This window comes from Trachypithecus francoisi, unplaced genomic scaffold, assembly GCF_009764315.1.
Source record: "Trachypithecus francoisi isolate TF-2019V2 unplaced genomic scaffold, Tfra_2.0 Lachesis_group2, whole genome shotgun sequence".
NCBI classification, from domain to species: Eukaryota; Metazoa; Chordata; class Mammalia; order Primates; family Cercopithecidae; genus Trachypithecus; species Trachypithecus francoisi.
This window is the reverse complement of record NW_022681465.1, coordinates 143,034,744-143,177,884: the sequence shown is the minus strand read 5'-3', so window position 1 is coordinate 143,177,884 and position 143,141 is coordinate 143,034,744. Positions and strand designations below refer to the sequence as shown.

At 46.4% G+C, this 143,141-nt stretch overlaps 3 protein-coding genes and 1 long non-coding RNA gene across 14 annotated transcripts; 2 read left to right on the top strand and 2 right to left on the bottom strand.

Annotated features, from left to right (window-relative positions):
* Positions 1-5,508: 5,508 nt before the first annotated feature.
* CNOT8 (CCR4-NOT transcription complex subunit 8) lies at positions 5,509-25,520 on the bottom strand. 11 transcript variants are annotated; one of them, XM_033180701.1, is made up of 8 exons: positions 24,560-24,865; positions 24,330-24,446; positions 19,095-19,283; positions 17,377-17,570; positions 11,527-11,688; positions 10,471-10,615; positions 9,712-9,822; positions 5,509-7,074 (listed from the first exon to the last, which is right to left on the bottom strand). In XM_033180701.1, exons 3-8 carry the CDS (start codon positions 19,209-19,211, stop codon positions 6,925-6,927), a joined length of 879 nt encoding a protein of 292 aa, XP_033036592.1. In that variant the 5' UTR covers positions 19,212-19,283; positions 24,330-24,446; positions 24,560-24,865; the 3' UTR covers positions 5,509-6,924. The 11 variants fall into 11 exon arrangements, with proteins under 11 accessions (XP_033036592.1, XP_033036593.1, XP_033036594.1 ...); XM_033180702.1 differs by having other exon boundaries at positions 24,542-24,837; XM_033180703.1 differs by lacking the exon at positions 24,560-24,865 and adding an exon at positions 23,630-23,729 and having other exon boundaries at positions 24,330-24,535.
* Positions 25,521-32,098: 6,578 nt separating this feature from the next.
* FAXDC2 (fatty acid hydroxylase domain containing 2) lies at positions 32,099-64,918 on the top strand. Its single transcript, XM_033180699.1, has 9 exons — positions 32,099-32,516; positions 45,290-45,337; positions 47,883-47,974; positions 48,095-48,198; positions 51,931-52,052; positions 59,538-59,743; positions 60,553-60,658; positions 61,984-62,150; positions 62,937-64,918. The coding sequence occupies exons 2-9, from the start codon at positions 45,290-45,292 to the stop codon at positions 63,091-63,093; spliced, it is 1,002 nt and encodes a 333-aa protein (XP_033036590.1). The 5' UTR covers positions 32,099-32,516; the 3' UTR covers positions 63,094-64,918.
* An 882-nt stretch (positions 64,919-65,800) lies between these two features.
* On the bottom strand, positions 65,801-130,104 carry LARP1 (La ribonucleoprotein 1, translational regulator). The gene is given in 21 exon segments (XM_033180697.1): positions 65,801-69,523; positions 71,747-71,874; positions 72,029-72,138; positions 74,748-74,892; positions 77,319-77,470; positions 79,215-79,321; positions 79,777-79,982; positions 80,107-80,230; positions 81,117-81,509; positions 83,483-83,652; positions 83,765-83,939; positions 88,172-88,236; positions 88,239-88,315; positions 89,232-89,394; positions 89,494-89,694; positions 89,771-89,899; positions 90,708-90,882; positions 92,731-92,796; positions 93,056-93,117; positions 129,216-129,854; positions 129,995-130,104. Coding segments are annotated over 20 exon segments (3,294 nt in total). The 5' UTR covers positions 129,652-129,854; positions 129,995-130,104; the 3' UTR covers positions 65,801-69,313.
* LOC117065643 lies at positions 128,320-131,158 on the top strand. The gene is made up of 2 exons (XR_004430008.1): positions 128,320-128,943; positions 130,893-131,158. It is a non-coding gene; the product is annotated as an uncharacterized LOC117065643 (long non-coding RNA).
* Positions 131,159-143,141: the final 11,983 nt, after the last annotated feature.

The window sequence follows — 143,141 nt, the reverse complement described above, 5'->3', positions numbered from 1 at the left end:
ACTCTTTGTAGACTAGATTTTTTTTTTTTTTTAGAGACAGAGTCTCACTCTGTCGCCCAGGCTAGAGTGCAGTGGTGTGATCTCGGCTCACTGCAAGCTCCGCCTCCCTGGTTCACGCCATTCTCCTGCCTCAGCCTCCTGAGTAGCTGGGACTACAGGCGCCTGCCACCACGCCTGGCTAATTTTTGTATCTTTAGTAGGGACGGGGTTTCACCGTGTTAGCCAGGCTGGTCTCCATCTCCTGACCTCATGATCCATCTGCCTTGGCCTCCCAAAGTGCTGGGATTACAGGCGCAAGCCACCACACCCAGCCTTTTGGACTAGGTTTCGACCTTTACTGTTAGTATAGGCCTCATTCAGTCCAGATTTTTCCAAAGGTATGTAGTACTCCAAAGGCATATTTGGAGTCAGTATAAATTGTTCCCTCCTGATTTTGTAAAAATTTTAAGACTTGATTTAGAGCAAGTAGCTCGCACATCTGTGTGGACCATTCAGTAATCTTCCTGATTCTGTTTCTGTGAGGGTATCTTTGTCAACTACAGAGTATCTGTAATCCCTTTTTCCTTCTATTACCCGAGAGGAACTGTCTACAAAAAGATGTTTCCCTGTTTGAAAAGGAGTTTCACGTAAGTCTAGTCTTAACTTTGGTTTGGTAACTAATTAGGTCTAAACATTTATGCTCAGGTTCCTTTGGTTGTGGGTTCCCTATTACCTTTTGGTTTGGATTCCCGGTTAGAAAAGCAGCTGGATTTAGAGAATTGTCAGTGGTTATTGTCAGGTCATCTCTCTAACAGGATAGCTTCGTATTTTAAAATTCTTGAATCAGCGAGTCACCTTTCTGCCTTTTAGTTGAGGATAGTTCTGACTTTGTGAGGTGTGCTAACAATGAGTTTTCCCCCAAAGGTTAATTTTCTGCTTTCTTCACTGAGCAAGGCTATTGCTGCTACAGATTGGACACATTGGAGCCATCCACGGGTAACGGGGTCAAGAATTTTTGACAGGAATGCTGCGGGCTGCCAGTGGCCCCCATGCTCTTGGGTAAGTACCCCTAAAGCCACTCCTTTGCTTATACTGACAAAAAGATGGAATGGCTGTTCTAGGGAGGGTAAAGCTAGAACAGGGTCAGTCACTAGTAAATGTTTTTACTTTTCTACTTGTTTGATTTCTGGTAGAGTCCAGAGAAGGGGGTCTGGCTCTTCTTGGGTGAGTCTTTGGTACAAAGGTTTTGTTTCTAAGGCATAAGAGTCAATTCATAGGCAACAGTATCCAACCAATCCCCAAAATTTTCTGAGCTCTTGTTTTGTTTCTGGCAGAGGTAGGGATATGATACCTTCAATCTGTTCAAACCCAATTCTCTGCCTTTTGCTTTTGGCTTTCCTCATCCCTTCATACATATACCTTTTGGGCCTCTCTTAAAAGCTCTTCTATGGGGCAGTCTTTCCAATTTTCTATCTTTTGTAATTTCTTTGTAATATCTGGTGACAAAGTGGAGCTTTAACATTCCTCATCCAAGGGTGTCTTCTAATTCTAGGCCATCATATTTCCTCATTTGCTCTTTAAGCCTCTCTAAGAATTCCATAGGTCCTTTATCCTTTCCTTGTTGTATATTAAAAGCTTTGGTATATTTGGAGTTCGAGGAACTGATTCCCGAATCCCTTTAATTATCATATCTCTGAGACATCTCATATTCCATTGATGGTGTTATTCCATTGAGGATCTTGGGCTGGGAACTTTTTTTTTTTTTTTGAGACAGAGTCTCGCTCTGTCGCCCGGGCTGGAGTGCAGTGGCCGGATCTCAGCTCACTGCAAGCTCCGCCTCCCGGGTTTACGCCATTGTCCCGCCTCAGCCTCCGGAGCAGCTGGGACTACAGGCGCCCGCCACCTCGCCCGGCTAGTTTTTTGTATTTTTTTAGTAGAGACGGGGTTTCACCGTGTTAGCCAGGATGGTCTCGATCTCCTGACCTCGTGATCCGCCCGTCTCGGCCTCCCAAAGTGCTGGGATTACAGGCTTGAGCCACTGCGTGAGCCGGGAACTTTTGTTCAGCTGCAGGACTGAGGGGGTATTCATGTTCCCAAACCGTCATAGTGGCCCTGTGGATCATGCTGCTTTCCACTCCCAAAAAGAGGATGCCTAGGATGGACATTAACTCAGCTCAAGTATACAACTGGGGTCCTAGAAATTGATCAGTTTGATCTGCTACTCCATAGGGATCGTCTGAGAGTGGTTTGAGTTCCCTTGCTAGGCTTTGGATTTCTGAACTGGATAAAGGGACGTTGATGGAACCAATGCCCCCTCCTCCTAGAGGCACTTCCCTTAAAGGAAAGATCGTTGGAGCACATTCTCTGGAGGTAGTGGGGAAAGGGAAGTTTTGGATATCTTTTTTACATTGTGCTATCTCACATTGAAGTCTTCCTGGGGGAGGGCATTCAGGCTGGAGAGACCCCAAGAGTCAGGATTATAAGGGGGAGAAACAAAGTGAGCTGGGGAAGGGTCTGGGGAAGTTGCATCTACTGGAGGGGGAGGGAAGTTAGTGGTGTTTGGCAGGGAAGGTGGTCTAAGGGGTCCCACGTGTTGGTTGACTTTTTGGGGTAAGGGATATTAATTTCTTGAGAAGAAGTAGCTTCTGGCGTATCTCCTGTATCCTTTAGGGAATAGAGGACAGGCCCCTGCCGCCAACACAGGGCATAGTCTATTTCCTCCTGGGACACAGGACTTGTGTTATTGACATACCCTATTAAAAGTTGACAAATCCAGTCCTCACTAGATTGAAACTTTTGGCCAAAAGACTGAAGGTTTGAGGATAGATTCTTTGGTCCAAATAAAACAGCAGTATTTTATCATTCATTGCTTTTTCTTCTCTTGGGTCCTCTCATTATCCTTCCACTATGTTAACATGAGACCTAGAGGGCTATCAGAGGGAATTGTATTGTCTGTCTTGTCCTTTTTATTTCCTGTCCTGCTTGAGGTACTTCCCATTCTGGAAGTTTTAGGTGTTTCCCTGCGTTTCCTGAGTCTATGTGGCTCAACCTCTTTTACCAGAGATTTCTTACCCCCTTTTTTCTGGAGGTTCAACCCCTCCCCACCCACTGGAGGTTTCTTGCACTCCCCTACTTTCACTTCATCCTTCTCCGGCTACTTCCCTCACGGGAATTTAAGCCTCTCTAAGAATTCCATAAGTCCTTTATCCTTTCCCTGCTGTATATTAAAAGCTTTGGTATATTCTGAGTTTGAGGAACTAATTCCTGAATCCTTTTAATTATCATATTTCTGAGATCTCTCATATTCCCTCGATGGGCTACATTGTTATTCCATTGAGGATCTTGGGCCAGAAACTTTTGTTCAGCTGCAGGGATGTTATGACTAAGGGGGTGTTCTTAGCATTGGCAGGTTGGTATAAGCCTCATAACAGGAAAGCTGCCCTAAGCCATATGAGGTGACATGGAACCACAGATCCGGACTCCACACTCACCTCACACTCAACTGTGCATCTTATTCACACACTTTCAACCTCCAGGATGTCCTGACCACCAAGGAAGTACTTCACCACCCCCACAGCTTTTCTGACCTTGGTGTGTGCAGTTACCTGGTCGCTGCGGTATTTGTAGGCCTTTTCTTCCTTCATTGCTGAGAGTTCAGGTTTATTCATCACACCGGTGGGTCTCAATTCCTTACTCCTGAGGCCATCGCAGTGAGGCAGTGGGACGCATCTCCTCATGAGAGGTGATCAGAGACCCTTCCCCGGAGGAGAATGGGATGCCAGACGAGCCCCCAAATAGTTGGAAATAAGAGCCTGGAGTCGCAAAGAAAACGAGCACTCAAAAGACTTCTCAGCAAGGCAAATTTACTTCTGCAGAAGGGTACTGCCTGCACCAGTCACAATCGCAAGAGCACACTGAACAAAGGAGAAGAGAAGGGTTTTCATCCCTAATGCAGCTTCTATTTGTGTCCCTTCCCCATTGGCTAGAGTCAGATCACACAATTTAAGCTAACCCAATTGGCTAAAACTTGAAATGTTTCTAAATAGGGTAGATGGGGAAGAAGGGGTAGCAGTGGTAAAACTTTTCCAAATAGGGTAAACTGAAACTTTTAAATGCGTAACTTGAAAGGAGGGGAGGGAGGGATTGTCCATTAAGGCATGTTTGGGCATGTTTAGGCATGGCAAAGATGGAAAGGCTTGTTTAGAAAACAAGAATTTATCTTTTCTAGCAATGTGAAAGGACGTTAGTTGCTGAAAGAAAGAAGTTTGAAGAGGAACTGATTATTTCTGGCACCAGCTACTTGGGAGGCTGAGGCAGGAGAACTGCTTGAACCTGGGAGGCAGAGGTTGCAGTGAGCCAAGATCACGCCATTGCACTCCAGCCTGGGTGACGGAGCAAGACTCTGTCTCAAAAAAAAAAAAAGAATTACAAGCCAAGCACAGTGGCTCATGCCTGTAAGCACTTTGGGAGGCCAAGGCAGGCAAATCACTTGAGGTCAGGAGTTTGAGACCAGCTTGCCCAACATGGTGAAACCCCGTCTCTACTAAAAAATATATAAATTAGCTGGGCATGGTGGCACACACCAGTAGTCCCAGCTACTCAGGAGGGTGAGGGTGCAGTGAGCCAAGATCATGCCACTGCACTCCAGCCTGGATGACCGAGACCCTGTCTAAACCCCAAAAGAATTACACCAGAAGTTATTCTCTTGGTTACCCTACAGTGCCATCACTTTTTGAGGATGAGCACTCACATAGCCCTATACACACTCATACACACAAAGCAAAGTTCTTGCCAGTTCTAATAGACTTGTGCTCTTTCTTGCTAAAGCACTAATCTAAGCTCTTAACTCTCACATGCAATGACCAAACCCCACACTCAACACTGAGTTCCTCAACTCTTTATCTCAGCATTTCTACTGACACGTAAGACCTTAATGGTAGAAAATATTAAATGCCCTGTTTTAATTCAAATTTGGAAGGATATCTGCATAGGGTTCAGTCACCAGCATGTCAGGGCATCCTGGTTGAGAACCACTGACTGCTGTTTCACCACAAATTACAGTGATAAATCTCTTGCTGTGTCAACTTCCCCGTCACAATTCTGTATCTGCCCCTGTGGCAGACTTCTTAAAACCCCACATTTTGTGTCAATAGAAATGGCTGTTAACAAAGTCTTGAGCCAACTCTAGGATATCCAAAGTTCAGGCTGTTTAAAAGAATCCCACTAATTAACAAGCTAATTCACCATATATAATGGAGTGAGGAAGTATTAGACTGGTTTAATTCTATAATATTAAGACCCAACAATCTTGAACATGAAGAGACAATTCCATTTACACAGGTGCTCATGAAAAGCTTCCTACCAAGTGATATATATTTTTTTATTCCCGCACCCACCCCACCCCCCCAAGAGATATTCTGTATGTAAGCCAACTTGGGGACAATGGAGGCAAGATGCTCTTATTTCACTGATGGCAAATGACCATCTTCCAGAGCCAGCAATCCATAGCTATGAAAGACCAAACCTCAATGCCAGTGGTTAAAAAAAAATCTTTATTTTACAAAATTAAAAACATAAATAATATTTACAAGCATCTTAAATACCAGCTTATAATACTTGACATTTTTTAATCATTTCAAATTGAGTTTCCCATAAGCTTTTAAAATGCAAGACCATTCATTCACCTGAGTGAGTTACCAGTTTTTATTTCCACCAATCCAAAGGGGGTTTTGGTTTTTGAAAATTGTCCATACTGTGGTCATTCAAAAAAATACAACATACTTTTGAAATGACTAGCTTTAAAAAAAAAAGAAAAAAAAAAAAAAAGTCCTGAGCTTCCTACCCCAGTTGTGGGATATTACTCCAAAACAACTCAAGAACCCAAATTATCTTACTGCCTGATTAAACGTAACCACTCTAGCTTTTTAAAGACATTCCTGGTACTCACATTAAACCATCTCCCTAACGTTTCAGGTTTGCTGGAAGGAAAAGTAGAGAAAATAGAGAAGTGGGAGAATCCAGATGACTATCTGAAATCACATTATTGAAAATACAACAGACATGACCCAAAAATCTGATCTTACTAGTTTCATTTGGGATCAAATCCAGGATATTTTATTGTACAAAAATTTCAAATGATTTCAGATGATGCGTATGTGACGGCAAACCTGAGTGGCACAATGGAACACAGACTTAAAAGATGTTTCAGTGGTCAACACTCATTCTGGAGTTCTCATGAATGAAGGGTACACAGATTCAGTAAAATTGTTTGCTTCTAAGTTTCATTATCTGGTCTTCAAATTTCAGCACAGAGCAATTCATATAGTAATATGTAAAGAAAGACTACAAAAAAAAAAATAAAAATAAAAAAATTTTTAAAAAAAGGAAAAAAAAAAAAAGAAAGACTACAAAAGTGTGAGGAAAGCAAATGTCCTCGAGAAGGGTCAGAAAAGGAAAGGAAGACTCAGTATTTATAACCCATTACATAAGAACACCATTTTGTTCCATTTTCCCTGGAAGCCCTCACAGCTCAGCTGAGAATCAGAGTAAGAATCTTCATTATCAGAGATTAGCAACAAATTTAAAAGAAAAAGAATGATAACAGGTAAGAGTTATATACATTTTACTAGTTTGTTTCAGACTTGTCCTGGATATTTAAAAAGGTGAAATGAGCCATGGATGCTGGTGGCAGGAGGCAACCAGAGAGGAGAGGCTCGGGGATGAGGAATGGGGAAGACTTATTTACAAATTCAGAGCAAACTCCTCTCTTCTGGGTCTAAAATAAAGACATCTTTTGTCTTCAGTAAAACAAAAGTCTTTCTGCTCAATGCAGATGGTAGGTACAGTTTGCTCAAAAGAAGCATTTTCTCTTGGGGAAGATAAGTACACAGTCAGCACAGTAAGCACCACTCTGGGATCAGGCCCAACCTGCAGAGCCTGGCGCCATCACTGCTGCATGTTGTTGATAATCGCCAGGATGCTCATCTTCTCCTGGGCAGAGTCCACATCCTCATTCTGCTTCTGGGCCACTCCTGTGCCTAAGCCATAGAGCCGTCCACAGTACTTGGCATCATCAATGCTGTCCTCAAAAAACAACTGAAGAATGGGACAGAGAACCATGGTAAGAATTATGCTAGGAGTCATGACAAGTATACACACTATCACACCTGGCCAGGCACAATGGCTCATGCCTGTAATCCCAGCACTTTGTGAGGCCGAGGCGGGCAGATCACTTGGGGTCAGGAGGTCGAGACCGGCCTGGCCAACATGGCAAAACCCTATCTCTACTAAAACTACAAAAATGAGCCGGGCATGGTGGCACATGCCTGTAATCCCAGCTACCTGGGAGGGTGAGGCGGAAGAATCACTTGCACCCAGGAGGCAGAGGCTGCAGTGAGCCAAGATCGTGCCACTGCACTCCAGCCTGGGTAACACAGTGAGATTCCATCTCAAAAAAGAGAAAAACCACTACCACATCAGTACCTCCCAGCCTTCCGAAAGCCCTGAAAATATACCAAACTAGAAAAAAAACTAATAGCAAAGAAAGATTCAGCCGGGCACAGTGGCTCACGCCTGTAATACGAGCACTTTGGGGTACCAAAGCAGGTGGATTACGAGGTCAAGAGTTCAAGACCAGCCTGGCCAAGATGGTGAAACCCCGTCTCTACTAAAATTACAAAAAATCAGCCAGGCATGGTGGTGGGCACCTGTAATTCCAGCTACTTGGGAGGCTGAGGCAGAGAACTGCTTGAACCCAGGAGGCAGAGGTTGCAGTGAACTGAGATTGCGCCACTGTACTCCAGCCTGGGGAACAATGCAAGACTCCATCTCAAAAAAAAAAGCAGACATGGTTTTACTCACTGCAACCTCCGCCTCCCAGGCTCAAGTGATTCCCTTGCCTCAGCCTCCCGAGTAGCTGGGATTACAGGTGCATGTCATACCTGGCTAATTTTTGTACTTTTAATAGAGGCAGGTTTCGCCATGTTGGTCAGGCTGGTCTGGAACTCCTGACCTCAAGTGATCCACTTGCCTCCGCCTCCCAAAGTGCTGGGATTACAGGTGTGAGCCACCATACCCAGCCTAAACCTTTCCTTTTAATGCAGTCTTTTCATGCTCCTTTCTCTGCAGGAGAAAGGCTCTCCTATCTGAACAGACATACTTTCCATGTATTCTTTTACTGCCAGTATCTCTGCTGCTGCTGCTGCTGCTGTTTAATGCAACTGCTCCCTTGTCTTTAATAAGCAAAGCAATGGTTAAGAGCTTAGGCTCTGGATTCAGACGGACTCACTTGACCTTGGCAAAGTCATTTAAACTCCTTTTAAGCCATAGTTCCCTATCTATAAACAGGACAATAGGGTTATTATGAGGAATGAGATAACAAACAGTAAGCACTTAAAGCAAGATCTCTCTATTGTGGCACTACTGGGGCAGGATAATTATTTGGGGGAACTTGTCCAGTGTATCATAGGATGTTTAGCAGCATTCCTGACAGGTAGCACACCACCCTCCCCCACCAGATTGTGACAACCAAACTCATGTACAGATATTAACAAATGTACCCTCCAGGGCAAAATCATCCCTAGTTGAGAACCACTAACCTAGAACATTTACCAACACATGGTAACAGTTGTTTATAATTAAGAGTAACAAAGAGGAAATGTACTCTCCCTCTCTACAATCTTAGCTCTAAAAAGGAGATCCATGTCTACAGATCAATTAACCTGATCCGTTCCTCAAAAGTGTCAACAAAATCGACATTTTAATTTTTCAAAGCAGCGTCTTACTCCTTCTACATCTTCAAATACATTTTAAAACCTGAGTCAGTGAGTAAAGAAACTAAAAGAAGAAATTAAGAGTCTTTTTACTAAAGGGTTATAGTAAACTCAATATAGTATTTATTTAATAATAATTGACAGAACTTACCATAATGTCAGTGGGTGGCCTAACAAATATATTTGTAATACAGGAATCAAAAACAAAGCAAATAACTGAAAAGATTTAGAGTTACCAAGAACACCAAGTTCTGGACTTGGGTTTGCTCAAGCATACTTGGTTACTAGAAAGTGGCTCTCATGTCAAAATGCTGCTTTCGCCTCTCAAACATGTGACATGCTGAACACCGTAACGAAAAACAACCATTTTCAAAGTGGCCATCAACTTGCTAAAAAAACAATCAGTGTGACCGGGCTCAGTGGCTCACGCCTGTAATCCCAGCACTTTGGGAGGCCAAGGCAGGCGGATCATCTGAGGTCAGGGGTTCGAGACCAGCCTGGCCAGCATAGTGAAACCCTGTGTCTACTAAAAATACAAAAAATTCAGCCAGTCACCATGGCTCACGCCTGTAATCCCAGCACTTTGGGAGGCCGAGGCAGACGGGTCACCTGAGGTCAGGAGTTTGAAGCAGCCTGGCCAACATGGCAAAACCCCGTGTCTACTAAAAATACAAAAATTAGCAGAGCACGGTGGCGGGCACCTATAATCCCAGCTACTCAGGAGGCTGAGGCAGAAAAAAAGCTTGAACCCGGGAGGTGGACATTGCAGTGAGTCGAGATCACACCACTGCACTCCGGCCTGGGTGACAGAGCAAGGCTTCATCTTAAATAAATAAATAAATTAATTAATTAAAAAAACATGTTCAGCAAACCTCAGCCCACACAACAGACCATCCACTACCTCCTTAGTCTTCAGTAAGTTACTGCCAAGAGGCCTGTGATCACATTCGAGGAAGTTTACCTCTTTCATCCTAAAGAAAGCCATTCCTGTCAGCAGTGAGTCTGAGCCTGCCTGGTGCTGCCTTCCAATCCTCTGCAAATCCAACTGATCAGCAACTTCCTGAAGACCTCCCTGGAGATATATGAAAAACAAAGATAATATTAAAGACCCAACATGCCTCTACTGGAGTCAACTAAGTGCAGTTATGAGTTCACTAAATTCTAGCAAGAAATGGGGACAGGCCATTTATTTAACAGGCCTTAGTAACCTCTTTTTAGCTCTTTTCTCCCCTTTTTCCAAATGCTATATTGTGCTACATCCTATATTTTGCTCCTTTCCATATTGTTAATTTTGCCAGACCTCTGCCTTTAAAATCAGAATTGCAAGGCTGAGAAAATAGTAAATCTCACTCTAATTCTAGACAGCAAAGCTCTATGTCAACAATTTATTAGGGTACCAAGTTCTAAAACTTTCTAGAGTTAAGAACCCCTCTGAGAATCTGTTACACCACAGATCCCATCCCTAACGAACAGCATTTATACCTTTTCATTAGGTTCATGGGCCTCGAGTGAAGAATGCCTGCCTTAAGATGACAGAAGCAGAGGGTTCCCTTCATGGCCACACAAATATCTGTGCAAATCAGCTTTATATTATACCCTGTCTACCACTATACTGGCATCTAGTACTCAATAATGCATGCTGAACACATAACAATAAAGCAAAGTCAGCTTTTTTTCTGTCCTTATTTTTGTTACTGGTATTAAGAAAAACATCATATACCTTAAGATTTTTGCAACTCTTCATCAGGTATTTCACATCATAAATGGATGGGAAGAAAAGGTTCAGAATATGAAAGAATTCATGTTCCTCTTCTGGCAAACGAGAATCTGTAAGCAACTTTACCATATAGCCAAAATCATAGCCACTACAAGGAGAGAATAAACCACAGAGGTTAAAAAAGCAGCAGTTACCAGGCCCCAGTGTTCAACCATTTTATTTCTCAGAGTTTGTAAATGCTACTTCGTGTTAAGAACTTTCACTTTTTCTGAGTAGTTTCTCATACTATAATCTGAATCTTTATTTTTCTTTTTTTTTTTTTTGAGACAGAGTCTCGCTCTGTCGCCCAGGCTGGAGTACAATGGCGCGATCTCGGCTCACTGCAACCTTCACCTCCCGGGTTCAAGCAATTATCCCTGCCTCAGTCTCCCAAGTAGCTGGGATTACAGGCACCCGCCACCATGCCTGGCTAATTTTTGTATTTTTAGTAGAGACAGGGTTTTGCCATGGTGGCCAGGCTGGTCTCGAACTCCTGACCTTAGGTGATCCGCCTGCCTCAGCCTCCCAAATTGCTGGAATTACAGGTGTGAGCCACTGTGCCTGGCCTATAATCTGAACTTTCTAATAACAACCTAACAGACTAATATGGGAGATATAAAAAAGTACCCAAAGGTTTTAACTGTGGATTTGATTCACCAAAAATCCAAAAGTACTGAGAAGTTAAAATAAGGAGAATCTGGCTTTCAAGTACCTAAGAAACTCTGGGAACAGCCATTTAAAAGATAACCAAGTACTGTGACCCTCTCCACCCACCATATTCCCACTTGGAATTAAACCCACTGATAGCCACATGATAAAGCCAAATACCGTGTGAAACAAACCAGTATATAAGCCCCAGTATTTTCTGAAAAACTGAAACATGGGCGACAAGTACCAATTCAACTTCTGACTGCTGCTGATGAACAGAACAGTCACTAGGACTTCAAAAATGACTAAGAATTCAGTTCCCTGCTCCAGTGCAGCCCAAAGTGAGAGAGATACACATTCCCTAGGACTGACCTATGAAATGAAAGCCATTTGACATTGTCACAGAGAACCACTCCTGACGTCATAAGCAGTTCTGCAAAGTGCAGTGTGTCAATCCCTTCCTCTTCATGCTTCTGAAACTGTAGTCCTGAGTTAGCAAGGAGATCTATGGAATCCTGGGAGTACATGTCCTCTCTAAAAAACAAGGTGTTTATTTATTAACTGGTGAATAATGAAACAGAAGTGGCCACAATATTACCACCACCTTATACTTATAGTACAAGTAATTTTGAAATGCTTTTCCTAACTTAATAGATCAATTCACTCTTTCCAACATTCAAACAAGCATGCAGAGTAGATCATCATTTTCTGTGACAGATAATGAGATTTTCTTCCATAAACTAAATTTCCTAATTATAATAGGTATATATTTGCTCATTATTTGAAAAAAAAAAAAAAAAAAAAGACCAGTCACAGTGGTGCATACCTGTAATCCCAGCACTCTGCAAGGCCAAGGCAGGAAGATCACCTGAGGCCAGGAGTTCCAGACCAGCCTGGGCAACAGAGCAAGACTCCATCTCAAAAAAAAGAAAAGAAAAGAAAAAAACCACCACCACACACACACACACACACACACACACACACACACACACACAAAGATTAGCCAGGCATGGTGGTATGCACCTGTAGTCCCAACTACTCCGGAGGCTGAGGTGAGAAGATTGCTTGAGGTCAAGAACTGGAGGGGGCTCACACCACTGCACTCTAGTCTGGGTGACAGCGCAAGATCCTGTCTCAAAAATAAAATAAACAGGCTGGGCATGTTAGCTCACACCTGTAATACCAGCACTTTGGGAGGCTGAGACAGGCGGATCACTTGAGGCCAAAAGTTCGAACCAGCCTGGCCAACATGGTGAAACCCTGTCTCTATTAAAAATACAAAAATTAGGCCGGGCACAGTGGTTCATGCCAGTAATCCCAGAACTTTGGGAGGCCAAGGTGGGCAGATCACAAGGTCAAGAGATCGAGACCATCCTGGCTGACATGGTGAAACCCTGTGTCTACTAAAACCACAAAAATTAGCTGGGCATGGTGGCATGCACCTGTAGTCCCAGCTACTTGGGAGCCTGAGGCAGGAGACTCGCTTGAATCCAGGAGGCAGAGGTTGTAGTGAGCCAAGGTCACACCACTGCGCTTCAGCCTGATGACAGAGCGAGACTCTATCTCAAAAAAAAAAAAAACAAAAATTAGTCGGACGTGGTGGTGTGCCCCCGTAATCCCAGCTACTCAGGAAGTTGAGGCCTAAGAATCACCTAAACCCAGGAGGCAAAGTTTGCAGTGAGCCAAGATGGCACCACTGTACTCCAGCCTAAGGAACAGAACAAGACTCTGTCTCAAAAAAAAATAAATAGGCTGGGCGCGGTGGCTCAAGCCTGTAATCCCAGCACTTTGGGAGGCCAAGACAGGTGGATCACGAGGTCACGAGATCGAGACCATCCTGGCTAACATGGTGAAACCCCGTCTCTACTAAAAAATACAAAAAACTAGCTGGGCAAGGTGGCGGGGGCCTGTAGTCCCAGCTACTCGGGAGGCTGAGGCAGGAGAATGGCGTAAACCCGGGAGGCGGAGCTTGCAGTGAGCTGAGATCCGGCCACTGCACTCCAGCCTGGGTGACAGAGTGAGACTCTGTCTCAACAAAATAAATAAATAAATAAACAAACAAACAAACTTAAAAAAAAAAAAAAAAAGGCCGGGTGCAGTGGCTCACACCTATAATCCCAGCACTTTGGGAGGCCAAGGTGGGCAGATCACCTGAGGCTGGGAGTTCAAGACCAGCCTGACCAATGTGGAGAAAGCCCGTCTCTACTAAAAATACAAAATTAGCCGGGCGTGGTGGCACATGCCTGTAATCCCAGCTACTCGGGATGCTGAGGTGGGAGAATCACTTGAACCTGGGAGGCAGAGGTTGCGGTGAGCCGAAATAGTGCCGTTGCACTCCAGCCTGGGCAACAAGAGCGAAACTCCATCTCAAAAAAAAAAAAAAAAAAAAAAAAAAATCAACCAACAAAGAAATAATGAGGCACAGATGGTGGGCAGCCAGCTAAGATGACCCGATGCGCCTTCCAGCTGATTCAGGCTGCTTGCCTCAGTCTCAGAGTCACCACCACCATGGCCAGTCAGTCTCAGGGGTTCTAGCAGCTGCTGTGGGCCGAGAAATGTGCCACTGAGAAGGTATCCAAAGCGCGTGAGCAAAAGACCCAGAGGCTGAAGCAGATCAAAGGAGCAGCTGAGGATGAAACTTAACAGTACCACCTGCAGAAAGAGGAAGCGGCCCAGGTCAAGGAAGCCACAGCCCTGGAATCCCAGTAGCTGCGGCACTCAAGTGGCATAGGAAGCCCAGAAAAGGACCAGCCTCCAGACCTACTTATGGCAGAAAAAGGCTTGGGTAGCCTCTTGGCCTCTGTGACACTGGTCAGAAATCCATGAAAACTACAGCATAAATGGAAAGGAGTGGGAGAAAGAAGTGCCTGTTCCATGAACCGGCATTTTAGATGACCTCAGGGAACATAAAGCTTTGGCAAAGCTCAAGTTACATTCCTATGAAAAGGAAGTAAACAGGTCGGGTGTGGTGGCTCACACCTGTAATCCTAGCACTTTGGGAGGCCAGGGTGGGTGGATCACAAGGGTCAGGAGTTAAAGACCAGCCTGGCCAAGATGGTGAAACCCGTCTCTACTAAAAATACAAAAATTAGCCAGGCATGGTGGTGGGAACCTGTAATCTCAGCTACTCGGGAGGCTGAAGCAGAGAATTGCTTGAACCTGGGAGGCAGAGGTTGCAGTGAGCCGAGATCGCGCCACTGCACTCCAGCCTGGTGACAAAGCGAGACACCATCTCAAAAAAAAAAAAAAAAAAAACCAAAAACGAAAAAAAGAAAAGGCAGTAAACAGGTGGGGTGTGGTGGCTCACGCCTGTAATCCCAGCACTTTGGGAGGCCAAGCGGGTGGATCACAAGGTCAGGAGTTCAAGACCAGCCTGGCCAACATGGTGAAACCCCATCTCTACTAAAAAAAAAAAAAAAAAAATTAGCCAGGCATGGTGGTGGGCACGCCTGTAATCCCAGCTACTCGGGAGGCTGAGGCAGGAGAATTGCTTGCACCCAGGAGGCACAGGTTGCAGTGAGCTGAGATTGTGCCACTGCACTCTAGCCTGGGTGACAGAGCAAGACTCTGTCTCAAATAAAAATAAAAATAAAAATAAAAAAATAAAGAAAAGAAAAGGAAGTAAAAGATTTCTGTATATTACACAGCAGGTCCCTTCACTTCTTGGACAGTAGCAAATCTAGCTTCTTTGTACAGACTTACAACTCAACTAAAGCTTTTATATTTTAAAAAGGACATTAAAAAAATTTTCTCTTTACCTCGTATTTCATAGAAATGTAATGGGTATGTGTTGTCTGTTTTCCTATGTCTTTTAGCTCAAGCAACACATGTATCATTGTTGACTTTTTCTTTCTTATATCTAGTGAAAGGAAAAAGTTCTTTGAAGAAGGAAAGAAATTAAGTTTTCTTTTTCCCTAATGCTTCCATGAAGGTCAGGGGCTTTATCTATGAAAAAGTAGCAAATAGTTATTTGTAACCCATATGAAGCAACAGCCAGTCTTAAAGTAGTCTATTCCTGCTAATGGTTCAAACAATGAATACCAGTGTAATTGTTTGAGCTACTTTTAGTTTCTCTTAATCAAAATTACTAGATGACAGAATTAAATAACTTGTAACATGTTATTACTTGGTATACAGATGATTATCTAAAAGACTCTGTTATGAAAAAAATTGAAAAAATTAATGTTCTTCTAGTGCTACCCCATAGATACAACACCTTCGTTTACAGCTCTTTCCAGACTATTTTATCTATCTACACATACACACCTACATCTCTTACATCTCTACATCACAGACCATCTTTACAAATTAGTACTCATTCATTGTAACACTGGCATAATATTCCACTGTAAAGATATATCCATTAATTCAACCACATGAATTATTTATAATACCATGTAACACAAAAGTAAGGAAATAAGCTAAACAAATCCTGTTCCACTAGACTTTCACTTGCTTTTCATATAAACTTGGGTTAGACAATAAGAAAACCACTGCAATCTTGATTTTTTTCCACTAAATTAAAACCAGTGTTGAATCACAAGTTTCTTTTCCACTTAAATAAAAACATTTTTTTTTGTTTTATTATAACTAGGCTTCAATCCCAAGTAAACATTATTTCTTTTTTCTTTTTATTGAGGCAGTCTCACTCTGTCACCTAGGATGGAATGCAGTGGCACTATCTCGACTCACTGCAGCCTCCGCCTCCTGGGTTCAAGTGATCCTCCCACCTCAGCCTCCTAAGTAGCTGGGATTACAGGCACCCACCAGCACACCTGGCTTTTTGTATTTTTAGTAGAGATAGGGTTTCACCACACTGGGCAGGCTGGTCTTGAACTCCTGGCCTCAAGTGATCCATTGATCCACCCACCTCAGCCTCCCAGAGTGCTGGAATTACAGGTGTGAGCCACCACACCCAGCTGCAAGTAAACATTATTTTAAATCCAAACATACTCAAACCACTCTGAAAAACTCATTTTTCTTCCTTGTATTATATTATTTTTATGGTACAAACTTACAGGCTTTTTTTTTTTTTACAGGCTTTGACAATAAACTAAAAAATGCAGCTAAAGGAAAGATCCAGATGATCTCCCAAAATTATCCAAAACATAATTTGGATCCAAAGGAAATTTCCAAAACATACGACAACAACAAAAAAGTTGTTCCTTGCAGGCACAATGGCTCACACCTGTAATCCCAGCACTTTGGGAGGTCAAAGCGGGCTGATCACTTTCTACAAAAAATTAGCCAGGCATGGTGGCATGCACCTGTAGTCCCAGCTACTTGGGGGGCTGATGTGGGAGAATCACTTGAGCCTGGGAGATTGAGGCTGCAATAAGCCATGTTCGCACCACTGCACTCTAGCCTGGGTGACAAAGCAAGACCCTGTCTTCACAGGAAAAAAAGATTACTCCTAAGTCATGAAACACTCCTGATGCCCAGTTAAACAAAGCAGGATATGATAGGAAGTACACTACTAACATCACTATGCAATAAGCAAAATGACAGTCTCCCCCAAATTTTCTTTTAAAATTCCTGGGTATAAAAAAAAAAAAATTAAAATTCCTGGGTATATATCCAAAAGAACTGAAGGCAAGACCTTGAAGAAATATTTGCACACCCATGTTCATAGCGGCAATATTCACAACAGCCAAGAGGTAGAAGAAACCCAAGTGTCTATCAATAGATGAATAAACAAAATGTGGTATATACATACCATGGAATCTTCCACTGCCTAAGAGTGGAATTGCTAGCTCATATGGCAACTCTTATGTTTAACATTTTCAGGAACTGCGAAACTATTTTCCAGAATTTCCCCCAAAATTCTATATTCCCAGCAGCAATGTATGAGGGTTCCAATTTTCTCCATACCTTCAACAACACTTATTATGTCTTTTTGACTACAGCCATTCTAGTGGGTGTGAAGTGGTATCCCAATGTGGGTTTAATTTGCATTTCCCTCATGACTAATGATGTTGAGCATCTTTTCATGTGCTTACTGGCCATCTGTACATTATCTTTCAAGAAGTCTATTCAGATCTTTTGCACATTTTTAGTTGGGTTGTTTATCTTTTCATTATTGAGCTGCTGCAGTTCTTTAAGCAGGACTTCACTTGCTGAGATTCCCTATTCCATCCTCTGCTTGACCGCTCTATCCAACATCTACCTGGATTCAGTGAAAACAAAACTTAAAATTAACAAAATTATTTAGAAATCACTTACGTAAGGTTAAATTTGAAATTGAACTGCCAAGTATTGATTCCAGAAGGATATTCTCCCTTCTCATTTGTGAATGTAAGGCCCAGCTGGATAATTTTTAAAAGGTCAACATTGCACCGCAGAAGCTGATACTGGTAATCTATGGAACTACGAAATTCACCAATTGGTCGCACCACAACACCTGGAAATTCTGTGTCCTGGAAAAGGAAAAAGTCTCTCATCACAAGGTTTCAGAAAACAGTGGATGCTGAATTGGTAATTCATAAATAAAATTTTACCTCCATTTATAAAAGTTATGTGACAAGCCCCAAACTTGGGCACAAAATTCTTTTTGTGTTTTTTTTTGAGATAGGGTTGATATGTCTCTGTCACCCAGGCTGCAGGGCAGTGGCACAATCACAGCTCACTACAGCCTCAACCTCACAAGTGCAATTAATCCTCCTACCTCAGCCTCACTAAGTAGCTGGAACTACAGGTCCGCACTACCACACCCAGCTAATTATTGTATTTTCTGTAGAGATGGGGTTTCACCATGTTGCCCAGGCTGGTCTCAAGTGATCCACCTGCCTCGGCCTCCCAAAGTGCACAGATTACAGGCATTAGCCAATACGACCAGCCAAAATCCTATCTTAAAATACTGATCTTGTTGATATCTACTAAAGAAGCACTAGAATCATGAAGCTTCACACAACAACTTGATCCTAAATAAGCAGAATGTCAACAGAAACAGCTGAGTAACTACAGGTAGTATGCAGTCAGCTAAGAACATTCTAGGTTGAGAACAATATATGAATAAAAATACAAATACAGGGAAGTGAAACAGCTATTCAGAAAAAAATATAAAGAGACAGGCTTAGCTTGAGTGAAAAGACTGGAAGGAGCTCTGAATACCAAGCTACAGACTTAACTCTATAATTTCTAAAGCAGGAGTCACAAATTCCAAGCAGCTAATGTAAAGGAGTAAAGTCAGCTAGGTATGAAAATGGTACAAGTAACATTTTCATACTGAAGTTGTTACTTCAGTATGAAATAAAGTAAAACAGAGAGCACATGCCCCTCTACAGGAGGCTCTTAATATTACCACAATACTCATCTCTTTCTCCAGCCAGTGTCAGGCAGGAGTAGATAACATATATTGCCAGGTCTTCCTATTTTTTTTCAGAGATGCCAGAAATCTGGAATTCAACTGAGTTCTATTGACTTTTAAATGCTGGCAATAAATTTTTTAAATTTTGAATGAACATTGTATAGTCAAATTCACCATATCTGTGGAACAGATGGGCCCTGGGGGTTGATGTAACTTCTGCTTTAAAGACTTTCAAACAGAATAATGTCACAAAAAATCTAAGATACTAGAGGTTACATCCTTCTCAGAGACACTGGCTACCTTGATATTTCATAAAGCAACACAACCTTCCGTCAGGTTTAACTCACAATGGCTTTAGTGGAACATACTCATTCTTTTCAAAATCTCAAATTAAACATTCCCTCAACCCATCCATATAAGAAGGTGAGTCAAGCTGGGCATGGTGGTATGAGCTTGCAGTCCCAGCAACCTGGAAAGGTGAGGTGGGAAGACTGCTTGAGCACAGGAGTTCAAGGCTGCAGTGAGCTATGATTGATTGCATCTGTGAAGAGCCACTGTACTCCAGCCTGGGCAACAGAGCAAGACCCCATCTCTAAGAGTAAACAAGAAGGTGAGTCAAAGTAGAGCTCCTTACCATGGCAATATAACTGTAACTGAGCACGATTTCTCGGATCTTCCTCATCTCTTCTTCTAGATTACTGGCCCATACTTCACAGATAACCTGGCTATTCTCCACAAGTGCTGCAGGCATCCTGAAGAAACCTGAGAAGTCGTCTTCAGCTAACTAGTTTTACAGTGCAAGCCAGACAATGTTTGATCTGATCTAGATTTTAAAACATTTTAAAATCATGTAAGTTTATATACACATAAGATGTCAACAAAACAAAGACATCAAAATAATATTTTACAATCACTTCATTAGTTTAAAACATTAAGAGTATATTTATTCTCCATTTTATGATGGGGAAACTCTTGTCAACACACACAAACACATGCATACACACGCACACACACGCACACACACACACGGTTCTTTCTTGAAGAAACTGAAGTTACTGAAACTTCTGCCCAGCAGTCCTCTGCCACAGAAGTGAAACCACTACCCTAGTTTTTCAGCTCTCTGTAGACTAGACCAAAATAATCCCCAGTTACCACAAATATGCCCTTATCCATGACTTTCATATCACTTTGTACAGAGACCAAATCATGCAAACAGTCCTAAAGGAATCACCTTAGCCATTTTCAATGTACCTGAGATCTCTGAAAGCCTGAAAGAATGTGGACCTAAACTCTCACACTCAAGCCTTTGTACCCATATGATGAATACTGGCATGGGATTCTTCCCCCAACCCACAAAAGGAAATTATTTTTCTCTACAATCCAAAAGTCAAATATAACTAGAGGCAATTAACAATACCAGCGTCTCTTTAGATATACCAGTGCCTCTTTAGATTTGTGCAGAGCATGAAGTGAGGGATTTAAGTGGTAGAAAACAATCCCACTTGCTAATCTGAACCCTAAAAACCACAACCAAAATCAGAATTTGAGTTAGTATTTACTTTTTTTTTTTTCTGAGATGGAGTCTCGCTCTACTCGCCCAGGCTGGCGTACAGTGGTACACTCCTGGCTCACTGCAACCTCTGCCTCCTGGGTGCGATTCTCCTGCCTCAGCTACCCGAGTAGCTGGGACTACAGGTGTGTGTCACCACGCCCAGCTAATTTTTGTATTTTAGTAGAGATGCGGTTTCATTATACTGGCCAGGCTGGTCTTGAACTCCTGACCTCGTGATCCACTGGCCAGTATTTACTTTTAAACACATAAATTAAAAAGAAACTATGCAGCAATTCAACAGTAGGACTAAAGATGGCTGGTATAAAACATTCAGCCAGAAACAGAATGATTCATGGTATATTTTCCAAGAGAAAAATTAGGGAGGGGAAAGTATTCTGTGAGAAAAAAATTCATCATGATTGGGTGTCTCACTAATGCTGTTATTATTATGGCAAACAACATACGAGGCCTGGTTATAAAAATACAAAAAAGTCGGGTGTGGTGGCTCACGCCTGTAATCTCAGCACTTTGGAAGTCCAAGACGGGCGGATCACAAAGTCAGGAGATCGAGACCATCCTGGCTAACACGGTGAAACTCCGTCTCTACTAAAAATACAAAACATTGGCTGGCTGTGATGTCACGCGCCTGCAGTCCCAGCTACTCCGGAGGCTGAGGCAGGAGAATTGCTTGAACCCAGGAGGCGGAGGTTGCACTGAGACAAGAAGTACCACCACAATCCAGCCTGGACGACAGAGCAAGACTAAGTCTCCAAAAAAAAAACAAACAAACAAACAACAAAAAATAAAGGCATTTACTTCTAAGGCAAGCCCACTGCATGGATCCACAACACAATAGTGGGCTCTAATGTATATATTTAAAGAAAATTTCCTAGAAACAGTAAAACGAATGTAAGTGGTTCCCAAAGGACAGAGCAAGGAAAATCTTTGCTTCCTACTTTCAAGATTGGCAGATGCAACAATGAGAATCTTGAGCAAAACAAAACTGGCATCATTTCTCTAAGAAACTTCTGAGCAATCAAACTGTTGGTTTGCCAGCAATCCTTGAAGATTCCATTTATTCAAGGTATCCTATACTTCTACAGATTTTTCTCTGTAATTATAGTAGTTAAACTTAAGTAGACTATGTGGTATCTCCCCCCAAAAACATAGTAGAAACTTCTTAAAGCCAGGATATATTTCTTCTCTTGTTTTTGTTCTATTACAGGCTTGCAAAAGAACAATAAAGATCAGGAAAAGAGAGAAGTTCAGAATGAATGTGGAGTAAATTCCACTATCTGACCATAATTCAGAAAATATTCCGACTCAGAATTTTAGATTCCTAAACTGGCTTAAGATTTCTCCCCTGCAAAAGGCCTTAAAACCATTTTCTATACCCATATAATGTTAAATGAGTGGTACCTCCTTATTTCCCTAACTGAAATAATATCCTTCATTTTTGGTGTCATTTCAAACATAACCATAACTACTTTGGAGGAAGTGGGTGTATCACTCCCGAGTTTTTGGGAGATGTTTCCATAAAAGCAAAAGCAACAGGCCGGGCGTGGTGGCTCAAGCCTGTAATCCCAGCACTTTGGGAGGCCGAGATGGGCGGATCACGAGGTCAGGAGATCGAGACCATCCTGGCTAAGATGGTGAAACCCCGTCTCTACTAAAAAATACAAAAAACTAGCCGGGCGAGGTGGCAGGCGCCTGTAGTCCCAGCTACTCGGGAGGTTGAGGCAGGAGAATGGCGTAAACCCGGGAGGCAGAGCTTGCAGTGAGCTGAGATCCGGCCACTGCACTCCAGCCTGGGCAACAGAGCGAGACTCCGTCTCAAAAAAAAAAAAAAAAAAGCAACACCACCAACAAAAAAACCCACACAACCAAAAGATGCCTTTAACCTCCATTTAAAAGAGAACTGGTTTTTAAAAAGTTAACCACTCTTATACATATCTGGCATATATATGGGGACTGCAAAAGCCAGACAGGTGGCAAAAATATGTAAGCCATTTTTGCTCCAAAGTTAGCTAGGATCTGTGGGGAAGTAAACAATAGCTTGCAAGCCCCTGAATGCAATGCCACTCAAAAATTAAAGAGGAATCACACTATGCACATTTAATTTAGCAAGTCAAATTACTGACATATGCTGGCCAAAAAATAAAATAGCGGCCGGGCGCGGTGGCTCAAGCCTGTAATCCCAGCACTTTGGGAGGCCGAGACGGGCGGATCACGAGGTCAGGAGATCGAGACCATCCTGGCGAACACGGTGAAACCCCGTCTCTACTAAAAAAATACAAAAAACTAGCCGGGCGAGGTAGCGGGCGCCTGTAGTCCCAGCTACTCCGGGAGGCTGAGGCAGGAGAATGGCGTGAACCCGGGAGGCGGAGCTTGCAGTGAGCTGAGATCCGGCCACTGCACTCCAGCCTGGGGGACAGAGCGAGACTCCGTCTCAAAAAATAAATAAATAAATAAATAAAATAAAATAGCAACTTAAATACCAGCAGGACGAGGGCAGTGGCTCACACCTGTAATCCCAGCACTTTTGAGAGGCTGAGGTTGCAGAATCACTTGAACCCAGGAGTTCGAGACCAGCCTGGGCAACAAAGTGAGATCCCCGTCTCTACAAAAAGTACAAAAACTTAGCCAGGCACGGTAGTGTGCGTCTGTAGTCCCAGTTACTCAGGAGACTGAGCTGGGAGGATCACTTGAGCCCCAGGAAGTCGAGGCTGCAGCAGTGAGCTGTGATTACGCCACTGCATTCCAGCCTCAGCGACTGAGCAAGAGCATGTTTCAAAAAAATCATCATCATCATCATCATCATACCAGCAATTCAGCCTGCCACTTTCCACTTCGTAAGCACATGCTCCAAAATGAGCCTAAGATAGGGGTTTGTCTTCCTCCTTTTAAGCCTCCTCAGTGCAAGCATCTCACAGCACATCAAACTCTATGGCTTTCAAATACGCTTATTTCCACAACACAGCCCCTAAAGGTCACCTAATTACTCATCTGGGTTACAACCAAAGCAGCAGTAACAAGTTTAAAAACTGAAGAAAAAACTGTCCAGCATGTAGTCACAAACAGGATGCTAATCTCAAGCGTTGAAACCTTCCTAAGGAATTTTTAAGGATTAATTTTTATTACATACAATGTTTGCCTCACGGGCTGACTTAAAAACTTGACTCCCACATGAGCTACATAGAAAACTGTGCAAGTGGGAAAGGTTTTCACAAACACACACACCGCTATGAATCACTGAAGTCCTTGCCCTGTGCTGACCTGCAAGGCAGTATGTTCAGATGGCTCCCGTTGATCTACAGTGTAAACTTCTCCAAAACATAACTCCTTATTTACACAAGAAAGCTCTGAAGGGCAACTAATGATAAAGCCACCGGAACGTTTTCTCTGCAAGCAATCAAGGCCTTGCTCGGGAAAAGAAATGTTGAGTCTGATTTTGTTTGTTTAAGCCCAAGTGTACAAGGAAACAATAAACATCACTTCCCTATTCGAGAGGACTGAACAAAGGCTTTGCCGTGCATAGATAAGACAGAAAAGGAAGTGGCACGTTTGAAGAAATAAATAGCAGCAGCGTTTCAGAGGATCCTCTGACCCTCCCCTACCTCCAAACAGTGTCTCAAGGCACTGTCCTGGACTGAACCGCAGTTCAAACTTCTTAAAACCACCCGAACGGCCCAGGTCTGTGAGTTGGCTCCTCCATTCCTAAAGCCATAGAACACCAAGAAAAAGTTGTGGGGCCTCAAGAACTGAAGAGGAGGCGGCGACTTAGAAGGGGGAGGCCCGCAAGATTCCAAATTCAGGTCCTCCTCCCCACTACTCTGTCTCCCATCATCATTCTTTTCTCGTTTATCATCATCTTTCCACTTCAAACCACACTCGGTCCTCCTCCTTCTGACACGCTATTCTTCTTCTGTTTTTGTTTGTTTGGTAAAGCAAAGTTAAAATTACGGGCCTTAGGACTAAGAGAACTAAGTTCGAAGCCAGGCCAAGCCACGTAGTAGTTGTGTGCGTCCCTGCATAAGCTACTTAACCTATTTCGTGCCTCAGTTTTCCTATCTTGTAAAATGGGTTTGATAATAGTACGCACCTTGGACGATTGGAGTAGAAGTTAAAATGAAGCATATGAGGTACTTTGTAAACTCCCCGCACATATCACTCGAATATTACCGTGTGGCGGTGGCCATTATTACTACTCTTTGCTGGGGTTTCTCTCCTCACACACCCTTCCCCCACAGACCCCCAATGGTCTCTCACACTCTTCCATCTTACGCTCCTCTTTCCGGTAAGCGCAGGCCCGCTTACCGTGAACGGCAGGGCCCGCGAAGCGCTGGATGGCGGGCTGGCGGGCTGACTCCCGGACGGCGGCGGCTACAGCAACCCCTGACCCGGAGCTCTCTTCCCTCTAACCCGGATCTGCTCCTAGAACCGAACGAGCCAGTGAAATGGGCGCCCACGTGCCCAGAGCGGCCTTACGTACCTCCCACCAAACAACCGGACGGCACCACTCTACCCACCCGATCCGCCCGACTCGCCTGCTCTCTAGAGTCACTCCAGACGCGCGCGCGCCTGATCACGCCCGCTCCTCCCCCTTTGCGCGCCCCTGCGACTCTGTGCGTGTTCGCTCTGCCCGTGAGCTCGCGGGAAGCAGCGCGCAGGCGCAGAAACAACAGGGCGCCGCCGAATAGGTGGGAAGCGGAGGCCTCGAAGCACGCTTGCGGAAGGCGGCCCTCCCGCGACCCTCTTCGCGTGATTAGTTGCGCTCGCTCAATTTAATCATGATTATTACTCCTCCATTTTGGTTCTCTTTCCGTGCGACAAGGAAGGGGCGTGGTCTAGAACAACCCCTCCCGCCGTGGGCGCGGCCTGGAAAAATCCAAAGGCCGAGGAAAGGGCGTGGTCCTTCGAACAAACCCCCACCCCGAATTACCACGCCCCTCCCTCTGGCTTTGAAGGACCGTTAAAATCGTTGGCACGAAGGGATTTGTGGCGAGGTTGACGGAGAAAAAGGCTGTCCTGGTTTTCTGTTCTAATATGGCCCCCCTAGATGCCTCACTTACAAAGCATCTATCTTACGGTTCCTTTCTGGCAAACAATTAGTTGGGGGTGGGGCGGCTCCCGAAAGCCGAGGGTGGGTGACATCCGCCAAGGCCCGCCTACCTCAGGGCCTCACCCAGCCGAGCGAGGAATATTGCCATAGCAACTGGCCTGCCAGGGTCTGCTCCAGTTACAAAGAGGACGGCGCCTCCCGTGGGCACGGCGCCTGGCCAGCGCAGGCGTCGCCGGGCTCTTAAGAGCTCCAAAACCTTTGCGGACGCGCAGGGAGCTCGCCAGATTTTAGTGTCGAGACCCACGGGCTCAGGCCTCGCCCAGGAGCTTCTGAGGCCCCTCTGCCAGCCCTTTGGTTCCCTTTTAATCCTGCTTGGAGACTGGGCTCTTGACCGACGCCCGCCTTGGAGAGCGTGTGACCAGTTGGGGCGCGCCTCCACCTCGTGTTCTCCGCGGGAGAGAAGACAAAGCGCCGGCTTCCTGCACACAGCGTCGGCGGCGGGCCGCCCTCAGCCACTCAGGCCAACGCTCCACCCCTGTTCCCGAGAGGACGTGGGGGCTGCCCCAGGCACGGTTCTAGTCCTTGTCCCAGATGCTTCTACTTGAGGGGCTGTTGATAAAAGAACGGCAGATGTACCCCTAGTGGGCTTCTACTATTCACTTTGCACTTTTAAACATTTCTTCCTAGGGGATTCTCCAGAATCCTTCCAATTCCTAGACTGGATGCCGAGCTGGCCTTGAGCGTCAATTTCAAACGGGATTCCCAAAAGCTATTCTCCAGGGAGGTGAACTCCTAGCTCCAGCCTCCAGGATAAGAGCATCAAATGCACTTTCTGAACTGCAGTCCTCCTCTTCTCCCCTCCAAATGAGTGTTTAGCTCCTTATCTGCAAAATTAGGATACCAATGGCTCTCATGAGCTTGTGAAGATTAAATAGTTAATAATTGGAAAAACACCCCGCACCAAGGAAGATATAAAAGAGCGTTCGATAAACGGCATGTCTCAGTTTGCTCGCTCTAAAACAGTCGTTTGGGGCCAGGCGCGGTGACTCCCTGAGCCTGTAATCCCAGCACTTGGGGAGGCGGAGGCGGACGGATCATCTGAGGTCAGGAGTTCAACACTAGCCTGGCCAACATGATAAAACCCTGTCTCTACTAAATAATACAAAAATTAGCTGGGCGTGGTGGAGGGCACCTGTAATCCCAGCTACTAGGGAGGCTCAGGCAGGGAGAATTGCTTGAACCTAGGAGGCGGAGGTTGCAGTGAGCCTAGATTGCGCCACTGCACTCCAGCCTGGGCAACAGAGCAAGACTGTCTCAAAAAAATAATAAACAGTGATTCGGTTGAGGAATACACTGATCAAGAAGGCAGGCAAGTTTCCCATTCACCAGTTAGTTCTGTGGGTTTCTAACGTGCTTTCGCCCACTTGTAATTAGAGTCAGGAGAGGCTAGCGCTGACAGGTAGGCAGTAGTCAGATGAAAAGTGGCCTCCCCAGTCCTTTCTTGAAATTTTGTTTTTTCCTGTGGCACTGTGCCTGGTGTGTGTTAAAACAAACAGGAAACACCGTGTCCAGCCCACCACCACCCCTCACCCAGAACTGGGTGCTCTTTTCTCAAATTATTGAAAACAAATATAAAGCAAGCATAGATGGATTGTATTTTAGGAGGAGCTGGAATGTTATTTTATTTTTTAGACAAGAGTCTCGCTCTGTCACCCAGAGTGGAGTGCAGTGGTGCAATCTCTGCTCACTGCAAGCTCCGCCTCCCGGGTTCACGCCATTCTGCCTCAGCCTCCAGAGTAGCTAGAACCACAGGCGCCCGCCACGGCGCCTGGCTAATTTTTTTTTTTTTTTTTTAGTAGAAAAGGGGTTTCACCATGTTGGCCAGGATGGTCTCGATCTCCTGGCCTAGTGATCCACCCGCCTTAGCCTCCCAAAGTGCTGGGATTACAGGCGTGAGCCACCGTGCCCGGCCTAGAGTGTTACGTTTTGAACATTGGATATGATGCTGTACTCATGGATATCGCAAACTTAGAATAATTTTCCAGAAGTCACTGCTTCCCAGTCGGAAGGAGGCCCCAAATGAATGAGACAGTAGTTGGAAAAGAATATATTCAGTGATATCATTTCATATTTGAGAAGAAAACTCTATTGCTTTTTGAGATGAGGGTCTTGCCACGTTATTCAGGCTGGTCTTGAATCCCTGGGCACCCAGGCTCAAGTAATCCTCCCCACTCAGCCTCCTGAGTACCTGGGTTTACAGGTGCATGCCACTGCTCCTGGCCCCTACTGTTTTTGAGCTGCAAACTATAGAAAGTCAGGTTCCAACAAATCTCATTTGGGAGAGTATACGTTTTTGTTTTTTGGTTTTTTGGTTTTTTTGTTTGTTTGTTTTTTGAGATGAGTTTCACTCTTGTTTCCCAGGCTGGAGTGCAATGGCCCGATCTCGGCTCACCACAACCTCTGCCTCCCGAGTTCAAGCGATTCTCCTGCCTCAGCCTCCAAGTAGCTGAGATTACAGGCATGCGCCACCGCGCCAGATCTTCTCAATTTTCTTAATTTATACTCTCCTGCCCAGTGCAGCGGCTCAGGCCTGTAATCCCAGCACTTTGGGAGGCCAAGGTGGGCGGATCACGAGGTCAGAAGATAGAGACCATGGTGAAACCCCTTCTCTACTAAAAATACAAAAAAATTAGCTGGGTGTGGTGGCGCACGCCTATAATCCCAGCTACTCGGGAGGCTGAGGCAAGAGAATCGCTTGAACCTGGGAGGTGGAGGTTGCAGTGAGCTGAGATTGCGCCGCTGCACTCCAGCCTGGCTACAGAGAGCGAGATTCCGTCTCGAAAAAAAGAAAATTGACAAACACTAGTTATAAAATGAATGGGACCCCTTAAGAACCACGCAGTTGGCCAGGCACGCTGGCTCACGTCTGCGAGGCGGGCGGATCATGAGGTCAGGAGATTGAGACCATCCTGGCTAACACGGTGAAACCGCGTCTCTACTAAAAATACACAAAATTAGCCAGGCATGGTGGCAGGCGCCTGTAGTCCCAGCTACTCCGGAGGCTGAGGCAGGAGAATGGTGTGAACCCAGGAGGCGGAGCTTGCAGTGAGCTGAGATCATGCCACTGCACTCCAGTCTGGGTGGCAGTGCCAGACTCTGTCTAAAAAAAAAAAAAAAACAAAAAAAAACAGCTGATGTCTGATAACAGGAAGACCAATCAAGCTTTCCCATTATTCCCAACTCAGATCTGCATTCTCCCAGGCTCTCAAGGTCTCTCCTCAGGAACACTTCGTTTCAAGGAGATCAACCAGGAGGATTGAGCAATTCCTTGAAGATAGGATGGAGAGGCCGGGGGCGGTGGCTCATGCCTGTAATCCCAGCACTTTGGGAGGCCAAGGAGGCTGGATCTCCTGAGGACAGGAGTTCATAAACCACCCCGGCCAACATGGTGAAACCCAGTCTCTACAAAAATACAAAAATTAGCCAGGCATGATGGCAGGTGCCTGTAATTCCAGCTACTCAGGAGGCTGAGGCAAGACAGTCGCTTGAAACCGGGATGTGGAGTTTGCAGTGGGTCAAGATCACACCATTGCACTACAGCCTGGGCAACAGAGCCAGACTCCATTTCAAAAAACAAAAAAAAAAAGATAGGATGGAGAGAACACCCAGGAAGACTGCAGACTTTCTCACTAGAGAGATGCTCTTCTCTCTAAGGCTTGCTCAGCAACCAACTATTTACTGAAGACCAGTGTTATTAGTGCCAGAGTTATTACTGCCATGGAAATACATAAAGACCCTATATGAAACTTATTGCAGGAAAAAAAGTACCTACTACTCCGGGGAGTGTTGACCACTTAAGCTAAAAAGGTTCAAGAAGAAAAGAATTAGGCTGGGCACAATGGCTCACACCTGTAATCTTAGCACTTTGGGAGGCTAAAGCACTTTGGAAGGCTGAGGCAGGAGGATCACTTGAGGCCAGGATTTTGGGACAAGACTGGACAACAGAGCAACACCCCATCTCTTAAAAAAGAGAGAGAGAGAGAGAGAGAGAGAAGAACTGGAGACACAATACTTGACAGGAACAGGAAGGAAATTCTGGGTGAGAGGATTAGCGTAAGCAAAGATATGGACATAGAGACAATAGGAGATAGGAAAAAAAGTTTCTGCACATCATAGTAAGTGAAAAATAAATGTTTGCACATGACAGTGATGCTTGGCATTAGAAAGTAGGAAGGAAGCTAGGCACAGTGAATCATACCTGTAATCCAGCAATTTGGGAGACTGAGGCGGGAGGATTGCTTGAGTCAGAAGTTCAAGCCCCAGCCTGGGCAACATAGCCAGACTCTGTCTCTACAAAAAAATTTTTTTTTAATTAGTGGGGCATGGTGGTGTGTTCCTGTAGTCCAACTGCTTGGGAGGCTGAGGCGGGAGGATCTGAGGCCAGAAAGTTGAGACTGCAGTGAGCCATAGTTGAGCCATTGCACTCCAGCCTGGGTGACAGAGTGAAACCCTGTGTCTAAAGAAATTTTCTTTTTTTTTGAGACAGAGTCTCGCTCTGTTGGTCACCCAGGCTGGAGTGCAGTGGCGCAATCTCGGCTCACTGCAACCTCTGCCTCCTGGGTTCAAGCGATTCTCCTGCCTCAGCCTCCCAAGTAGCTGAGACTACAGGCGCCCGTCATCACGCCTGGCTAATTTTTGTATTTTTGGTAGAGATGGGGTTTCACCGTGCTAGCCAGGATGGTCCCAATCTCCTGACCTCGTGGTCTGCCCTCCTCAGCCTCTCAAAGTGCTGGGATTACAGGCGTGAGCCACCACGCCCAGCCAAGAAATTTTTAAACTTAGGCCAGGTGCAGTGGCTCACACCTGTAATCCCAGCACTTTGGGAGGTCAAGGCGGGCAGATCACCTGAGGTCGGAGTTCGAGACCAGCCTGGCCAACATGGTGAAACCCCGTGTCTTCTAAAAACACACACACATACACAAAATTAACCAGGCATGGTAGCAGGTGCCTGTAGTCCCAGCCACTCTGGAGGCTAAGGCAGGAGAATCGCTTAAACCCAGGAGGCGGAGGTTGCAGTGAACCGAGATCGTGCTACTACACTCTAGCCTGGGTGACAGAATGAGACTCCATCTCAAAAAAAAAAAAAATTTAAAAAATAGAAAGTAGGAGGGAATAGGAAAGAATATCATCTGAGAGGAGCCAAACTAAAGTGAGTCTTGGAAGTCTAGTAGCACAGGTTTGTTCAGTGCACAGGTTTGTTCAGTGCACAAGACAGACTTGGTCAGCTGGAAAATATAGACATTCTATAATATCTGGAATATTGAAAAAAAATTAGCATCTCTGAAAGGAGAGATGAGGAAAAACATGAATGAGTTGTACAAAATGTAATTAATTTGTGAGCAAGCATTAAATGTTTACTGAGCCCTTGCTTTGTGCAATGAATCAGGCAAGGAAAATGAGGAAGACATGGACCTTTATTGGGCAAATAAAGTATGACACATCTATACAATGGGACAGGAGGCAGCCATTAAACAGAACATGGCAGTTCTTAAGGGTACTATATGGAGCAGTCTCCATGTTTTGTTGTTGGCAGTTTTATTTTATTTATTTTAGAGACAGGGCCTCATTATGTTGCCCAGGCTAGTCCCTAGCTCCTGGGCTTAAGAAATCCTCCTGTCAGGTCAGGCACAGTGGTTTATGCCTATAGTCCCAGCACTTTGGGAGACCGAGGCGGGCAGATCACGAGGTCAGGAGTTTAAGACCAGCCTGGCCAATACGGTGAAACCCCGTCTCAACTAAAAAAAAAAAAATACAAAAATTAGCCGGGCGTAGTGGCACTACTCAGGAGGCTGAGGCAGAAGAATCACTTGAACCCGGGAGGTGGAGGTTGCAGTTAGCCATGATCATGCCATTGCACTCCAGCCTGGGTGACAGAGCGAGACTCCGTCTCAAAAAATTAAAAAAAAGAAATCCTCTTGCCTCAGCCTTCCAAAGATTGCTGAGATTACAGGCATGAGTCACTGCACCAAGCATTTTCTTTTGTTTTGTTTTTTAGAGACAGGCAGGGTCCCACTCTGTCACTCAGGTTGGAGTGCGGTGGCACAATCATAGCTCACTGCAGACTCCAACTCATGGGCTCAAGCCATTCGCCCACCTCAGCCTCCTGAGTAGCTGGGATAACAGACATGCGCCAGTAAGCTAATTTTTTGTGTACGTAGTAGAAATGGGGTTTTGCTATGTTGCCCAGGCTGGTCTCAAACTCCTGGCCTCAAGTGATCCTCCCGTCTTGGTCTTCCAAAGTGCTGAGATTATATGCAGGAGCTGCCGTGCCCAGCCAAGTTTCTGAGTTTTGTTTATTTAGAAAGGAGTCTTCCTGTGTTGCCCAGGCTGGTCTCAAATACCTGGGCTCAAGCGATCCTCCGACCTCAATCTCCCAAATAGCTGGGACTACAGGTGAGCACCACCATGCCCAGCCAATCTCCATGTTTGATAAGTGGAAAAAGCAAAGTGCACAACAAACATACTATGGAGCTGTTGCTAAAGGAGAAGCACAAGACCTACACATGTTTTTATTTACATATGTAAGCTCTGGAAGGATATACAAAAATCTGGTCACAGGGGTTGCCTCTTGGGAGGAAAAAATGGGGACTGAGGAGAAATAAAAAAAGACTTTTCATGGTACATTCTTTTGACCCTATTGTATTTTATATCATTTGCACATTTATTTAAAAATAGTTTTCAGAAATTTAAAAGCAGCTCTTTTTCCAAAGTGCTCCTCACTTCATGTCGTGGGTCCTGTATCCTAAGTTCCCCTATTTCAATCACAGTGCAAATTCACCCTTCATAGGCGTGCCTTTCCTGCATCTAGACTCACTAGAAATAGCTGATGTATCTCTCCTCCCTTGTCTGCCCTCCACAGGAAGAGAAGCAATGAAAAAAAAGAAAATGAGATCCTCTGGTCTCTGTCACCTTTTTATCAACTTGTACTACCTGCCATTATCTGACACCCACATCTTTTCTTGAATCTGCCTCCTCCTATGGGACAGCAACATTTTCTTAAGTTGCAGACGATGGAGAAAAAAATTTTAAAGAAAAAAAGGGGGCAGGGGGAGGGAAGCCCAGAGTTTGGCGAAATGCACTTTTTTCAAGTTCTTGCTTGAGCTTAGATTTCCTTTCCGCTTTAAGGACATGCCCTCTGGAAAGAAGGGTGTTTTGTTTCCAGCCCACACAGAACCAAACTTTTTTCATCACGTGCCTGGCCCAAGCCAGTACGCAGCTCTGTAATGAGATCACCATGGCCAACCTCCCACCCGAGCAAAAACAAGGTTAGCCGGCAGCACAGCAGCAGCAGCAGCCACCAAAGCAGGGGCTGAAAGGGAAGAGAACTTAGATTTGACCTGTGCAAGGACCACAGAGGAGCCTGGACACAGCCCACTGCAGAGGTAAGTGGGAACTACGGGGGAGGGGTGGTGTTTGCAAAGGTCAGGACATGTCCAAGTTCACTTAAAGTAAGGGCAAAACACACTCTTCCCACCTCCACCACCACCCTGTCCTCTCTACTTATGTCAGGGTTAGATTTGCCTCCAGACAGTGTCCTAGGACATTTTTGTAGTGCAGTCGCCTCGTCTCTTACTAATGTCTGCATCCTCTGCCTGTGTTTGTACCATCTACCTCCTCAGTAGTCTAATTTTGCTAGCAATTGACAGGTGATTGTAATGGACAAGTAATTGTTTGACTTTAAAACCATGTAAAGGAGCAACTCCTAAGTCAGAACTCAAATGAGAGACAGAACAAACTGGAAGAGACTGTTGGGAAGCAACTGCTGCCTAATTGCTTCTCACCTCTCATCTGCCATCATGTGGAAGGTAGGGGGCAAAATATAACAGTTTTAAAGTCTCTGGATAGATGTGTGGGTTATGAGCTAGACAAGTAGGTCGTAACTCTTTTCATGCAACATACTTGGATTTACTGACAGTAACTCCAGTTGTTAGTTGACAGTAACTCCATCGTTAGTGGCTTGATAGTACCTATGGAAACACTCCACGAAGGTTATTGGGTAAAGGGCATACAGTAAGGTGTGTAGATGGAGATGAACAATAGAACAGTGGCTTTCCGGGTGCTCCTCATAGGCCCTTTGGGGCTTAAGGCAAGCAAGATAAGATGCTGATTTGGGGGTTGCTTCAGTTTAATGTGCAATTCCAATTAAATTTCTTTGAGTGGGATATACAGATTCAATTCAATTTGCTAAAACACAAATGCACTGAGCATCAGCTTCTAACTTTACTTAGGAAAGTAATTAGCACAAAGGAATGACGCTGAAATGTTCAGTAGCAAAAGTTGGACACTTTTTGAGGGCAAAAAGCAATGCTTTTGATTCGTGTATCTCTTATTCGGCAAATCCTTCTTGAGTATCTGCTACATGCCAGGCTTGGGCTTGATTCTGTGGATCTCATGGTAAACAAGACAGGCAGGTTCTCGGCCTCATGGACATGCAATCAAGCAGAACAGTAAGCTCAAAGGATGCGAGTATCATGCAGCAAAAGGAGTGAAGAGAGTATACTAAAACTGGCACACAGGAATAATTTCTAACCTTTCCTTTCATGCATTTCATCTTCTGTTTTTGTTTTTGTTTTTTGCTTTTTGAGATGGAGTCTCACTCTGTCACCCAGGCTGGAGTGCAGTGGCGCGATTTTGGCTCACTGCAACCTCTACCTCCTGGGTTCAAACGATTCTCCTGCCTCAGCCCCCCAAGTAGCTGGGATTACAGGTGCCCGCCACCACACCCGGCTAATTTTTGTATTTTTAGTAGAGATGGGGTTTCACCATGTTGGCTAGGCTGGTCTCCAACTCCTGACCTCAGGTGATCCACCCACCTCGGCCTCCCAAAGTGCTGAGATTACAGGCATGAGCCAACGTGCCCAGCTGCATTTAATCTTTGTTTTTTTTGTTTGTTTTTTCTTTTTCGGAAACAGACTCTCGCTCTGGCGCCCAGGCTGGAGTGCAGTGGTGTGATCTTGGCTCACTGCAACCTCCGCCTCCCAGGTTCAAGTGATTCTCCTGTCTCAACCTCCAGAGTAGCTGGGATTACAGGTGAGCACCACCACACCCAGCTAATTTTTGTATTTTAGTAGAGACAGAGTTTCACCATGTTGGCCAGGCTGGTCTCAAACTCCTGACCTCAGGTGATCCGCCCACCTCGGCCTTCCAAAATGCTGGGATTACATATGTGAGCCACTGCTCCCAGCCGCATTTCATCTTCTTAAATGAATATCGGCCACTCTATCTTCTATATAAGCCTCAGATTAGTACAGATGTTGAGTCATAGCAGCTTCTCAAAACCCTCTTCACCAGAGGCTTTAAGCTGTGTAATTACATTACAGGTCACTCTCAGCCCTGGAGGCTGACTGCTCAGCGTTTTCCTAGCATACAGTCCGAGAGCAGAGGCTGAAGTAAGGGGAGTTCTAATCTTTGGGACAGTTGCCCTCTCCCTGTGTCATTTCTTATGAAATAGAATTTATGCTATTCCCAAAATACATACAGCACTAGGCAAAGTGTTAAGAAGCCTAGATTTTGCCAGAAACCATGTGGAGTTTGGAGCAAGTCACTTCTACTATCTAGGGCTTCCTCCTTAGCTTATAAAATGGAAGGGGTAAGACAGATGAACATGAGGTCTTTTTTTTCCACCTTTAAGAGTAAATTGTCTCAATAATTTTACAAGTTATTTACAAAATAATACACATTCACATAAAGGTGATGCATTTATATTTATAAAATAGGAACATTCATCAATCATGAAGAATATCCAGGAAACAAGAATATGAAAGAAAATCTGGGTCGGGCGCGGTAGCTTATGCCTGTAATCCCAGCACTTTGGGAGGACAAGGTGGGCATATCACCTGAGGTCAGGAGTTCTAGACCAGCCTGGCCAACATGGTGAAACCCCGTCTCTACTAAAAATACAAAAAATTAGCCAGGCGTTGTGGGGGTGGGTGCCTGTAATCCCAGCTACTTGGGAGGCTGAGGCAGAATTGCTTGAACCCGGGAGGCGGAGGCTGCAGTGAGCCAAGGTCATGCCATTGCACTCCAGCCTGGGCAACATGAGTGAGACTCCATCTCAAAAAAAAAAAAAAAAAAAAAAAAAGAAAAGAAAAGAAAAGAAAAGAAAATCTGAAAGAGTTGGGCTGTAGATAAATAAAACTCAAGATTAAACCATCTGTATTCCTTCCAGCCTCACCTTATTCCTATGTCCTTTACTTAGATTCTTGAGGTTGTAAACATTAGCTATAGCTTCACTGTGTCATTTATCTAGATTGGGGATTCCTTAATAAAAAGCCTGCATACTGAGAATCATCTGCTTTCAACAAAACCACATAGGCAGGACAGAGTGGCTCACGCCTGGAATCCCAGAACTTTGGGAGACCAAGATCGCTTGAGCCCAGGAGTCCAAGACCAGCTTGGGCAACATAGGGAGATCCCATCTTTACAAACGTTTTTAAAAAATTCACCGCCGACATGGTGGCACAGACCTGTAGTCCCAATTACTCAGGGGACTGAGGTGGGAGGATCCCTGGAGCATAGCAGATTGAGGCTGCAGTGAGCTATGATTGAGCCATTGCACTTCAGTCTGGGCAACAGAGCAAGATGCTATCTCTAAAAAATAAATAAAATCCTTGGTTCACACTAAAAAACAAACAAACAAACAAAAAACCAGAACCACACTAAAAAGCATCTAATTTGCTACTAGGGAGGCTGAGGCAGGAGGATCACCTGACCCCAGGAAGTCGAGGCTGCAGTGAGTCATGACTGGGTCACTGCACTCCAGCCTGGGTAACCGAGTGAAACCCTGTCTCAAAATAAATAAATAAATAAAATTTGGATACACTCACAATAGATATCAAATTCACATTAAGGGAGTATCTATTCATTGTTATAAAATATTAGAATCTTTGTCCAGGCATGGTGGCTCATGTCTATAATCCCAACACTTTGGGAGGCTGAGGTGGGAACATCACTTGAACCCAGGAGTTTGATACCAGCCTGGGCAAAATAGTGAGACCCCGTCTCTAAAAATTAAAAAAAAAAAATGTTTTAAAAATCTTTACTTTTAGTGCACTTCATTTCTTTCTGTCTCTGGATTGAAGCAATGGAATACATTTTAGAATGTATTCCATTCTAAAATAAGTATGCCATTATCCTCCTTTCTCTGGAAAATCAAAGTTATACGATTTTATAAAATAGGGCAAAAAACATGTCTTATTCATCTTTCTATCCCCTGTGCCTAGCATTGTCTCTGGCATTTGATAAATATTTCTTGAAAGAATAATTAGTATTTTAGAGAAAACCTGTCCTTTGGTATTAAAACACACACACACATGCGTGCACACACACACAATCTAGTTCACTATTCATGGCTAATACAAGCCAATCTCATTCCTTTGTGTCCCTTTCAATCCCTGACACTTACCCTGTGTTCATCAACATCAATGTATTCTATACTTTTGTAGTCTCAGTTGGTATAATGAGCACGGAATTCAAGTTCTGCCACTAAATATGTGTCCAGGCCAGGCGCAGTGGCTCACGCCTGTAATCCCAACACTTTGGGAAGCCGAGGCAGGCAGATCGTGAGGTCAAAAGATTGAGACCATCCTGGCCAACACGGAGAAACCACGTCTCTACTAAAAAAAAAAAAAAATTAGCTGGACATGGTGATGCGTGCCTGTAATCCCGGCTACTCAGGAGGCTGAAGCAGGAGAATTGCTTGAACCCAGGAGGCGGAGGATGCAGTGAGCCAAGATCATGCCACTGCACTCCAGCCTGCCGACAGAGTAAGACTACATCTTAAAAAAAAAAAAAAATAGGTGTTCAGTTGGAAGCCAAATACTGAATATCTCTGCACCTCCACTTCTTCAGATAGGTAATGGAGGCATCTGAATAGATGAGCTGTAATAAGACTTCCAGTTTTTTGTTTGTTTTTTTTTTTTTTTTTAGAGTCTTGCTCTGTGGCCCAGGTTGCAGCATAAGCCACCACATCTGGCTAATTTTTTTTAATATTAATATGTTGTGGATACAGAGCTCCCTATGTTTCCTAGACTGACTCAAGCAATCCTCCTGCTTCAGCCTCTCAAAGTGCTGGGATGACAGGCGTGAGCCACCATGCCCAGTCCAACTTCTAGTTCTTAAGACAGCACACTTCAAAAGGTAGAAGAAAAGAATTAGTCAAGTCAGAGAAAGTAATGACTATGGTACTTCAGTGTATTAGTAAATGTTGTTGCTAATTTTATTGCCAAAATTTCTAACTTGAACATTATCATTAGCAAACAGTGTTAAGGAGCTTCTTTGGGTGAAGACCCATCTGCCTACCATGTTTGAGGTTTCCCCTAGAACCTTTCTGACTGACCATGTTCATGTAAAACTGAAAACATATCCTCAGGCAGGCAGAGAGGCACAGAAAGCAAGCTGCTTTGGCATAAAATATTCAGCAGAACAATACAGTTGGAGGACTCAGTACCTAGGTAAGTTATCTCTGGAGATGGCATATGGCCATATTGGCGTAACTAAAGAATAAATGACATGTCAGGAAATGCTTCGTTGGTTCTAATGAAATGAGATGTCAACAGATAAATGCTGCTGCTCTTACAGCCAAGAAGCATTCCCACCACCAGAAAGTAAGCAATCATTTTCCCTTTGGCCAGAAGGCGTACGTGGAGCATAGGAGTCCAATGTTAAACATACTTATCAGCCCCTAATCACTCCATCTCAGCAATACCCAGTGTCCATAACATGGACACAGTGGGCGTGATCAGCACTCTGCCCTGTAGAGTGAACCAGAGCTGCCTTCTTCCAGAGCCAAGATCTTATTGTACTGACAGTCATCTAGTTCCTCTTGGTTTTTGTTTTTAATTGCAATATCTGATTCTGTTTCTTTATACTTTATACCCAGCCTGTATGTCAAAAGGATTTGAGGTAGTTTCCAATAAAAGGATATATAGAACAGCTTCAAATAAATAAAAACTGATAAGAAACCATCAGACAATAACCTATATCATTTTGGTGGGGAAGGTGTGATTTGTAGAGAAAATAAACAGGTGCTTTAAAAAGAGGGGTAAAAATGGATTATCCAGTTTTCTTTGCACACCATAAGAAAGCATACCACTTCTTCCAAAGAAGAAAAACTTCTGTGCACTTATTTCTTTTTGGTCTTTATCTGACTCAGTCTCTATGTGTACTTGTTTCTTTTTTTTTTTTTTTTTTTTTGGAGGCAGAGTCTTGCTCTGTCATCCAGGCAGGAGTGCAGTGATGCAATCACAGCTCATTGCAACCTCCACCTCCCCAGCTCAAGTGATCTTCCCACCTAATCTTTTTTAATTTTTTGAAGAGACAGGTTCTCACTATGTTGTCCAGGCGGGTGTTTGTTTTTTTTTTTTTTGAGACACAGTTTCACTCTGTTGCCCAGGCTGGAGTGCAGTGGCGTAATCTCAACTCACTACAGCCTCCACTTCCCAGGTTCAAGCAATTTTCCTGTCTCAGCCTCCCAGTAGCTGGGATTACAGGTGCCCGCCACCATGCCCAGCTAAGTTTTGTATTTTTAGTATAGGTAGGGTTTTGCCATGTTGGCCAGGCTAGTCTTGAACTCCTAACCTCAAACAATCCACCCACCTCGGCCTCCAAAGTGCTCAGATTACAGGCATGAGCCACTGCACCCGACCCCAGACTGGTCTTGAACTCCCAGGTTTAAGCAATCCTCCTGCCTTGGCCTCCCAAAGTGCTGGGAATACAGGCATGAGCCACCCTGCCCGACCATACTTATTTCTTTATTGGAATCATCATCTGTATCCTCATAAAAAGTATACTCTTTCTTCTTAACAACTAAATAATGGAATAGGGAATGTCTTCAATGGCTATTTTGGTATTCATGTGGCAGACTGTTAAATATTTTTTTCTCTTCTATCTATCTTGTTTGTTTAACTGTGGTCTGACTAAAAACAGCATTCTTCGGATAAGCTAAAATGCAGTCTGGGAAGAAAGTTCAGTTTTGAAGTTGGAGACCATGTATCCAAGAGCATGAAGAAAGCCTGGACACTGTCTTCCTACAGAGATTTCTTGGTGTACCAGATCTCCTGCCTGTCTAGTAGTTTCTTAGCTCTGGCCCAGACCTCTAGCCCAGTACTTTGGATATAAATTTCGGAATGATGAATATGTGTCCAGACTGAGAGTTTCTCATTTTTGCATCTCTGGCAATTTCTACAGCTCTTTGCACATAGTAAGTTCATAAATGTTTTTGGAAGGAATGGATGAGCTCCTAAAGATCAAAGGCCATGTCTCATTTGCTTTGCAAGCTCTTAGCAAAGATAATGGAGTTGATAAGACAGGGAAAAGGCTAGGAGACTTGGAATTGTAAGTGAAGTTCCCTGTGGCATGGCATAGCAGAAAGAGTTCTATAAGCTTGAAAAGCAAGCAAACCAACCCCAGTTCCTCTCTACTTCCTTCCCAAACAGGATAGTTATCCCAACAGGGTCAACAGAACATTTTATACTTCTACACTGAAGAGGGAAATCCACATTGACAAAAAGGCTCTGCCTGTTTGCAGATGGTTTGCAGACATTTAGATCTCCCAAGTATTTCCCAAGTTGAGGTGTTTCTTTTGACACTTGGTTCCTTGTCATCAAAATATTTGAGCTGGGCCTGGTGGTTCAAGCCTGTAATCCCAGTGCTTGGGAGACTGAGGCAGGAGGATCTCTTAAGCCCAGGAGTTAGAGACTAGCCTCAGCAACATAGCAAGACCCCATCTCTATTTTTTTTTTTTTTTTTTTTTTTTAAAGAGGGCCGGGCGCAGTGGCTCACACCTGTAATCGCAGCACTTTGGAAGGCCAAGGCAGGCAGATCATGAGGTAGGAGATCGAGACCATCCTGGCAAAAATGGTGAAACCCCATCTCTAGTAAAATAAAAAAAAAAAAAACCAAAAACAGAAAAAACGGCCGGGTGCGGTGGCTCAAGCCTGTAATCCCAGCACTTTGGGAGGCCGAGACGGGTGGATCACGAGGTCAGCAGATTGAGACCATCCTGGCTAACCCGGTGAAACCCCGTCTCTACTAAAAAATACAAAAAACTAGCCAGGCGAGGTGTCGGGTGCCTGTAGTCCCAGCTACTGGGGAGGCTGAGGCAGGAGAATAGCGTAAACCCGGGAGGTGGAGCTTGCAGTGAGCCGAGATCCGGCCACTGCACTCCAGCCTGAGGGACAGTGCCAGACTCCATCTAAAAAAAAAAAAAAAAATTAGCTGGGCATGGTGGTGCGTGCCTATAATCCCAGCTACTTGGGAGGCTGAGGCAGGAGAATTGCCTGAACCTGGGAGGCAGAGGTTGCAGTGAGCCGAGATGCTACCACTGCACTCCAGCAAGAGTGACAGAGCAAGACTCCATCTCAAAAAAAATAAAAAAAAAAAAAAAAACCACAAACGGCTGGACACAGTGGCTCACGCCTGTAATCTCAGCACTTTGGGAGGTTGAGGCGGGTGGATCACACAGTCAGGAGTTCGAGACCAGCCTGGCCAATATGGTGAAACCCCATCTCTACTTAAAAAAAATACAAGGCCTGGCGCGGTGTCTCAAGCCTGTAATCCCAGTACTTTGGGAGGCCGAGACGGGCGGATCATGAGGTCAGGAGATCGAGACCATCCTGGCTAACACGGTGAAACCCCGTCTCTACTAAAAAATACAAAAAACTAGCCGGGCATGGTGGCGGGTGCCTGTAGTCCCAGCTACTTGGGAGGCTAAGGCAGGAGAATGGCGTGAACCCGGGAGGCGGAGCTTGCAGTGAGCTGAGATCCGGCCACTGCACTCCAGCCTGGGCGACAGAGCAAGACTCCGTCTCAAAAAAAAAAAAAAAAAAAATACAAAAAAATTAGCTGGGCATGGTGGCATGCCTGTAATCTCAGCTACTGAGGCAGAAGAACTGCAAGAACCCAGGAGGAGGAGGTTGCAGTGAGCCGAGATCGCGCTGCTACGCTCCAGCCTAGGTGAAAGAGTGAGACTCCATCTCAAAAAAAAAAAGGACACAAACAAACAAAAAGCGTGGGAGAAATGAAACATTTGATAGGTTTAGCCCTAAAAGTACCTAACACCACTACCTCTTTTGTGCTTAATGGTCCATGCTTTTTGGGACTCCGGACAGCAAACAAAGTGTCAGGCTGAAAATGACCTAAGCCAGGCACAGTGGCTCATGCCTGTAATCCCAGCACTTTGGAAGGCCGAGGCAGGTGGATCACCTGAGGTCAGGAGTTCGAGACTGGCCTGGCCAACATGGCAAAACCCCGACTCTATTAAAAATACAAAAAATTATCGGTGCGTGGTGGCAGGCCCCTGTAATCCCAGGTACTTGGGAGGCCGAGGCAGGATAATCGCTTGTACCAGGGAAGTGGAGGTTGCAGTGACCCAAGATTGTACCACTGCACTCCAGCCTGGGTGACAGAGTGAGACTGCCTCAAAAAAAAAAAAAAAAAAGAATATGACCTTGCCTCATTCCAGAATCCTAGCACTGTGTGAAGGGCAGCTTCTCTGAAGGGACCCTTATCCACATTGGAGATGCAGGCCAAACTCAGAATTGAGCCACAGGAACTGCTTAGGACAATGAGGGTGAAGAAAATAATTATTTAAAGAATAATTATTTGGAATCTTCATAAGCCCAATTTATTAACTAACATCTGTTGTCCTAGTTGTGGGGCAGGGGTGTTTACATAGGTTTAGGCTGAGACTTACCATCCTGAAATGCTTGCTCAGCTGTCCTGGAAGCTCAGGCGGGGCAGAATATGACTACAGAGCACCCTCTAACCCCCAAGTCCACAAAGGAATCCAAGCCGCCATTCAGTATCAGAACCTGGAGTGAAGGAATGCTTGCAGCTGCACTCTACTAACTTTTCTTTTTCTGGTTTTCCCAGAACTTGCATTGAGGCAGAAACTGCATACTTACAAGCCACAGTAGCTTCCCTTGCTGTCAGTCAGGCAATGTCTGGGAAGGGAGCAGGGGAAGGGAGCATAGGTAAAGCAGGCCTAGGAGTGTGGACAGGGCCCTGTATTATCTAGAGTGTCTGAAACCCATTCCCCTGCCTCCAGGTGGGGGTTAGGCGCACGACACACCAAACATCCTGGCGCCCTCTCTCAAGTCAGACGCTGTCTCCCTGACAGGTATCAGATGTCTTGGTATTTCGCCCTGAGAGGCTCTTCCTCCAAGCTAACTGCACCCCTCCTACTGTAGTGGGACTCACAGTAGTAATGATAAGCAGCTTGCTTATCACCTCCTGGTGTCCTAACTCCTCGAACACTGAAAGACACTTTATAGGTCACCATTCCCTCTTCCTTTCTTCAGCCTAAGTAATCTGTAAAAAATGTGGGCTGGGCACAGTGGCTCATGCCTGTAATCCTGGCACTTTGGGAGGCCAAGGTGGGAGGATCGCTTGAGCTCACGAGTTTGAGATCAGTCTGGGCAATGTAGTGAGACCCTGTCTCTACAAAAAATACGAAAATTAGCTGGGTATGGTGGTTTGTGCCTGTAGTCTGTATTCCCAGCTACTCAGAAAGCTGAAGTGGGAGAATTGCTTAAGTCTGGGGGGCTTGAGGCTGGAAGGCAGAGGTTGCAGTGAGCCATGATCAGGCTACTGCACTCCAGCCTGGACAACAGAGCAAGACCCTGTCTCAAAAAAAAAAAAAAAAAAAAAGAAATGTGAATGAGGCTGGGCATGGTGGTGTACACCTGTAGTCCCAGCTACTCAGAAGGCTGAGGCAGGAGGATCCCTTGAGCCCAGGAGTTCGAGTCCAGCTTAGACACCATAGTGAGACCCCATCTCCTAAAAAAAAATCAATTTTGGCCGGGCGCGGTGGCTCAAGCCTGTAATCCCAGCACTTTGGGAGGCCAAGACGGGCGGATCACGAGGTCAGGAGATCGAGACCATCCTGGCTAACACGGTGAAACCCCGTCTCTACTAAAAAATACAAAAAAAAACTAGCTGGGCAAGGTGGCGGGCGCCTGTAGTCCCAGCTACTCGGGAGGCTGAGGCAGGAGAATGGCATAAACCCGGGAGGTGGAGCTTGCAGTGAGCTGAGATCCAGCCACTGTACTCCAGCCTGGGCGACAGAGCAAGACTCCGTCTCAAAAAAAAAAAAAAAAAAAAAAATCAATTAAAAAAAATGGTTCATGCCTGTAATTTCAACACTTTGGAGGGCTGAGGCAAGAGGATTGCTTGAAGCCAGGAGTTCAAGACCACCCTGGGCAACAAAGCAAGACCCCCATCTCCTAATTGTTAAAATAAAAATTAAAAAAAATATGGGTCAAAGGGGAGCAGTTATTTCCTAAGGTCATAGGTGATAAACATGCATTTAGAATAATAAAACCAAGTACGATCATATACAAAACAATAAAACGTCCGCAGAGATGGAAATAAGTGGCACAAAGTCCAGTTTGGAACCTGGGTCCTAAGCCTGGCTCTGCTACTTATCATCTATAGACTCTGGGAGGTCACCTGCCTCTTCTTGTCTAGATTCTTTCATCCTTGTAACATGGCGGGACCAGATGATCTGTAGTGCTCCTCTCCAGCCAGGTTATGACACTATCTAATAGGGAAGGCCAATGGGATAACGTGCTAGCTTCTCTGGACTGGTATGCCTGCCTTGAATGCTGTGGTTGGGTCTGTGAGGTTAGTTAGGCTCGGGTGAAAGATGCTGGGAATGACAGGTGCTGTCTACCAGGGATGACAGAGTGACGGAGGAGAATTCGTCATCTAAGTTTCAATTACTGTTATTTAAATTTAAAATTTTTGAACAACTAGTACATTCATATGGTCCAAAATTTCAACCATATAAAAACAGAAAATATTATTGCCAGTATTGGTTTTTTTTTTTTTTTTTTTTTTGAGACAGGGTCTCACTCTGTCGTCCAGGCTGGATCAGTGGTGTGATCATGGCTCATTGCAGTCTCCGTCTCCCAAGCTCAAGTGATCTTCCCAGTTCAGCCTCTCAGGTAGCTGGGACCATAGGCATGTGCTACCACAGCTGGCTAATTGTTTTTTATTTTTTGTAGAGACAGGGTGTCTCTATGTTTGCCCAGGCTGGTCTTGAACTCCTGGACTCAAATGATCCTCTTGCCTTGGCCTCCCCAAGTGTTGGGAATACAGATGTGGGCCACTGCACCTAGCCTCAGACGTATCTCTTTTTTCTTTTTTTGAGACAAAGAGTTGCTCTGTTGCCCAGGCTGGAGTGCAGTGGTGCAATCTCGGCTCACTGCAACCTCTACGTCCCGGGTTCAAGCGATTCTCTTGCCTCAGCCTCCTGAGTAGCTGGGACAACAGGTATGCACCACCATACCTGGCTAATTTTTGTGTTTTTAGTAGAGATGGGGTTTTGCCATGTTGGCAAGGCTGGTCTTGAACTCCTGATCGATCTCAGGTGATCCACCCACCTTGGCCTCCCAAAGTGCTGGGATTACAGATGTGAGCCACCCGTGCCCAGCCCTCAGACATATTTCTAATGATTGTCCTTCTAGCCAATTGTTGTTAGGCTGCATTTTTAAATGAGGTTAATGCCTGATATTCATATCCTTTTTCTTTTCCATAGAACTGTTGATTGGTTTCAGAAAAACCTTGGTTCATGTTTTTAAACCAACCAACAAGTAATACTAAAGAACAAACCAAACGAACTTGCTAGACCTACTCTTTGCGTTCTGAGTAAGTTCATTTTTTTTCTCTTACAGCAAAAGCTCTCTAATAAAAGGGAGAAACGAAGAGAGCATAAATAAATTTTTCAAAAAAGCATTAGAATACATTTTTGGCGGGGTGTAGTGGCTCATGCCTGTAATTCCAGCACTTTGGGAGGCCAAGGCAGAAGGATAGCTTGAGTCCAGGAGTTCGAGACCAGCCTGCGTAACGTAGTGGTACCCTGCCTCTTAAAAAAGCATTATCATACATGTTTGTAGTTGGTAGACCTAGCAGTTCCCTCCCTTCCATCACTCTTTTTCTTTTCTGGCATTTTTCTAGCTAATTCTTGTACATTTATCTTTCCATGTAAGTTTTCAAATCAATTTGTCTGGTTTCAGGAAGAACAACCAACTTATTGTTTTTTTTTTTTTTTCAAAAATCACTGCTAGCCATACACTTTGATTTTCTCCACTCCCTACTTCCTTAGATGTTTATGAAAATAACTCCCCGGCTTGCCTGTGCTTTCTCATTCCAGATGAAGGGAGAGGCTGGACATATGCTACACAATGAGAAGTCAAAGCAGGTAAATGCCAGCACCTCGCCCCCAAACTGGTGAGAATGTAGTCAGTGGCTCTTGCCATAGCTGCACTTGCTATGCATCCAACATCTCCCCCAAGGGTTCGGGGTGGCTGACAGATGGTAATGTCTTCATTTCAGTAACTGAGCAGAGTCCTCTTGACTCCAAACTGCCTTTTACCCACAACCCCTTTGCCTGAATGCAGAGTGCAAATGTGCGTTATGGAATTGAAAAGCGTTGTAACTGTCCTCCCTTCTTCTCTTGGCTCTCCTGCCTATAGCCCTTGGCATGCCCTATGCCTCAGGCCTTTGGAAAACCCCTTTCTATAACTTTCCTGGGGACAACAGAGGCTTTCTGGGGGTAGCTGAGAACTGGCTCTTGACCCCAGCTAACTCCTGCACTGCGTTTTCCTGCACATCACGGAGGACCTTTGTCCTGTTTATATTTCCTTCATCTGGGCTGCTAGAGAGATGAAAAAATCCAACATCCCCAAACAAATATCTAATTCTGTATGTGAAACTGAGGTTTTAATCTGACTTAATTTGGTTTGATGAAACTCAGAAGATTAAAACTTCCAACGAGTCTAGAAAAGTTACTGAAAATAGCCCTCAGAGGTGAAGCAGGCAGATCACCTGATGTCAGGAGTTCAAGATCAGCCTTGCCAACATGGCAAAACCCCATCTCTACTAAAAATCCAAAAATTAGCTAGGCATGGTGGCAGGCGCCTGTAATCCCAGCTACTCCAGAGGCTGAGGCAGGAGAATCGCTTGAACTTGGGAGGTAGAGGTTGCAGTGAGCCGAGATTATACTGCACTCCAGCCTGGGCAACAGAGTAAGATTGTCTCAAAAAAAAAAAAAAAAAGTAGTGTCCTATTAGATCAGCTCCTCCAGCACCCCCTCTGACACCCTGTACATGGCCCCATTAGCTAATTGCAGGTGAGCCCCAGGTACACACACTGTAGGGACCACCACCTCCAGTTATTTCCTATGAAAGAATATGAGCAGACCCCAATCTGAATTTAGAAACAGAATATGAGTGGTCATTTGTAATTCCTGTCTGTGGTACAATGGAAACTGGTGATACACCTGGCAGCTGGTGTTTTCCCTCCCTGAATCTGGGGCATTTTTTGGTCATCGAGCTCACAATGACTTCTGGTTTAGAGGAGAACCTTTTGGAGGGGAATATATAAGGACCTCCCAGTGATTTCCAGTGGTCTCTCCTTGACCCACAGAATGGCTAGTCGTCTTGTCCAGCTGGCAGACTGGGCTAATCTTGCTGGAAGGCAGAGAGGGGTTATTAAAAGTCAGAAAGTGGGCCGGGCGCAGTGGCTCAAGCCTGTAATCCCAGCACTTTGGGAGGCCGAGACGGGTGGATCACAAGGTCAGGAGATCGAGACCATCCTGGCTAACACGGTGAAACCCCATCTCTACTAAAAATACAAAAAACTAGCTGGGCGAGGTGGCGGGCGCCTGTAGTCCCAGCTGCTCGGGAGGCTGAGGCAGGAGAATGGCGTGAAACCGCGAGGCGGAGATTGTAGTGAGCTGAGATCCAGCCACTGCACTCCAGCCTGGGCGACAGAGCGAGACTCCGTCTCAAAAAAAAAAAAAAAAAAAAAAGTCAGAAAGTGGCCGGGCACAGTGGCTCGTGCCTGTAATCCCAGCACTTTGGGAGACTGAGGCGGGTGAATCGCTTGAAGTTTAGAATTCTAGGCCAGCCTGGCCAACATGGCGAAACCCTAGCTAACTTCTCTACTAAAAATACAAAAATTAGCTGGGCATGGTGGCAGGCATCTGTAATCCCAGCTACTCAGGAAGCTGGGGCAGAAGAATCGCTTGAACCCTGGAGGCAGAGGTTGCAGTGAGCCGAGGTGGTGACACTGCACTCCAGCCTGGGTGACAGAGCAACACTCTGCCTCAAAAAAAAAAGTCAGAAAAGGTATACAATTCACTCTTTTCTCCCAAAGCAAGAGGAGGGTAGGGATGGAAAAAATAGGCCTGGCCTATGGACACAGTGAAGCCCGTATGACCGGGAAAGGATTTCCTCATCATGGTTTTGGCAGATGCTGCTATGATATCTCAACCTTGCCTGCCCATTGGAATTGCCTGGGGAGCCCAGGTCCCACCCCCAGGGACTCTTATGTAATTGGATTGGAGGGGACCCTGGGTATTGGGACTTTTTTAAGCTCCCAGGTGATTCCAATGTGCAGATAATGGGTAGCTCTATTTGCCAAGAGGACTGGTGATGAAATCCTATGGCTGAACAGAGGTTTGCCTGTCCTCTGACTGACAGAATTGCCTGCTAGTTTCTCTGGAGTCAGGCTAATTCCCTTCCCTCCCCCAACTTGAACTCTAATTTTCATAAACACACCCATGTACAGCCTGAGAGCTCCTGATAAGGAAGAGGCTCCCACAGAAGCTGGGAAAAGGTCAGACGTGCCTTCCTGGTTTGTTGAGACCCTGATCCTACAGCATTCCCGCTGTGCCTCAGCAGTGAGCTGGGTATAAAGGCAAGAGGCTTGCTGGGGTTTGACATTTCCTTGCCCTCCTCCAGGAGGGACACATCTGGGGCTCTATGAGGAGGACAGCTTTCATCCTGGGCTCTGGACTTCTCTCATTTGTGGCCTTCTGGAACTCAGTAACATGGTAAGTTGGCTCCACCCAGCTAGGGTGCAGTGTGGTGGTTGGGGGGGGGGTAGATCATAGGGGAAGGAGCTGTCCACCCACTAGTCTTCACCCAGAAACCTGAATGGTTTTTCTTCCAAGGCATCTTCAGAGATTTTGGGGTGCTTCTGGCTACTTTTGGCAAGCCCAGTGGGAGAGACTGCTGACTACATTTGAAGGGAAGGAGTGGATCCTCTTCTTTATAGGTGAGGTTCCCAGACCACCAGCACCTAGTGTGTGGGTGCATGATTATAACTTAATTCTTTTTCTATTGTTTTGTTCTCTACTTTGGGAATTTTCAGTTTATTATTCCAAGGGATGAGGACTTGAGTTCAAAAAAGTGGTAGTCCCAAAGAATACTAAACTTGTGGGCAGTCTGGAAACAGGATGTCTAAAAAAAGAAGCTGAGAAGTTGAGACTCCTCCCAAAATATAGAAAAATAAGAAATATTTTATGTAAAAATGAATGCACACTTCATTAATAATCCTGTTTCTACATGTAATTCCACAAGCACAGAGGGCTGCCCTGTCTTGTCTGAGACTATGTACCCTGTACCTGGTACAGTCAGTACTTGACAGCACGTGGCCAGTCAATAAATATTTACCGACAGCTTAAATGGCTCCAAACAAGCCTAAGTAAATAAATGGAAGGAAAAGCCATGTAAACATAGATATTTATAATAGCATTATCTATAATAGTGATTGTCCTCAATCATACATTCACTCAAATCATAATTATACACAATTTAATATAAATTATATGTAACATACATTTATTTTTTTTTATTTTTTTTTTTTGGAGACGGAGTCTCGCTCTGTCGCCCAGGCTGGAGTGCAGTGGCCGGATCTCAGCTCACTGCAAGCTCCGCCTCCCGGGTTCACGCCATTCTCCTGCCTCAGCCTCCGGAGTAGCTGGGACTACAGGCGCCCGCCACCTCGCCCAGCTAGTTTTTTTTTTTGTATTTTTTAGTAGAGACGGGGTTTCACCATGTTAGCCAGGATGGTCTCGATCTCCTGACCTCGTGATCCGCCCGCCTCGGCCTCCCAAAGTGCTGGGATTACAGGCTTGAGCCACCGCGCCCGGCCGTAACATACATTTATTTATATTATTAATATGATATATAATGTTACTATGTGCTAAACTTGTGTGGAAGATATAGAAATATTTAAGATGGGAGGTCAGGCACAGTGGCTGACGCCTGTAATCCTAGCACTTTGGGAGGCTGAGGCAGGTGGATCACAAGGTTAGGAGTTCAAGACCAGCCTGGCCAACATAGTGAAAGCCCGTTTCTACTAAAAATACAAAAAAATTAGCTGGGCGTGGTGGCAGGCTCCTGTAATCCCAGCTATTTGGGAGGCTAAGGCAGGGAGAATCGCTTGAACTTGGGATGGGGGTTGCAGTAAGCCAAGATTGCACCACTGCACTCTAGCCAGGCAAGTGTGAGGCTTCATCTCAAAAAAAAAAAAACAAAAAAGAAAGAAGTATTTAAGATGGGGCTGGGCACAGTGGCTCACGCCTGTAATCCCAACACTTTGGGAGGCCAAGGCAGGCGGATCACTTGAAGTCAGGGGTTCAAGACCAGCCTGGCCAATATGGCAAAACCCCTTTTTCACAAAAAACATACACACAAATTAGCTGGGCGTGGTGGTATGTGCCTATAATGTCAGCTACTCTGGAGGCTGAGGCATGAGAATTGCTGTTGAACCTGGGAGGCAGAGGTTGCAGTCAGCCTAGATGGTGCCACTACACTCCAGCCTGTGCAATAGAGCAAGACTCTGCCTCAAAAAAAAAAAAAAAAAAAATTAAGATGGGCCAAGATTGGTGGCTCACACCTGTAATCCCAGCACTTTGGGAGGCCGAGGCAGGCAGATCACTTGAGGCCAGAAGTTCGAGACCATCCTGGCCAACATGGTGAAACTTATCTCTACTAAAAATACAAAAAATGAGCCAGGCATGGTGGCGCATGCCTGTAATCCCAGCTACTCGGGAGGCTGAGGCACAAGAATCGCTTGAACTCGGGAGGCAGAGGTTGCAGAGAGCTGAGACAGCGCCACTGCACTCCAGCCTGGGTGACAGAGCAAGACTCTGTCTCAAAAAACAACACAAAAAGAAATATTTAAATGAAATGTTTCCCTCCCCCATTAAAAAACGATGTCACAGTCTAGAAGGGAAGATAAAAAGTGTCCGTTGCCACAAAGCAAAATGCCCCTGAGGATTGTTTTCAACTAGAAGGATAACTCTGACAATGGGTTGAACATTAAATATGACAGATTTAATGGGATCTTAAGCAGTCATTGAACAATGCAGATTACCTATGTATATGGGGAAAGTGGTAGAAAAACTTTATTAGCTTGAAGCTGCAATCTAAAAAAAAAAAACCCCAAATATTGTATATACTTTAGGTACAATCCTGTGAAAAGTACCTATTACCTAGGTGATAAGCCAATATGAGAGGGAGAAAATGTTTCCAATTTTAAGTGTTAGAGCTAGAAGCTCAAGATCATCTTATGGTGTGCTTTTCATCTGTATTCCTCAGGCAGCCTTTGGAGTTCCAAGTAGGTAGACACCTTGGCTGGCCCACTGGGTAACCACCAACCTTTTTTTTCCAAAGTAAAAAATAGTTTACTTTTTCTGGGTATAAAATATGTGCTCATTGTTAAAAAGAAAAATCAGGCAATTCAAATAAGCATAGAAAGTGTGAAAATCACCCTCTCTCTTACCTTCAAGAAATAACCACTGTTTATATATTAGCGTACATCTTTTATATATTGGGTATATAGTTGTACTTATGAGATATCAACTATTTTAAAATCTTTTTTTCATTGAATAGATTGTAGGTATCTTTCCATGCCTATTAATGTAGCCTTACTTAATACTCTAGCCTTCCCATTCTATTCCATTATATGGAAATACTCTAATCTATTTAGTCCATTCCCTACTGATGGGTATTTAGGCTGCTTTAAATTTTTTTTTTTTTTTTTTTATGCTGTGATGGACATTTATGCATACGAATAGATGTGTCTCCTTTTCTTCTTTCTCCCTTTCTGTCTTGGCTTTCTGACTCTCTCACTGTATTACTTCAGATACTGCCAAATTGCCCTCTAGAAAGTTTGTACCAATCCTACTCCCCTACAGTGCTGGCAAGTATTTTCCAAGTCCCAGCTGCCACAGATACTTTGGTTGATGGAGCATGAAGGGTGCTGGCGGAGGGGCACAGACATGGAATTAAGCAAAGCCTAGTCCTAGCTGGGCATGGTGGCAGGTGCTGATAGTCCCAGCTATTCAGGAGGCTGAAGCAAGAGGATCACTTGAGCTTGGCAGGTCGAGGCTACAGTGAGCCATGATCGCACAACTGCACTTCCAGCTTGGGTGACAGAGCAAGGCTTTGTCTCAAAAAAAAAAAGAAAGAAAGAAAGAAAGATGAGTTTTCCATTTGGGGAGATACTGACTAGATGACACTTGAGGTTCTGCTGGTCAGTTAGTAGGATGACAGGGATTACGTTTCCTGACTGACTCCTAGCCCAGGGCTCACTGTGACCCATACCATACAGAGTACTTCCTTTGCTTCTCCTTCCTTGGCAATTCATAAAGGGTTCAGTGGGCGAGACTCCCAAATGTCAACCTGAATTAATTTCTATTTTAGAGTGTATTATATATCTTAACATACTTTCATATGTATTTACATGAAAACCACCAACCATCTTGAAGGTTGTTGTCCTCATTTTACGGCTAAGAAAATGAATGGAGACACTCCTTAAGTGGACTGTCCCAGTTCCTACCCAAGACTACAGGTAACCCCTTGGTCCCAAGCCCTAAGACCTCCCTGCCAAAGAAATGTCTAGAATGAAGCCTCAGTCACCATAAAAAAGTGTGTTCCTTTAGTCTATGTGCTGCGAGAACCCAAAGTCGCCCTGACTGTTTCTGTTCCCCAATCTCAGGTGCCATCCAAGTGCCTTGTCTGTTCTTCTGGAGCTTCAATGGACTTCTACTGGTGGTTGACACAACAGGAAAACCTAACTTCATCTCTCGCTACCGAATTCAGATCGGCAAGAATGAACCTGTAAGTATTATTGCAACTTCTCCTTGTCAAAGCACAGAAAGCAAGAGCTAAAGCCACACTCAGAATTTTCACCACTGGCCCAGGAGAGACCTGGCCAGTGTGAGCCAAGTTATTAGCAACAAGGCTCCCCCAGGTTAGAAGGTTAAAGAGAGGAAATAATTTGCCCACAATCTCAGAGTCACTCAGCTAGTAGCCAGTCAAGACCAATGTTCTGGTCTCCTGATTCCTGGCCCAGGATCTGGACCTGCCTGTGGTGCTCCATGGGACTGTAGTCAGCCTGGCACTGAGAAGGCAGGCAACTCCACTTTACCCACAGGAATGGAGACAGCAATGCTGGATGCTAGAATATGGGTAACAGCTGTTGTTGTGAGAGAGGGAGACAGCTGCAAAAACAATGGATAACCCCACTATAATATGTGGATAGTATGGATTCTGAATGTGTGGGCGGTGGCTGTCTTTTAAACAAGTCCTCCTTCCTAAATACTCAATTCCACCAATAGTGCAAGGCACCAGGGTAAATCCATAAGTGAGGCCCAGACCCTGCTTACAAGGCACTCCGACTTGCACAGTGCCAGGAAGTGGGTCCCACTGTTCCCTGAGTCTGGCTCGCCTTTTCTTACACAATAAGGAAGAAGTTGATTCTGAAACTCAGGTTCTTTCCCCAACTCCACCCAAACCACATCCTGGCTTCTTTCCCAGACAAGACAATCATCTTTTAGTAATCTGCCCAGGTGTCTGGGTGAACCACCTCAGCTCTCAGGTCCTTCTGTCCCAGCCCAGCTCTCCAGAAAGGCAAACAGTGCTCTTGACCCACTCCTTTGAAATGGGCACCTTCCTGAACTGGAGCTGTTGGCCTGGCTTACCATCCCCTTCGCTTGGGACAACAGCTGCCAGCCAGGCTCGGGGGCTTCCTCCAGGCCCAGCTTGGCAGGACATGAATCAGAGCCTAAAGTGTCAAACCCTATGCTTGGTCCTCAAGAACCCTTCATCTGTCAACCATGGCTGTTGTAGCACCATTGACTAATGCTCACATCTTCAACTGAGGCCAAGAACCTTCACTATTCAGATGAGGAAACAGGTGTTACATGGGTAAACTATGATTCAAACTCAGGCTTTTTGACTTCAGGGCTCACATTCTTAATCAGCTCTCCAGAATATTACCTGCCGCCTGTACGACCTTATAGTCTACACAACGACTACAGAGCTACATTGGAAGATCTCACTGCATTCTGCGGAAGCTGAGGTTCAGAAATGTCCAGTGACTAGTTCAAGATCAGATTGCTACTAGGAAACAGAGCCAGGGCTCATCCCATCTGACACCAAGTCCAGTGCTCCTGTACCACGTGCACCCTCAGGTGGGCACAGAAGTAGGAAAGAACCTCACGAGGCCATTTAATCTTTGGCTGTTTCCAGGAAGGACTGGGCCCTGAACCAAGACATCAGAAACAGATCCTCAAGTGGGAGCTGAATGCTACCTGGTGTTCCTATGATCCATCCCTGCTCTGTTTACTCTCCCACTGCCTGAATGGCTACTTCACACCTCTCTAACACCTCCTCCCCTAACCGCTGGCAGAGGGAAGGCCATGCTTCCCATTTCACTAAGAAAATTTAAGGCTGGGCGTGGTGGTTCATGCCTGTAATCCCAGCACTTTGGGAGACTGAGGTGGGCAAATCACTTGAGCTCCGGAGTTCAAGACTAGCCTGGGCAACATGGCAAAATCCTGCCTCTGCTAAAAATACAAAAATTAGCTGGGCGTGGTGGCACATGCCTGGAGAAGAATCGCTTGAACCTGGGAGGCACAGGTTGCAGTGAGCCGAGATTGCACCACTGCACTCCAGCCTGAGTGACACAGCAAGACTCTGTCTCAAAAAAAAAGAAAAGAAAAAGAAAAAGAAAATTTAAGCAGGCTGGGGCACGGTGACTCAGGCTTGTGATCTCAGCACTTTGGGAGGCTGAGACAGAAGGATTGCTTGATGCCAGGAGTTCAAGACCAGTCTGGGCAACATAGTGAGATCCCTGTCTCTACAAAAAAAATTTTATTTTAATTAGCCGGGCACAGTGGTGTGTGTCTGTAGTCTCGGCTAGTCAGGAGGCCGAGGCAGGAGGATCACTTGAACCCAGGAGTTCAAGGCTGAAGTGAGCCATGATTGTGCCACTGCACTCCAAGCCTTGGAGACAGAGGGAGACACTGTCTCTAGGAAAAAAAAAAAAAAAACCAAAGCAAGTAGAAGAGTTTTATAGATGCACACCACATTGGCCAGCGATCAGCACCTGCACCCACATGCTCTTCCTGCCCACCTCACACCACAGGTGAACTCTCCTTGCTCCTGTCTGTGGGTGATTCCTCCCCTATCTGTGTACTACATCCAGGAAATGGCTGCAGTAATTCTCTCTTTGCTTTCTTGTATCTTCTTTTCCTTCTCTTTCTCTCATTATTCCTCTCTAGATTATTACAAACATGCAGTAATTGTTTTCCACCTAAAAAAAAAAAAAAAACCCCACCAAGTGTGTGCTCACTACTGTAATCCCAGACTTTGGGAGGCTGAGCCAGAAGAATTGCTTGAGCCCAGGAGTTTGAGATCAGCCTGGGTGACAGAGTGAGAGCCTGACTCAAAAAGAAAAATAAATAATAAAACAGGCCAGGTGTGGTGGCTCACACCTGTAATCCCAGAATTTGGGAGTCTGAGGCAGGAGAATCACTTGCGCCTAGGAGTTTGAGACCAGCCCAAGCGACAGAACGAGATCCCATCTCCACAAAAAAAATTTTAACTAGGCAAGCGAGGTGGAATGCGCCTGTAGTCCCAGCTACTTGGGAAGCTGAGGCGGGAGGACTGCTTGAGCCCAGGAGGTTGAGGTTACAGTGAGCTATGATCATACCACTACACTCTAACCTGGGTGACAGAGCAAGACACTGACTTGAAAAGGAAAAAAACAGGCCAGGTGGAGTGGTTCACACCTGTAATCCTACCACTTTGTAAGGCCGAGGCAGGAGGAATGCCTAAGCTCAGGTGTTTGAGACCAGTCTGGGCAACATGACGAAACACCCCACCCAACAATGTCTCTACAAAAAATACAAAAATTAGCTGGGTGTGACAGTGCACGCCTGTAGTCCTAGCTACTTGGGAGGCTGAGGTGGGAGGATTGCTTGAGCGTAGGAGGTTGAGGCTGCAGTGAGCTGTAGTTAGGTGTAATGGCGTCACCTAATATGTCCTCTCACAACAGGCTGGTGAGACCTGGCCTCGTGATGGGATGGAAGTAAACAAAGAGTGCACTCCAGCCTGGGTGACAGAGTGAGACCCTGTCTCACAAAAAACAGACATACACACACACACATGCACACACAAACCAGAGTAACAGAAAAAAACAACCCTTAACTAGCAAAGTTCTTTGAAAGAGTTATCTATATAGTTTCCAATTCCTCTCTGTCCACTCTTACTTGGGTTTTGTTGTTTGTTTTTTTTGAGACAGTCTCCCTCTGTCACCCAGGCTGGAATGCAGTGGCACTGCAGTCTTGGCTCACTGTAAACTCTACTTCCTGGGTTCAAGCAATTCTTCTGCCTCAGCCTTCCAAGTAGCTGGGATTACAGGCATGTACCACCACGCCTGGGTAATTTTTGTATTTTCAGTAGAGATGGGGTTTCACCATGTTTGCCAGGCTGGTCTCGAACTCCTGACCTTAGGTGATCCACTAGCCTCAGACTCCCAAAGTGCTGGGATAAAAGGCGTGAGCCACCACGCCCAGCCATCTGTCTACTCTTTTCACCAACATTTTGTAATTATGAAAAACGTTAAAAATACATACAGAAAGTTGAAAAATAATGTAAGAATTATGCATTTACATATCACTTAGATTCACCAATTTTAAACATTTTATTTTTGCTTTATATATAAAAATATAAATATATATGCATCTATAAATTTTTCCTATTACAAAGTTAAGTTTGAGACATCATAAAACTTGACCCCTAAATCCTTCAGCCTGCATCTCTCCTAATCACAAAAGCATTGTCTCATTTTCTTTACAAACCTCCGAATCAGGTGTCACACCTAGAAAAAGGCTCTACCAACATTTCTTTTGGCAAGTTCACCAATGATATGGTTTCATTAGAGCAGCAGAGACATTTCCACAGCTGCTGACTCCCTCAGCTTTGAAATATTTTTTTCACTTGGCTTCCAGTACAATGTGCTTTCTAGGTACCCCTTTAATTTTTTTTTTTTTAAGAGACAGTCTCACTCTGTTGCCCAGGTGGAGTGCAATGGCACGATCTTGGCTCACTGCAACCTCTGTCTCCCGGGTTCAAGCGATTCTCCTGCCTCAGCCTCCCAAGTAGCTGGGATTACAGGCACCTGCCACCATGCCCAGCTAATTATTTGTATTTTTAGTAGAGACAGGGTTTCACCAAGTTCCCCAGGCTGATCTTGAACTCCTGACCTCAGGTGATCCATCCACCTTGGCCTCACAAACTGCTGGGATTACAGGCATGAGCCACCACACCCGGCTCCCCGTCACATCTGATTGTTCACTTCTTCACTGTCGCTTTCCTGATTCCTTCTCTTCTCTCCAACCTCTTTGTGTTGAATGTTCCATGGGTTCTCGCCTTGGTCTTCTTCTCTGTATTCATTCTCCCAGTTATCTCTTCAGTGCCATGACTTTAAATACCATCCATGGGCCGACAGCACACACATTTATCTCTCTAGCCCAGAACTCTCTACTGAATTCCAACCTGAAATATCCAACTCCCTCCTTGACATCTCCACATGGATACTAATAGAAATTGCCAATTCATGATGTCCAAAAGAGCATTTCTGATTGTCCTGCCAAAGCCTTTACTTACTACCCATAGCTTCCCCAATCTGAGGGGATGGCAATTCCAATCCTCTAGTTGCTCAGGCCAAAAACTTTGGAGTCATTCTTGACTACTCTCTTTCCTTCATACTCCACATCCAATCTATCCGGGAACCCTATTAACTCTATTTCCGAAACAAATTCAGAATCCAATCACTTCTTACCACTTCTCGTCACTTCCATCACTATTACCCTTGTCCAATTCACCATCATCTCTTGTCTGTATTATTGCTTTGTTTTTTTTTTTTGAGATGAAGTCTCACTCTGTCACCCAGGCTGAACTGCAATGGAGCAATCTTGACTCACTGCAACCTCTGCCTGCTGGGTTCAAGTGATTCTCCTGCCTCAGCCTCCTGAGTAGCTGGGATTACAGGCGCATGCTACCATGCCCAGCTAATTTTTGTATTTTTAGTAGAGACAGGGTTTCACCATATTGGTTACGCTGGTCTCAAACTCCTGACCTCGTGATCTGCCTGCCTCAGCCTCCCAAAGTGCTGGGATTACAAAGTGAGCCACAGTGCCCGGCCTGCCTTTTTTGCCCTTTTTTTTTTTTTTTTTTTTTTTTTGAGACGGAGTCTCGCTCTGTCGCCCAGGCAGGAGTGCAGTGGCCGGATCTCAGCTCACTGCAAGCTCCGCCTCCCGGGTTTACGCCATTCTCCTGCCTCAGCCTCCCGAGTAGCTGGGACTACAGGCGCCTGCCACCTCGCCCGGCTAGTTTTTTGTATATTTTTAGTAGACACGGGGTTTCACCGTGTTAGCCAGCATGGTCTCGATCTCCTGACCTCGTGATCCGCCCGTCTCGGCCTGCCACAGTGCTGGGATTACAGGCTTGAGCCACTGCGCCCGGCGCCTTTTTTTTTTTTTTTTTTTTGAGACGGAGTCTTGGTCTGTCACCGAGGCTGGAGTGCAGTGGCACAATCTCGGTGGCTCACTACAACCTCCGCCTCCCGGGTTCAAGTGATTCTCCTGCCTCAGCCTCCCAAGTAGCTGGGACTACAAGCACATGTCACCATGCCCAGCTAAATTTTTGTATTTTTAGTAGAGATGAGGTTTCACCGTGTTAGCCAGGATGGTCTCAATTTCCTGACCTCATGATCTGCCCACCTTGGCTTCCCAAAGTGTTGGGATTACAGGCGTAAGCCACAGCGTCTGGCCTTTTTTTTTTTTTTCAAGAGATTGGGTCTCACCCTCTCATGCAGGCTGGAGTGCCTTAAACTCCTGGACTCACATGATCCTTCCACCCCAGCCTCCTGAATAGCTGGGACGACAGGTGCACACCACCACACCCAGCTTTTTAAAAAAAATTTGATGGGGTTTTGTTATGTTGCCAAGGCTGCTCTCAAATTCCTGGCCTCAAGTGATCCTCCCACCTCCACCTCCCAAAGTGCTGGGATTACAGGTGTGAGCCACCATGCCTAGCCTGATATATATGTTTTTATATTTGTTGTGTTTAGTCTACCTTTCTCACTGGAATATAAATTCCATGGGGGCAGGAATCTTTGTTTTGCTCATTGCTTTATTTTCAACACCCAGAACACTGAGTGCTACATAGTGGATGCTCAATAAATATCAGTTAAATAAATAAATGAATAGACAGATGTGATTCCCCACCTCTTGGTCAAGGTTTCCAGAAGGTGTAATGGCCTCACCTAACATGTCCTCTCACAACAGGCTGGCGAGACCTGGTCTCACAAGGGGATGGAAGTAAACAAAGAGTGAATTCTGAAATCAGTTAATGCATGCAGTGCCTGGAATTCCAGGCTGGAGGAAGAGGCAGGCCTCAAGCTGGGGACCGTTCTGAGCCCCTGTCTCGCTTTGGGGCAGAAATCCCTCCAGCTCACAGAGGGTGCTTGGAGAAATCCTTTCTAACCAAACAAGTTCATCAGGATCCAGGAACTTTCTATGGTCACAGGACTGTTCCCTGGAGCCCCAGAGATCTAACAAAAGGAAGAGTCAAAGAGTTGCTGATTCTGGGGGAAAATACTGGATGTAGTATTGAGGCCAAATGGAGTTTGGACACTTGGGGCCAGCTCTGTACAGTGGACCGTGGTGGAAATGTTTGGGCAGGCCCCCATCTTCACAGCGTCACTGTGAAAACCAGGAAGTTGGTCAAGAAGCTGAATAAGCAGCTCCTTGGCTTACCTGCTGCTTTGCTCTGGGCCTACTGCAGTGAGGCTGGACCATGTGAGGAGGCAGATGACCTTGATCTCTGCATCCAATCATGGACAAGGTTCTCTGACAAAGAGGGGCTAAATGGCTGAAATGGGGTGTCAGTCAGAAAGTCACAGCCTTCTCCAAGCACCATGGAGGCTACCCAAGTTACCTGTAAATACATGGGGCCTGGCCAGAGAAATGGGGAGGGCAGTGGTGATAATGTGCAGAACCAGGCAGGAGGCAGGTTCCAGCACAGACTGAAGGCTGCTGAAGTTTCCAAGGACAGGGGTATTACTCACCTGCCTAGCAGCCAGGGCCTTATTCTGCAACGTTTCCAGGCCCGGAGCTGGGTTGCAGTCAGGAGCTGCTGGCTGTGTCCCAACATCTCTCCCAGAATCCAACCGGAGTGAGGGCCTCCTGTAAGTAGGTCACGGTGGAGCCTACTTCTCACACTCTTGTCCATCTCCTCCCTTCCCTTGGGCAGGTGGATCCTGTGAAACTGCGCCAGTCTATCCGCACAGTTCTTTTCAACCAGTGCATGGTATCTTTCCCTATGGTGGTCTTCCTCTATCCCTTCCTCAAATGGTGGGGAGACCCCTGCCGCCGTGAGCTACCCACCTTCCACTGGTTCCTCCTGGAGCTGGCCATCTTCACGCTGATCGAGGAAGTCTTGTTCTACTATTCACACCGGTGAGCAGTCCCTGCCTGAGGCACAGCTGGCTCCTCACCCTGTCTAGGGCTCACTGATCAACAGGGAAACTAAGGCCAGGTGCAGTGACTCACGCTTGTAATCCTGGTACTTTGGGAGGCTGAGTTGGGCGGATCACTTGAGCCCAGGAGTTTGAGACTAGCCTGGGGAATGTCAGGAGACCGTCTCTACAAAAAAATTTTTAAAAATTAGCCAGGCATGGTGGTGTGTACTTGTAGTCCTGGCTACTCGGGAGATTGAGGTGGGAGGATCACATGAGCCCGGGAGGTCAAGGCTGTAGTGAGCTGTGATCACACCATTGCACTCCAGCCTGGGCGAAAAAGCAAGACCTTGTCTCAAAGAAAAAAAAAAATAAAAGGAAACAGGCTTCTGAATTGAGTGTAGGCCAATAAAATACTTCCTGGCCTCAAGTCTCCCATTAAACGGTTAACAGGAAGACTAACAGTTGTCTCATAACTGACAACTTGGGACAAGTGAGGAATGAATGTCCAGAAGAGAAAAGGCCTCTCCGATTGTGTGGGGGCCAGGGCGTTTCCCATCCATTTCCTTATTCAGTCCTTTCTGGGGAGCATCCCATTTTATAGCAAATACAACTGGGGTAGAGGGGCAAAGCAACCCACTCCCAAACTATGCAGTATAAGGGCTGGGGTTGAAATTTGAAGCAGGTCTGGGTGTTTTTAGCTTTGCTCCATGGATGTAACCCCTAGTTCCTATTTTTGGCTTCTCATATACTGGTTGGGGAAGGAGAAAGAGGAATCAGCAGGTTATTAACTATTAACTATTTCCCCAGGCTTCTTCACCACCCAACATTCTACAAGAAAATCCACAAGAAACACCATGAGTGGACAGCTCCCATTGGCGTGATCTCTCTCTATGCCCATCCTATAGAGCATGTGGTGAGTAGAGCTCTACTCTCCCCATAGCAAAGGGCAGACGGCCCTAACCACCTTCCTGAAGCTCTCCTGCAGAGAACTTAGACCACACTGGCCCTTTTACTTCCCATTTAAAAATAGCTACCATTGGCCGGGCACAGTGGCTCAAGCGTGTAATCCCAGCACTGTGGGAGGCTGAGACGGGCGGGTCACGAGGTCAGGAGATCGAGACCATCCTGGCTAACACGGTGAAACCCCGTGTCTACTAAAAAAATACAAAAATCTAGCCGGGCGAGGTGGCGGGGCACCTGTAGTCCCAGCTACTGGGGAGGCTGAGGCAGGAGAATGGCGTAAACCCTGGAGGCGGAGCTTGAAGTGAGCTGAGATCTGGCCACTGCACTCCAGTCCGGGCGACAGAGCGAGATTCCGTCTCCAAAAAAAAAAAAAATAGTTACCATTTATTGTCAGCCTTCCATATGCCAGGCTATGTTAAGTGCCTAACACAGTTGTCTCATTTAATCATCCCAACAACCTCTTTTTTTTTTCTTTTTGAGACAGGGTCTTGCTCTGTCACCCAGGTTGGAGTGCAATGGTGTGATCATAGCTCACTGCAGCCTCCAACTCCTGGGCGCATGTGATCCTCTAGCTTCAGTCTTCCAAATAGCTGAGACCACAGGTGTACACCACCACACCTGGCTTTTTTTTTTTTTTTAGATAGAGTCTCACTGTGTCTTCCAGGCTGGAGTGCAATGGCATGATCTCGGCTCACTGCAACACCCCGCCTCCTGGGTTCAAGCAATTCTGTCTCAGCCTGCCGAGTAGCTGGGATTACAGGTGTGTGCCACCACGCCTGGCTAATTTTTGTATTTTTAGTAGAGACAGGGTTTCACCACATTGGTCAGGCTGGTCTTAAACTCCTGACCTCATGATCCACCCGCCTTGGCCTCCCAAAATTCTGGGATTATAGGAGTGAGCCACTGCGCCCAGTCACATCTGGCTAATTTTTAAATTTTTTGTAGAGTCGGGATCCTGCTATTTTGCCCAGGCTGGCTGGAACCTCTGGCCTCAAGCAATCCTCCCACCTCTGCCTCCCAAATTGCTGGGATTACAGGCATGAACCACCACACCTGGCTCCTCCAACAACCTTTTTAATCTTAATTTTGCAAACAAGAAAATTGAGGCTCAAACTGCGTAATTTGTCCCAAGTTACAAAGGTGAATGCCTTCAACAAATCAAAGTCCTGAAATTCTCACCTTCTCCAGATCTGGGTCAATGAAGTTTGCCTCTGGTACCACCTTGGGGCTAAGTGTACACCCAACTAAGTCCCTTCATCATCCCTCCCCTTGCAGGTCTCCAACATGCTACCTGCGATAGTGGGCCCATTAGTAATGGGCTCCCACTTGTCCTCCATCACCGTGTGGTTTTCCTTGGCCCTCATCATCACCACCATCTCCCACTGTGGCTACCACCTTCCCTTCCTGCCTTCGCCTGAATTCCACGACTACCACCATCTCAAGTAAGGACCCTCTCCCCATAATGGGTCCCTGGGCAATAACCATCACCCTTCCTCCTTAAGCTTCTGATAGCAGACACTGGTGTCTCAGTTTACACGTGAATGCTAGTTGGGGAAGAGGTCTGATGGTCAGGAAAATAATAACCACACTGGGATGACCTTACTCTTTTCTTTCTGAAATTGGGTCCTCCTCCAACTGGGGATTTTAAACCTTTATTTGGGCTCTGGGCCCTTTGAATAAGCTCTGGACATTCTCTTTAGAAAAGTACATGTATGCATAAAACTCCTGCATGCAATCACAAGGAAGTCATATACTGTCTGAAAGCCCCAGACTTTTTCAAGTGTAGTCTACAAACCTCCTATACCAGAATCACCTGAGATGCTTGTTTAAAATTTAGGCTCCTGGATTCCACTCCAAATATGCTGAACTAAGGTATCTGGGGGAGCAGGGCCTGGACACCTGCATTTTAGTAAGTGTTCCAGGGGATTTTGATGCTGGTGATCTCATGCCCGAAGAAGACTAGTTCTGCTAGAGATCCTCAGACTGTGGGCATCAGAATCACACAGCAAGCTTTTCAAAGGAAGACTGCAGATACTGCAAATTGCAGGTTTGGAGTGCCCCCCAGAAGGTGCATTTGTAGCAACTGCCCAGCTTATTCTGATGCAGACAGTCAGGATGGTGGTGACAGGTGTGGGGTAGGAGGGCTGAGAAATGTGTGAGGCTGGCACAAATGAAATGGGATCTGGACAGAGGCCTCCAGCACTGCAGCACTGTCTTCTCTCTTCTAGGTTCAACCAGTGCTATGGTGTGCTGGGTGTGCTGGACCACCTCCATGGGACTGACATCATGTTCAAGCAGACCAAGGCCTACGAGAGACATGTCCTCCTGCTGGGCTTCACTCCGCTCTCTGAGAGCATCCCAGACTCCCCAAAGAGGATGGAGTGAGAGAGGGCCCAAGTGTCATCCTGGCTGTCCCTCAGCCATGGGATACAGATGCGGCTTCCTGATTGCTCCTAACAATTTGCCTCCTTTGGCCACACTCCCAAATGTGTGGCACCAGGGTAGAGGGAAGGTGGGCTTCCCAGAAAAGCAGGGCTAAGGATGAGGCTTTCTCCAAACTACTGCCCTTGATGTCCCTCAATGGGATCAGGAGTTAGCTTAAGAAAAAGGAAAACACAGCTCCCCAGACTGGAAGCTGGTCAGAGGGAGGAGACCCCTGGTCCTCTGCTGTGGAAGGAGGGGTTCGGCCCCAGATAACTCCTTTGTGGCCTGGGCAGGATGCAGAGAATGACAAAGCTGAAAGGAGGGGGACTGGAAGCTGCCTGGCTCCAGGGAGAGCTTCTTCTGGGACCAGGGGGTGGGAGGGCCATGTATTGCTTTGCCCCTTCCTGCCCCAAAAGGCTTTCACATACCCTACCTCAGGCGAGAGCCAAGACACCCTGGCAAACCACTATAGGTCTCAATTCATGACATACCAGATGCCAGTCGCCACTTCACCCAACACACACACAAACATACACATACCAAACACTAAGTGAGTGGTAAAGGCCCCATTTTAACTCTGGCACACTGCAAACAAAAGGTCTTCCTCCCTCCCTCTGTGGGCGGGGGGGGGGGGGGGCGGGATTCCAGGAGCTCTTCCCTGGATTAAAAGCAAAGAGGTACAGACCAAACTTTTAACACCTTTAGCCTTATGTGGAAACCAAAAACCAACTGCTGAGAAACTGAAAATCCTTTTTACCCACAAGGGGAAGGATCAAAATTGCTGCCCTTTGGGGACACCCGAGACCCCTAATTAGCCCATCTGAATGAGTACCAGAGGTTAGAACCCTCTTTCTCCCCAAAGAAAGAGCCTGGAAAAACATGGCGGAGCAAAGGGCAAAATCCTTTCTGCCCCGAATGCTTTACCACTTTCTCAGCAACATTTATTCAAAATGATTTTTACCAGGGACCTTATCAAAAGCAAAACCACAGCTGCTTGGGTTGAAGTCCCCATCCTGGCCTCCCCTCAGCCGCCAGACATAGCCAGGAACCCTGTGGTTCCCAAGAACAATTTAAAGATCACTCTTTGATTTGAAAGACCACCATTATTTTACTAAATTTTTATATATATTTGCACCTTTTCCAACTTTCAGTTCTCTTAAGAAAAACATCCACTGTAGCTTTATGAAATACTTTATCATCAGATAGGTCCAAGTCTCCAGGCAGGACTATCAAAATGAACTCCTCCTTCCTATCAGCTCTAGAAGCCCAGAGGACTTGCCCAATAGGCCAGCTAAGCACTTACCAGGCAGCATCTCCCTGGCTTTCCAGTCTTGCCTGCCTGTCTCTGGCCTTGGTGGACCTGGCTCCCTCCCTAGGAGGCTTGTGCCCTCAGCGTGAATACAGCTCCTGGTGCATCAAAGCTGTAAGTTCTCAGCTGCTGGCCTGCACCCATCACCTCTTCCTACAAATAAACATTTGGAAAAAAGTCCATCTTCAGTATGCTTAAAGAGAAGGGTAGGAGATGAAGAGAAAGAACAGATACGCTTTTTTTCCCCTTTAAGGCCTTTAGATTTTGAGGTACTGTAAGGGGCCTAGAAGGACAAAAGGCTGTCATTCCCTCTTCCTTTTGGCAGGCAGGTGATCAGTCCTTGGCAGAAGGGCCCAGCCCTGTCCTTTTCAGTATGAAACAAAATCCTTGAGGTTGGTATACAAGGCTGAAAAAAGGCCTTAAATTCCCAGTAAAGGACGTGAAAACAAGCATGTAAAATAAACTGGTCTTCATGAATTCCGGTGGATTTTTTTTTTCTTGAACGGGGGTGTTTACTACCAGACTTCTAATACTTCAGACATAACATTTGGAAGCTCAGGCTGTAAAATTAAGCTTCCGTGGGCATTCCTAACGATAATGTGTGAAGTAAGGTTCAATTAATTCATCTTTCTGTTCTCAAAGTACCAGTCTGCATCATCCCTGGACACTATCTCCTAAACTTTCCTTTGGCCTGTGGAGGTCACTGGTGGTACTGAAGCACCTGCCCACCTCAAGAACAGTGAAAAAGAACTCTCTAGAAAAACCATTTTCCCAAGTCAGGTATGGGAGACAGTTGTCAGATGAACACGTAAATAAGGCCATGCCTGATTTTTAGTTTTGTAATTCATACGGGGAATGGGGGACTCATTGTTCCATCCCTCCCCAGCATCACATCTCAGGGTTCAGGGGCTGACCAGGATTCCGTAAGGCCACATGGTGCTGGATCATTCCTCCTTCACCCCCGTAGAAGTCTGTTCATAGAGGGGTTGTGGCAACCCTCCAGAAGGAGCCTCATCAACCTTTTTCTTCTTGGCTGTCTCATAACACAATGCAGGCCACAGCCAGGGGATGGAAAACTTGGAAGCTGACAAGTGCACTGAAATCCTGGCATTATGCTGGACTGTTGTTTTGTGGCACTGGCTATGACTGTCACGTCTCACTTAAGACACCGGGTGGACATGAATTCAAGGCTTGTAGAAGCTCCTGCCTTAGGCAGACTCCTCAAAGCACAATGGCAGAACCCCTGCTGAGGTTTCATGTGCACACTAAGTGCAGGGTTCCTCCGGATCTGGGGGAACCCTACCAGAAACCCATCCTTCACACCAAATAACAGTACCCTAGATGGAAGACCAGCCAGTATTTTGCCTTTTCAAGTGTTTATTTTTATACATTTTTTTGTATTAAAAAGAAAAGCATAATTACCACAAATTACAAAGGACTAAAGCAGGACTAGAATAATGAATGAATCACTTCAGCCTGGAAAGCAGATACTCTCAATAATATTAATGTTATAATACAAGCTCATTCAAGTATTTTACATTTTTTTGTCCTTTTAAATATGATATCCTAGCACATAGTAAAGATAATGTACTACGAGCGTAAGGTGGAACCTTCTCCGCAAAGCCAGATGACAAGTTTTCCTCTCCAGTGAGAAATGGGCTCCAAGTTCTTATCTTCTCTGCCATCAGCATGGCTGAAGGGGGAGAGGGTGGGTGTTAGGGAAAATCCAGGGACCCTTCCACACAGGAGGTACTCTGGGGTTCCATTCAGGAGGGTGCCAGATAATTCAGATCACTCTACCTAGGCTTTTTTGGCAAAAAACAACCCTACCCTCCGTAACTAGTCATCTTCCTTGTCCCTCCTCCTCACTTCCCTTCCAGGGCCTTCTAAGCAGCTTACTTTCTTTTGTAAAATCAATCACCAGGAAAGCGGGGGGGAAAAAAAAAAAGAGCTACAATGGAACAAAACAAAAACATTTAGCAACTTTTGACATAAGGGCTCAGCACCTCTATCTGAGCCCCAGGGGTCCAGGCTGGGGCAGGGCCGGATGGCCCTTCTCTACTGGTAGTGCCTTTGCTCCCAGGTGTAGGAAGAGGGCGAAAGAGAAACCTTCCCCTTAACAGGGCTGAGGCACACAGAACTGCTGATGTCTGATGCCCAGAGGTTATGTTGGCATGGACCAACCTTGGAAGGGATAGAATGAACAGAGGGATCTGGGCAGGCTGTTGCTTTATCTCAGGTCTTGGATCCCCATGGGAGGATGGTGGGTGTGAAGTGGTTAGCCCTGATGGCCCCTGCCACTTCTGGCATGCTTGTCACAGATACATCGGTCCTAAATTCAAGTGTCTTCAGAAAGTGAAGATGTAAACTACTCTTTGCAATATTAACTCCTAACATGTTACCAAAAAAAAAAAAAAAAAAAAGAAAAGAAAAAAAAGAAAAAGCTCCCCTACCAACCACCAGCCTATGTTGAGATGAAGTCCTTGCCTCCCTGCCCCAAAGGGGCTTCCTTTCAGGGATGTCTGTGAAAAAGATGGCAGCCCCCTGGCCCGGGAGTAAACTCTAAGTAATAACAGCCTTTCCCCATACCCTAAGGCTTCCTTGTGCCCCAAACCAGCAGACGAAAAACACTGAGGTTTCTGTGGTGCTGGATACAGTACAGGGCTGCGTGACCTGAAGGAAAGGAAAGGAAAGGAGAAGGGGGTCCAGGAATCCAGTGTCTGGTACAATGTGGGGCAGGCACCAGACTGGGCAGGAAAAGGCCTCAGATACCACCATCATAGTAGAGACCAGACGCTCATCCTTGGTTTGAGACATGAAGTCACAGAACTGAGATGGGCTTCCCACACACCAACCGCTGGGAGGGCAAAGGTGGGGAAGGGCACAGGCTAAAAATTAACAAGGTGCCCAAGGTAAAGGGCAAGGCCTTGTTAGCCTGGGATACTGTCTCCTACTCCCCACCTTTGGGCCCAACAGAGGAACCAGTTGAAAAGGAGGGCCAAAGACATTGCAGTAAGCAAGCAACAGGACCATAAACTCCTCCGTGTTGCCCAGATCCCACCGAGAGTGAATGTGCACTCATGCCCATAACCGACACACATCCCAGTCCATGTGGGTCAGTCCTTCATCACCCTCCCTGCCTTCTGACAACAGCAGACTCCAGCCATTCCACTGTCATTCACAGCCCAACCCAAACAGTCAAGTGGCTGAAGAAGAGAATCAGGTATACTCTATGTCCACATATACCTTCCTGCCACAAGGCTTCACCAACTGGCAGGATTCCCCCCAGCCCCCAACTCCTCCTCATCCCTTGTTTCCAGGCGGGTCAATTGGAGAGTGAGCAGAGATAGATGGCTTGCAGAAGGGTATGCAAGATGGGGAGACTCCACCAGACCTTAGGAAGAGAATGGCATCTTTCTCCACCTTTTAAGAGAGACAGAGCCTCCCTGAGGTCTCAGAGATTTTTCAGAGCAACACAAGAAATGTTTCCAAGCCTCAGCTGCAGGTGTTCACCTTTCCACTCTGGGGTGTGGGGAGACGGTCAAGCTGAGGACAAGTGTGTTCCAGATGCAGGCCAACTCTGTTCTCCAACAGTTTGAAGCAAACTTGGCCTTGGGGTTCCAAGGGTAGGATGAAGGGTGTCACGGCAGGACGGGGCCTGGCGTGAGGCAACAGCAAGCAGAGCGAGGACACAACAGTGGCAGCAGTGTACAGACACAGGACGTCAGCTTCAAACGATGCAACAGCAGGGATATCTTGGGCACGGCTCTGATTCGAGCCACTCCCAACTCTCTTGCCTCCAGGATGGAGGCACTGTACATGCAACAGTCCAGAGAAAGATTCTAGCCAGTCCAAGCCCAGGCACATCCAGAGAAGGTGGGAGCTCTTCAAGTTGACTCCACCGAGGAAAACAGGCATTTGGGTATTTCAGATTCCCGCTCCACAATAAGGCAACTTTTAAAAAAATATTATTTCCAAAAACAAAACAAAAATTCCAAGGGGAGGGGAAAGACATCATTTTCTGTGGATTAGGTGGGGGTTTATCTGATTTTTTTTTTTTTTGGTCTTTTATGGTTGATTTTGTCTTTTTTTTTTTTTTTTTTCCCCATTTTCTCGAGGATGGAAAGGTCAGAGAAAAATAAAATAAATCATCTTTCAATAGTCTTTCCTGGTAAAAGCAGCGTCTCTCTGGGCTGGGGAGTAAAGGGTGTGGGGCAAGGGGAGTGGGGAGAGGCTGAAACCTTCCCCCAAACCCCAGTTTTAGATCCTTTGGTTTCCTTCTCCCAGAAGATGGCAGAAGGGCAGGGTGGGGACAGCAGGGAGAAAACATGGTGATGACAAACCCCAGATGATCAAGGGGCTGATGCTCCTGGGGCCCAGAGGTGCCGCCAGAGCCTTCTATGGGACAGTGCTGGGCTATGGGGGGCCCGCAGGGCCTTCTTGTGGGCTGCATAGTTGGCTTGAAGGGGAGCAAGAGGAGGCTAGGAGTGGGGACCAGGGTTGCAGCCTACTAGCCGCGGGCAGGGCTGCAGAGTGATTTTGGTAATCCAGATGAACTATCAATAATTTAAAACTTGATATATATATATGTATATATATATATAAAAATTTCCCCCCTTTCCCTCCCCCCTTAGAAGAAGCTAGGATGTCAAGAGTCATGGAGAGAGGAAGGGGAAGGGGATGTAGAGGCTCCTGCCCAGGGGTACCTCTGATAGCCCAAATGGTGTACACATTGCTACTCAGCACAAAGGCCTGTCCTAGTAACTCCAGGCCTGTCCCTTCATTGTCCCCTCTCCTGGGACTGGGCACCCCCATGGACTCTTACCCACCCTACCCCCTTTCCCCCCTCAAGCCCCAGGGCTAAGGAGCTTTTCACTTTCCCAAAGTCTGTGTGTTCGAGTGCTGGCTTGTCCATTTGGCATCTTCCCGGACGGGCTGGCCGGTGGGTGGTGTAGGGGGTTGGCTGATCACGGCAGCAGACCTGCTGGAAGACTGGGAGGGGCACCGCTTCCTGCCCTCACCGCCGCCACCTCCTGCTACCACTGAGTGTCGCTTGTGGTTGCCCTCCTCACCCATGGGGGGCTGCAACAGAGGAAGGAGTCACAGGTGATCGGAGGCACTATCTACGCCCTCTTCCTTGCCAGGCCCGTCTAGACACTTTCTACTTTCTACCTCCAAATATAGATAATGAATAGATAATTAACCTTAAAAATAAATTATCAGTTATTAAGCGTTTCTCCATGCCACACCTTGTGCTGTTTTATGCACATTCTCCTATGAAGTCAGCATCACCCTTTGATGTGGACCCATGGACATCTGATTTTATAGATGAGAAAACTGAAGCAGAAAAAAGTAACTTCCCCAGGGTCTCACAGCTGGTAACTGATAAAGACAAAATTTAGGTCTATCTGCCCCAAAAGGCCAGGCTTTTAGCCAATCTCATTTCTGCTTCCCTTCCAAGAAGGGATCTCTTGCTCAGAAATGTGGAATGTGGCATGCAGTATGCTGCGATGTCTCAGCTCAGAAGGCCCAGATCCTTCCGAGGATCACCTCATTCTCTTCAATGTCCAGAGGATCCTGAACTAAGACTCAGACCATGCTCCAGCCTGGCCTTAGCACTAACAAAGGTCCTATAACCCCGAAGACAGACGTTTCCTTCCCATTTTGGTAACCAAAACTGAGTCCTTGTTCCACCCAGAGAAATCACAAGGGTTCTCTGTAACTTGTAACCTGTTCCCCTTCCCTCTCCTCCCCAAGGGTGGAAATGCTTAAGAATGAAAGAAAACAGGTTTGTCTTTATATTGAGAGACATGAGTGGCTCTGCCATTATGTCACTGGATGGCCACGAACTTCAGTTACCCTATCTAATAAGTCCTGTCTGCATCACCACATAAGGGTTAAATAAGGTCAATGTAAAGTACCTGGCACATAATAAACACCCAATAAATGGCAGTTTTAAAATAATGCATTGGATATGGTTTGGCTGTGTCTCCATCCAAATCTAGATCTTGAATTGTAGTTCCCATAATCCCCACATGTTGTGTGAGAGACCAGGTGGAGATAACTGCATCATGGGGGCAGTTTCCCCCATCTTGTTCTCATCATGAGTGAGTTCTCACAAGATCTGATGCTTTTATAAGGGGCTTTTGGGCCAAGTGTGGTGGCTCACACCTGTAATCCCAGCACTTTGGGAGGCCAAGGCGGGTGGATCACGAGGTCAGGAGTTCGAGACCAGCCTGGCCAATATGGTGAAACCCCATCTCTGCTAAAAATACAAAAATTAGCCAGACGTGGTGGTGTGCGCCTATAATCCCAGCTACTCAGGAGGCTAAAGCAAGAGAATCACTTGAACCCAGGAGGCAGAGGTTGCAGTGAGCCAAGATCGTGCCACTGCACTCCAGCCTGGGTGACAGAGCAAGACTTCATCTCAAAAAAAGGGGGGGGGGCTTTTACCCCCCTTCACTCTGCACTTCTCCTTGCTGCCACCATGTAAAGAAGGATGTATTTGCTTCCCCTTCTGCCAAGATTTTAAGTTTCCTGAGGCCTCCCCGGCCCTGCAGAACTGTGAGTCAATTAAACCTCTTTCCCTTATAAATCACCCAGTCTTGTGTATGTCTTTATTAGCAGAGTGAGAACAGACTAATACAAAATGTAAGGGCTAGTATTGTCATTTACTTGCATTTGCCTTTTTGCTAAAAGGTTTGAAGGGAATAAGACAAACAGACATTTCTACTACATTATAAACTCTCAGAAGGAAAAACTGAGTCTCTTTCCCTTATCTCTAAAGCACTGAGCACAGAGACATCCAATCAGTATCTGCTGAATCAATTAAATCACTCCATCTTCCCTTGATATACCCAGCAGCAATAACCCAGCCCTGCCACTGGATGTCACCGTTGAGGCGCTGCTCCAAGAACATAGAGACCTGGGCATTCATTTATAAACTGGGGTTGGAATTGGCCTTTTCCAAAAAGAACAAATGTGTGTATCTTGGATACCCATCCTGACCAACTAGTAGTGGCTAACTTGGGCACAATAGCAAGGAGGGTGGTGAGACAGGAGAGAGAGAGCATTATGATGGTACTACAGAAGAGGGAAGCAGGAGCAACCATACAACTATCTCCAACTAGCCTTCATTGGCCACTCTCCATTTTAAAGGTGAAAAAAGACTAAAGCCCAAATTGTGGGGAGCAGGGAGAGGGGTTCTTGGGCTAGGGGCACAGCTGGACCAGAATCCAAGTATCCTGATTCTTGGTCCAGTTTTCTTTCCAGGACAAGTAGGGTGAGAGAAAGAGTTTCACTTACATCTACTCGGAAGTCTTCAAGACGTCGGAATTTGCCGAGGTATTCTTGCAGTTTGGGGTCAATGTCCAAATTTTTGGCTTTGGAATATTTTAAGAAGGCCCAGAACTTCTCCAGCCCATACAGTTGGCCTGTAGGGAGAGGTACATAAAAGCTGAGCTGGTGAGGATAAAGACGCTCAGAGGAGAGGGAGGTGTTGTGTAATACACAGAAAGACCCAGGTAGAACTGGGGAAGAGGAGGCCTACATGACCAAGCCTCACTCAGATCCAACTCTGGCTCTTACCAGCTTCATAGTCCTTCACCGTTTCCTCCTGAAAATCCTTGAATATGTCCAGCCGGAACTTCTTTTCCAGGCCATAACTGTAGTATCGAAAAAGGCACTCCAAACCATATCTGTAGAACACAAGTCAGTGAAATCAGGGCACAGTTTCTTCATCTGTAAAATGGGAAATGTGCCTGTATAACAGAGGAACTATGAAACAGTTTAAACAATGTGTTATTTCTGTATTGAAAAAACGGCATATATGCTTTAAGAATGCTAGTCTAAGTGGGTCCAGCATAAAATGTTCAGAGCTTTCCTGGGGTCAACAAACACAGCCCCCTGCCACAGACATTTGTTTACTCCTTTTATGAAGTGTCTGTGGTTGCTTTCTGCTACAGTAACAGAGTGAACGGAATTGAGTAGTTATGACAAAGACCTTATGGCCAACAAAGCCTAAAGTATTTACTGACTCTTTCCAGAAAAAGTTGGCCAATCCCTGGTATAAGAACTCTGCAAAGCCATTTAATCATGCCAATTAGTAGGTCTGTTCATTTATCTGACTCAGAAATTTCACTTCAAGGAACACATGCAGTCAGGCACAGTGGCTCACGTCTATAATCCGAGCACTTTGGGAGGCCAAGGCACTTGGATCACTTGAGGACCGGAGTTCGAGACCAGCCCGGCCAGCATGGTGAAACCCCATCTCTACTAAAATACAAAAATTAGCCAGGTGTGGTGGTGGGTGCCTGTAATCTCAGCTACTAGGGAGGCTGAGGCACAAGAATCGCTTGAATCCGGGAGGCGGAGGTTGCAGTGAGCCAAGATCGTGCCACTGCACTCCAGCCTGGGCGACAGAGTTAAGACTCATCTCCGGCCAGGCGCGGTGGCTCAAGCCTGTAATCCCAGCACTTTGGGAGGCCGAGACGGGTGGATCACGAGGTCAGGAGATCGAGACCATCCTAGCTAACACCGTGAAACCCCGTCTCTACTAAAAATACAAAAAAAAACTATCCGGGCGTGGTGGCGGCGCCTGTAGTCCCAGCTACTCGGGAGGCTGAGGCAGGAGAATGGTGTAAACCCGGGAGGCGGAGCTTGCAGTGAGCTGAGATCCGGCCACTGCACTCCAGCCCGGGCGACAGAGCAAGACTCCGTCTCCAAAAAAAAAAAAAAGATACATGCCAAGGAAATGGCCAAAACTGCAGATTTAGATCTTTTGTTTTTTTTTGAGACAAAGTATCACTCAGTCATCCAGGCTGGAGTGCAGTGGCACCATCTTGACTCACTGTAACCTCTGCCTCCTGGGTTCAAGCCATTCTCCTGGCTCAGCTTCCCATGTAGCTGGGACTACAGGCATGTGCCACCACACCCAGCTAATTTTTGTATTTTTAGTAGACATGGGGCTTCACCATGTTGGCCAGGCTGGTCCTAAACTCCTGACCTTGAGTGATCTGCCTGCGTCGCCCTCCCAAAGTGCTGGGATTAAAGGTGTGAGCCACCGCACCCAGCCCAGATTTAGATCTTAACAGATGTACAAAACTGTTTGCAGCAGCATTATTAAGCAAAATACAAATGTCAACGAAGAGAGATGTAATTAAGAAAAATCATGGTAAATCTATACAATAGGGTAATATAAGCTATTAGAAATTAATAGCATAAATGTATACTTAAGGATACTGAAGAATGCTTACAATATATTATCAAATGGAAAAGACATGTTTGAACATGTTAGACGTAGAATGATCCCATAAGTCAATTTTTGTAAACAAATATGTATATTTTACAACTACACTTGCATACAAAGTCTGGAAGAGCACAAACTTTACAGGGTGAGCTAAATACATTAAATATGCCAAGAAGAAACTAGGAAGCTTAATGGCAGAATAACACTTGCTGTCTCTGGAATGATGGATGTTTTCATCAGCTTTTCCAAACTTGTCTTTTTTCATGTAGTTTACAGACAGCACATTTTACATTGAAAATCGGGGAAGGGGTGGGGGCATGGGGAGGTCTTTTTTTTTTTTTTTTTTTTTAAACTTAATAGATACAGGGTCTTGCTATGGCAGAACGATCACTTAAGCCCAGGCTGGGCTCAAGTGATCCTTCTGTCTTGGCCTCCCAAAGTGCAGGGATTATAGGCGTGAGCCACCCAGCCAGGAAAAAAGGACTCTTAAGGTTTAATAGCAAAATATTGGAAACAACCTAAGTATCTATTAATAGCAGACTGACTAAATAAATCATGGTACATCCATATAGTATAAGACCATATTACAGCCTATAAAAAAAAACAAGAAAAGTTAATTATGTACAGATATAGAATGATCTCCAAAATATAGTATTAAACAAAAACAAACGCAAGGTGCAGAAAATATTATAACATAGGCCAGCTTTTATGTAAACAAAAGGAGTGGTAGTGGCATAGAAGACCACACAGATACCTACTTACTTACACAGGGTCCTTTATAAAGGACCCACAGGATTCTAATACTGGTTGTCTGTGGGGAAAGACACCAGATGGGTGGGCGACAGGGATGAGATGACTCTTCATTATATAACCTTTTAAACTGTTTGAAATTTAAACCATGTGAATATACTGCTCATTTAAAACCAAATTTTTCATCAAGTATATGAATGAAAATACACATGCAAGGAATTTCCAACTACAGTTCTGGAAGCAGACCAAGTAGGGATCCCACACCATCCCTAAGCACCAGCCAAAGTCCCCCACCCCAAACCTGCTCACCTGTAGCCTTCTTTGGCGTCCTCCAGAGCCAGCTGCTTGAACTCCTCATACATCTTTTTGTTGAAGTGATCTCGGAGGAAGAAGGACCAGAAGCGGAAGAGTGTGTTCATCTCCTGAGACTGGCCAATGCCCAAGCGTTTCCGCTCTGATGGGAAAGGAGGAAAGACATGTCTCAGGTTCAGGCTGCCCTTGCTTCAGGGACAAAGGATTCTGGAACTTAAGACGTGGTCCTTTCTCTTATATCTCCAAATTCCCTCACTCATCATCTGCCACTCAATCATTCAGCAGATGTTTATTGAGCACTAACCACTCTGCAACAGGCCCTGATGCTGGGAACTGGGCCTGTACTTTTCCAGGAGCAGGTGGCAGCAGCTTCTGAACCAGGCTGGCAGTCTAGCTCTTCACCTCAACTGGTACTGCTTTCAAGTGCCGTCGAGACAAGACAAGGCATGAACAAATTGTCTGTAAATTCTAACAAACTGTATTTGGCTCATTACCAATATTTACCTCAAGAGTCCTACAATATTCACAAGTATACAACAGTAATATAAAAAAATACACAACACCAAAAGCACAAGCAACAAAACAGAAAATGAGTATCATTAAAATGAAAAATTTTTGCGCATCAAAAAAGTGAAAAGATAACCCGTAGAATCAGAGAAAATATTTGCAAATCATGTATCTGATAAAGGAATTCCTACAACTTAATAATTAGGAAAACAATCCAGTTAAAAAAGGATCTTGGCTGGGCAAGGTTGCTCATGTCTGTAATTCCAGCACTTTGTGAGGCTGAGGAGGGAGGACTGCGTAAGGCCAGGAGTTCAAGACCACCGTGGTCAACACAGTGAGACTGCTGTCTCTACAGAAAACTTTCAGTAATTAGATAGGTATGGTGGCACACGCCTGTAGTCCCAGCTACTCAGGAGGCTGAGGCAGGAGGATTGCTTGAGTCCGGTAATTCGAGACTGCAGTGGACTATAATTGAATCACTGCATTCCAGCCTGGGTGACAGAGCAAAACCCTGTCTCAAAAATAAATGCTAATAAAAGTAAATAAAAATAGACAAACAATAACAAGTGTTGGAAGGATGTGAAAAACCAGAAGCCTCACATACTGCTTTTAGAAATATAAAATGAAAATTTTATCTTTCAATATAAAATTTTATACTTCAATATAAAATTCCAAAATCTCCACTCTGGAAAAGTGTTTAATTTTGTCAAAGGGTTAAACATGGTTACCCCATGACCCAGAAATAATATTCTTTCATCCAAAATAAAGGAGAAGCTACGTCTACAGGAAACCTATATGTGAATGTGCCCAGTAGCATTATTCACAATAGACAAAAAGTAGAAACAACCCAAATGCCAAACAACTGATGAATGGATACACAAAATGTGATACATCCATATGATGGAATACGATTTGGCAATAAAAAGAATAAAGTACTGATGCATGCTATGACATGAACCTTGCTGTGTATTTGTCAGTATACCAAATATACTAAGGGGAAGAAGCCAGTAACAAAGGACTACATACAGTATAATTTATGTGAAATGTCCAGAATAGGCAAATCCTCAGAGACAGAAAGTAGATTAGTAGTTTCATAGGACTGGCAGGATTTTGGGGGTGGGGAGTAGTTTGCATGTATAATGAGTATGACTGGTAAGGGGCATAGCATTTTGGGGGGTAATGAAAATGTTCTAAAATTGATTCTGGTGATGGGCACACAACTATATGAATATACTTAAGAGCTATTACATTGCATACTTTGGGTATGTTACATCATATGTAAATTATAATGCAATAAAGCTGTTATTACACACAAAGTAGGAAAGAGAGAACTGAAGTGGATGGATCAAGAATTTAGCAGCCATGTTTTGTTGAATGAAAGGAGATGAGTGAGTTAGTAACTACAGGTGACAAGATAGGTTGGCTGTAAAGATGCACAAAACCAATCAGAATGCTAAGAGGGGGACAGACAAAAGCATCTAGACAGGCTCTTTCCTTACACTATCATCTGCAGGGGGGATCAGCAAACTACTTCTGTAAAGGGACAGAGAACAAATATTTCAGGCTTTATAGATGACATAGTCTCTGTCACAAATCTTTTCTTCTTACAACCCCTCAAAAATGTAAAAACTGTCCTTAGCTCCAACGCCACATGAAAACAGACTATTGGCTGGATTTGACTCACAAACCACAGTTTGGCAACCTTTGTTCTAGAGAGCATATACCACCTCTTACATACCCTTTTGTGATGGACAGTGGACTAGACCTGACAATGGCTGAGTCAGTAATCTTGCCAGAGATACAGAAATACTTGACAGTTTTAATAATCATTAGAGGAAGATCAAGGAACACAAATGTTGTGAGTGCCATATTCCCCTAGCTTCCTACAGTTTAAAACTATCTGGCCCGAGTCTAACTTCAGTCCTTCTTGCTATAATGTCACGTCTTTTTTTGCTCTGAAGTCAGAGAAAAGAGTCACCTATCCCCATATCCCCCAATCCTTACACTCTGGGTCTAAATAAGCGGCCCAGAGGATCGCCCCCTGCCCCCCTCACTTCTTACCATTAAGGCAGCGCCTACGATACTTATGGTAGACATGTTGCGTGAAGCCATTTTCCTTGAGCAGTTCATGGGAAGGATGCTGGAACTTGGGCAATGACTGAGGGGTACAGCCATAGCTGCCAACTGTAGGCGTCCCTTCTGAGGGGCTGGAGCTACAGAAACCACAAAAAATACTGTCACCAGGTTCCCCACAGCAGCCCCACCATAAGGTTAGGAGGGATCCCTCTGATTCGTTCTATCAGCCAAGATCCATCCTCTCACAGAGTATCAAACAAGGAGGCCGAGTTACGGGCCTTTAACTTATATCCATGGGACTGATTAACTCTGCACTAACTCTCAAAGGGTTTTACAGAGGATACTGAGGCTTACAGAGATTAGGAGACTCATCCAGGGTCATAAGACTATTTAATGGCAGAAAAGTGTCCAATGATAAAACTTGAGCTTTTAACCATTTATTAACCTTTTTTTGTTGTCGTTGTTGTTGAGACGGAGTCTCGCTCTGTCGCCCAGGCTGGAGTGCAGTGGCCAGATCTCAGCTCACTGCAAGCTCTGCCTCCCGGGTTTACGCCATTCTCCTGCCTCAGCCTCCCGAGTAGCTGGGACTACAGGCGCCCGCCACCTCGCCCGGCTAGCTTTTTTTTTAGTAGAGACGGGGTTTCACAGTGTTAGCCAGGATGGTCTCGATCTCCTGACCTCGTGATCCACCCGTCTTGGCCTCCCAAAGTGCTGGGATTACAGGCTTAAGCCACCGCGCCCGGCTCATTTATTAACTTTTAAGCATTTAACCTTCTTTAATGAGCCATCATGGGTCAACCCATCTATAGTGAAGCCTTGAACAACATGGGTTTGAAATGCATGGGTCCACTCATACGCAGATTTCTTCCACCTTTGCTACTCTTGAGACAGCAAGACCAACCCCTCCTTCTCAGCCTGCTCAACGTGAAGACCACGAGGATGAAGTAAACATTTTCTCTTATGATTTTAACTTTTATTTTAGGTTTGGAGGTATGTGCGTACGTTTGTTACGTAGGCAAATTGCACCTCACTCTTCTCCCTCTCCCCACCCCCAAGTAGGCCCCAGTGTCTGCTTGTTCCCTTGTGATTTTCTTAGTAACATTTTTTCTTCAGTTTATTGTAAGAATACAGTATGCAATACATATAATATGCAAAACGTGCTAATTCACTATATGTTATTGGTAAGGCTTCTGGTTAACAGCAGGCTTTTGGAGAGTCAAAAGTTATATATGGATTTTCAACTGTGTGCGGGGTGGGCACCCCAGGTCCTTCATTGTTCAAAGATAAATTGTTATTTTCTTCAAAAGCATGCCTATTTGCAGTCTGTGCCATCTCTGCAGGGAGTAGAGAGCATAGGTAGGTGGCTCTCAAAGCTTGCTTTGGGAAACAGGAAACATGTACTGGGGCCATCTTACTGAAATAAATAAATAAAGAGCATGGATCCTACCCCAAGAAGCAGGGTCAGTAGATACAGGTTGGGGCCAATAAATATGTATTTTTTAAATTTTTAAAACTTTTCAGGTAGCCTCCCAAGACACAGTAGGCTCAGAGAGACTCCCAGAAATCTGTTTATTCAACTACCTGGCTATCCTTCCTCAGGTACAAAGTAGACACCCAGGCTTGGAAACCAATTCAGAGATTTTCTCTCTGCATGTATGAAAATCTGGTCTCATGTGACTGCCACACCACTTCTTTAGGAAAAAAAGCCTCCACCTCATTCCCAGGTCCTGGGCTTAACTTTCCACACCACTGGTTTTTTGAAAATCTCTTAAATGAGGGTCCCTTTAATTTTCAGACCAATCTTCTTGGTCCAGTCAATTTCATGCTTGCCCACTCATTCCACAGGCAGCCTGATCACTCTTCCCCCACTGCCCCAGGTACCTGATGGAAGCAGTACGGGGCCTGTGCTCACGGGAATCCATCACCCAGCCCACATGGCTCTCCAAGGGTGGGTTTGAACTGTGTCTTGTCTTTCTTTTTCGAGGCATCTGCAAAGGTTAGCCCAGGGTTTGTTACTATTTGTACTCCTACAACTCTGAGGAGCATCAAGCACTTGTAGGACTAAGATGGGCATGATCTCTCACATTTTACAACAGCATTTTCATATTCATTCTCTTATAATGTTCACAGCAGTGAGCTAGGAACTAGTATGCCTATTTCAAACAGGTGAAGAAATCAAGGTTTGGGAATAAAGTGATTTGCCCAAGGACTCATACCTGGTCAATCCTCCTTAGGCCTTTCTACATGGGGCAACCACTCCCACACCCAGTATATTTTGCAGATGTGGCCACCTAATCCTAGGCGAGCCCATCAGCCTCAGAACACAGAGCAGGTGAAGGATTTGGCACTTCCTTGGCTCAGACAAGGCAAAGGAGAGAAGCAAAGCACTGAAATGCAATGAAGTAGGCCCAAGACTCTGAGCAGCCTGACAGGAATGCCTCACCTTGGCATCCAGTGTCCGTCCTTCTTTCACTACTGGGTAAAACCGTGATGTCTGGCTTGAGTCTTTGAGCTGTGGTGTCCGGGGAGTACGGGGGGTCCTGGTGTTGCGGTAGTTTGGTGACTCTGGGACAGTGGTTGGTAGAGAGCGGGCGATGGTGGAGGGCTCAGGAGCACCAAACAACTTGTTGGCCAGGGCATCCGTGGGAACTGCAGTGGCAGAGAGAGGAGTCAGAAAGCAGGGAAAGGCCTTAGCATCCACCCCTGGATAGCCCCTGGTCCAAGGCCCCAGACCCTCTCACCCATGTCAGGATCTCAGGTGTCTGCTTCTCACCTTGCTGGAACCGAGGTGGCCCAGGAGGAACTTCCTGGTTGGGATCCACAGGGGGCTCAGGGGTCAGTGTGTCAAACTGCTCCCGGCTGATCATATTGACTTTTTTGAAGTTCTCGACTTCTTGCTGCAGAGGTTATGAGATGGGTGGGGAAAGATGTAAGTAAGCAAGCTGTTCCAGCCTGTTTAAGGAATCAAGACTGGCAGGAAGTTGGAGAGGGCAACTCCCACATCGACATACATGGAATTCTGGTCCCCAGGCTCTCAGCTGCCCAGTCACCATTCCTCACCCCAGGTACCTTGGCACAAGTGTGCTAGCCCAGAAAAAGACAGTACTTGCCCTGCCCTCCCTGTAGTAAGACTGAGATCAGGCTTACAGGAGTTCCTCAGGAACTCACTACAGACTCTCCCTTGAAAGCTCCAGTGTTTCCCCATCTCTCTTTCTGCTACTGCCTTATCACACAGTGGCTGGGCAACTCTCCTTCCTTCCAGTAAATGCACTGCTACTTGTTACACGGGCTCACCCTAGGACAACCTACCATCAAACATACCCACTCTGTAAAATCCTACAACAAAGATGTTTTGACTGTTTCCAGGCAGCAGCAATTTTTCAAAAGACCTATCTCTTCTCCATTTTCCATACTCAACACAAGCTTCTTAAAAGGCTTCTAAATTTTTAGATGCCTAAATATTTAAGACTAGAAATAACAATCTAAGCCCTTATTCTATTCCCCACAGAAGTGTCTAGCCAACTGTCATAATATTAACTATGGATCCACAGATAGGATAATAATCACCCCTGCCTCACTTGAAGAGTTTGCAGTGTTTACACATCACCCCTCACTCCTAACGTCCAAGCTAGACACCAGTCACCATCCCCTTCCCATATATAAAAATTCTGAGACTCTGAATTATAAGGACCTGCCTCAAGTTGCACAGCTAATCAATCTTCCTCTTCTCTGTACACTACAGGCACCCCAGGCTCCACACTCACTGCTATGTCCAAGCCTCACCTTGATCTGGGAATACTCAGGTTCAAACTTCTCAGCCCACAGGTCCTGCTCATAGTAGAAGAGGCCATCATTAATGACCTTGGCCAGCTCGGCACTCATCTTGGCACGCGAGGTGTGATTGCCTGTGCGGTCCCCCCCTGGGTGCCGGCGCATGTAATGTGGTGTCTGGGTGACAATGAGGATCTTGTTGACATCCCTGTCATCAATCTCATAGTCAGATTCCTCATCAGACCAGGCGGTGAAGGTGTTCTTCCGCCCATCCATCTGCTCCATCTCCTCGTCAAACAGAAAATCCAGTTCCTCTTGCTCATCCTGATCCTTGGACATCAGCTGCTGGGAGGGCAGCTGCTGAGGCAGAGAGGTCAGGTGGGCAAATCTGGGCTCCTCTGACTTCTAAAATAGGACAGATGAAGGGGAAAAGGAATCACCTGAGGTCCTTGGCCCAGATTCTGTAGCTATTCCATGAGAGGGAGGCTCTAGCCCCTCAGCATGAGACTGTTCAAGACCCGGTAACACTAGCAGGTCACAAGTGTCATCCTGGGAGTCAGCTTTATGACTATGATAAAGGATGTCTCATGGAAGTCCAGGTTCCTCCACTCACAGCTCATATCACAGTCATGCACAAACAACTAGATGATGAGTTCTCTATAGGCAGGAACTGTGCTCTCATTTACCTTTATATCCTACATAGCACCTAGCCTAGGAGTGGACACACAGTAGTTCATGGGGTTGATTCATCCTTTTATCCATCTACTCAAAATCTCACAATAAACTGGAAGCTCCATGATCCACAGTTGCCTTGCTTTCCATTATATACTCAGTACCTAGATGGGGATCTGGTAATAGCAGATGTTCAATTATATAATAAATGAGGGAATACCCATTAGTCCTAAGCTCTGTATGAAAACCTAAAAGCAGAATAATAAGACAAGGTCCCTGTTACTTAGGGAGCTCAGTGGGAGAAAGTCAACCAAACAGCCAAGTGCATTGTTGTATGGTAAAGGCTATAAGCAGGTTTGTGGAAGCACACAGTGAAAGGAGCTTAGTCAACTGTGACTAAGAATGGTTAGGGAAGGCCTCCTTCAAGAAGTGACTACCACAGAATGAACATAAGTAAGCCAGATGAAGATAGGGACAGAGTATGCTAGGCAGAAAGAACACCATTGTTCCAAAGGCAAGAAAAAACAGGGTGCCTTCAGCAAAGAGAAACTATTTGTTTTGATAGACTGAATATGAGACGCTGAGAGAGAAGCATTTGTCTAAACTCACAGTATTTATTCAAAAGTAGATTCCCTGCTGTGCCAAGAGCTTCCCACAAAAAATCTAAACCTCTCTTTTTTTAAGGTTTAAGATAGACCAGGTCGGAGTAGTGGCTCTAATGCTGGAATGGGAGCTAAGTCTGGCCCCTGTTTCAAAGAAAACTTTGTAGGCCTGGACTCTGTAAGACCCTTATCCACTTACTACCTTTCTCCTCATGTCTCTGGCTGGATCTCCAACACTTTTTAAGGGCTGAAGCCGCAACTGTGGGGAATTCTGCGTATGAACAGGCAGGCGAGAGAAAGGAGACGAGAGGTAGTCACTGTGGGAAAACAGATAAGGGAGTATAGAATTCCACAGACCCAAAGTTCAAGGTCAATTCTGAAGTCTCCTCACAAGCCCCAGGCCAGAGGTCTCCAAAGTGTGTGAGGGTGAGCAGGTATGTGGAGAAAAATTCAGCACTTAAAAAGGAAGTAGTAATTTGAGTTAGAGATTGTAATACTTCTTTAACAGTGAACTTCATCTGTTTATGTATATAAACTATTTCTAGAATAGTCTACCCTCTCCTTCCTTTCATCTGAAGATGGGGAAACTGAAGCCTTCAGGTATGAAACAGGCTTCCCAAGCTCAGCTTGCCATTAGTGCAGCAGACCTGTGTAGACTAACTCCATACTTGGGCTATGCATCTGCTCCCTCTCCCTTCCTTCTTCTGAGGACCTAAGGGGCTTACATATGTGATAGTGGGGACACACTCAAGGAAAAGACACTGAAAATGTAGCCCCAGAAATTTAGATGGAGCAAAAAGAAGAGCCAAGAATCAAGAAGCCTGAAATATCACTGCCAGATGCTGCATGATCCCTTATGAAAAATGTCACTGAGGAACTCACACAGTAGGGTACCCTAAAGGATGGTTCCCTACAGGAAATGGAAACAGGCCAAATCAACCTTTCTGCAGCCACTACTGGTAACTTCAGCTCACACTATGATCCTGAACTACTGAGATTTCCTGCTGGCCCCTCAGAGCTAGAATGCTGTGCCCATGTGTTATCCCCTTCAAGCACCCTAGCTCAGAGTGCTAAAACCAAGGCAAAGGACAAGGCCTCACCCACCTTGGGCCGTGCTGGGGACGGCCGAGGCCTCTTCTTCACTTCAATCCAGTTCTCGGAATCCAGGTCAGGCAGGCTGGCAGACAAGCCCTTGGGTAGTGTCTTTAGGTTGCTGACCTCCTCTGTTTTGGTTGGCACTGGGGTGACTGCACGAGGAGAGCCAGGTGCTGACTCTAAAGAGTGGAAAGGTGAAGTCCTCATCCCTCCAGTCCTCCTCCTTTTGCCAGCCCTGAGGAGGACTGTTGCCCGGAGGACAAGTGCAATCCTCATGCCAGCAGGACCTACCTGTCTCCTTTTGGTAGTGCTGACGGGGGACAAATTCAGGGCAGTTGAGAAGCTGGGAGAAATCAGTCTGTGAATAATCCACTATTGGGGGACCAGGAAGAGGCCACTTTTCTGGTTCTTCCCTCCTACGAACTTTCTCATCAACGATCTCCACCACCTTGCTGTCTTTTAGGGCCTGCAGGGGAGGAGGAACAAGGAATTAAGAAGAAAATCTCGGGCAGAAAGATCTAGGAAATGGTGGACAACTGGGTTCCCCTGAGCTTGGTATGAGTCCAATGCTAGCAGTAATATAAGACAATTTGCACCATCTTCCACGACTGGTAGACATGTGAGATGTTCAAACTTGTAGGAGGTACCAGCATAAAAAATACACCTGCCCTTTTACTCTTTGAGCCTGCAATCCTACTTCCAGTAATCTACCCTAGAGAACACTTACACAAACAGGCAGCAGTATGTATAATATTTGCACAAAAAGCCATTCACAGTAACACTAGAGTAAGAAAATAACTGGAAAATATCTAACTTGCCATCCCATAGGCAATTTAAATATTTACAGCATATGCATTTGATGGAACACTTCTCAGACATTAAAAAACTTTATAGGTCGGGCACGGTGGCTCACATCTATAATCCTGCACTTTAGGAGGCCAAGGTGGGCGGATCACAAGGTCCAAGAGATCGAGAACATCCTGGCCAACATGGTGAAACCTCATCTCTACTAAAAATACAAAAATTAGCTGGGTGTGGTGGCACACGCCTATAGTCCTAGCTATTCAAGAGGTTGAGGCAGGAGAATGGCTTGAACCCAGAAGGAGTTTGCAGTGAGCCGAGATGGTGCCACTGCATTCCAGCCTAGGCGACAGAGCAAGATTCTGCCTCAAAAAAAGAACAAACAAACAAAAGCCAACCAACTTTACACATGCTGAGGTGGATAAGCTCACAAAACATTAATCAAAAAAGTAGACTAGGTACAGTGGCTCACACCTGTAATCCCAACATTTTGGGAGGTCAAGGTGGGAACATCGCTTGAGCAAAGGAGTTCAAGACCAGCCTGAGCAAAATAGTGAGACTCCATTACTACAAATAGTAAAAAAATCAGCTGGGCATGGTGGCTGGCACGTATCTGTGGTCCCAGCTACTTGGAAGCCTGGGTGGTTGAGGCTGCAGTGAGCTTTGATCACACCACTGTACTAACTCCAGCCTGGGCAAAAGAGCAAGACCCAGTCTCAAAAAAACAACCAAAACACTCATCTATAGGAGCAGCAGTTGAAAAAACCATGAAGCATTCTACACAATGGTGAACTATGCAACTGTACACAGGAACGAGGAATATCTTTCTATTATATACTGCTACTTTGCAGTTAGCTCCCAGATACATTCAGTGAAGACAAAAAAGAACTGAAGAAATGCATGTGTTGTATATTTCCATTTACCTAAGAAAGAATGAGGATACAAATACATATAGAAGCATTTGCTTTTTTCTTAAATGGAAACATTCTAAAAAGTATGCCTACAAGAAAAGAAAGGGTGTACTTGACAGAATTTTTTTTTTTTTTTTTTTTTTTGAGACAGAGTTTTGCTCTGTCACCCAGGCTGGAGTGCAGTGGCACAATCTCGGCTCAATGTAAGCTCCGCCTCCCAGGTTCACACCATTCTCCTGCCTCAGCCTCCGGAGTAGCTGGGACTGGACTACAGGCGTCCGCCACCACGCCCGGCTAATTTTTTTTGTATTTTAGTAGAGACGGGGTTTCACCGTGTTAGCCAGGATGGTCTCCATCTCCTGACCTCGTGATCAGCCTGTCTTGGCCTCCAAAGTGCTGGGATTACTGAAGTGAGCCACCGCGCCCGGCCTGATAGAATTTAAGTCAGACTTCTATGACTATACCATGCGGAAACTCTAGAACGGTGTAAATGTTTTACACAAATGTAAAACAACTTAGAAAATTATAGGAGTAGGGAGAAAACAATCTCTAAAACTTGGGAGCAAAATAAAACTAATATATATAAATTTAAATGTGTAACCACACAAAGATTCTTTCAAATGACTTGAAGATACAGTTATTCGACTGTATAAGTGGAAAAACTGTTTTCAGTGGTAGTGGAGGTACTGTAAGAATAATGTAGAGGTTGGCACAATGGCTCACGCCTGTAATGCCAACACTTTGGAAGCCGAAGTGAGAGGATGGCTTAAGCCCAGGAATTTGAGACCAGCCTGGGCAACAACACAGCAAGACCCCATCTCTACAAAAAATCTAAAAATTAGCCATGCATGGTGGTGTGCACCTGTAATCCTAGCTATTCAGGAGGCTGAGGCAAGAGGATTGCCTGATTTCAGGCAGTTGAGGCTGCAGTAAGCCATGATCACACCACTGCAATCCAGCCTGTGAGAGCAAGACCCTATCTCTTTAAAAAAGGGGGGGGGGGGGGGGGAAAAAGACCACAAAAAAGACTGTAGACATACTGTGAAATAAAACAAAATGAGTAATTATGTTGATATCATTAGGAATTAATATTATGGGCATGGGATAAAGAAGTAGGTAAAATAAAACACCCACAAGGTTAAGTAACGACCCTTTAATAGAAAATACCAGAAAAGGCCGGGCGCAGTAGCTCCTGCCTGTAATCCCAGCACTTTGGGAGGCCGAGGTGGGTGGATCACCGGAGGTCAGTAGTTCGAGACCTGGCCAACATGGTGAAACCCCATCTCTACGAGAAATACAAAATAAGTTGGGTGTGGTGGCGCATGCTTGTAATACCAGCTACTTGGAAGGTTGAGGCAGGAGAATTGCTTAAACCCGGGAAGTGGAGGTTGCAGTGAGCTGAGACTGTGCCACTGCACTCTAGCCTGGGCAACAACAGTGAAACTCTGTGAAAGAAAGAGAGAGAAAGGAAGAGAGAGAGAAAGAAAGAAAGAAAGAGGGAGAAAGAGAGGGAGAAAGAGAGAAAGAGAGAGAGAAAGAGAGAAAGAGAGAAAGAAAGAAAGAAAGAAAATACCAGAATAACCCCATAATGTATTTTATCTCACCAAAAAAACAAAAAAATCATCTAGAAAGAATGGCCAACCAAGTAGCAACAAAGCACCCCTATAACCCAGACTGGTATCTAAATACCATTTCCCAAAAGAAAGGAACTAGAGTTCCTTTTAAAAGTGGCCAATTGCAGATCTGGGGCAGGAAATGTGGAGGGTCCCACTGACCAAAGATGGGACAATTTGATCCAATCCATTAACTGCAATGGACCGAAATAAATATGGCTAACAAAGGGAGGAAGATCAAACATTAATCTGCCCATCCTGTACAAACTATACCTCTTGGTAACTGAACAGCTGAGGCAAAGTTACTTCTTGAAGAGGTATCCCACCTAATAAATGAAGATCAACTGATATAATTAGTATATTATCATTTTGCAATCCTAAGGGCACTGCTGGCAGCTTATATCACAAGAGACAATCAAATGAAATGTTATGTGCCACCTGAGAGAAAATATATCATTATGATAAAGTATTCTTGACAAGGAGGGCAAAAAACTTCAAAATGTGAATCTCATCAGGCCTCTAGATCATCAATTTACAAAACACTTGGAGTACAGATGAACACGTTAAAATGACACCCCTGTGCCCTGTGGAAAATTCTACAGGATGTACAACTTAGTCTATTCAAATAATAAACAGCAAAGAAAAAGAAAAATAGAGGCACGAGGACACTTAGTAAGACAATACACAGGTCTTGTTTGTTTTTTTGTAGAGACGGGGTCCTGCTATGTTACCCAGGCTGATCTTGAACTCCTGGGCTCATATGACCCTCCCCTTGACCTCCCCAAGTGCTGGCATTATTAGGTGTGAGCCACTGCACCCAGCCTATAGGTCTTATTTGGATTCTGATTCTCACAAACTATATATAAAACATATATATATACACACACATATATATATAGCCAATTGGGGTGAATTGGAACTGACTAAATATTTGATGATACTAAGGAACTGTTAATATTTTTAGGTATAATGATATCGTGGCTATTTTCTTTTAACAAGTCTATCTTTTAGAAATCTATACTGAAATATTTGTGAACAAAATGCCACGTTTTCTAGGATTTTCTTCAATGTAGTATGTGAGAATAAACAGATGAGGGTACAGATGGAATAAGATTAGCCATAAACTGATACTTGCTGAAGCTGATGATGGGCTCATATACTACTCTACTTGTGTAAGTGTCTATGACATTTTCCATAATGAGCGAGAGAGAGAGAGGAAGGAAGGAGGGAGAGGAGGAGACTAGCCAAGCCTTGAGACTTCAGCAGAAGTCATCAGATCATGACTCTTTCAGGGCTTTCTGCCTTGGCCCAAACTCCAGCTCCCTAAGGACCTTTCTTTCCCCTGCATCCCAGTTCCAGGGAGGAAGACATACCGCAAAGATGAGTGAAATGTCAGTGGTAAGGGCCTGCACTCGGTGGAAGGAAGCAATAAGGGTGATGGTAGGAAACCATCAGCATCCATTTTCCTTCGCAGGAAGAAGTCTCGCTCTAAATTGTCCACACTGAAGTAGTATTCACTAAGTGGAGGGAAGAAGTAGTTATCACCAAGAGATTGTTGCATCAGTTTTATGAGAATGCCTTCCTTTTTCTGCTACACATCCCAGCAATCTCACACAGCCTCTGACCTAGCCCATCGCTATCCTATATACCAACAGTATTGAGGGCCGAAAAGAAATGACGTGATCCCTTCATGGCACCCTACCTTGCTTGGGTCAAATCACTCCCTCTGCCCTAAGCCCCTTGGCATGCCTGTCAAACTCCTCATCCTCCTTTAAATTCCAGTCCAAATATTGTTGGTCACTTTCTCTTCTGCTCCTAAAACACTTACTAACACTCTATTACAACCATTTATTTTCTTCTATGACTTCCTTACTGGACTGAGAGACAATGTATCGGAGTGATTAAGAACAAAGGTTCTATAATAGGACAGAAAAGGATTTAAATCTGTGCTTTGTTACTTACTAGCTGTGAGATTCTGTGCAAATCACTGGGCCAGTATGCTTGTCTATAAATTGGGGCTAAAAGACTCAGCTCACAGGAATTCAACAGATAAGAATTGCAGGACTAAGACAATGCTTCTAAAACACTTAACATTGAGGCTGGCCGATAGTAACGATCCAATAAATGTTCGTTAGTCTTCTGTCAATGTTGTCATTACAAATGGAAGCACAGAAGGGGTTAGATTCTAAATATTTTCCTTCCTTTTTGTAACGGTGTAGTTTCTAATTTTCTTAAGGTAAATGTTGTACTACTTCTGTAATAAACAATGAGAATGTGGTATCACTTCTGTAATAAACAATGAGAAAAGCTATCTTTTCAGCCTGAGCCTGAAACTGCTGCTAAGCACCAGAAGGGCCTGCCCAGCTACTACACTCTAGCAACCCCTAACCTCTCACTCATTTCTCCAGGGTAAGAAGACTTCCGCACACTCACATCTGGCGCTTGATGTAGTCTTTGAGCAGTTCCTGATCCACGCTGTAAAGCTCAGTGCTGCTGACATTGTCAAAGTAGTAGGTGATATTGTTCATGTACTTGGGTGTACGAGGCCCCTCCACACCATCAAACTTTCGGTAGCCAAACTGGTAGTCAAAATGGGCTATGGGGGAAACGGGTGCCATGAGGGAGAGGAGATTCCTGCCCACCACCCCCGCTGCACACCCTTGGACATCCCGGAGCCCAAAGGGGCCTCACGTACTTCGAGTGCCACCCCGGCCACGTCCCCGGCCGCGACCACGCCCCCGTCCACGGCCACGGAAGGAAGCCCGCGCCCCACCAGCCCCATCACTCTTCACACTCGATGTCTCATCCTGGTCGTGCCAGGCAGGCTCCGGTTTGATCTCTGGTTGCCAGGCTGGGGTGGGGGGGGCCACAGGCACGTAGGTGGCAGACTCAGACCCTATGGGGAGAGGGGTACCAGGTCAGGCCTGAGGGTGTCTCCCAAGTCCAGGCCCTCCATAGTGGGTAGTGCATACCTTTGATATCTCCACGACTGGCAGGTATGTGTCTAGGTTCCGGCGGGCGAGTGGGGCGTGAAGCCAGTTTCTCTCTGGGTGCTTCAGGCTTCATGTCTATTTGTAACGGAACCCACTTGTGTTTGTTTCCTGGGAGACAGCATGGGCACATGAGAAAAGCTTGAGGGAGAGGCCACTCCTAGCCAGCTCTGCCCACTCCTCCTCTTCTGCCCTGTACTTGGGCCCAAATCACAATCTGGTTACCTTGGGCAGATCCCTTTCCCACACATTAGCCCTCTTTTTCATCTCTAAAATAAGCTGGTCAGTGGCCCTCAGTGTGTTAGAGACTCCTCGTTAACTCCTAAGATCAGTGTCTCCATGGCCACAGAATCCCCTTCAGGAGTCAGACACATGGCAGCCCAGAATGAAGACCATGCTTTCCAGACTCCCTCTAGACAGGTGCCAAAACACTGCCTGTGAGAGTTAAGCTGAAGTAACCAACTCCAGGTTGAGTCCCTAAAAGGAAAGGGGCCATCCTTCTCTCTTCCTTTCCTCCTAGCTAGAAGGAGAAGGAAATAGGAAGCCATCAGTGATCATATGAAGAGCCAGTGCACCACAGCAAGCTGAAGGGATTTAGGAATTGTCATACCAGGCCTGGCATATTTACAGCAAGCTGTTACATCAAAGAAAGTTTTATCTTGTTTAAACCATGGTTACTCTAGATCAGCATTAGAGAAGTCAAAATTTCAGCAGGTTTCTTGAAAACTCTTGTGTTTGAGAGGAGGGACTGATTAATGACAGATGGTTGAAGACTGCTGTCTCACCAGCCTACATCCATCAGTTCCCCTCTGACTTTTCAGAGGGGGTACCTGAAACTCCTCCAGCAGTCTCCTGGAGTCCTAACATTTCACAGTTCTACCCTGCCACCTTCTCCCAAGTTCTGCTCCCAGTCACTCACCTTTCTTCTTCTGTCCGCCTCGCTGGCAATCCTCATCTCCATTCTTTTCCTCCCCTGATTCGTCCGATTTGGTTTTTGGACTCTCCTTACTATCACTCCCTTCTCCTTTCTCCTGTTCCTTCATGTCCTTCTTGGGTGGCAGTTTACGGGCAGGCTGAGGCTTGTGGGACTGTGGCTACAGCAGGAAGTAAAGTAACAGGGAGGTGAGTGTGAGTGCCTCATGGTATAGGAGGGAAGGCACTCCCTGTCACTAGAAAGGCAGGCAGGAGCCACAGCATGCAATGGCAGGCTGGACAGGATGTATTCTAAGGTCATTTTCACACCTGAGATGGTTTCACCGGGAAGCATGGTCAAATAGGCCAGAAAGTGGAAAGGCAACTTATCTCTCCAGCTTCCAAGTCTAAGTGACAGAGACAACCTTCAGGACAGCAGTGCTGAGGCTCATGGGGGCAAAATTATTCCTGCAACAGGGCCATGTTGTCTAGGTCATCTGTGGGAAGGAAGAGATGCCCTCTGGCCTATCAACAACTCTGTGAAGTAAAAGCGGCCACAGCCAGTGAGTAAAGACTCTAAGCCACTGGCCCAGAAAAGTGCTGGGAAGAAGAGAACTGACTAGGAGTCCTCTCTTTGCTAGGGCCCAAGAGAATTTTATAAGCTTCCCCAAGACATGTGGTCTGGAGGTCGGCGCTTGGCCTAACTCTCCTACTGCACTCAGAAAACCCAAGCGTAGTGATGGAGAACACAGGCTGGGGAATAATACAATACACCTGACTTCCAATCCCCACTTGGCCATCAAGGACTAGTAATTAACCTCTGCAAGTCTCAGCAGCTTCATCTGTAAAATGGGAATCATAAAAGGACCTATCTCAGAGTCACTGTGAGGGTCAGATGAGATGACGAACAGGCAATTCAGGCGACCCTTGAATAAAATGGCTTTGAACTGTGTGGGTCCACTTATATGCAGGACTTTTAAAAACCAAACGCAGATCAAAAATACTATATTAGCAGGATGTGAAACCTGCATACACAGAAGGCCAACTTTTCATATATGTAGGTGCTGCAGGGCCAACTGCAGGACTTGAGTATGCAAAGATTTTAGCATACACAGGGGTCCTGGAACCAACACCTGCCACCAGCGCCGCCATGTATAACAAAGGAAAACTGTACTTGGCAGCCTCTGACACAAAGCAAAGGTTCAAATAATGACAGTTCTTAGCTATTTCAATGTTGCTCAGATTGTATTAACCACTCCATTTAGAAAACTGAGAGGCTGGCGGACTGGGCACTGTGGCTTTACACCTGTAATCCCAGCACTTTGGGAAGCTGAGGCGGGCAGATCACCTGAGGTCAGGAGTTCAAGACCAGCCTAGCCAACATGGTGAAACCCCGTCTCTAAAAAATACAAAAATTAGCCAGGCATGACGGTAGGTGCCTGTAATCCCAGCTACTCGGGAGGCTGAGGCAGGAGAATTGCTTGAACCTGGGAGGTGGAGGTTGCAGTGAGCTAAGATCATACTATTGCACTCAAGCCTGGTGACTGAGCGAGACTCCATCTCAAAAAAAAAAAAAAAAAAGAAAAGAAAAGAAAAGAAAACTGAGAGGCCAGGAGGCATGGTGGCTCATACCTATAATCCCACCACTTTGGGAGGCTGAGGCAGGCAGATCACTTGAGGTCAGGAGTTCAATACCAGCCTGGCCAACATGGTGAAACCTTGTCTCTGCTAAAAATACAAAATTAGCCAGTCGTGGTGGTGAGTGCCTGTAATCACAGCTACTTGGGAGGCTGAGGCAGGAGAATCACTTGAACCCAGGAGGTAGAAGTTGCAGTGAGCCGAGACTGCGCCACTGCACTCCAACCTGGGCAAAAAGAGTGAAACTCTGTCGGGGCCGGGGGGGGCCTAGGGGGGAGAAAAAAAAAAGAAAACTGAGAAAGGTTAGAGCTAAGGCTCTCTGGAAGCTTGAGGAGCTAAATGTGTGTATGTCAACAGAGTTCAAACCTGTCTATCCTTCCACAAAGACTCACCTGAACACTCTTGTGGGCTATCTCTCCAGGTGTGGGCCAGTTGATTGCATCTCCAAAGTCACCAACCTGCAGGGAACATACACTATGAGGGCCCCAGGAGTGATCCTGCCTTTGCTATTCAGCCCCCGACCCAAGCTTCATCAAGAGATCAGAGGCCACACCAGGTCTGTTCACCAGGACCACTCACAATGGATACCCAGAAGGAGCTCCCCTGCAATTCACAGATAACCCAGAACTTGTCGGCAGTCCAGGAGCATTCACTAGAACAGGAAAGAGGCCACCACCTCCAGAAAATCCCCTTGGGTTGCCCACTCTGATTCCTTACCTTGCTGCCTTTGCGCTGTTTAGGAACAGCTGCCCTCACCACTTTGGCTGGAGCAGAGTGTTCTACGGGAACAAGAAGGGAGAGTTAGTAATGCAAAGCCCATGTGATGGGGCTACTACCAGCTCCTCACCCTCATCACTGCCCTCACTCCACCAAGCAACCTGCAAGTTCCCAAAAGAGAAAGACACAGTAGAGAGGGGAAAGACATATGCGCAAACACCAATAACAATTTTACCAGCCCATTCCTAAAGAAGTCATAGAAAGCAAGATCATGCAAAGAGCCAGGAGCCAGCAGCCAGCAGCAGCAGCCAGCAGCCAAAACCCTAGGAGTCCAGATTCAGGTGGGAGGCCCTTAGAGAGAATAGTTCTTTAACAGAAACTGAGGCCTGAAGAAAGAAGTCCATGTCACCAAAGTCAGCACTATAATTCAGGGTTCCTGATTCATGGCAGATGTCTGAAAGATCATTTCTGGCCCTAATATTCTGGAAGTCTGATGGGAGCAGACCAGGACTAGTGATCACTGGGAAGGCAAAGTAAAAACCCTAAGTGAGCCATCAAGAAATCTAGGGACCACACCAGGGCCAGTTGGTCAGGAATGATTTTTGTCTCCTCAGTTTCCAATGAACAAGTGGACTCCCACTTGACTCAACAGTCCTACCTCTAAGAATTTATCCTAATGATACAAATTAGACAAGAGTTACGTACAGAGATGTCCTACTAAAATATTATCTATAACTGCAAAAAATGGAAAACAACCTATATACCCCCAAATAGCGGACTGACTAAAGTTCATCCATTTTTAGAAAAGTCATTAAAAAGACAATGATCTCTACTAATATAAACAGACAGACACAATAAATGAAAACTTTGTTTGTGGCCAGGTGCGGTGGCTCATGCCTGTAATCCCAGCACTTCCGGGGGGCCAAAGCAGGTGGATCACCTGAGGTCAGGAGTTCGAGACCAGCCTGGCCAACATGGCGAACCCCCTGTCTCTACTCTATTAAAAATACAAAAAATTAGCTGGGCATGGTGTTGGGCACCTGTAATCCCAGCACTTGGGAGACTGAGGCAGGAGAATCACTTGAACCTGGGAGGCAGGGGTTGCAGTGAGCCGAGATCGCACCATTGCACTCCAGCCTGGGCGACAGAGCAAGACTGTCTCAAAAAAAAAAAAAAAAAAAAAAGTGTTTGTTTTGAGACAGAGTCTCACTCTGTTGCCCAGGCTGGAGTGCACTGGTGCCATCTCGGCTCAGTACAACCTCCACCTCCGAGGTTCAAGCGATTCTCCTGTCTCAGCCTCCCAAGTAGCTGGGACTACAAGTGCGCACCACCATGCCCGGTTCACTTTTGTTTTTTAAGTAGAGATGGGTTTCACCATGTTGGCCAGGCCGGTCTCAAATGCCTGACCTCAAGTAACCTGCCTGCCTCAGCCTCCCAAAGTGCTGGGATTACAGGCGTGAGCCACCACGCCTGGCTGAAGTTTTTAAAAAATTCTTCTTGTAAAACAAAAATGTGCACATGCACACACATACAGTACAAACTCTAGAAGGGCATGTAAGAACTACCAGGAATTAAATATAACATTTACAGGGACTTCAGTTTTTCAACAAAGACAGACATGGGCTTCCACTCCCTACCAGAGCCACTACCCCCTCAAGATACCCCACGTGCCTTCGAGAGCTGGAGTTGTGGAACCCAGCCAACAGCATCCCACACCCCTAGTGCAGGGCAATGGTGAACCAGAAAATCTCAATCCCAAGAGGATAGAGTTCTTAGGCCCAACGGGCCATTCTGCACCCATACTCCTGCAACTTCTGGGTTAGCCTGGATGAGCCTAATACCATCTAGTCCCCTGATAAAATCTTTGTCTGCTTCAAACCAGGACCAGGTTCATGTATACCTGCACTATGGCTGGTAATCACTTCTCCCAGTACCCAGCAACACTGTGTGCACGCTACCAGGAGAGCAGGCCAAAGGGCCTGTGTACCACCACCACCAACTTCACTAACAGGATGTTATAAAGAGGAATCAGGTGCAGAGGGCAAGGTATTCCTGAAGACTTTTCCTTAAAAAGGTGAGGCAAAGTCAGATCATTGTTTGATCACAAAAGGAGATGGTAAAGTATAGAAAGCTCAGCCTCCAATCAACGTTTCAAGAGCCCTCCTGCCATGAAAAGACCTCACCAATTCCCTACTCTGCCACCAATCCCAAGCTGATGAGAATACAGTCTGAGCATACACATGAATATTCTTAAATTAGTCCCGTGTGAGTTTGTTGAAAAAGGTCCATCCCCAGATTCCTCTCTCCTGAAAACCCATGGTGCCATTCTTTCTCTGCTCCCAGGTGGGGCTTCAGGTTGCCCCTGACAAGTAGAAAAAAGCCCCCAGAAAGGCAGAAAAATCCACTGGGGAGCAAGAGTCACTTCTGCCTTTAAAATCTAAATTTCACAGATTTGTTAAAATCCTATTGGGCTTCAAGGAAACCCAGAAGGGTTCAGATGAGCTGCTGTCAGGCCCTGCAGGAGACCAGAAAGAAGACTAGGCTTTCTGATGACTTCAATTATCCATCTCAGCCACCAACCCTCACCAGGTAACCCACTAGAGCAGGTGTGCACACACAGAATATACAGGTTCAGCTGGGCCTGGCATCTGTAATGGCTGCCAATGCAAACCAATCCTTTGCACAGGCACCAATCCCCATGTCTAGCACCATCCCAACCAAATCAGGGGATAATTCTCCTTCTAACCCTGCATTCTGAAACCTGTATGCCTGCTGCCACTGACCCAACGCCCAGTCAGGAAACACCATTCACTTGGTCAAGAAAACAGTTATAGCTGGGCACAGTGGCTCATGCCTGTAATCCCAGCACTTTGGGAGGCCGAGGTGGGCGGATCACCTGAGGTCGGGAGTTCGAGACCAGCCTGAGCAACATGGAGAAACCCCCGTCTCTACTAAAATTACAAAATTAGCCAGGTGTGATGGCACATGCCTGTAATTCCAGCTACTTGGGAGGCTGAGGTGGAAGAATCGCTTGAACCCGGGAGGCAGGAGGTTGTGGTGAGCAGAGACTGCACCACTGCACTCCAGCCTGGGCAACATGAGTGAAATTCCGTCTCAAAAAAAAAGAAGAAAACAATTATAGAATGACAGGACCATAGTTCCAATCCACTCAATTTGTAGATAGGGAACTGAGGCCAGAAAAAGGGAAGGGAATTCCTCAAGACTAGCTGCAAAGCTAAGATGAGAAGCTATAAATCTTGACTCCCTTGCCAAAGCTCCTCCACAGCTCACCAGAAATTCCATGAAGCCCAGTGGTTTCCATGTGTCTACTGGTGAGGAATGGGTAAAAAACCTTCTTAATCTAAGAGCACTTCCCTGGTTTTTCTGAGTAAACAGTTACTGATGACTGGGCCCAGCAGCTTATCCACCCACAGGTCTCTGAGGCCCAGATTGTAGGAGGGAGGATGGCACACAGAGTCCCTAGGAGGGTCTTCTTCCTCAACTAAGGCAAACCAGAGCCTAAAGGGTATCTGGAAGAGAAGGAAAACCATCTTCTGTCCCAAAGGACTATAGCCAGGAGTCAGTACTAATTCTGGTAATTCTAGCTCCAGGGGGTCCAGGGGCTTCTTAAATACACACATGCCTTTGTTAAAAATGAAGCACAGCCGGGCGCGGTGGCTCAAGCCTGTAATCCCAGCACTTTGGGAGGCCGAGACGGGTGGATCACGAGGTCAGGAGATCGAGACCATCCTGGCTAATACGGTGAAACCCCGTCTCTACTAAAAAATACAAAAAACTAGCCGGGCGATGAGGCGGGCGCCTGTAGTCCCAGCTACTCGGGAGGCTGAGACAGGAGAATGGCGGGAACCCGGGAGGCGGAGCTTGCAGTGAGCTGAGATCTGGCCACCGCACTCTAGCCTGGGCGGCAGAGCAAGACTCCGTCTCAAAAAAAAAAAAAAAAAAAAAAAAAATGAAGCATAGTGGCCGGGTGCAATGGCCCACGACTATAATCCCAGCACTTTGGGAGGCCGAGGCTGGCAGATTACCTGAGGTCAGGAGTTTCAGACTGACCTGGCCAACATGGTGAAACGCCGCCTGTAACTAAAAATACAAAAAATTAGCCAGGCGTGGTGGCATGCACCTGTATTCCCAGCTAATCAGGAGGCTGAGGCAGGAGAATCGCTTGAACCCGGAAGGCGGAGGTTGCAGTGAGCTGAGATCGCACCACTGCACTCCAGCTTGGGTGACAAGAGCGAAACTCCATCTCAAAAAAAATAAAATAAAATAAAAGTGAAGCATACCAAAATTGCTATGTGCAAGAAGCAATCTGAATGTGATGGTCATGAGGACACTAGAGGGCTTTTCTGGCAACTATCTGCATGGCAAACCCACTATTTTCACTTGGATTACTTAAGGTTATTTTGAGTGTAAAGCAGGGAGCTAAAGCTACTACTGCTAATGAAGGATGAAGAGTAATGAGGGGTAGAAGGTGGGTGCTAAGGAATGGCAGGACAGAGAGGAATTACTAACTGGGATGGTTGGAGTAGGGATGGCGGCTCCTCTGTAAAGTGGAGTGAGTGCTTGATGACCACATGACCTTGACTGTCTAACCCTGAGATTAGATTCTTTGAGCCTCTATTTTTTTTTTTTTTTTTGAGACAGAGTCTGGCTCTGTCGCCCAGGCTGGAGTGCAGTGGCCAGATCTCAGCTCACTGCAAGCTCCGCCTCCCGGGTTTACGCCATTCTCCTGCCTCAGCCTCCCGAGTAGCTGGGACTACAGGCGCCCGCCACCTCGCCCGGCTAGTTTTTTGTATTTTTAGTAGAGATGGGGTTTCACCGTGTTAGCCAGGATGGTCTCGATTTCCTGACCTCGTGATCCGCCCGTCTCGGCCTCCCAAAGTGCTGGGATTACAGGCTTGAGCCACCGCGCCCGGCCGAGCCTCTATTTTCAAGTGTGTCTAACACCCCCTCATTCAAAGACCACCTAGGAAAGTCAGAGGGCCCCATTAAGCACATGGACTTTGCTATGGGATGGACTTAGGGTGGAGTCCCTACCTACTCTGTTCCTCACAGGGTCCCTCTGAACTTCACCTTCCTCTGTAAAATTGAAGTCATAGTTACATGGCTGCTGGAACAGTTAAATGAACAGCGCATAGTAAGAGTACCTAGCACACAACAAATGCCCAACAAATGCTAATACTACAATTCACAAAGGAAGCTTACTATTTCCAAGCAATCACCACCCTCACTCTGAGATAGAGATGGGGATGGCGGGGAGATACACCAAATCATCTCTCAAAATGAAAGAATCAGAACGTATGGGAAAAATTTCTCTTGGGGATCAACTGGTTCAATTCATCCAGTCCAGACTGCAAATGAAGCCACCTGCCTCACCTGGCTCTTCTGAGTGGTAATCCATGCCCACTGGGTGGGGACACCACACCACCACATTGCCCTCCAGAGACAGGAGGCACCTGGGCCCCAGGGCAAGTTTCCCCAGGAAAGGAAGCTTCCGAACTTTGTAGTTTAAAATGGGGAAAGAAAGATGGGGGAATTTAACCACAGGTCCCCCAGGGGTGCTTTGACATAAAGCCCTGCTTTGTTAGGGAGGAAGGAAGAACATGGAGAAGGCTGAGAGAGTTCCCTTTCAGTTGAAATTTGGTCATTCCACTTTTTACTCAGTATAGAAAAAGAAAACAGCCCAGGCTCAAGGAGTCTCTCTCAGCTTACTAAACCCGTAACTCTGGCCAGTATACAGTCAGGTAAAAGGATTTAAAGGTATTTTCACTACTGTCTTGTTCTCAAAAGATCCTAAGGCTGCTGAACTTTTGAAACAAAAGCTACCCAGAGGTTCCAGATGTGAAGGTCTGAGGAGCAAGAACTTGGTTCAACCAACAGGTAGAAAGCACATGGGTGATTCAAACTCATAGGTCACAGTAAAAAAAAGCTGGTAAGAGGCAGGAAGAAGTTAGAATTAAAACTGAGAGATCGGTGCGTGAAAGGTGAAAAAAGGCAGAGCTATCCAAAGAAAGCCTTCAGTACCCAGAGTGGGTGACTAGAAGGACTACCAGATTTCAGGCCTGAGCACTGCCAGGAAAATTAAGAAGACCAAATGCTTATTTGGGGACTGGTATCATCTCTTGGAGATTGGCATCTGAAAAGGCTGAGTTTACCAGAGCTAAGAACTACTACCTTGAGGAACAAGGTAATCTTGGGTTTAGGGGCTGTGTTACATTCACACTCACCAATCTGCTACCATACACCTGGCCATTAGGTCGACCTCCTTGGGGGAGACCTCCCAGACTTCAAGTGTGGTGAAGTACCCTGCTATGTGCTCCCACGGTACTGTAAATGTTAACTGGTTGGTTACTTATCTGCCCGTTCCCTGAGGGTAGGGACCACAGGGCTGCTTTCACAGCACTAACCCAGTGTCTAGCTCAGGGCCTGGCAACACAGCAGACACTTGTTTAATGAATGGTGACTTCACACCAGAAAAGGCTTTGCTTGTCAAGTGCTAATTCCTGAGGTTACAGCCTCAACCCTTAGCCTTCAGCTGGGGCCCTCCCAAGTACAGAGAAACTGCTAGTGTCCTAGAAACTGCTGGCTCCCAGAGGAACGCAGGCCCTAGCCCAGCTTTGACTCACAGGCAACCCAACTGCCTGGCATCAGTGCTGTGCCTCAGTCCAGAATGCAACACTCACCAGTTGTATAACCCCTGGGAGCATTACCTACCATTCTACCCCAGCATCACCCTCCTTACTAATATTGGGTCTACAGGTGTGAGGACAGAAAGACAGATCTCAACCACTTAGATTTCTCACCAAAGCACAAGAAATGCTAGCAGCCAATCATAGATGCACAATTAATGACAAGTGTAAACAATATGTAGTGAGCATTTACTAGACACCACACACTGCTCTAAATTCTTGGCATGGATTCTCTTAATCTTGATCATGCTGAATTAGTTTCTTTCATTGGTCCCATTTTAAAATGGGGAACCCAAGACACATGGTGGAAAGGTTATTTGCCAAGATAACAGCCAGCAAAGAGCGGAACAGGATTTGGAGTCAAGCAGTCCGACTCTAAAACCTATGCTCTTAACCGCTAAAAGGAGGTGGAAGAGAAGCTAAGGAGTATAAGTTACCACCTTATTGTAGCCAACAGGACAGTTTCTCAACAGCAGGGATGCCCGGGCATCATTCTACATATTGGAGAAAACCAAAGCCTGTTGCAGGGAAACACAAGCTAACAGCTGGGCAAGTGGCACTTCAGTGGTTGGAAGTGCCTAGTTTCCCTACCCAGAGAGGCAAGAGAAACCACCATCAAGCACACCTAGCTTGAGTCTAACTCCAGAACTCTGGCACTAGCAGCCCTATGAGGAAAGAGACATTCCTTCCAGACCCACCTCCCAGTTCCTCCCAGTTCTCCCAGAGGCTGCTCAGGGGGATCCAGCTGACATGGATTGTGCCCCTCCCTCAGCCCCCAGATATGAGGAAGGCCACCACTATCTCCCTGAGCCTTTGTCCAGGGACCCTGACTGTGGAAGGCAGCAATACCATCTGGAGGGTGAGGCAGGCAGGAAAGAGTGCCTGGGTTATACTACCCACCTGTACCTGTCCCTCCCAGGCCAGCCTGGGGGCAGATTATCTGAAAAGCCTGGCTTTCAGCTGTCACTCATCCTGGGGATAGGGTGGAGTCATGGAAGGGAGCCTGGAGACCCGCAGGCCTTTCCTCCTATGCTGACTGATCCCAGCACCCCCCAAGCAGGAACATTCTTCTATCGAGTAAAGAGAATGCCATGTTAGCCCTCCTCACCTTGGTCACCAGCTGCTGCTGTCGGTACCATCTCTCAGAGGCCTCTCTGCCCAGTCCTCCCACCCAAATTTCCCCTAGACCTGCAGATGAAATGCAGGAGGGGCAGGAAGGACATTCTTAGGGAGAGGAGTGGGCAGAGAAAGGGAAGGAGAGAAATGTTCAGAAGGTCAGACCATCTTGAGTTCCCACTGAAAGGAAGCTGCAGGCCACCAGTCAGCTCAGGAGCTGCTGGACTGGGAGGAGGGGCAAGGGTGGGCCAGGCTCCAGTCACATGATGCTGGCCAGCCTGGCCCAGCCCAGGCCCAGCCCCAGCTGACTATCTTTAGCCTGTGGTGACCCAGGTGGCCCAGTGCTCCCACTCTCCCTGCCCAGATGTGGACCCAGCCACCCTCGGGTGGCTGTGGCCACTCCCACTGCTGGTACGAGTCCCTGAAATCCTGGTCCAAAGCTGATCAATAATCAACACAGCTGAAATATATCAGTGGCCACTAAAGCTCCTGGCCTCCACGTGCCAGCTCTCTAACCCAGCCTTTTCTAACGAGCACATTTGGTTCTAGTTAGAACAGTAATAAAAATCACCTTTTACTGCATACTGACTAAGTACCAAAAACTGATCTAAGTTGCTGTCTATGTATGATTTCACTTAATCATCTCAAAAAGACACAATTATTCCAGTTGTCCAGAAAATGACACTGAAGGAAGGGACTCGCCCAAGGTCACAATGTTGAAGAGCAAGATGACTGATTCCTCAGGCCTAGTCACAGATCTCAATATAAATTCTCTTCAGGAAGCTTCCTGACTGCCCAATGTAAAGTGCTACAAAACCAGCAACTCTGGATCAAGTTCTAATTCAGTCTACAATTTAAGGTCTTCAGGGCACTCACTGCAGCCTGAAATGGTTGCCTCTGTGTATCTCAACTCCACTAGACTACAATCAATTAATGAGCGCTCTCTACAGAGGTGTCCAATCTTTTTGCCTTCCCTGAGCCACAATGGAAGAATCATTGTCTTGGACCACATGTAAAACACACTAACACTAATGACAGCTGATAAGCCTAAAGAACAAAAATTGCAAGAAAATCTCAATGTTTTAAGAAAGTACAAATTTGTGTCAAGACGCATTCAAAGCCGTCCTTTGGACAAGCTTGCCTTACTACGTCTTTGCATGGTGCCAAAGTTTTTTATATGTAGTAGCTCATTTATTTTTCTTTTTTTTTTTTTTTTTTTGAGATGGAGTCTTGCTCTATCACCCAGGCTGGAGTGCAGTGGCGCCATCTCGACTCACTGCAAGCTCTGCCTCCCGGGTTCACACCAGTCTCCTGCCTCAGCCTCCCCAGTAGCTGGGACTACAGGTGTGTGCCACCGCACCCGGCTAATTTTTTTGTATTTTTAGTAGAGACAGGGTTTCACCACGTTAGCCAGGATGGTCTCGATCTCCTAAACTCGTGATCCACCTGCCTCAGCCTCCCAAAGTGCTGGGATTACAGGTGTGAGCCTGGAAGGTAGGTATGATGACGATTCCCAGTTAAACAAATGAGCTATGCGTAACCAGTTTGTGGGGCTCCCATGGGCTCTCCTAGGCCCTGGACTTCAGAAGCCAATCCTCTCAGGCAGGTTGCCAGGCACGCACAACTCCATGCACATCTGACTCCATTACCCTGATGTGGGAGGCTGCCAACCTCAGAGGTTTTCTTCCTGTCCTTGGTGGTCAACCACCACGTCAGGTAACACTAACTCATTTTTTGATTTTTTGAGATGGAGTCTCACTCTGTCACCCAGGCTGGAGTGCAGTGGGGTGGCACAATCTAGGTTCACTGCCACCTCCACCTCCCAGGTTCAAGCGATTCTACTGCCTCAGCCTCCCGAGTAGCTGGGACTACAGGCGCGAGCCACCACACCTGGCTAACTTTTTCTATTTTTAGTAGAGACGAGGTTTTACCATGTTGGCCAGGCTGGTCTTGAACTCCTACCTCAAGTGATCCACCCACCTGAGCCTCCCAAGGTACTGGGCTTACAGGTATGAGCCACCACGCCCGGCCCACAAACTCATTTTTATTGTCCTTCCAATCTCAGGGCATCCTTTGTTGGAAGAGGCTTCTGAATCCCCAAAAAATTACTTTGGATTATTCCCATTATTGGAGTGGAGAGGCTGATCCCAGACCCAGTCAGGGCTGGAAAGACTTGAGAATCTCATAGTACATACAGAAAAACTGAGGACCAGGAGAGGCCAAAGTAACCAGTGATTTGCTGTAGAGCTGGCACTGGAACATCAAGGCCTTGTCTCCCAATCTAGAGCTCTTTGGCAAACGGGGAAGCGAACATCTCCTCCTCAACAAAATATACTCTGTGCCCAACTATATCCACTCACAGGGTCGGGGCAGGGCCTTAGGGACCCAAAGTGTCACAGGAACTGTTCCCCAAAACTACCCATACTGTCAAGAAAAACTACTCACATGGAACTGAAATACATGACCACAGGGGAGAGTACTTTGAAGTGCCTCTGGGAGGGGCCCCATTTCCAATCCCTTTTTTCCTCTTTGAGCCCTGCCAGGGAAGGCTGAATTTCTCAGCTCCCTCTGGAAGACCTGGTGGGCCCTGGAGATCTTTTTCTCACTCTCTGTCTGTCTGTCCTGAGAGGCAGGCTGGGCACATCTGGTAGCCTGAAAATTCCACAGCAATGGGAGGGACTTTCCAGGGAGGGTCATCCCAAAAGCAGATAGGAAGCTGGAGTTCTCGAATAGCAACTAGTTCCCCCAATCCAGGTCAGCCTGGCCAGGCAGCCTTGCTTCCCAGGAGGTGCTAATTTGCCTCTCTTGGTGAGTTCAGACTGGCCTACAGGCTCCTTCAGTGTCATATGCTACACCCCAATTGGAAAAGAGTTGAGCCCTGGGATGCCATGAACATGGAGACAGTACAGGCTTAGCAGCTGGGGTGCTGCTCCACCTGCAGACTCCCCAACCCTGCACACGGATGCTCTCAAGGCACCAGCACACCCCTTTAGAGAATGTAGAGGGGGGCCAGGCGCAGTGGCTCACGCCTGTAATCCCAGCACTTTGGGAGGCTGAGGCAGGCGGATCATCTGAGGTCGGGAGTTTGAGACCAGACAGACCAACATGGAGAAACCCAATCTCTACTAAAAAATACAAAATTAGCTAGATGTGGTGGCACATGCCTATATTCCCAGCTAATCAGGAGGCTGAGGCAGGAGAATCATTTGAACCCAGGAGGTAGAGGTTGCAGTGAGCCGAGATTGTGCCATTGCACTCCAGCCTGGGCAACAACAGCAAAACTCTGTCTCAAAAACAAACAAAAAAAAGGGAATGTAAAAGTTGTCCAATCCCTATCCCAAAGCCACCCTACCAACAATTTACTATGCCACTGGGTTAAGAGACAGGTTAGAGCAGCAGTTAACAGCGTGGACTTTGGAGTCCATTCTTGGATGTACTAACCAAGAGCCGCCATCAATTAAGTAACTCACAAGGCCAGGGACAGATGAGTCAAAACTGAGCAATCTCTCATGCTGCTTGTAACTTGATAGGCATTAAATGGGCCACACATCAATGAGAGCCAAGCAACTAGGTTCATGAGGAAGCAAAAAGACAGCTTACAGAGATGATCCCAGGAGTCAGATTTAACCTCTCACTTTCCTGAACCATGAATGGGGTCCATGACAGCCAACTCACAGGATTAACAGATTAAATGAAGCAATAGTATCATAAATGTATGGTAATTATTTTTCATTTATTTAGGGCAATTCTTGAACCTGTCTGGTGCCCAAAAAAAGGTGGGGCAAGTGGGGAGAGAATATGGTTGCCAGATTTAGCAAACAGCAATTCAGGAAACTGCTAAATCTAAATTTCAGATAAATAGTAATTTTATAGACTAAATATGTCCTCTGCAGTACTGGGACATACTTATACTAACATTTGATTTATCTAAAATTCAAATTTAACTGGGTGTCCCCTATATTTTTAGTTACATCTGGATACCATAGTAAGGAAGGACTGTTGCCCCATGTTCCAAACTTAAAGTGGAATTGTGACCAGAGCCCTGGGCTAGAAGTCAAGAGACTGGTTGACAGTCCTGGCTCAGACACCAGAGCTCTTGCTATGGATGCCTGGCAAGAATTGCCCTCCAGTGTCTTCAGTCTCTCTATTCAGAGGCCTGTGGTAGGGGTGGGCAGAATCCTATCATCTACAGTCCTTCCAGTCCTAACATCTTGTGATTCTGTCCTTACACCCACTGATCTCCATAAATGCAGCCAGCTTTCCAGGACACGCTGTTAAGATTTTGGCATGCATTCGAATTACCATGTGAGGAGCTTGTCAAAATATAGATTCCCGGGTCCCATCCTTCAGATTTTTTGCTCAGCAATGGTGGAGTCAGGAATCTGCTAGGTAATTCTAAGGTAGGTTTTTCTCTGTACATACTTAAGTTATTTTGATTTAACCTAGTGAATTTCAACTGTTAAATTGACAGGGGTTACCCAAAACCACAATACCATATTTAATATTTTTAAATCAGAGCTGCACTTCTTAAACCAGCAGTAAGTATAGTCATGAGCCAAATAATGACATCCCCACCCACAAACATGACAGTTGGTCCCGTAAGATTATAATGGAGCTGCCCTATGCCAGTGTGCCACTTTGTTATATGTATTTTTTAATTTTTAATTTGTGTAGGTATATAGTAGGTTTATATATTTATGGGGTAGATGAGATACTTTGATACAGGTATAATAATCACATCAGGGTAAATGGGGTATAAATCATCTCCAGCATTTATCCTTTGTGTTACAAACAATCCAGTTACACTTTGTTATTTTTAAATGTACAATAAATTGTTGCTGACTATAGTCAGTGTGCCATTTTTAAAAATCTTTAAACATTTTAAGGCTAGTAAAGTGAAGCAGTGGGTATGAAGAAGGAACACTTTTTATTCCGTATTTATACCGTATTTTTACAGTACTTTTTCTTTTTGAGACAGAGTCTCGCTCTGTCACCCAGGCTGGAGTGCAGTGGCATGATCTCTGCTCACTGCAACCTCCGTCTCCTGGATTTAGGCAATTCTCCCACCTCAGCCTCCCCAGTAGCTGGGATTACAGGTGTCTGCCACCACGCTCAGCTAATTTTTGCTTTTTTTTTTTTTTAGTAGAGATGGTGTTTCACCACATTGGCCAGGCTGGTCTTGAACTCCTGACCTCAGGCGATCTGCCTGCCTCGGCCTCCCAAAGTGCTGGGATTACAGGCATGAGCCACTGCACCCAGCCTACAATACTTTTTCTATGTTTAGATACACAAATACTTAACATTGTATTACAATTCCTATAGTATTCAGTATAGGAACATGCTGCACAGATTTGTAGCCCAGGAGCAACAGGTTATATCATACACCCAAAGTCCATAGTATGCTGTGCCATTTGTTTGTGTAAGTACACTCCAGGTTCACACGATGACAAAATCAACTAATGACACATTTCTCAGAATGTATCCCTGTTGTTAAGTGACACAAGACTGTATTTGGGTTATTGTTTTGTTATTTTACATTTATATTCTTTAGTATGGATTAAACACTTAAATTTCTTGAAAAGAAAAATAAAATAGCAGAGCTGTTCCAAAAGAAATGTTACTAAACTGAGTGACTCCCATTCAGCAGGAGTTCCTGAGCAGAAGGCAGTTTGAAAAACAGTCACTTCACAGTTGTAGAAACTGTAGATCAGTGAGCTAGCAGGCTTGCAGTACCACTTCTGTGGTCTACAGAGCACCTGCGAAGAGGGGTTGGCTTGGGTGAAATGCAGATTCTTGACTCCCTCTATAAACTCCAGAAATCAATTTAGGAAGGTGGGCAGAAATTGAACACCTGCAGCTGTATGCTTCCTGTGCAATGCTCATGGCAGATTAATGTTTGAGAACTGAGCTGCCAATGAGTGAGACTGCCAGGAAGGAACCCTGGTCTCCAAACCGCAGTGCAGGGTCTCACTTGTATAGACAGAACTTCATTGGTTCACAAGAGCAGGTAGTTTCAATTACACATATAAACAGCAGACAGAAGAAAGGTGCAGGAGGTACTCTTCCTTTACCCACCAGTCCAATCTCCAGCACCAGGAACCAACACTGATCCAAGAAGCCACATGATGAGTGTGCTGACAGATATGAGGTCACAAGGGACCAGTCTGGGCTGGGGTTTAAGCTCCAAAACTTGGCTGTGTCAGAATAATGAAGGTTCTGAAGGAAATTGTCCACCTGCTTTTTTACCTCACAGCCAAACAGCTTCTCTTACCCTAAAAATCTTAACTGTTTGCTCATCCAATGCCCTGACTCTATACAAAATAAAATAGATACTGGGTCTTGCTATGCTGCCCAGGCTGGTCTTGAATTCCTGGGCTCAAGGGATACTCTCACCTTGGCCTCCCAAAGTGCTGGGGTTACAGGTGTAAGACACCAAGCCCAGCCATATTTATTTTAAAATATTAATAATAGTCATAATGGCCACCACTTACTAGGCATTTACCGCAGGAAACCAGGCCTCCTGCCGTGGGCCTTTTGTGCAGTAAGTTTTTCAGTCCTCACAATGGAGGGACTATTATCCCAGTTTTAGAAGACTCAAAGCAGCTAAGTTGTTAGCCAAAGGTCACCCCGTGAGAAGGTATCTGACCCCAAGGATATGAAATCCCAGGCCCCTCTCAGCACTGCAGGAAACAAACCCCTCTCAGCACTGCAGGAAACAAACATTAGGTTCTTGTCCCCAAAGGGCTCCAGATCAAGCCTGTAGGCCCTACAGGGGACTGAGGCCACCAGAATCCACTCCTCTTGAGCCTGTTAGTTCACCTGCCAAGTGGGGATAATGCAACTCAGAAAAGGGAATGATGTGAGTAAACACAGTCAAGAATCAAAAAGACTGTTTATTGCAAAGGCAATGCTCTAGTGCCACCTGCAACCTGAAGGCCTGGGCTCCGGCAAGCACCAAAGCCCCAGGGGAGTTGCTTTTTTTTTTTTTGAGGGAGGGTCTCACTTTGTTACCCAGACTGGAATGCAGTGGCGTGATCACAGTTCACTGCAGCTTCGACCTCCCTGGGTTCAGGTGATCCTTCCACCTTAGTCCCCTGAGTAGCTGGGACTATAGGTGCTTGCCATCACACCCAACTAATTTTTCTATTTGAAGTTCTTGTTTGTATTATGTTTTTTATTTATTTATTTATTTATTTTTTGAGACAGAGTCTCGCTCTGTCACCCAGGTTGGAGTGCTGTGGCCGGATCTCAGCTCACTGCAAGCTCCGCCTCCCGGGTTCACACCATTCTCCTGCCTCAGCCTCCCGGGTAGCTGGGACTACAGGCGCCACCACCTCGCCCGCCTAGTTTTTTGTAGTTTTTAGTAGAGACGGGGTTTCACCGTGTTAGCCAGGATGGTCTCGATCTCCTGACCTCGTGATCCGCCCGTCTCGGCCTCCCAAAGTGCTGGGATTACAGGCTTGAGCCACCACGCCCGGCCCGTATTATGTTTTTTAGATACGAGGTCTCGCTCTGTCACCCAGGCTGGAGTGCAGTGGCAGAATCCTAGCTCACTGCAGCCTCAAGCTCCTGAACTCAGACGATCTTCCTGGATCAGCCACCCAAGTAGCTGGGACTAAATTAGCTGTGATACCCAGCTAATTTTAATTTTTGTAGAGACAGTCTCGCCATCTTGTCCAAGCTAGACTGAAACTCCTAGGCTCAAGCGATCCTCTCGCCTTGGCCTCCCAAAGTGCTGGGATTACAGGTGTGAGCCACCATATCCAGCCCTAGTCTTCTTCTAATCTCCACTCTGGCAGCACTGACTATTCAAAGGGGCCTCCTGTTTTTCTTTTTTTCCCTGAAATTACTGAGTTTCAACTGTTTCTTTCCTCAAGGCAACAAAGTCTGGAAATCCTAATGCAGGCACTGTGATCCCCCCTGGTGCCACCTGAGACACTTTGTCCAAGATACAGACTTGGTTTTCTGTAAAATTAGAAGTAACCAGATGGCTTCTTAGCGACCAAAGCCCTTTTAGATTCCGACATGCTTCAAGTCTAGGATCTCCAAAGATCTGCCACCTCAGGGGGCAATGGCAGTGATGATATGTGGGCAGAAAAGGCCTGGGGCAGGGATAGCGGAGAACATCCCAGAGCAACTACAAGCCCAGCAACAGCCAATAGGGACCTTTACTGCCTCTCCAATCCCACCTCAGAGGAAATGCAAGAGATGAAGTCTTTCCAAAGGTAGTACCAACCCTTTCAATCCAAGGGTTTGAGTAATAAGACTAGATCCCAGGAGAAATCAAAAGATGGTGCCTTAGACTCCTTAGCTCTGGCAAATGCCATCTTGAGCAATATCCCACTTCGAGGCAATTTGGCTCACAGAGGAGTGCAAACCAAGGCACCCCCTCACTCCCTGGAGCAGGCCCTCCCCAGCCTGGAGACTTGGCACAGGGCTGCTGGGTGCCATAGCTGCCATTTCCTGCAGTGCAAACAAGCATGGGGCAGGGATGCAGTGATGTAGAGGAGAGCTGGCCTCCCTGGATCCATCAAGTATTTAAACTCCATCCAGTCTTTAAACTCCCAATCATCAGTACTCTGCTCCTTTTCATCTGAGGGCTAACCCAAGTCAGCTGCTCATCTTCAACCCTCCTCCAAAGGGGCAGAGGAGGCCAGCAGCAGGCCAATGGCACACCTAAGAGGCAGCCCAATTTTACAGGCTGAAAAACTCAGGCACAGGTTTGGGTGTGGAGAAACAAACAAACAAAAAAACAACAAAAAAATGAAACCAGGCTCCTAGAAATCTCAAACCTGCATGACGTTCTTGTCACAAAGTGGCCTAGTGTGAGGCACTTGTGCCCACACTGGGGTGCAGCATTGTTGGACAAACCAATTATTTAGAGATGTCTAAGTCCCAACCTGACTCAAGTCAAGCCACGTCCCTTTCTGCAACCACTCTGGCCCAACTGGTCTTTTTCCCATTGCCTATCCACATTTGTTCTCCCCATGAGACAGGCCAGCGCTGGCCTGCTTCCACCAGCGGGGTGGGCTGTAGACTTGGGGGCACTCCCACACAAACCAAGTGGAAGGTCTCTGCTCACCCTCCATTAGTTTCCCCTTTGTACTTCAGGTAGTTCCAAAACCAGGCAGGAAGCTCTCAGAATCTGGCAGATGAGTGGAAAAAACATTGGACTGGGAGTTCAGAGTGCTTGTGTTTTAAATATCCTATCCCTGTGTTGCAGCTCGGTATCTTCCCCTATCTGGGCCTGCTTCCCCCAGCACAGTGCTGTGTGGTAACATGCACTTACACATGTATGCATGTGAATGGTGGCCCCGGCTCAGAGGCCTCAACCCCAGCATGCCTGTAAAGGGCAGGGAAAGAGTGGAGGGCTCACAGGTAGCAGCTGGGTATGTGCCTGCACAGCAACAGTTCCTTAGCCTTTCTCTCAACAGGAAACTGCTACCTTCCTTCCCAAGGTGGCTTTGAGGGTTACAAAAGATTAAGTCCCCTTGAAAGCCTATGTTTCTAAATGGAAAAAATATATAGCTTACAATACAGTGGATCCCCGTCCCACCAGCCATAGTTTGTAACCCATGGTCAACTGAGGCCCCAAAATAGGAGAGTACAGTACCATAAGATATAGTGAGGTGACAGAAGCCCCTGTTCATACGTTTTCTTAATGAAATCAGCAACAAGCCCTTCCAGTACAAAAACTGGGTGGACTAAACTTCCAGTCATGGAGTCTTCCTCGTTGTTTATCTCAACTCCTCCTTCTTCCCAGCTGACCCAACAGTAACTCAAAGGATAGAACAGCAAGGTCTTTAAAAAAAAAAAAAAAGCCAGGTGCGTTGGCTCACGCCTGTAATCCCAGCACTTCGGGAGGCAGGCGGATCACCTGAGGTCCGGAGTTCGAGACCAGACTGACCAACATGGAAAAACTCTGTCTCTACTAAAAATACAAAATTAGCAGGGCGTGACAGTGCATGCCTGTAATCCCAGCTACTCCAGAGGCTGAGGCAGGAGAATTGCTTGAACCTGGAGGCAGAGGTTGTGGTGACCTGATACCATGCCACTGCACTCCAGCCTGGGCAACAAGAGCAAAACTCCATCTCAAAAAACAGAACACAAAAAAAAAGGTATTTTGAGAAAGAGACCACATTCACATAACTTTTATTATTATATATTGTGCCTCATTTACAAATTAACCTTTATCATAGTTATGTACGTACAGGAAAAAACACATAGGTTTAGTACTAGCTTAAGTTTCAAGCATCTACTGGAGGGTCTTGAAATGTATCCCCCATGGACAAGGGGAAGGCTACTATACTATGATCCCATTTTGTCTTTTTATTAAAAGGTGTATATATATGTATACTCTCACACACACTTGAAATATGCTATCCAATACCATAGTCACGAGCCACAAAATGTGGATACTGAGCACTTGAAATGTTCCTAGTCCAAATCGAGAAGTTTAAGTGTGAAAGACATCAAATTTCAAAAACTTAGTAAGAATGTACATTTCATTATTTTTACATTATGTTAAAACAGCATTTTGAATAGATTATTAAAACTGAATTCCCATTTTTACTTTTTTTCTGTCGCCCAGGCTGGAGTGCAGTGGCCGGATCTCAGCTCACCGCAAGCTCCACCTCCCAGGTTTACGCCATTCTCCTGCCTCAGCCTCCCGAGTAGCTGGGACTACAGGTGCCTGCCATCTCGCCCGGCTAGTTTTTTGTATTTTTTTTTTTAGTAGAAACGGGGTTTCACCGTATTAGCCAGGATGGTCTCGATCTCCTGACCTCATGATCCGCCCGCCTCGGCCTCCCAAAGTACTGGGATTACAGGCTTGAGCCACTGCGCCCAGCCTCCGTTTTTACTTTTTAAAAAAATATGACTACTAGAAAATTTTAATGTATGTGGCTAGCACTGGTCTAGAAAGATATACAATCCCATCAAGGCTTATTATAGTTACATGTGTATTTATGTTCATGGGGGTTGGATATTTAGTGGGACAGATTACCAAGAGGTTGTTTTTCTTTTTGCTAAAATATATTTGGACATTTTTCTACAACGAATTGGTGTTGCTTGAGCAACCTGAAGATTTCCCCTTCAAAAGAAGTTAAAAGGCCCAACACATAGGGTATTTTCCATCCTCTTTGGTAACACAAAGAGAGCCTCCCAAAGCCTGTAGAGAACCCCACCCCCAACCTTTCCTACTGACCCTAAGGCCATGCCTGAAAACCCGCAAGGTCTTTCCAGCAGACCTGCATGTGGCCCCACAGAGCTGAAGAGGAACATCTCTAGGGGAAGAAGAGTCAGGACTCCCCAGCAGGATCAGTGCCTGGCTTATACCCACTTGGCTTATGTCCCCAGAGCCCACCCTGCCAGCGGAGGCAGAGCTGAAGCGTCTAGGCTGGGCCATAAGAGCCCTATACAGATATCAGCATCTCAAGATCTGTGCAAGTCCTCTCTCTCCCTGAACAGTTTTCCTGGCAGGATATGTACAATTCTGTGGTCTGGGAGAATGCAAAGCCAGATGATGTGTACAGTATGAACTCTGGAGTCAGTGTGCCATGGGCTCAAACCCCAGCTACTTACTAACTACTGTGGAGCCTTGAGCAAATTAGTGAACCTCTATGAGCACCTGTTTTCTCATCTGTAAAATGAGGACTGTCACTGTAGTTAGATCCCATAGGGTTACTGTGAAAATGAATGGTGACAGTGAATAGGAGTGTGTGGTAGCTTGGAAGTTCAATAATCATGAGATTAGCAGAGGGTCCTCCAGGAACTCTGGCCTGGCTTCCTGGGGCATCTGTCCTCACCAAAGCAAGCTACCCATAAGGCAGATTCTAGGACACCTGGCTAAGCCCAGGGACATGACAAAAGCTATTACTCACTGATAAGCACTGCACTTGACAGCACAGGATCCAATCCCCCCCTTTTTTTTTGAGACAGAGTCTCACTCTGTCGCCCAGGCTGGAGGGCAGTGGCGTGATCTTGGCTCACAGCAACCTCCACCTCCTGCGTTCAAGAGATTCTCTCACCTCAGCCTCCCAAGTAGCTGGGATTATGGGGGCCTGCTGCCACACCTGGCTACTTTTTTTTTGTAGAGACGGGGTTTCACCACATTGGGCAGGCTGGTCTTGAACTCCTGACCTCAGGTGATCCACCTGCCTCAGCCTCCCAAAGTGCTGGGATTACAGGCGTGAGCTACCATGCCCGGTCAGGATCCAATCCTTTTATAAAAGTTGTGAGAAATGAAGTTCTAGCCAGGAGAAACTAGAGAATGGGACAAAAATCAGAACTCCAGTCTGAACTGTACTCCAGCAGCTTGCTCTGACTCTGCCCTAAGGATCTTACCTGAAATCAAAAACCCACAGCAGTTTCTGACAAGAAGTCAGGAAGAGAAAACCATGACACACAGACTCAGGACCAAGATCAGTGTCCCACCTCCTGGACTGCCCTCCCAACCATGCCCTTGACTGTGTCTCGGGCTATTCTCTCACATCCTCATTCCACCCCTACCCTGGGGCAGGGAGGGAGCCAGGGACAGGCCGGAAGAGGTAGCCTAGGCAGGGAAGCACCTGTCCTTAGCCTGGCTTTGGGGCCAAGAGATCCAAAACCAGGGGGAAAATGCCTGCCTAAACTACTCTTCTGATCAGGAGACAGTGCAACTAATTCAGCTTCTAGACAGAGCAAGAAGTGAGGAGGAAATAGGAAACAGCAATCAGAAAGCTTCCTCTTTAAGTGGTCTAGTCTCAGGAGAAAACAACTAGTTAAAAAAAAAAAAATCTGGCCCAAGTCACTATGCCATCATCCCCCTACTCTCCATCTTTTTCCTGAACTACTACAGAAGTAGTCTCCTAAGGAGTCTCCTTGCTTCCGCCTTGCCTCCTCCTCCTACCTCCTCCGTCCATTTTCCACAGAACTGAGTAATCCTAAAGCAGAAATCAGGTGGTATCACCTCTTCCGATGCTTTCAGAACAGGATCCAGACTCCCTAAGCTGGCCTCCAAAGGCCTCCTGTTTCTGATTCTTTGTGTCTCTCTCTCCTCATTCATACAGGCCTTGTTCCTTGGAGAACTCTAAACTCATTATCACCTGGTACTTGTTATTCCTCCAGAAGGTTCACCACCAGTCACCTTATCAATCCCATCTTGGCTCACCGTGAGAGGTACTCCCTAACACTTTGACTGAAGCTGCCCCAGCTACTGTCACAAGGTCTCTAGCTACATCTTTCTCCTTTATACTCTGAGATTGATCACACTTACAGGGTGTTTGTGCTTAACAGAGCCTTAGAGGTTGAGATCCAAGATGCTATACTCATTTTGCAGATGAGGGGAGGGAAGCAAAGTCTCACTGGGGCCTAACATAACTCAGTTTCACCTGGCAAGCCCATCCCTTAACTCTCATCCCTTAACTTTCTATTGGTGCTCCAGGGCCTCTGGCCACAAAGCTAGGTGAGTCCTATCTCTCCATCACACTCACTCCCCCACCTCACCTCTACTGAGTGCAACTCCTACCCTAAGGCCTTAAAGTCTTCCCCAACGCCTCCTCTCATTCTTCTTCCATGAGGATGTTCCTCTGTTTGTGAGCTAGGCAGTCTGCTGTCCTTTCTCATTTTTATGATGAAATACACAAAGTCTGGGTCCATAGACCTCATGCTGGAGGGAAGCCTGGATAAAAGATGGCAAACTCAAGGGCCTACAAGAGCCAAGCTGTGGCACTCTTCACCTAAAGGGAGGCTGGGCCCTGCCATCAGACAGCAGTCATGAGAGGCCCAGAGTGGCTAAGTCTTCTCATTTTTTCCCCCATAATAGCTTTATTGACATAATGTACATACCATGCAACCCATCCATTTAAAGTACACAATTTGGCCAGGCGTGGTGGCTCATACCTTTAACTCCTGCACTTAGAGAGGCCGAGGTGGGCGAATCACCTGAGGTCAGGAATTCAAGACCAGACTGGCCAACATGGCAAAACGCAGTCTCTACTAAAAATACAAAAAATTAGCCAGGCGTGATAGGCACCTGTAATCCCACTACTTGGGAGGCTGACGCAGGAGAATCGCTCGAACTCGGCAGGTGGAGGTTGCAGTGAGCTTAGATCAGGCAAAAAAAAAAAAAAAAAAAAAAGTAAAATACGGCTGGGCAAGGTGGCTCACGCCTGTAATTACAGCACTTTGGGAGGCCGAGGCAGGCGAATCACGAAGTCAGAAGTTCAAGACCAGCCTGGCCAACACAGTGAAACCCAATTTCTACTAAAAATACAAAAATTAGCTGGGCATGGTGGCGCACGCCTGTAGTCCCAGCTACTCAGGAGGCTGAGGCAGAAGAATCACTTGAACCTGGGAGGTGGAGGTTGCAGTGAGCCAAGATCGCGCCACTGCACTCTGGATTGGGCAACAGAGTGAGACTTTGTCTCAAAATAAATAAATAAAAATAAATAAATAAAAAGTAAGGTACATAATTCAGTGGTTGCTTATTGACTGATTTTTTTTAAAGCTAGAATTCCCTAGGTTTCCAGATAATTTTCTTGATTTTTAAATACAAGATGATTAAAGTGTTTCTAAATGCAAGTCAATCAAAGCTTGTCAGTAGGCTGGACTGACAGGTGACTTCTGCCTTTTAAAATGTAAGCCCCACCATGGCCGCAATGTGTCTTGTTTACAACTCTGAATCTCAGGGCCTGACACCTAACAGATACAGTATTCACTACTTTCTGAATGAACAAATCTGAAAGGTATTTTGCCAACTTGTAGCTGCAGAACCCTACAACAAATCATGCTCTAAACTATCCCAAATATTACCATGTCAAGAAACTCAGTATCTCCTGTGACAACTGAATCCATTTAGGGGCACTGTTAAAAGTTACTACTTGACTATAGGCAAAACCTACTAACCTTTCATCTTTCACCTGCCATCAGAGCTTTAGGCCAAGTGCAAAAGATCTATCAAAATTCTGTATTTCAAGACAAGCAGCATTTCCCACCGCACCCCCCAAGCTTTGATTCCCTGGGCAAAATAACCCTAGTTCTTCAACCACTCCTTCACAGAAGGAGGCATGCAGCCCAGTGAGCCAATTCTTCTAGGTGTTCCTGATTTCCTGTCTCCCACATTCCTAGAAGCAGCATCCAGTCTCTCATACCCAACCTTGCACTCACCATTTCCAAACCCCACCCCTACACTGGGCTCCAAAACCAGGCTATTCCGTCCATGTAATTGCTGTCTCTTCCTCCTATCACTGTTAATATACACGCAGAACAGGAAATACATATACAGAACAGAAAAATCAGAGAGAGCTCTGCTTCTTCAAACTCCAAGCTGCAGAAAGCCATGAGAGAGTGGGAGAGTTTTACTGCAAAACACCTGAGCTCATCTCTGACATTCTAACTCTAGGGCATTCTCAAGCACCACAACTTGAGCTTCTCACTGTCAAGATTATGGTCCCCAGTGAGTCCTCAAATTCCACTTCAATATGGAGTTGCATGAGCCAGCCTAGAGCAAGGTCAGAAAAACTGGCTCTGAGAGTTCATGTAGGCTACCTTTCTGTGTATACTCAGAACCAAACTGCAGCAATCAAGGGGCAGAGGACCCAGGACAACAGAGGAAGACCAGTTATAGCACCTGACTTCTGTTAAGCAAACTGAAGACCTGGGCCAAACTCAGGGCCTCAAAAGAACATTCAACATTCTTACCATTACCACATATCACTATGTGCCAGGCTCCAGCTGAGTGTTTTTATATATTCACCTAGCTCACATTCAACAATGATCCTAGTACGTGGGCACTCCAGCTATAGCCCCATTTACTGAAGCCCAGAAGTTAGCAACCTATCCGAGGGCACTCAGTTGGCAAATGGCTGGGCTAACCGTGACTGACTGTCCCAAGCTCATGCTTATCTACCCCATTTTACTTCTTCCTCCAGAGGCAGAATAAAAACAGAACTATAGTGGGAGCAGGTTCAAGTCTCAGCCTTGCTTTGAATTCACTGGAATCCTGAACAACTCCTATTTCCTTTCTGGGCTTGAAGTACCCAACCTGTAAATGAGAGGTTTAGATTGACCTCTGAGGCCCTTCCAGTTCCAAATATTCCCTCTTCTCTGAAAGGAGGAAGGGAAAACCAAGGCCCTGAGGGCACAGCAATGGAGACAGTGCTGACAACTAGGAAACTGGGCTGGGTAAGCCTAACTATAGCCTAGTGTTCTCAAGAACTCAGGGTAGCAGCCTATCTGTGGGTAAATGCAAACCCACTGTTCTCAGCATAGCTGTAAAACCAGCTGATGGTTAGAAGCCTAGCCATGTGGACCTCCCCAGGAGAAGGGGGCGCTATTGCCACCTGGAAGCCTGCCCCACTGCCCCTTCTACAACTTTCAGGGTCTCTTGTTCTTCCCACCCAGTGAGCTGCAGCAGGGGCAAGCAGGCAAGCATGAGCTCAACCAGTTCATCAGCAATTGTGCTTCTTCCAGCAACTGAGATGCATTCTGGATAATGCAGCCTTCTGAAGGGTCTGAGATATCCCATAAATCCCAGCCACTCTCTACCCCTAAATGATGACAGTTAATAATTGCCCAAGATCCACATTTCAGGAATGACTTGGAAACTTGCTCCATTTTGTAATCTGGGAACCTTGCCCTAAAGGATCAAATGGGAAACCCCAAATCACCTATTCTTAACCCAAGAGGTTCTGCCATGTGGCCACAGTCATCTTTCAAAAGGAAAAATCTGACCATGCTACTCCCCTCACATACAATCTTCAATATCTCTCCACTCCTTCCAGCTAAAATTAGAATTCAGCACAGATTACAAGGTAATCTTTACCTTACTTTCTAATCATCCACACTAGAACCACAAGGAACTCAGTTCCCGGAACACCAGGACCTTCCCTCAAACAAACATGAGTTCTCGTTCCAGGCTTCTTCTCAGATGACTGCTACTCATCCTTCCCATTTCTAGAAGACTTCTCTGACCTATACTGAATTGGGTGTCCCTGCTACACTGCCAAAGAATTCCATGCTTTGGGATTCCCTACACAGCACATTCCATACTGAATTTTGAGTGCATGTGTTTCTTGCAGAGACTTTTTATTATGCACTGCAGTATCCCCTATATCTGACACATGGTAAGCACTCAAAATGTAATGAATGAATGCCATTAAAAATATGCAATTAATTCATTCTTTCACTAAGTGTTCACCAAGCTGCCTACTACATTGTGCCAGGCACTGCTGCAGGTGCTGGGAATACAAAGTAGTCAAGTATCAAAGTCTCTGACCCAGTGGTGGTAAGAGCTAAGAAGAAAAATAGCCAGGTGCTGTGGCTCATGCTTGTAATCCTGGCACGTTGGGAAACCGAGGTGGAAGGACTGCTTGAGCCTGGGAGTTTAAGACCAGCCTGGGCAACACAGTGAGACCCTATTCCTACAAAAAATTTAAAAACTGGCCAGGCGTGGTGGCGTGTGCTTGTAGTCTCAGCTACTGCTCTGGAGGCTGAGGTGGGAGGATTGCTTGAGCTTGGGAGGCTGAGTCTGCAGTGAGCCGTGATCGCACTGCTGTACTGCAGGCTGGGTGACAGACTCAGACCCTGCCTTGGGGGGAAAAAAAAAGCTAAAAAGAAAAATGAAGCAGGGTAAGAGGGATGGAGATAGGGAATCCAAGGTCAGGGCTTGCTAGTCTATATAGGAGGGTCTGGGAAGGCATTTCCACCGCAGTGATGTGCAGGAAGAGCACTACAAAACAAAAGATCTGAAGCAAAGAGTACATGACATGTTTCAGGAAGTGAGGACTGATGTTGGAAGGGAATGAGTGAAGAGGGAGCAAGTGATCAAAGATGAGGTCAGAGGTTAGATGGAGGGAGACCAGATCAAGTACAGTCTTAGAGAACACCCTGAAGACTCTGGATTTTACTCTGCTGAGAAGTTACCAGAGGGCTTTAAGTAGGAGTGATAAGAGACCAGTTAAGAGGCTGCTGCAAAAATCTACATGAGAAATGATGATGTATGGTCCAGGCCAGCAAGAGATGAGGTGGTAAAAGCATGTAGATTTGGACCTAGTTTTTGTTGTTGTTGTTGTTGTTGTTTTTGGAGATGGAGTCTTGCTCTGTTGCCCAGGCTGGAGTGCAGTGGCATGATCTCGGCTCATTGCAACCTCTGCATCCCAGGTTCAAGCGATTCTTGTGCCTCAGCTTTCCAAGTAGCTGGGATTACAGGTGTGCACCACGACACCCAGCTACTTTTTATTTTTAGTAGAGACTGGGTTTCACCATGTTGGCCAGGCTGGTCTCAAACTCCTGACTTCAAGTGACCCTCCCGCCTCAGCCTCCCAAAGTGCTGGGATTACAGGTGGGAGCCACCACGCCCAGCCACTTTTGTTTTGGTTTTTTTTTTTTTGAGACATGGTCTCACTGCATTGCCTAGGCTGGAGTGCAGCAGCACAATCATAGCTCAACATAGCCTCGACCTCCTGGGCTCAAGCAATCCTCCCACCTCAGCCTCCAGAGTAGGTGAGACCCTACAGGAGTGCACCACCACACCCAGTTAATTTCTTTTAAAAAAGAGATGGAGTCTCACTATGTTGCCCAGGCTGGTCTCAAACTCCTGGGCTCAAGTGATCCTCTCACCTCAGCCTCCCAAAGTGCTGGGATGCCATGTGTGAGCCACCACACCCAACCTGGACGCAGTTTTTTTTTTATTTTTCTTTTGAGATGGAGTCTTGCTCTGTCACCCAGGCTGGAGTGCAATAACACAATCTCAGCTCACTGTAACCTCTGCCTCCCAGGTTCAAGCGATTCTCCTGCCTCAGCCTCAAGAGTAGCTAGGATTACAGGTGTGTGCCACCACGCCCGGCTAATTTTTGGATTTTTAGTAGAGGCAGGGTTTCACTGTGTTGGCCAGGCTGGTCTTGAACTCCTGACCTCAGGTGATCCCCACCCCCCCTTGGCCTCCCAAAGTGCTACGAGTACAGGTGTGAGCCACCGCGCCCAGGGAGCTTTTTCTTTTTGAGATAGTCTTGCCCTGTTGCCCAGGATGGAGTGAGTGCAGTGACACACTCATCTTTCACTGCAGCCTTTACCTCCCAAGGCTCAAGTGATCCACCCACCTCAGCCTCCCCAGGAGCTGGGATTACAGGCACATACCACCATGCCCAACTAATTTTTTTTTTTTTTTTTTTTTTTTTTTTTGAGACGGAGTCTTGCTCTGCCACCCAGGCTGGAGTGCAGTGGCCGGATCTCAGCTCACTGCAAGCTCCGCCTCCCGGGTTTATGCCATTCTCCTGCCTCAGCCTCCCGAGTAGCTGGGACTACAGGCGCCCGCCTCGTCGCCCGGCTAGTTTTTTGTATTTTTAAGTAGAGACAGGGTTTCACCGTGTTAGCCAGGATGGTCTCGATCTCCTGACCTCGTGATCCGCCCGTCTCGGCCTCCCAAAGTGCTGGGATTACAGGCTTGAGCCACCGCGCCCGGCCAATTTTTTTTTTTTTTAAGAGATGGGGTATCCCTATGTTACCCAGGTTGGTCTCAAGCTTCTAGACTCAAGCAATCTGCCCACCTTGGCCTCCCACCCAAAGTGCTGGGGTTACAGGCATGAGGCACTGTGCCCAGCCAGGACACAGTTTTTAAGAGTCAAAGGATGTACTAGCACATTACATGTGGGGTCACCAAAAGACATTTACTTTTTAGAGACAAGGTCTCACTCTGTCGCCCAGGCTGGAGTACAGTGGCACAATCACAGTTCACTTGCAACCTTGAACTCCTGGGTTCACATGATCCTACCATCTCGGCCTCCCAAAGTGCTGGGATTACAGGTGTGAGCCACTGCAACCAGCCAGAAAAAAAGAGAGGTGGCGCCGGGCGCGGTGGCTCAAGCCTGTAATCCCAGCACTTTGGGAGGCCGAGACGGGTGGATCACGAGGTCAGGAGATCGAGACCATCCTGGCTAACACAGTGAAACCCCGTCTCTACTAAAAAAATAAAAAAATCTAGCCGGGCGAGGTGGTGGGCGCCTGTAGTCCCAGCTACTCGGGAGGCTGAGGCAGGAGAATGGCGTAAACCCGGGAAGCAGAGCTTGCAGTGAGCTGAGATCTGGCCACTGCACTTCCCGCCCAGCCGACAGAGCGAGACTCCGTCTCAAAAAAAAAAAAAAAAAAAAAAAGAGGTGGCAAGGATGATCTTAAGGTCTTTAGTCTGAACAATTAGAAGGATAGAAATGCTTAACGTCTCCTGAGTCTCACTTTCCTCATCTGTGAAATGGGAATAAAAAGAGCATCTGCTGGGCCAGGCGCAGTGGCTCATACCTGTAATCCCAGCACTTTGGGAGGCCAAGGTGGGCAGATCATCTGAGGTCAGGAGTTCGAGACCAGCCTGACCAACATGGAGAAATCCCGTCTCTACTAAAAACACAAAAAATTAGCCGGGGGTGGTGGCGCATGGCCATAATCCCAGCTACTTGGGAGGCTGAGGCAGGTGAATCGCTTGAACCCGGGAGTCAGAGGTTGCTGTGAGCCGAGATTGCGCGCATTGCACTCCAGCCTGGGCAACAAGAGCGAAACTCTTTCTCAATTTAAAAAAAAAAAAGCCTCTGCTCAGCAGATCACTTGGGCTAGAACAGGTGAGACACTCAGTAAATGGTGACTATTATACCACTATTACCTATCTCTGAATTATCAGGAGCCTAAATAAATTAGTTTAAGTGAAAAGCAGAGCAAAAACCATAGAGTCCTATCTCTATCAGATCATTTATCTAGATGGCTCCTGGATACTGTGGGACTTAAGTTCCTCTGAGAAGCTTGCAACTCCATTCTAAGGCAAAGAGAAAAGACAACTTGAGTGGCCGGAATGTATGTCTTGAGAGTAAGGTTGTTACCACTAGTTTGGAGAGTAATTACAAAGTGGCCTGTAAACAAGGCCTGTCATGGAGGAATCATCTAGGTTTACTAACAGCACATCAAACTGAGATGGAGAAGCCCCACACCATGTATGACAGATTTACCAGGCTGGCTTTACAAAATTCATCTATGAAGACCCACACTCGTCCCCTCCCCATACCTAGGGCTTTGCCAGTCTAAAGGTTCAGCCAAGAAAAAAAAGGTGCCACAATAGGACTGTCCTTGATTCTGGGAAAATCTTTCAGGGAGACATCCCAGGCTATTAGCCATGGGAAGTTGGTCACTTGCCCCTGGTAACTATCACAAATAGCCCTTCTTGAAAATTCAGCTAACTCCTGATTATCCACTCAGTTGAGGAAAGGCACAGATAAACCCTCAGAGTAATTACCAATATCTGGCTTTGGAATGCAATCTTCTGAAATTAAAAAAACTTACATCTTACATCTGTGTAGGATGTTTATTTTTCAGACGGAGTCTTGCTCTGTCACCTAGGCTGGAGTGCAGTGGCACGATCTCAGCTCACTGCAACCTCCCCCTCCCAGGTTCAAGCAATTTTCCTGCCTCAGCCTCCTGAGTAGCTGGGACTACAGGTGCAGGCCGCCATGCCTGGCTAATTTTTTTGTATTTTTAGTAGAGATGAGGTTTCACTATGCTGGCCAGACTGGTCTTAAACTCCTGACCTCATGATCCGCCTGCCTCAGCCTCCCAAAGTGCTAGGATTACAGGTGTGAACCACCGCACCTGTGCTGCCCCGTACTTAACAGCAATTTGACCCTCTAAACAACCTCAGCACCAGGATTAGCCCCATTCTGTGAATAAGGAAAACAGAGGTTAGACAAACAATCTAAAGTCACAAAGTGAGAGTAGAGAGAAGTACCCTGCTCATGTTCTAATTTAAATTCCATCACCGTCCCCCTTCACATTGATGTGCTGTTTCCCATGTTTTCACTAGCAAGGTATCAAACACTTACTTCTTTCCTTGAATCCCAGGCAAGGTAAGGCCATCCTTTCTCCTGGCCACTCCCTTAGATCACTCTGGACCAGCCAGGGAGGTTTGTGAGTCTGGACTGAGGCACCTGCTGAACCTCCAGTGGCCCCAACACCCTAATTACTCCCTTTGAGCTGTCTTGGGTTTTGCAAACAGGGGCACTCCCATCTGCCAAGCTCTTCATTTTAAAGAGGTTTTTGTGGTTTCAGGCCGGCTCCTCCTTCTCCTCCTCCTCCTCCCCTGCCCACCTCCCAGAAAAGGGAATGGGTGCTCAGTAATAACTATTAGATTGCTTACTCCAGTTCAGGTCCCACTGCTAGACAGTGGGTGGGTCAGCAAAAAGACCCCATCCCTCAGGAGGTTCAGAGTTCAAGAAGATTTGTGACTATCCTCTACCTCCCAAAGGGCCCCACCTCCTAAAAACCTTCCCCTACCTGGCAGGCACTCACTTCCGGGTCAGTATGAAATGCAAACTACCTGTCCAGAAGGGAAGGGGCCAGGCCAGCTGAAGGCTCCCGATGAAAGCTGCCTCCCACTCTCCCCTTCAAAGGGTGTCCTAATTGTGACCTCTCCTTAGAAGAAGAGAAAGTGATTCACACTATATTGCTTCTTGGCCTTTTGGCTAAGATCAAGTGCACGATAGGAAAAAGCCTTAAGTCTCATTGAATAGACTAACCAAGCAGTTTTTAGCTGGGGGTGCACAATATATCCAGTTACACAGTTAAAAATAATCATAATACCATTATCATCCCTGACAAAATAAGATAATTTCTTATCTTAAAATAGTCAAATTTCCTCAGTTGTCATCAAAACATCTTTGGACATTTGGTCAAGAATCAAGATCCAAACAAGATTCACAACAACGCACGACTGGTGTCTCAACTCTCTTCATCTGTAACAGTTCTTCCTTTTTAAAAATGCCATTTATCTATTGGAAATAGTGTGTCTTGTAGAATTTCTCACATTTAGAAACTGAATAACTGCCTACCTCATGGCTAATTAGTCTGTTCCTGTAGCCCCATTTCCCTACAAACTGGCAGTTAGATCTATGGTTCTGTTAGATTTAGGTTCAGTTTTTATTGGCGGAGGAAATTTTCAGGCTTTCAGACGCTGTAAGGCACATAACGTCTGGCTGCTCCATTATACACCCTCAAGCCATCGACTTAGGCTCCTGAAACCAGAAGAGTTTCTCCAGCCTCCAGAGAGCTTGGATTCTTAATCATGATGCAAATATAAAGCTACATATATATAAAGCTATACTTTGGTTTCTTTCTTTTGTGGGAAGGGAGTTTTAGAAAAAAAGTTTTGATACTAGAAAACTTTTAAGACATTTAGACCTAGTCTAATACGCTGATTTTACAGATGAAGAAACAGAGGCACAGAGAAAGCAAAGGGTTTGCCGGCGTCCACATTGCTGGTCATGAGCATGATCAGAAGTAGCTCCTAGGGCCAGGCACGATCGCTCATGCCTGTAATCCCAACCCAGCACTTTGGCAGGCTGAGGCGGGTGGATCACCTGAGGTCAGGAGTTTGAGACCAGCCTGACCAACACGGAGAAACCCTGTTCTACTAAAAATACAAAATTAGCCGGGCATGGTGGCGCATGCCTGTAATCCCAGTTACTCGCGAGGCTGAGGCAGGAGAATCGCTTGAACCTGGGAGGTAGAAGTTGTGGTGAGCTGAGATCGTGCCATTGCACTCCAACCTGGGCAACAAGTGCAAAACTCCATCTCCAAAAAAAAAAAAAAAGTAGCTCCTAATAACGGTGAAGTAGCTTTGACACTGCAAGGTCATGGTGATGCCCTAGATCCACACAGACACCCAGCTAGTACAACCAGGGCAATCTGGGGAAGGGCCCACACCCAGGAAGCAAAGCAGAGAGGTTTACATGGGCCCAGTTCAGTGCAGCAGAGGATCTCTGGGGCACCACGGGATTGCTGAATTATAATCTTTTTAAATTTTGGGCCAGTTGGTTGCATTTCAAAGGGACACAGAAAAAAATGATGCTCAGAACATAAACATTTAAGTCTCAGACCTTGTTCCAAACTTCAGCACTAGGTTTCTTACTACACATCAAGTTAGAGGTGTACACAAAACAAACCTACTGACTACCCCGGCTACGGTGGACGCGGGCTTGTGGAAATGATATACAGACACTTATCGACTTAAGATGGGGTTACATCCTGAAAATACCATAAGGCCAGCCATGGTGGCTCACATCTGTAATCCCAGCACTTCAGGAGGCCTAGGCCAGCAGATCACTTGAGCCCAGGAGTTGGACACCAGCCTGGGCAACACGGCAGAACCCCATCTCTATAAAAAATACAGAAAAAAATTAGCCAGTGTGGTGGCATGCACCTGTAGTCTCAGCTACTAGGGAGGCTAAACTAGGAGGATCCTTTGAGCCCAGGAGTTTGAGACTGCAGTGAGCTATGATTGTGCCACTACACTCCAGCCTAGGTGACAGTGAGACCCTGTCTAAAAAATAAATATAATTAAATTGAAAATGCATTTAATACACCTACCTACTGAACATCAAAGCTTAGCCTAGCACCAGGTACCATGGCTCATGCCTGTAATCCCAGCATTTTGGGAGCCCAAGGTGGGCGGACTGCCTAAGGTCAGGAGTTCAAGACCAGCCTGGTTAACGTGGTGAAACCCCGTCTCTACTAAAAATACAAAAATTAGCTGGGCATGGTGGTGCACACCTGTAGTCCTAGCTACTTAGGAGGCTGAGGCAGGAGAATCGCTTGAAGCCGGGAGGCAGAGGTTGGAGTGGGCCAAGATCACACCACTGCACTCAAGCCTGGGCGACAGAGCAAGACTGTCTCAAAAAATAATAATAATAATAAAAAAAATAACAACTTAGCCTAGCCTATCTTAAATGCACTCAGAACACTTATATTAGCCTACAGATGCCCAAAGCATCTAACATAAAGCCTATTTTAAGTGTTGAATCTCTCATGTAATTAATTTATTGAATACTATACTGCAAGTGAAAAACCATGGTTGTATGGGTACCTGAAGTACAGTTTCCAATAAATGAGTATCACTTTCTCATCAACATACAGTCAAAAAATCATAAATTGAACCATCATAAGTTGGAGACTATCTGTACTCTCAAGTCTCACGGCACTACACGTGCACCAGCCACAGCAAACTTTCAGTCCAGTTAGGCTGACTTTTCCTCATATCCCTGACAGCACACGTGCAACTCCCCCCAAAGAAAATCTTCACAAAAGGCAAATTAAAAAGTTAAAATTTATTTTTTAAAAATTCATCTCACCACATTCCGAAGCAAAAAACAGCTAATTCTTAAGAGTCACCAACCTTTAAATTATCCATCCCATGCCCTTCATGTCTGTGGATAAGCAAAAGTCAAGTTTTAAGAGACAGATCCCATACATATCATGGAATACTGATATAACAAAAGAAAAGGAAAGATCTGCATTCAGCAACCCCATCATATTACAGGTAGAGAAAAGCAGAGATCCAGAGAAAAGTCCCACCAAGACCCAGAGTAACAACTTCTACCTGCCAGGCACTGGGCTAAATACATTTATCATAATAATGAATGCTTGTAATACCCCCATGAGGCAGGTAAATCATAAATACCTATTACACAAATTAAGAAGGTGAGGCACAGAATGGTTAAATAACTTGCCCAAGGAGGCACAGCTAACAAGTGGTAGAGCTGGCATTTGAACCCACGCAGTTTGACCCCAGAACTTTCGCTATATATCATCTCTTAACTTAGATATCTTGGACCTTATACTTAGAAGGGATATGGCTAGGATAAGGCAAAAATTTTAAACATTTAAAAATACTCTGGGGAGGGAGGGAGATCTAAAAAACCAAAATGCAAATCCCAAGACTTAAAACTACAAATGTAAGACTTGGATGCTTAAAGCAGAATACAGAACCCCACAAGAAAGGAGAGATATCACAAAACATATTTTATTACTAGTTACTGCATGTGTCCCTTAAAGAACTAAAACACCAACATCTGAGCCAAAAGCAAGGCTAAAAATAGGCATTTACAGCAAGCTTTGGAAAGCTTTTAGTTTGCTTATGAGGTACTCATTTCTGTAGACTTCCAAAAACACATGCATCACAGAACACAAAAATTCCCAAGACCACACAGCCACTCCACTAGTGTCACAACATTTAAATTTGTCAAAGCTGTAAATAAAACCAGGGCTGGAAAAGCACTTCAGAGATTCATGTAGGCTCCAGAGAAAGGGCCACCATCTAGCCTTATCAGACTGACAGCCCAATCACAGAATTCTCTCTCAAAATACACACAAGCCTAACAACAAGCTTAGAGAGAGAAGCTACGGGATTAACCTGAGTTAGGCTGTCAAAACCTATTCCAAAGGTTCTAAACCAACGAGTAGACACTCTCTTACCTTAAGATTCCAAAAAACAATAACAGAGCAAATCTACTCTTACTGAGAATTTTGCTTTGGGCACTTAAAGCAAGTCAGCTTCTCCGCTCAGAGGAAAAGGTGAGATGCCAGCCAAGCTGTCTTCTTCCCACGATCAATAACCCCAGTGACACACACTATCAAGGGCTCCTGGACTTACACAAAATGCCAGCTCAGGCACCCAATACCACCTGATGTCATGGCTGATTTAAAACCCACAAGGCAGATTCACCATTAGCCAAGCAGTAGCCAGGATGAGTAGCCCCATTTAAAAGGAGTGCTCTCTCCCGAGGATGATTATACCCTTTTGAGTTTAAAGAGTGGAGAAGGACCAAAGAGTGTTCTAAAGTTGTTTTCCCTCATTCTGTGGGTGGATAGGAGGGATGTGAAAGAAAACGGAGGTTTCAGCACTGTCTTTTGCATAAGAGGGCTCTGGAAGGGAAAGGGGGGAAGGGAAGGAGGGGTGAAGGAAGAGAACACAGTTTGAGGGACTGTTAGTAAACCCCCAATGTCCTCTCCTCCAAATGAAGCAACCTGAAAAGAAATAAAAATTGCAACATGCTGTTTTCAGGACTGGCTATTCTGGCTTCTCTAGGACTAGCAGTGCTTCTACTTCTTTGACTGTGAAGGCATTAAGCACCCCCTTTATTTTTAATGGTTTAAACCAGTTAGCCTCAATCAGCTACGGCAGGAGAGGAGTTTTTTTTTTTTCAAAAGCACCAGGGCTACGACCAGAGGCCATCATTCTAACTACAAGACAGTTCCAAACCGACCCACCTCCAACGGACCCAAAACCAAAGAATGGAGACCCGCCCTATGCGCCGGCCGAGGAAAAGAGTGGGCGCGCCCCCCCACCCAAGCCGACGATCTATTCTCGGCAAAGGCAGGCCAGGAGCAGACTCCATATTCTGCACCGCCTCTCTCCCCACGCTGACACGGCTCTGCTGGGATTTCCTGCAACCCTTACCTCCCCCTGGAAAGGGGCACGGTCCAAAAGGACCAAAACGCGGAGGAGGGAGAGGGAGGACTCGCGGAGCGCCGGTCGGCAGTCACATGCCGCTCCCCGCGCGGGGAGGCACCACGTTGTCCCGGCTGCAGAGGAATGCCGGGAAGAGGGGACGCGCACACACCCGCGCCGCGCACACGCACACTCGGCGCCGCGGGCCCGCACCCGCCTGCCACCCCCAGCGCTGCGGCCCGCGCCGAACGCCGAGGCCGAGCGACCCGCGGGACGCCGGCGCGGCGCATGGCGCCCAACTGTCACCCGCCCGCCCAGCCGGGCCACTCCCTCCCCCGCCGCCACACGCCCCTCAAGTCGCCGCAGGCCCCTCACCCGCCTCACATTTTCCGCCAACCTCCTAACTGGCTCCCCCAGCACACTCGCCGTCGGGCTCCTTCTTAAGGCGGAAGGTGCCCGGGATCGGGGAGGGAAACCACCGAATTCGGTAACACGATGGGTTTCTTCTCCCCATAACTGACCCCTCAACCCGTCTCCAAATGGCGATTCTACCGCCCAATATCCTCTCCCCGAGAACAAAACTTGTTAACTTTTAATCCCCGAATCCGTGCGGCCGGCATGTACTCCGCGCCGGGCACTGGGTTGCCCGTGACATATGCTCACTAAACATTTACAACATGGGGAGGCTCGCAACGCTACCAAAACGGGGAGCGCCGGGCGGGGTGGGAAGAGGGGCTTCCCAAGGAAGGTTCAAAACAGAAACCGTCTCCTACACCAGCATGCAGTGGGGATCGTTTCACTGAAACCAGCGCCCACCCTCTGCCGACGAGGTAGGCCCGGATCACACCGTTGCCCACTAACCGATGAGGCCCAGGCGGTGGCCGTAGCCTCCCGGAGGCCGGGCCCTCGGGCAGGGGCAGATCCCTGAGTGTGCGGTGGGGGGGAGGGCGCAGCGACCAGGATCAACCAGGAGGCAATTTAAAAAAGTCCCGAGTCACCATGACCGGTAGCGGACCCCGGGGCCCTGGAGGTGCTGGGGGAGGGGACTCCCATGTCCCCGGAAGAGGCCCCCGGGCCCAGGAGGGCAAAGAGGGAAACCCACCTGGGGGGGACTGTCCGTTCACGGTGGTCAGGACCGGCTGCAATGCGTTCTTAGTCCACGGGTTCACCTTGGGCGGGGGGGCTTCCACGAAGTCCCGGCGCCCCGCGCCCGCGGCTCCGGCAGCTCCTCCGCCAGCGCCTGGCTCGCCGCCGCCCTCCTCCCCGTCGCTGACGGCCGGGCCTTCGGCGCCGGGCAGCTGCAGCGGCCGCGGGCTCTCGCGCTCCTGCTGCCCGGTGCCCTCCTTGAGCGGCTTGGCGCAGGGCGGCCGGGGTCTCCGAGCGCCGCTGTCCGGCTCCCCCCCGCGGACGTCGTTCGCCCCGGGCTCGCCCTTGCCCTCGGGCGCCGGCGGCGGCTTCTTCCTCACCAGCCCCCCGTGCTCTTCGGCCTGCAAGAGCGGGGCGCCCCCAGGCAGGAGCGGCTCCACCTGAGTGGCCATCTGCGCGCCCGCCCCCCCGGAGAAGCCGGGCGCGCCCGAAGCTGCCTCCCCCGCCTCGAACTTGGCTAGCAGGGCGCCCGCGACGCCTTCCTCCGGGGCGCCGGGCCCCAGTCCCTGCGGAGAAGGGTCGGGGTTCACGCGAGGTGCGGCCCCCTCCCAGTTAGATGCAGCCGCCGTAAATCCGAGGCCCACTAGCGGGGCGGGGGGGGAGGAAGGCCCCCCACTCTGCGGTCCAGGCCTCCTTGGCGTGCGTCCCCCCCCGCCCGTTCCTCGCAAGACGCCCCCACCCCGAGCCCGGCAGGCTTCTAGTCCCGTCCCTCCCTCCCCCCCGCCCCCGGGGCGGCCCGGGCTTCCCGGCTCGGGGGCTGCAGCAATATGGACGGACGGGGGAGAGGCGCGGCGAGCCGAGCCGACCACGCGATCCGCGGCAGGCGGCGGGCGGGCGCGCGCCTCACGACGCGGCGGGCGAGGGGGGACGGCGCAGCGGGGGCGCGCCCGCCGGCCGGGCCCTAGGCGACGGGCGGGCAGGAGGCGGCGGGAGCGCGCGCGCACGGCTCCGCGGTCCTGCCCCCTAGCCCCGCCCCTCGTCTCCGATTCCTCAGAGCACCTCCCGGGCTGGGGGTAGGGACGCTCAGACCGGACGGGGGCGAGCACGTGCCTGATGCAATTCGGGAGTTGTCGGTGGGGGCGCTGAGGGGGATAGGAGAGAAGGCTGGGCGAGGAGGGGAGGTGTCTTAAAGGGCCAGCGTGTGAGAGCGGCTTCAGGTGGAGCACATGGGACCGGGCCACGCGGGTGGCCGGGCCTGCTCGCGCTCTTTAGGCTGGGTGTCAGATTCAGGGGAAGGATCCATTAGTGTCATTCCTGACTTCCGGGAGACTGAAGGGAGGACCCTCATCCGCCCCGAGGATGCACCAACGCTGCCCCCTCCCCTGTGCGCGGCGGGCCTGGCCCCTTCGGTCCCCGCCCGGGTGACCTTGGTTGGGTGAGCTGTCCGCACCTCTGCGGGTTGTGCTCCGCGCTTCGCCGCCGCCAGGCCTGGCCTCGACGCTACCCGCAGATGGGTTCGACTCCGGGCCTGGAAGGCGATTCTTTAGCCCTTGAGGGCAGCGGGAGCCTAGGAAGTGGGAACGGAATTACCAAAGCCCTCACCCAGACCAGGCCCTTCTCCCCACCGCGAAACCTTGTATTTATGGGCAGGAAATGTCTTTTCTTTTAAGTGGATGTTGTTTTTTTCCTCAAGAATTGCTTTGGGCGGAGTTGAACCGTCCCTGGATTGGGACTTCTGAGATCTGAGATTTTATCCTGGCCCTGCCCCTTACCATCTGCAGCAGTGACTTCCAGCCTCGTGGGCCTCAGTTTCACTATTGTAAAATGAAGGAACAACGTATGACAGCAGTTTCAAACTTCAATGTACATTCTATTCAATAAATACTTACCTCGTACTGTGGGGGCCTTGCAGGGTTCTAGGAAACGGGTTTGGTATAAACCAGGCTAATGAAGTCCCTATCCTCATGGAATTTATTCTAAGGTGGGGAAAGAGACAATAAAAAAGTGATAAATTATTGTCTAGTATCTATGAAGACAATAGTTAAACTGTGGTAATCAGTTAAACTAGATGGGCTACTTTTGTTTGGGTGATAAGGAAAGACTTCTTTGAACGCACATGCCAAAGTATTAGGAATCAGGCTCGGTCTGGGACTGGACCCAGAAATCTGCGTGTCTAGCAAGATACCTTTGGTGCTTATGACTTCACTTAGAGAAATCCTGGCTTCTGACTGGCTGTGATCCCACGTGCTCACATAACATAACAGCCTGGAATGTTGGCCATCTCCAAAACAAGAATTAGAGCACACGACCTGCTGGATCTAGGAGACGACTGAATGAAAAGCCTCTTGGAACTGCCCCAGCCAGCAAGGCTGAGCTGTAGGATTGTTGTAACCTGTATGGGGGAGAAGTACTGGTAGGGATAGCCAGGTAACGCCATGTCTAATTCCAACTCTTGGGTTATTCAGCCTCCAAACCTTGGCCAGCTAGCCGCACTTCCCTGGACCCCTCTCCTGGTGGAAAAATGGGGGTAAATAATGCCTGACTTGCTTCCACCCTCTGAGCTCCTGTGAAGGGTCAAGTGAGACAATGTTAGTCAAGGCGCTGTGTAAATTTTATAGACAAGCCAGCACTTCAAAAGAGCTACCAAGGAAGGTAATGTTACTCAATGAATTACACCGGGAATCTACTAAGTGCATTACATGTACTCTTAATCAGAAGGTAAATTATTGCACATTGCCACTGGAATGCACTATTTATTTATTTGAAGAGATAAGGTCTGTCACCCAGGCTGGAGTGCAGTGGTGTGATCATGGCTTACTGCAGCCTCAAACTCCTGGGCTCAAGCTATCCTCCTACCTCAGCCTCCGAAGTAGCTAGGACCACAGGCACGTGCCACCATGCACAGCTTTATTTTTTAAAATTTATTGATAAATATTACCTGAAGAGATTATTCACTCTAGACCCTCTCTAAACTTTGTTAATAGGGGACATAATTATTATTGTTGGTCGTTCTTTTTGTAATTGGAGGTAGAGAAGTACCCTCCCCGACCCCTGAGAACTTGTGAGGGTACGAGGGCACTATGTGGACAAGAAACTCATTCATGCTACTCAGCAGTCAGAGACAGGGTTGAACAAGCATGGCCAGGCCCTGCTGTGTACAGAGTGGAGGGGTATTGAGATCTGCCTACCCTGGGCCTGCCCCAGAGAGAGGCGAACTAGGGCCAGAGAAAGTAACAGACCTGTGTGAAACATCTTTTTTTTTTTTTTTTTTTTTTGACTCTCATTCTGTCGTCCGGGCTGGAGTGCAGTGGCGGGATCTCAGCTCACTGCAACCTCCGCCTCCCGGGTTCAAGCAATTCTCCTGCCTCAGCCTCCTGAGTAGCTGGAATTACAGGCGCCTGCCACTACACCTGGCTAATTTTTGTATTTTTAGTAGCAACGGGATTTTACCATAATGGCCAGGCTGGTCTGAAACTCCTGACCTCAGGTGATCTGCCCAACTCAGCCTCCCAAAGTGCTGGAATTACAAGCGTTAGCCACCATGCCTGGCCGAGACAACATCTTACGCTTAGAAGCTGTTAGAACTGGAAAAAGGAATCATAATGATAACTCATTTTCCTTGTTTTGCAGATGAAGAAACCAAAGTTCAGAAAAGTAAAGTTCCCGCCTGGGCACGGTGGCTCAAACCTGTAATCCCAGCACTTTGGGAGGCTGAGGCGGGCACATCACCTGAGGTCATGAGTTCGAGACCAGCCTGGTCAACATAGTGAAACCCCGTCTCTACTAAAAATACAAAAATTAGGTGGGCGTGGTGGCGCACACCTGTAATCCAAGCTACTCAGGAGGCTGAGGCACAAAAATTGCTTGAACCCAGGAGGCAGAGCTTGCAGTAAACCGAGACTACCCCCACTGCACTCCAGCCTGGGTGACAGAACAAAACTCCATCTCAAAAAGAAAAAAAAAAAAGAAAAGTAAAGTTCCTTATCCAAAGTCACACAGCAGAGCCTGACAGAGCCAGGTGTCATACCTGAATCTCTTTATCCTAAATCTAGTAGCTTTTTCTACATTAAAATAATGAAACTGGGTCTGGGCACAGTGACTCACACTTGTAATCCCAACACTTTGAAAGGCCAAAGCAGGAGGATCGCCTGAACCCAGGAGTTAGAGACCAGCCTGGACAACACAGTGAGACCCTATCTCTATTTCTTTTAAACTTTTAATAAAAAAAAGATGAGGCCGGGTGCGGTGGCTCACGCCTATAATCCCAGCACTTTGGGAGGCCGAGGCGGGTGGATCACGAGGTCAGGAGATCAAGACCATCCTGGCTAACACGGTGAAACCCCGTCTCTACTAAAAATATTTTAAAAATTAGCCGGGTGTTGTGGCGGGCGCTTGTAGTCCCAGCTACTCGGGAGGCTGAGGCAGGAGAATCACCTGAACCCAGGAGGTGGAGCTTGCAGTGAGCCGAGATTGCGCCACTGCACCCCAGCCTGGGCGACAGAGCGAGACTCTGTCTCAAAAAAAAAAAAAAAAAAGATAGAATTGGGATTTGAATTCAGGTTTTTTTGATTCCTAACCAACTATAGTATTCTATATGCATATATTTCTAAATACAGTCATCCTCCCTTATCCTAGTGTATGCCTGAAACCCCAAATAGTACCAAACTCTATATATACTATGTTTTTCCTATATATACATACCTATAATAAAGTTTATATATAAATTAGGCACAGTAAGAAATAAACAATAATAATAAAATAGAACAATTATAACAATAGACTGTAATCAAATTTATGGCTGGGTGCAGTGGCTCACGCCTGTAATCTCAGCACTTTGAGAGGCCAAGGCAGGCGGATCACGAGGTCAGGAGATCGAGACCATCCTGGCCAACACGGTGAAAACCCGTCTCTACTAAAAATATAAAAAAATTAGCTGGGCGTGGTGGGCGCCCGTAGTCCCAGCCACTCGGGAGGCTGAGGCTGGAGAATGGCATGAACCTGGGAGGTGGAGTTTGCAGTGAGCCAAGATCACGCCACTGCACTCCAGCCTGGGTGACAGAGCGAGGCTCTGTCTCAAAAATAAAAATAAAAATAAATAAATAAAATTTATGTAACTGTGCTCTTTCTCTCTCAAAACATCTTATTGTATATAATATTTTCTGACTACAGTTAACCACAGGTAACTGAAACATCAGGAAGCAAATCACAGATAAGAGGGGACTACTATACTAGTCATGATCAAATAGGAATAGCTACTTTTATTAACTAGTATACAATAGGTTCTATGGGAAATACTTGACATTCACTATCTCATTTAATCCTCATGATAACCCAGTGGGATAGTTATTATTTCCCTAAATGTCTACTGAGCCCCTACTATGTGCCAGGCTCTACAGGCTAGGTGCTGGAATGGTTATTGTCTTCAAATTACAAAGGAAGGCATTTGAAATTCAGAAAAGAAAGGTGGGTGCTCAGCGTCACAGGCAGCAGCTAACTATCAGAGTGGGGTGTTTCAGGGTGTTCTATATCTCCAGGCCTTGTTCTTACTCACTGCACCACTCTGTACAGCCTACCTCTCTTCCCTCCGTTGCCATATCCATAAGTATTTATGGAGAATCCCTCAAATACTTAGGCCTCAGGAAGATACCAAACAAGTTGAATCCTATCTCTCTAAAGGGTAAACTCTAATTAGAGGAATCAAATAATTGAGCAATATTTAACCTGCGGCCAAAAAAAAAGAGAGGCCAAAAAAAGAGACAAAATATGCTTTAGGCAGAAAGTGACAAAGATCAGGCTAACTTGTGCCTAGAGTTTAAACACATCATGTGCTTAAACACTAGGCCAGGTGCTATGTATCACGCCTGTAATCCCAGCACTTTGGGAGGCAGAGGTGGGAGAATTGCTTGAGTCCAGGAATTTGAGACCCACCTGGGCAACATAGTGAGACCCTGTCTCTATAAATAAATAAATAAATAAATAAATCAGGTGTGGTGGCACATGCTTGTAGTCTAAGCTACTCAGGAGGCTTTGGTGGGAGGATTGCTTGAGCCTGGGAGGTAGAGGCTGCAGTGAGCTGTGATTACATCACTGCATCCTAGCCTAGGCAACAAAGCGAGACCAGACCTTGTCTCAAAAAATGAAACCCACCAAATTAATGAAATGGGTCCAAATACGTATTTGGACTGGGCCGTGGTGGCTCATGCCTGTAATCCCAACACTTTGGGAGGCCAAAGCAGGTGGATCTCTTGAGCCCAGGAGTTCAAAGTAGGTCTGAGCAACATGACGAAACACCATCTCTACAGAAAAACACAAAACATTCCCAGCACTTTGGGAGGCCGAGGCGGGCGGATCACGAGGTCAGGAGATCAAGACTATCCTGGCTAACATGGTGAAACCCCGTCTCTACTAAAAACACAAAAAAAATCAGCCCGGCTTGGTAGCTGGCGCCTGTAGTCCCAGCTACTCCGGAGGCTGAGGCAGGAGAATGGTGTGAACCCGGGAGATGGAGCTTGCAGTGAGCTGAGATCGCGCCACTGCACTCCAGCCTGGGTGACAGAGTGAGACTCCATCTCAAAAAAAAAAAAAAAATTATCTGGGCATGGTGGCATACACCTGGAGTCCCAGCTACTGGGGAGGTTGAGGTGGGAAGATAACCTGAGCCTGGGAAATTGAGACTGCAGTGAGCCATGATTGCGCCACTGTACCCCAGCCTGGGGAACCCAGTGAGACCCTGTCTCAAAAACAAAACAAAACAAAAACCTATTTGTAATTAATTATATGCTTGTTTGCTCCTTGTGCAAACAACTTCCTAAAGAGAGAGCAGGCTGCGTGAGAGACTAGAGAGCTGGGGGAATTGATTTATAACCTGGGTCCCATCTCCAAGTTTGCTGAATGACTTTGGGCAGCCTCCTGAGCCTTCCATCCGCGAAACAGGAAGCATATCTGCCCATCTGGCTTATGAACAGGAAGAAAATACAAAATTTACATGAAATTTTATTCCATTGGAGGGGGAGCAGTGAATAGGTAAAGAAAGGAGGAATGGTTCCTTATCTGTGCTTATTATAAAGGAAAATTTAACATGCTTGGATATGTACTAGTTTTATTCCCTTTGAGTTTGGTTTTCCAAAGAGCCTTGTGTTTCTGGAAGAGCTTGGGCTAATCACTTACTTCTGCTATGGGGCCCCTTGGGTATGAAGCCTCTTACACTGACACAACGTGAGTGGGGTTAGCATAGGGAGGGGCCTTGGCCAAAACAGTGCCAGCTGGGGAGTGTTTTTCAAGATCCTGAAGACTCTTGGGCCTTCTGGCACACATCACATAATTATTTCAGTTCTTGGGAAGAGGCTCAGCCAGGATCTCCTCTTGTGAAGTAGATGTAAACGGCAATAGCTAACATACAAGGAGGACGTGGGGTAGAGACTGACTATTTCCATAATTCCTCATTTAACCCCCAGACCAATCCTTTTCCATGACTATCCCCACTTTACAGATGAGAAAGGAGGCTCAGAGGAAGAGGGGTGGTCAATGAGGAGGAGGGTTTGCAATGAAGAAGGTCTGATAAATAACTTTTAACACACTCACCCCTCTGAGTTGGAAACAAGCACCATCTCAGCCTCTTCTCGTCAGTTCTACCTATGCAGCCTCTTCTCCCATCCCCACTACCCTCCCTGGAGTTTTGTACTTCCCAAGTTGTCCCGTGATGGGCTTCCTCACTAACTGTACTCCCACTGTGATCCAGTCTACCACACTTGCCTGTGTCAGCTCTCTGGCTCTATGATGGACTCAGACCCCGCCTCTGCTTTGAATCTCCACATTCACACCCAGCACACCCTGACCCTAACTAACCTTCCTGTCCTACTGCCTTCCAGCACACACCCTACACTCCAGCAACAGGGGACTACTTACTTCTTCTTTAACTCGGGAAATATGTATTGAGCATCTACAATGTACCAGATACTGCTAGGCCCTGAACATAGAAAAGTGAGCAAGACAGACATGTTCCCTACTTCCCAGAAGTTTCCCATGTAAACCCCCGTGGGCTCCATGTTTTCCTACCTCCATTCATATAACATAGCTATTAATAGTGAGGTCATGACTCTGAATCCTGGCTCAACTACCTTGTGACTTTAGGTAAATATTTAACTTCTCTCTAAGCCTCAGTTTCCCCATCTGTAAATTGGAGATGATAATTCTACTTATCTCATAGAGCTTTCAGTGAGCCTTAAGTGAGATGTGTTTAATAGCACAATGACATTTATAGCAGAGTATATGCTAAGTAATATTCCCTTTCATTACTTTTATTATTACTGATAACACCTTTCCATTTCCACTTGTCCTGAATTCTACTTGTCCTTCAAGGCTCTCAGCACCAAATGTGAACTTCTTCACAAAATCTTATTTAATCTCCATAGTTAAAGTAGATTTCTCTGAACTCTTATCTCCTAGTGGCAGTTTTCCTAAAACATATCTTTTTCTTTTTTTTTTTTTTTTTTTTTTGAGACGGAGTCTGGCTCTGTCGCCCAGGCTGGAGTGCGGTGGCCGGATCTCAGCTCACTGCAAGCTCCGCCTCCCAGGTTCAAGCCATTCTCCTGCCTCCGCCTCCCAAGTAGCTGGGACTACAGGCGCCCGCCTCGTCGCCCGGCTAGTTTTTTGTATTCTTTAGTAGAGACGGGGTTTCACCGTATTAGCCAGGATGGTCTCGATCTCCTGACCTTGTGATCCGCCCGTCTCGGCCTCCCAAAGTGCTGGGATTACAGGCTTGAGCCACCGCGCCCGGCCAAAACATGTATTTTTCATTTTCTCTACTCAGTTATGGTTACTTATGAGAATGCCTTGTTCATAAGTAACCATAAGGCAGGGATTATACCTTATTCATCTTAGTGTTCCTTGGAGTACTTATCAATGGTCACGAACAGGCCCTCAGTCTTTTCTGAACAAAAGAATAAATGAATGAATACAGGATCACTCCTGATTGCATCAATGTTTTGGCAACCAGAGCAACACTGTCAAGGGTCAAGTGCTAAATTATATTTATATATATATGTCTTTTGTAAATGATAAAATATAATATAAAAATAAAACAGGCTAACTTTAGCAAACTGGAAAATGTTTTTAGGCTGGGCACAATGGCTCATAACTGTAATCACAGCACTTTGGGAGGCCAAGGATCGGAAATCCCTTGAGACCAGGAGTTCAGGACAAGCCTGGACAATATACTAAGACCCCGTCTTTAAGAAAAATAAAAAAGAAATTACCTGAGTGTGGTGCCGCATATCTGTAGGGCAAGACTGAGACAGAAGGATGGCTTGAGCCCAAGAGTTTGAGGTTGCAGTGAGCCATTGATCATGCCATTGCACTCCAACCTGGGTGACAGAGGGAGACACTGTGTCTTTTTCTTTTCTTTTCTTTCTTTTTTTTTTTTTTGAGACGGAGTCTCGCTCTGTCGCCCAGGCTGGAGTGCAGTGGCATGATCTCAGCTCACTGCAGTCTCCGTCTCCCTGGTTCAAGCTATTCTGCCTCAGCCTCCCAAGTAGCTGGGATTACAGGCATGCATAACCATGCCTGGCTAATTTTTGCTTTTTTTGAGATGGAGTTTCACTTTTGTTGCTCAGGCTGAAGTGCAATGGCACAATCTCGGCTCACCACCACAACCTCCGCCTCCCAGGTTCAAGCGGTTCTCCTGCCTCAGTCTCCCGAATAGGTGGGATTACAGGTGCCCGCCAACACGCCCAGCTAATTTTGTATTTTTAGTAGAGATGGGGTTTCGTCATGTTGGTCAGGCTGGTCTCCAACTCCTGACCTCAGGTGATCCACGCGACTCAGTGTCCCAAAATGCTGGGATTACAAACATGAGCCACCGCACCTGGCCTAATTTTTGTATTTTTAGTAGAGACAGGGTTTTGCAGGCTGGTCTCAAACTCCTGACCTCAGGTGATCCACTATGGCCATCTTTTTTTTTTTTTTTTTAAAGACAGTCTTGCTCTGTCAACCAGGCTAGAGTGCAATGGCACCATGTCAACTCACTGCAACCTCTGCCTCCCGCGTTGAAATGATTCTCCTGCTTCAGTCTCCCAAGTAGCTGGGATTACAGGTGCCTGCCACCTTGCCGGGTTAATTTCTGTTTTTTTTGTTTGTTTGTTTGTTTTGAGACGGAGTCTCGCCCTGTCGCCCAGGCTGGAGTGCAGTGGCACAATCTCGGCTCACTGCAACCTCTACCTCCCGGATTCAAGCAATTCTCTGCCTCAGCTTCCCGAGCAGCTGAGATTACAGGTGCCCAAACGCCCAGGTAATTTTTGTATTTTCAGTAGAGACAGGTTTTCACCATGTTGGCCAGGCTGGTCTCGACCTCCTGACCTCAAGTGATCTGCCCCACCACAGCTTCCCAAAGTGCAGGGATTACAGGTATGAGCCACTGCATCTGGCCCATTTTTTTTAATTCAGTTTTTTAGTAGAGATACTCTATTTTATCCAGGCTGGACTTGAATTGAGTGATCCTCATGCCTTGGCTTCCCAAAGTGCTGGGCTTACAGGCATAAGTCACAGTGCCCAGCCAGTAACCCACTTGCTGTTTGGATCACCCTATATTTTCCAAAGGGCTTTCATGGACACAGGATAGACATGATTATCTTTGGTTGGCAGCTGAAGAACTGAGGCCTACAGAAGTTAAGTGACTTGCTCCAGGGTGCCAAGGCAGCAGAATCAAGATCAGAACCCAGGTATCACCCCTCCCATTCCAGATCGTGACACCACATCACAAGAGACACAGCTAGTACTCATAGAAAACGCAAAAACCATACAGTTGGACGAACTCAGGTAACCATGTTTAAGCATTCCATGGTCAAGAAACATCCAAGTTCATGGAGACAAGTGGAAATCAGAAGCCAAAATGACGGCATAAGGAAATTTCTTCGTAACATAAGCATAACTAGTCCCACGGTGAGACTGGCTGAGAGAACCGTCACTCAGTCAAACATGGGAGCCAAGCTCCAAGACAGAAGGGCCCAGCCCTAGAGACTAGTGTGGAAACAATAAAGGACAAGACAGGGTCCCTCCACCTGGAAACAAAACTCCCTACACCAGCACATTGTTCTCCTCACAGACCATTTGCCTGTCCTTCACATGTGGCACAGAAAAATGGGGAAAGGGTTTGATGTCAAAAGAGCTGGGTTTAGGCCGGGTGTGGTGGCTGATGCCTGTAATCCCAGCACTTTGGGAGGCCAAGGTGGGCAGATCACGAAGTCAGGAGATTGAGACCATCCTGGCTGGCCAACATGGTGAAACCCCATCTTTACTAAAAATACCAAAATTAGGTGGGCATGGTGGTACGTGCCTGTAATCCCAGGTACTTGGAAGGCTAAGGCAGAAGAATCGCTTGAACCAGGGATTCAGAGGTTGCAGTGAGCCGAAATCGCACCATTGCACTATAGCCTAGTAACAGAGTGAGACTCTGCCTCAAAAAAAAAAAAAAAAAAAAGAAGTTGGGTTTAGGCCCAGCTTTGCCCACTTCCTAGCTACATGACCTCAGCCAAGTCACTTTGTTTCTCTGAGTTTCAGTGTCTCCATCTGTAAAATGTCAGAAAGGGAATTGCTGGGTAAAATTCATTATGTCTTTGAGAGGATTAAATGAGCCAATATTTATGAAAGTGTTCAATAGTCTCAGCTCTGCCACCTACCAGCTTTGTAACCTTGGACAAATTCCTTTGTGTCTCTCTGCCTCAGTTTTCTCCTGTGTAAAATGATGATTATAGCACCTACCCCGAACCCCTGAGGATTACTGTAGGGATTGAATTAATACACCCAAAGTACTCAGAACAGTGCTTGATATATAGTGAGTACTCGGGGGTAGTGGTCACTGGCATACAGTCAGGAGAAGTATTCGTCAAATCTCACAAAGAAGGTGGGAGAAGTGTCACCCCATTTTAAAGATGAGGACACTGAGGCTCAGAAAGATGAGGTGTTTTATCTGAAGTCATACTGCTAGTTGGTGGAAACTCCAGGGCTTGTAAAGATTGCATATCCAGCCGGGCGCGGTGGCTCAAGCCTGTAATCCCAGCACTTTGGGAGGCCGAGACGGGCGGATCACGAGGTCAGGAGATCGAGACCATCCTGGCTAATACGGTGAAACCCCGTCTCTACTAAAAAAATACAAAAAACTAGCCGGGCGACGAGGCGGGCGCCTGTAGTCCCAGCTACTCGGGAGGCTGAGACAGGAGAATGGCGTGAACCCGGGAGGTGGAGCTTGCAGTGAGCTGAGATCCGGCCACTGCACTCCAGCCTGGGCGACAGAGTGAGACTCCGTCTCAAAAAAAAAAAAAAAAAAAAAGATTGCATATCCAAAAGGCCAGGTGCGGTGGCTCACACCTGTAATCCCAGCACTTTGGGAGGCCGAGGTGGGCAGATCATGAGGTCAGGAGATCGAGGCCATCCTGGCTAACACGGTGAAACCCTGTCTCTACTAAAAATACAAAAATGAGCTGGGAGTGGTGGCGTGCTGCCTGTAGTTCGAGCTATGAGGGAGGCTGAGGCAGGAAAATCGCTTGAACCGGCGAGGCGGAGGTTGCAGTGAGCTGAGATGGTGCCACTGCACTCCAGTCTGGTGACAGAGCAAGACTCCGTCTCAAAAAAAAAAAAAAAAATTGCATGTCCAATACCCTTTCCCCTGCAGATAATATTCCAGCTGTTGCAACCTGTCAGTCCTCTGGCCAATTTCAGCCCACAGGCAAATTTTGTTTGGTCCACACAGTATTTTTTAAATTGAATTTAAATGTGATTAGATGGGCCCAGCAAACACTAGTAAGCCTCAGGCCCCACTCCTCCTCTGGTGTTACTCCCAGCACACTACCCTCGTTTAGATACCTGCACAAACTAATGCCATACCAGTCATTAATATATGGAACAGACAAGTTCAGGAGACTAAAGAAGAGGCAGAGAGTATCATAGGTGAGAGTGGGAGGAAAGAGGTAGTCAGGGAAGCCTTCCTGGAGGTACCTGGATTTCAATTAGGACTTAAAACTGGGAAGTAGGATTTGCTGAGATTAAAAAGGAGGGCAGGAGATAGGGCAGATTGTTTTAGCATTTGGTGACCTTCGGATATGTTTATGATCCTCCCCTGCCAAGGCTTCCCCCAGGCCTTTCCTTTGGTAGAGGACAGAAAACAAATGAGCTGCCCTTTATCTCAGTTGAGGCCATGTGACCTAGGAGATCCAGAATCAATACAAATTGTCATTGTTTGTTGATTAATTGGTCTGTGCCATCATCTCTGAGGACTCAGCACTGTGCAAGGCACTTGGAGAAAGCTGAAATCACATGAGCCAAAGTATAAACTATAGCCCTGGCTGGGTGTGGTGGCTCATGCTTGTAATCCCAGCACTTTGGGAGGCTGAGGCAGGAGATTCACTGGAGAGGGGGAGTTGGAGACCAGCCTGGCCAACATGGTGAAATTCCATTTCTATTAAAAATACAAATATTAACTGAGCGTGGTGGTGGGCGCCTGTAATCCCAGCTACTTGGGAGGCTGAGGCAGGAGAATCGCTTGAACCTGGGAGGCAGAGGTTGCAGTAAGCCCAGATCATGCCACTATACTCCAGCTTGGGCAACAGAGTGCGACTCTGTCTCTAAACAAACAAACAAACAAACAAACAAACTATAGACCAGAAGCAGTGGCTCACTCCTGTAATCCCAGCACTTTGGGAGGCCAAGGTGGGTGGATCACCTGAGGTCAGGAGTTCGAGCCCAGCCTGGACAACCTGGTGAAACCCTATCTCTACTAAAAATGGAAACATTAGCTGGGCATGGTGGCGGGCACCTGTAATCCCAGCTATTCGGGAGGCTGAGGCAGGAAAATCGCTTGAATTTGGAAAGCGGAGGTTGCAGTGAGCTGAGATTGCACCATTGCACTCCAGCCTGGGCAACAAGAGTGAAACTCCGTTTCAAAAAAGTAAAT

Excerpts from the sequence above, each read along its gene's own strand:
- CNOT8 (XM_033180701.1), bottom strand. The coding sequence starts at position 19,211 with ATGCCTGCAGCACTTGTGGAGAATAGCCAGGTTATCTGTGAAGTATGG. Across the intron at positions 17,571-19,094 it reads GTTACAGTTATATTGCCATG|GACACAGAATTTCCAGGTGT; the intron begins GTAAGGAGCTCT and ends TTCCTTTTCCAG. Across the intron at positions 10,616-11,526 it reads AAATGGCTTTCATTTCATAG|TGGCTATGATTTTGGCTATA; the intron begins GTCAGTCCTAGG and ends CTCTCCTTGTAG.
- FAXDC2 (XM_033180699.1), top strand. The coding sequence starts at position 45,290 with ATGAAGGGAGAGGCTGGACATATGCTACACAATGAGAAGTCAAAGCAG. Across the intron at positions 47,975-48,094 it reads TTCTGGAACTCAGTAACATG|GCATCTTCAGAGATTTTGGG; the intron begins GTAAGTTGGCTC and ends TTTTCTTCCAAG. Across the intron at positions 60,659-61,983 it reads CCCATCCTATAGAGCATGTG|GTCTCCAACATGCTACCTGC; the intron begins GTGAGTAGAGCT and ends CTCCCCTTGCAG.